The sequence below is a fragment of the Melopsittacus undulatus genome, chromosome Z (genome assembly GCF_012275295.1).
Source record: "Melopsittacus undulatus isolate bMelUnd1 chromosome Z, bMelUnd1.mat.Z, whole genome shotgun sequence".
Lineage (NCBI taxonomy): Eukaryota > Metazoa > Chordata > Aves > Psittaciformes > Psittaculidae > Melopsittacus > Melopsittacus undulatus.
Genome location: NC_047557.1, coordinates 57,073,726 through 57,217,904, shown reverse-complemented (window position 1 = coordinate 57,217,904; position 144,179 = coordinate 57,073,726). Strand labels below are relative to the sequence as shown.

The window sequence follows — 144,179 nt, the reverse complement described above, 5'->3', positions numbered from 1 at the left end:
GTACAATCAACACAGGTAAATACAGAGGGTATCTACACTGCTCTTTAACTCTCTCTGCTCTTAACCTCCTAGCCTTTGGTGAATTATGACCAAAGCCTTGCAGAAGAATTTACTAGGAATTGCTATCCTCAACCAAGTCAGCAAAAGCAGCAGCTGATTCATTCCTCACATTGTGTGCACCGCCTGCTCTGCAGCATTGAATGACATAAGATAAAGCAAACCACTGAGCTGTAATCACATCTCTGCACTGGCAGATTTTGCACAGCCACAGGGATAAAATTTAAATTTATGTTGGGTCCTTTATATAAGGCTGAGTTAAGCTTTGTTGCCCCAGGGAGATAAATATTGCTATAGAAATCAAAATGCAACAGTTGTCCACAATACACTTGCTCAAATCTGAAGAGGGAAAACATAATTTCTTAAAATGAGTAACAATATTTCATCTTCAGAATACATAACAGAATTAAATGGGATCAGTTCAGGGTTTTTTGTAATCCAACATTATTGAAAAGTAGATGGACTAGGACCATTGTACTACTTCAACCTCAATTCCATTGAAGGAGAAGGTACAAAAATCAACAGCTAAAGCTAAAGACACATGAGAAATAAATATTTACTGAAAGAATTCATGCTGTATAACAGGGAAAAAACAAACCCCCACACCTTTATTTTTTCTCTTGACCAGGATATTCTGACATAAATTATTTGATTACCATTTATAAAATGCCTGCAAAATAGATTTAAAAAAAAATTAAATAAGCAGGAATCTGTGTAGGACTAGGACGCAGGATGATAATTAAGTGCAATTATCAAGAACCTCTTCACAGTCATGAAAGAAAGATAAATCTTGAGCAGCCCACCAAAACCACCCTCTCAAACTGAACTCTGTTCTCTGCTGTATATTTCAAACATGTGCAAGAACTGGGGCTCTGCTGAGGAACAGATGAAAAAACTCTGAAAAAGTGGCCCATTACACACCTTGTCCTATGCCTGAGTATTCCACACTGAGCAGCAAAAGCGATTTTGTAATGTCCTACTTACTGATACAGAACTTATGCACTTGATCCTATTCTATTTAATTAGATTTCTTAACAGAGATGGAGAACTAGGAGGATTATGAGAACACAACAATTCTGAAATTCAGCCTGCAACCTTCCACTCTTTTGATGTTAAATTCTGAAATAATTTTCAATATTGCTAATTGCTGTTTATTTAAAACTTAAAAAAAAGGGATTTTATTTTTTTATTCTCTTCATTCCAAACATACAGTGAAAGAATACATCAAATACCATTTTGTCAGTGTGGCATTATATCATTACATACACAATCCTATGAACTGATATGGGAAAGCAGAGAATATGTTCAGATGAAGCAGAAGATCATGAAAACACTGACTGGTAGCACCCCTGACAGTTAATGTATGCTAAAGCCATTAAAATGTTCTACCACTGAGTGACAACATTTAGCATGCTTCCTTCTGAAACATTTTTGGATCTTTTTTATTTCCTGGTTTTGATTTTTCTTCTAGCTGAGACTGTATCTCTTTATACATTTTTTTTCTCAGTTAATTATATACACATATATATATATACTCAGCTTTCCTGCCAAAATGCACTTGTATTATCCTTTGTGTTCTAGCTTAAGAAACATTCAGATATTCAGGTTCTCAAGAACTGAACACCGTTTACACTGAGATTCTGCAGTGACAGATACAAACCAGGGAGAGTGTGACTAGCTAAACCCTAGCACGATCCTTTTACTTTCACCTTGACAAAATGGGGCAGAAAAAGAGATCTGGATTGCTCAGTAGAGATGGAAGCAACACTCCAGTACATACTTCCTGGTAAGTTGAAATGGCAATGATGTCTTTTGCCCAGGAGAATCAAGGTCAGTAGAGAATGCAATAATATTATTCCAGTATTATTTGCATATTATGTATATCAAAACCAAATTCTAATCTTAAATTTTGATTTCAGTAAACCTAATGGGCACTTTAAAATTATGTAAAAAGAAACAAAATTTAAAAAGGCGCAAAGAAATAACATTTTCTCAGTCCTGAAAAACTGTCCTTACTGCATTTTGAGTCCACTTTTTTAACAATTAATTTCCTGTCTAGACATTTGTAAACAGTCTCTGTTATATTATGTAGCTCTTGCAAAATACTTGCTTGGAGAATGTCTGTAAAAACCCAAAGTTCTCAGTTTCTGGTTTGCACACACATGTTTATATTCCTTAAACATGTGGAGGTGCACACATTCACTACTGAGATCTCAAAATTGCCAGCCACAGCTTAATTTGATTTTAATTGAAGTTAGAAAGTGGAACATCTTACATTTTCCTCAAATGGTCAGGAGTTGCAATGATAAATTATAAAATACCTGTATCAGGGAGAACAGATATTACCTAGTCAGGATTAAAGGGAGGGCAGGGACAGGGCACATTACAGTAGGGTTCTGCTACAGGCTTCCTGACCAGGAAGATCAAACTGATAAGACCCTCTATAGACAGATAGGAGCAGTCTCATGTTCACAAGTCCTGATCCTCATGGGCCTTCAATCTCCCTGCTAGCTGTTGGAAGGACGACACAGCAGGGCACAAGCAATATAGTTGGCTCCTGGAATGCATTGATAATAGCTTCTTTTTCCAAGCAATAGAGGAACAGCAAGAAAAGGGGCTATGCACTGGTGGGGAATGTGAAGCTGAAGGACAGCCTTGGCTTCAATGACCATGAAATGGTGGAATTTGGTTCCTTAGGGGAGCGAGGAGGGTGAACACCAAAATCACTACTCTGGACTTCAGGTTAGCAGACTTTTGACTCCTTCTTCACTGACCTTGGTGTCTGCAGGGCTGTTGTTCTCACAGATTCTCACTCCTCTCTGGTTCCAATTCCACAGAAGGTTTTTCCTCCTTTTTACCTCTGTTATCCTCAAGGCACTCCCACTGTCTCTGATGACCTAGTCTTTGGCCAGCAGCAGGTCTACCTTGGAGCAAGCTGGCATTGGCCCTATTTGACATGGGGTAAGCTTCTAGAAGCTTCACACAGAAGCTGACTCACTACTAAACCTTGGCAGCAAATATGCATATGACCTGCACCACTGAAATTAGCTATTATTTCACAGTTACTGCTTTTATCTCTTCTTTCCTCTCACTTCTCATTATTCCTGGAGCAATATTTAATACTAAAATCATGTTATAATGATCTATTGTTTACATTTCAACAGTAGTTCTGTTGTCACTGCCATGTTTGGTGGGATGTTTCAAGCAATCAGGATGTTTTTGACATCATCATGCATGTTCATAGAGGTGATAACTTTATTATGCAGGGCTACACTAGGGTGTACTAAATAAGCCCATAAACTGCTAAAGAAAGGTGGTTGTCTTTTGCTTTGTTTTAAGCTAAGTGATATGAAGGTTATCAGTTGATTTTTAGTTCAGAGAAATTTGGACGTGTTTTTGTTCTATAAATCTTAAATTAAATAAATTAAAAATAAAATCTTTCCCATCAGTACAGTTTTTGCATCTTTCTTTCATTTTGAAGATCTTTCATATATCTGAAGTGGGAGACATTTAGAACTAGCAGCAATTCAAACAGCTACCTCTGAGTAAACGCTGATTTCAGTCAGATACCTGTGGACCCTATAATGGCAGGAACAGCTTGGGGAATGTGATTATAAGGCACCAATATTAGCTGGTGTCGTGGTTTAAATCCAGTCAGCCACACAGTCTCTCTCTCTCACTCCCCCCTTCTTTCCCTCCCCTTACTCCCAGAGGGAAGAAGAGGAGAAGCAAAATGAATGCAACTCCCATGGGTTGAGATAAGAACAGTCCAGTAACTAAGGTATAACACATATCACTACTGCTACCATCAATAACAATAATTATAAGGGAAATAACAAGTGAAGAGAATACAACACCTCATCACCCACCAACTGATAACTCACCCCACCCCACCCGATCGAGCACCAACCAATACCTAGTCCAACTCCACAGTACCCAAGCCCTTCCGGATAACTCTCAGTTACATCCTGGGCATGATGAGCTGTGGTATGGAATACCTCTTTAGCTAGTTTAGGTCAGATGTCCTGTCTCTGCTTCTTCCCAGCTTCTCTCCTCCCTGGCAGAGCATGAGGCTCAGAAAGTCCTTGGTCAAACCAAACATTTGAGCAGTAACTAAAAACATCAGTGCTATCAGCACCATTCCCAGGCCAAAAGTCAAAACCACAGCACTGCACCAGCTACCAAAAAGGAATAAAAATGACTGCTACTACTGAACCCAGGACAGCTGGAAAAAAAATTCTAAATCCAAGCAGAACGCTAGTGAACAATCATTCACCAGATTACTCACAATACTGCGGCTTGGCTTTAAAGTCCTGCTACAGCCAGACTCATATAAAGCACAGCACTGTGTGCAGTATGCTGCGCTTCATGCACTCACAAGCCAAGTTTACTGTGGTCTAAAATGCAAAGTGAAATCTTGGCCTCATGACAGTCAGCCAGGATCTCACCAACAGATTGTGAGGCCACGGGTTCACTGAGCTCTTCCTGACATCAACCATCTTATATCAAGATAGAGGGAACCTAAAGCTGAAGGGATATTTAGACATATTTTCATGTGACATAAGACCACAAGTGTACTACAGGCATTCTTTTGACTGTCTGGATGCCTATTGTAACATGAAAACATCCTGCACAGCAAATTAACTATGTATGCCCTAAAATCTGTTTACATCCTTCTTAGTTACCCCCTTCTCAAACACCTGGTCAATCAGTGTAGACTATGTTCAAAAGCCTGACTTCAGCAAAGTTCTCACAGTCAGAACAAATCACCAAATTGAGTCAAATCACTAACAGATTATAGAAATCTGAAATACATGTAATTGAAAATCAATACTTTCTAAAGAATAGTAGGAACCCTTAATTCTAGTGGTAATCTTTCCTGATGCTGCATCAAAGACTTCTACACATAGTAATAAAACATGCATGAGATAGAAAGTTTTGTATACATGCACTTTTGTACATGTGGCCTGGTACTTACATTTGTCACACAGTTCACTGGCTAAATTAACAACTGTAGCAATACTGAGTTCTGCATATGTTTAGTTTCCTTCTTTTTCTTTATTTTCTGTGCATATTCCTGAAGCTTTTAAGTATGTCCAACATCTATTTGAATGAGTGATGGGATTTGTGCTTAAAATGAAGTACAGCTACAAAGACCTGTTGCATCATATTTTTCAAGCATATAAGTAAATCCCCTGAAAATATTTTTCAAATTTTCTGGTTTTTTTTTTCCAGAATTCTGGTGATGATGTAAATAGAATTTCTCAATGATTTTGACTTGGTTTACCCATTGACAAAATGGATAAACATACCTCACAAGACAAAGAAGATGCAGAATTAAATTATATATCAGATGTTTGAGTGAAGGGCACTTTGAAAGTAAAAAATAGTTTTATGTTAGAAACAAATCATTTTAACTGTGTTACCAAAACTAAACAAATATGTCAGTCTACTTACCTGTCTTTAGATCTCTCTTTGCCTAAAGGCAAGGACCTGTCTTCCAAAAATCCTTCTTTCATCAATGTTTCTATGTTTATATTGTAGAAAAAAAATATACAGGGGAAGCACACATTCCCCCTAAGATAACACATTAAGTTAATGTGAAAAACAGGGCAAATTTCCTCCAGCAAGCACACTCCTGGTGAGGATTGTACTTGCATTGATGCATATATTTAAACTGTAGTCCTCATGACAAGCTGCTTCCACTTCTGTTCAGAAGTGGAACCTCCAGAGTAGCTTAAGCAACTCCTGAAAGAGAGAAAAAAAAAACCCTCTTTGCCATGCAACTAGATAAAAAGGAATGAATCACATACAGATATTTCTCCTTAAGATGAGAAACATCCCCATAAGGTCTTTTATTTAACGGATGGGGAGTTGAAGTTGGGGAGAAATAAAGGCAAAGTTATTTTTCCTATGTGGTGGTATAATTCGCATGCTTCTTGTTAATTGTTACAATGGATAAATAATGCAACTCTTCAAATACAATTTGGATGTGCAGGCATTTTATCAGCCATTGGCTAAATGTTCTATCATTACAACTCTCAAGTCTGTCCATTCACTTTCTGAGTGGCAATTTCCTTTTGAGATTATATTCTGTTGATTTTTGAACTACGTTTTCATGTTGGTTCCCGTGTTTTTACATTTAGTGTGGTTCTTTTTATATTGTAACTGAAGGCAAAATCTGAAAGGATGACTGTAGAGGACTGAGACAGAAGCAGGTGAAAGGACAAATTGAAAGTTAACAGGTGCTCCCAAGTGAAAATAGGTACAACCTCTGTAAAGGAGTGGCTGGCATACTTTTTTTCTCTTACACTTTCTTGGATAACTAGCTTTGAAGGAGTGGAGATTCACAACAGTAGCAGTTGCAACGTCACAGAAGAGCATGGAATCAAATACCTTTGCTGGGAATGCTGAAAGGAAATACGGCTTCTCTCTAACCATCACGAGGCCATGAAGCAGGGTGAATCTCTGCCATTAGCAACTGGGCTTGGAGGAGAAAGAGTGGAAACTAAGTGGTATTGTATTTGTATCATTAAACTGATTAAGTATATCATGACAACAACTGATAATGCTTATGCACCATTAGCTATTGACACAAAGATACCACAATACAATGGTTTTGTGGCTTTCTGTAGTACTGTTTGATGGCATGATCTATCTCCTGTTGCTAAAGTTTTAATACTTCTCTGTTTTGAACAAGAAGACATCACTTTACTAATTGACAAACTTTGCATACTTTATCTAGACTCTGCTTTTTTTTTTTTGATGGTACCTAAATATGTCCAGGTTCAGGGCAGAAGAGAAATCTGAAACTGCTTATACATAACCCCAAAATGGAAGAAAGAATGAAACAAACCAAATCCCATCTTTCCAGTCAGGAGGCTTGCATTCTTATGTGACTATAACTTGAGGAGGCAGTTCAGCTACACTGAGGATGGCAGACTAAAGTCACCTCAGGTGTCAAGAGCTGTACAGAGCAGAAAGCTCAAGCCATCTCGACAGAAAGCCAAGGCTAAACATTCATAATTTATTAATATTCTCTTTCCAGAGTCCAGAATGAAGACATTTTCACCCAAATCCATACTAAACAATGAAGCTTATATTTTTGTTATAATACTATTAATAAAATAAAACACTTGACTGTTTATGGAACTAATAGATACTGAGCAAGTTAGAGCTAAAAATAAGTTCATGCACATGAACTGAAATGAAAAAAATTAGCCTAGAGGACATGTAGCAAATATACTATATTCTGATAATATTTGCATTGGCTGATTAAAATCTGAGGACATGACATTTGCCTAGCAGCTAATGAGAAACTAATTGTTCTTTGTTTGTCATATGTTACATAAATAATATCAACCTAAAAACACAGACTGTGAGAGCATAAAATATGCTGAAACAATGAAGACAGATATCTAAACAGGAGGTGCAGTTTTATTGGAAGAATTTAGCTTTGGAAAGTCAATCAAACATTGTAATGACTCAAGAGCTGAAAACTTATATCCACACTTCACTCAGGTTCAGCTACCTGCAAATTAGCATAAAACCCACCAGAAGAGCAGACATGTAAGAACAACATCCAGTAAGAAGAGCAAAAAACTCTCAGTCAGAAAGTTAAGTGATCCATGGTAATCAACATAGTGAGATGTTGTCTGATCAAGTTTTATTCTCAAATACGTTTCTCAATACATCTGTAGGCCAACCTAAGGCAAATCTTTACCAACTACTCCAATGTTCTGCATTAATAACTTCTTTTTTTTTTTTCCTCATTTGTTACAGTTTTGGAGAGGCACATATCTCAAAAGTGTGAAGACCTCCTTTTTTCAAAGATATGATCATCTTGATCTCCATGAATTCCAGACAGTATTGAGGAAATTAATGAATTTTCCAAATGTCTTCAGTACTTTATAACTGGGCAAACATAAAAGTGGGATAGAAATACATAGAAGAATTTAAGAACAGACTAAAGAAGTTATATTGAATTCTACACCCACTGCAGGGTTTAGTAATCTCTCCTTCAACTTCAATAGTTTAAGGATTAAAGACCTTATGAAATAGGCAAAGAAAGACACGGTCTCCAAAAATCAGTTGTCCTTGTAAATTCTACTGTACTCTTGCCTAGGTGGTCTATTAGAGCAAATATATCCAGCATATACTTTCTAAATAAGAAAAAGAAAAGATGCAAGTAGTGCTCAACTGAAACTAATTTTTTTCTTACTCTTACAATTTCTTCCATCATGAACTACTTTCTTCTTTCCCACATCCCTGTACAAACACTTTACACAACTTTGTAACTACCAAATGGCTTTGCTTCTCCTAATATTTAATGACAAGCTACAACACCTTGCCATTGTGCAATGGATCTCAAAATTAGCCTTGGTGCAGGAGCAGAGAGACATTTCTGTGTGGGCTATGGGCGGAATGAGCCTTTCTCCAGACTTCAATATTCACCTCTTTATTCCACAGATCCAGGTTCCTGTAAATGTCAACAAAATGACATACTGGAAAAACATCAAACTCAACTCTCATCTCCCAGTTTCTCTGGCAAAATTTGGGTCCAAAACCCAGGTTCTCAGACAAGGTTGTCGTACAGGCATATACAGTTGTATATATTTTTAATAATTAAAATAATGCTATTTTTTCATGTATTTATTCTGCATATATTGGTTTTGGAAACAAAATACTTGAGTTGTTTGTTGTTTTTATTTTGTTTTTTGTATTCTGCTCTCCAGCTCAGGCATAGTGAAATGCAGCTGATATACAGACTGTCCTTTAATACCCTTTGGTAGATACTATCATCTCAGCAATGTTAATATATTTGTGGTGCTTATCATAAATCAGAAAACAATAAAAGAGAATATGAGCTAGGGTAAATAAAGGACTTTCAAGAATTTCAGCTCCTTTTAATTTGATTCATACAAACCCAACAATGAAGCAAAGGAATGAAGAACATCCCTGCGCTGGGACAGGGACTGGCTATTTGAAAGTAGCTCAGGCCTTCAGTGGACAAGGCCAGGAGCATTAAGGGAAGTGGCTGAATGAAGGAGGAGGAGGCAGCGGCATGAGCTGCTGATGTGCAGGGCAGGCAGACAGGGTGGCAGACCAGTATTTTCCAGCCAAAGGTGCCTATGGATACGGATATGCATAGCACCATAGCATATGGGCTAACAAGCTGATTGTTAACAAAGTGGGATGACAATCTCTGGGAAGGAAAGAAGGCACAGTGTGGGGTGTCAGAGCAGGGTATTTTGCAAACATGACTGTTTATGTGTGGACGTGCATGTTGACCACAAATACGCCACATAGCATGGTGACAACACGACCCCCCTCCTCCACTACACGCACAAGCAGTATCTTCCAAGAGAAACATTTTGGACAGATACTCTGCTGGCATTGCGCCCCCCCACTTCCAGCTGCGGAGCCTCAGGCAGAGGAGCAGCTTTAGGCAAAGGCTAGGGCGCCAGAAGGGTGAGAGGCTGTATAGTACATATATACCGGCTGTATAGTCAAGGTGAAAAGGAGTGCTGCTGGTGGTAAAGTTGCACCAAGTCAATTGCATGGGGAAAAACGAGGACAAGGGGGGAATATCTCGAGAGGAGCCTTAAACTGCCGGCGATGCTCCGACACGAACAGTGAGCTCCGGATAGCCAGGGACAGGGGCTGGGGCTGCAGGGCAGGCTGACCCGCGGCGGCGGTGGCGATCGGCGGGGACGGGGCGCCGCGACAGCACCGAGGGCTCCGCCAGCAGCACCCCGGCTTTGGGGGAAGTGCGGGGCAGTCCGCACAGCGGCGGGGTTTTCCCTTCCTGGGTTTTTTAGTTCATAAGGCGGGCGTTCCCTGCAGTCGGACGGGAACGTGGATCCCTCCCCTCTATCCGCGTCTCCCCACGCCCTTTCCGTGCTTTCTCTGCAGAGTGGTCTGGAGTGGCTGGGACAGCGGGGTTTGGAGTTTGCGTTGGGGCTGCTTATCTTACCCTCCTTTTGTGCCGTGGTGTCTATGTGTATTTTACGGTGCCGGCAATTTTCCGGCCCGCCTCCCATCTACTCGTCTCTTTGACCCTAGCACAACTGTTCTGAAAAAGTATAAATACGTGTGGGTTGGGTTTTTTGGTTTTGGTTTGGGTTTGGTTTTTTTTTTTTTTTTCTCCTAAGCCTATGACAAAGCGCTATGAGGTCAGAATGGTAAGTGTATTTTTTTTTTTTAATTCCTGTAATTTCTGCAATCGGGGTAAAAGAAAAAAAAAATAAAAGGCAGTCAGCACTGTCGGTGGGGGCTGGCGGGAGGGTATCCTCGCACATAATGCAAACCTCCCGTCCACCCCAGGAACGAGCAGGGCAGCGCCTTGCGGCAGCCGAGGAACCGGGACGGGATGGGCAGCGGGGAGTGGAGGCGGCAGCGGGAGAGTTCCGCGAGTGCGGATGGCGGCTGGACAGTGCCGACCCTGAAGCAGCCCACTCTTCCGCGGGCACGTCGGGAATCCCTCCGGCCTCCCCCACCCGCGGCTCGACGGGGCGGGAGCCTCTGCAGGAGACCTTCGTTCACACCGTCCTGTGTGAACCGACCCGGCGCCGCGGGGGGGGGTGGGCTTGAAAAGCATCACCTTTGCAACCTGAAACCTTTGCTTTGTTGTAAAGCAAAGAACTCGTGCTCGCTCCTTAGGAGCACTAGTTCAGAAAGCCAGCTGGGCAGTGTGATCTCCTATTTTATTATTTTATTTATTTTATTTGTTTGATTTTTATATTGTATATTATTTTGTTTTTCTTTTTATTTTCTATTTTCAATTTTATTTATCATATCAGTTTAATTTTACTTACAAATACTTGTATCTGCTTGAGCCAGCTAAAGAAATAATAAGGAAGTTTCCTCACTTCATGATTACCTAATGTAACTTCTCCCATTGCAACACTTAGCAATACATTAGATTTTATGCCATATGGTAGACAGTAATAATTAACTTGACTTTTTGTGGGTTTTAGAATAATTTATTCAGAAAGTAGCTGTAAGTCAGTATTGTTTATCAATACAGCAATAACAGGTAATTGTTAGCACTGGTAAATTTAGTCATTGTTCTGCTAACACTTTTAAGCTATTGCCTGTTATTCAGACTCGAACTTACATGTATTCTAAAATGCATAAATAGGAGGAAAAATAAAAATCGAGGTCTGCAGTGGGTGAGGAGAAACTATTTATAATTCCAGCTGTAGGCACAGTTTCCTTGTTTTTTCCTGAGATAATTTCATCTTCAACAAACAAGTTACTGGGGGTTTTGTTTGTTTGGGGAAGGGGTTAATATTGTCTGTCCAAAGGCAGTAATGTTTAGGTTAATATTTCCCACAAATTCAGGTAGATGAACATGCAGGTATTATAGCACTAGCTTGTCTCAAGCTGTCTTCTTTTCAGAAATACTGTTCTCCCGCCAGTGAGGTCAGTAATGTGTGAAATATAACTACATGACTATATTCAGTTTAGTATTTGTTAGGACAGCAACTTCAACAATTTGACCTTATGCTGGCTGCAGTTAGCTGAACTATTCTAATAGACTGCAGGTAGTAAACTGTACACATATTTCTGTAGCTATTTTTTTTTTCATGTTAGCCTATTTCTCCAAGGAAACTGCATCTACCACATGTATTGATACTTTCTTTTCTTAGCAACCACGCAGAATATAAGTAGTAAAAGTATTTATAATTTTTAAGTCTTTTTCACTAATGGCTCACATTCATTTTTATTATATTTTAAGCACTGTGCAGGTGGAAAGTGGTGAGCATCGAGAGCAGAAGATGCTGAATTTGTCAGGAAACTCCCATAACTAGATGGGAAGTCACTTTTCTTGCAGATGTGCTACACAAATGCCTTAACATCATGGGCAGATAGATTTACCTGCACCCATTAGTCTGTTTCCTCATCACTTCTCAAACAGACAGCCTAAGCCTTTGTGGCGGCAACCACCCACCAGTTATGCACTCCTTTCATGATATCTTGTGCAGCACAGGATTACCTTTGCTTACCCTCACCTGCATCTGGTTGGGAGATATCCCAGGTTATGCATTACTGACACTGGACATAAAAAAAAAAAGGTAAAAAGCTAAGAATGCGGTAGATCAAATTTAGCCCAAACTGTTGATAAAAGGCTTAGACAACCAAAAAAAAAATAGAAAAGAAGAAGAAAAAGAAGATTTTGGGGTGCAGAAAAGCTTTCTGTTCCTCTATGATTAGAAATACCTAGGTAAACAAGCAGAATATACACAGAGACTTCTGTGTGAAACTACAAGGGACAGGATGGGAAACCCATGTAAACAGCTCACAGTAGAAGAGTAGGAAATGAGTTTAAATTCTTTATCCATGTGGACATCACACTTTCTTACTTCAAAGTTCAGCCTTCATGTGAAAAGTGAGAATTCAAATTGAAGGGCAACAGCAGAAGTACCAGAACTATATCAAATAGGAAAAATTTTCTTGAAAATATAAAGTAAAGGTGATTGTCTGGAGCCTTTAGGGCACCCTCTTCTGCTTCTTCATGAGTTTCTAAATGATGCTTTGAAATTATTTCCTTATAAAAACACCTAAAAGCTATGGAATTCCCTGTCAGTAGCTGGTATCAAGTGCCAAAAATGCACAGAAGGCATGGGGTATTCATTCTGTTAGAAGAAAAATACTTAATTACAGCAATAGTTTTGTACTTCAGACACAATTCCATCTTGATTTGTGATACCTTTCAGGTTTATGTTTTGCAGACTTGCATGTAATCAAAGCATGATTTCATATCAAACTGCTTACTGGTTCAACTACTAATGATTCTCATTTTCACAAAACAATTTGAAATTTTGGGAATCAAAGTTCTAAATGCCAGTTTTACACAACAGATTTGAAGTCATGGAAAACAAGATTGCAGTTGTTGCACAGTTTTCATTTTCAAACAATGCAGATATCTGTTAGTGTAAGAAACATGTAAGAATTCATCTTTGTTTAATTCAGAAAGTCACTGCAGCACCTTTCAAATTTTAAGCTTAGTTAATTTCATGCTTAACTCTTTCACCTTCTAAGATTTTAGATGCATAAAAATTAAAAAAAAATCACACTGGTTTGTTCAGAAGCTATCTGAGTCATTTTGGAGAAATACTATTAAAGCCAGTTAACTTCCCCAGCTTTAGTGTACGGTAATTCATGTAGGGAAAACTGTTGACCAAATCCTGCAAATAATTCTGCATGCCTGTAAAGTCAACAAAACTTTAGAAATGCTTTACAGAAATGCATATATTCTTGATAATCCCGACAACATTGCTAGGTGTCCTGAATCTGTTTCTATTCTGTATTTATAAAAGAGTATTGGCAGATATACTTGCATAGATACACAGGCCTCATACTCATTATAGAGAGCTAAACATTTGTAATTTTGCCTCGTCCCTGGAATTAAATTTCTTACAATCATCACAGAAGTGCAAAACACATTTAATTATATCCTTAAGGAACTATCCTTTAAGTTACTAAGTCTTTAAAAAACCTCAGTGCTTGAAATAAACTTTTGGGTTTTTATGTACTGATGGTATTAAGATCAGTGCTTCATATTTCAGTCATTCGCAGTTCTCTGGCACTAGAAAAAAATGTATGTAAGTTTATTTGAAGAAGAATCTGTGCTGAAAACAAACCATATGTGCAGCAGTGTCATTCATCAGAGTTGTGTTTTTCTTGGAAGTTGGCTTCACAAGTTGTGCTGCTTACCTTGGGTGGTGTTCAATGATGTGGTGACCAGAATGTCAGGCAAGTCTACCTTAGCAGAAATAGATCTGTATTTGTTAGAAATGACAGTTATAAAAATTAGAGTTAATATAACCAGAGCATTACTCTACTGAGAGAACAGTAAGTAGTTTTTATGATGAAATGGGTTGTTTCTGTGAAATGCACAAGATATTGTTCAGTCCTTTGGTAGTGCTGTGATGTTGGTCTCTATGCTTTTCTCAGGGTAATGAGGAGAAGACTCCACCTGTTTACCTGATGCTTTTGTTCAGTCTGAGAGTTAAGACTTGCTCCTCCTCCAGGAATGAAATCTACACAATCATCTATGGCCACAGACGTGCAAAACTGGCTTATTTCTGAGAATTCTTCTTAAGCATAAAGCCTAAAAATACTTAATGTCATTAACAACATCAGGAGGTGTGGGCACATACAGCCTTAGCATAGGGATGAACCTGCAGATAATCCAATTTCAAACATAATTTTCCCCCCAGTAGCACAATTTAATATGAATAAGGCTTCAATGATTATGTAAGTAACTAGTCAGTGACTACTCCAATTTCAAACATTATTTTTTTCCTAATAGCACAATTTAATGTGAATAAAGCTTCAGTGACTATTTTTAGGACATTGTGTCTTAGTTTCCAAGGTCAGTATGGTCTGGTTACTCCCACTAGGCATGATTTCACACTTCCTTGTTCCTGTAGCTGTACTGACCATTCAGACGAACTGCAAAACTGATGATTTATAAACAGAGTGACAGGAGTGGGCATTGAGGCTCAGGGAATGCCGGATACTTAATTTTAGCCAGTGTTTACCAGTCACTTGAATTTTCAATTCTTCTAAGATACATGAAGATCTTGATGCTTATTGATTTCATTTTGTCTGTCTACTTATGAAACGTTCATTAAAGCAGAATGAGATACTAACTCCTGATGCTGTAGAACTTGTATGTACTGAAATATAAAATGTAAATATATATAAATACATTAATAAATGTATTAAAATTTTAAGTAAAGAAACCATGGGGGAGAGGGAGAGGGGAGAAGGACACAAGAACAAAAGAAGTTCCCTGACTAGTATCCCACCCACCTTCAGTTCTTTAAAAATGAGTGGCCACTGGATTCCACATGAAACTGAATGTGATGTGATGGGTTTATACATCCCATGGTACACTGTGTTGTTCAAAGCATACAGAATATGAAACAGATGGCTTGGGAAGACTGTCAAAAAGACCTGCTGGGCCTTCTCTGGTATTACCTTTAGCAAGAGAGAGGATGAGTAAGCGTGGTGTAATTTTGGCCTTAACACAGCGTTCCGGATGTTCAGACTTCTGAAGGAATGCGTACTCAATTACAGTAGCACATATAAAACCAAGTATCTATTTGAGGATAATGAACAATGAAAATTATTTGAAATGGGTTTAATAATGGAAGGAAAAAAGCGGAAAATTGCAGTGGAGGAAGGGGGAAGGGCAGACAGTTGGAGATCCTCATCACAGGGCTGAGCAGTGAAAAAAAGTAAATTTGTTCAAGAACTTCACAGGCCATCTTTAAATATTTTTGTGTGCAATGAAGTAGAACCTAAATCCTGCAATCTTTAGTTTTGATCTTTTAAATTATTTCAGAGGTCTCCTTGTGAAAGTAACAGTTGTGCCTTCAAGATCTGCTTGGTTTTGGTATCAAAATCTTGAAGCATGTAGCATGTTCTAACAGTGTATTTTATACTAACGAATTTCAAGCATGAAAATCAGATCCTAAGATATAAACCTGAGTTTGTGAGACAGCATCTCCTTACGAGATATTTAATATACAGAGAATACATGCTTGAGCTTTTTTGATATTATAAATAGCAATCCAAAATCCTCATGTTCTTGTTCACAAAACATCTTCAGAGGTTGGTTTTGGGGTTTTGGTTTTTTTTTTTTTTGAATCTTATTCCTGCAGCTGCATACTGTCTTACTTAATGTTAACTGAGAAAAAGTGGACCTAGTATTTGAAGTCAAAGGTATTAAAAGTGCTACATGTTTAGTAGCATTTAGAAGAAAGAAATTCCATCTCTGAGTTCACAGTTTATTGAAATTAAGATTTATTTTCAGAACTCATATTCTTAGGTAACAGTTCAAAATGTGGACATTGTGGTGTAAGAAAAACAATTTTCTATACTCACTTCTGAATTTCTGTTAACTAGTAAAATAACCATCTAGAATGGTCACTGAAAGCTTCAATTCTTTTATGCTACACAGATTGTGGGTTTGTTTGCAACTTATTTTATTGTCTTTTATTAGTTTCTATTTAGTATTATCATTGCTTAGTTGTCTGATAAAGCCAAAACTCAAAACTGTCTGTCTCTGCAACATATTAATTTTTCAGCACATAGCTTTGCAATACAGCTATATCAGGGCTTTGGGAGATTAATACCTGTTAAAGATGGTGTTACAGTGCCTAGGTTTACCTGTTATTTTGTAAATACGCCTTTAGCCTATTTTTACTTAGTCTCTTTCTTGATATTGGGTTTTCATTTCCATGTTTTAGGAAAATCCTATAAATGTTTTTATGTTATTACTTTGAAAAGGAAAAGAAAGGAAGAAACATGTAAAATACTCTTGAACACATTTTGCTTGTGATTTTGAATAGCTTTCAAATTAGAATGATTTTCCCAGATTTTTATAGGCTTGCCCAATCCAGCTGTATATTTTATATGCTAATCTAAGTTCTATTTTTGTTCCCCTTGGGATTTTAAGTGATTATAATTGTTGCTCTTCAAAAGCCAAACAGATGATGATTGCTGCTTCAGGAATATACCAAAAGAAACTGGCTTTCATTAAACCTGTTCATCCACTTCATAATTATCTCCATTTTATCTCACTAAGAAGCAGGAAAATGGCAACTACAGTTCATTGAAGCTAGTTCAGTTATTTAAACATCACTTTACTGAGATAACAGGAGGTGTTAAAGCGGGGACGCTTTTTCCTTTCAAACACTAAAATGTAGCCATATAGCAGGCCTGCCAACTGGAAGACCAAACCCTTCATATCAGTTTGAAATACAATGCTAGAGGCAAGAGACTGTAGAAGATACTGTGGTTTCTGCTGTTGTTGGGGCCACTTACGGAGGACAAAATGTAAAGTAGATTGACAGCTCTGTTGCAAGGCATCTGCTGGTTTGACCTCTCTGCAAGAAACGAGAAATCAGAGTAAGCAGAAATATGGGAGAGAAGGAAAGGAGATTAGAGCAGGCACAAGTTTAGATATTAAAGAAGATAAAAAATAGGCAAATGATACAAGCTTTGACCATATATTCACTCTTTGTCTGACCTAGTGATGATTGGAATGAGCTGGGCTAGCCAGACTGGAAGGTGTCTTTGGAATTTTTTTGAGTAATAAATTTAAGCTTAATTCCATTTTAAGAATATTAATGAGGATTTTTGCAGTGAAGATCAATGTTGGAGAGTAACAGGTCCCTGTGAATTGCACCAAGATGCTGCAATATCTGGCAGTCCATGACCACTAACATGAACAGCAGTAAAAAGGCACAGAGGTTTCTCAAGACCTAGAAATACATAACCAGTTCTTTAGTTCACAACATTGGTTAAAAAACTCACACATTCAAATTTCTGCACGTATCTTCTGATGTTTTTCTTACCTTACAAATATAAGTAGGGTTTTTTTTTTTACCTGTTCTCTGAAGTGAGGTTCCTGCAATTTACCAGAAGAAGGCTGACCATATGTGTTGCCATTTGTCCTCCACTACTTCCTTTATGCTGGCAATCAGTGCAGCATTTTTGTATAAATCACAGCTTACCACTCAAGGGGACCTGTAAAAAAGCAATACCATAAACAGTTTCTTCTTCAAAGGCAGACTGAAGCAGCTGTCTGAAAGCCTGTTTTTTTCATCAAAGAAAGCAAGAATCTTTCACAGCTTTAGTTTCCCACATGACACATTTATGCCGAGGAGATGACCGGGGAAAGAGTAGAAGTTCACAAAGGGATTAATTTGGATTTTTATTTCTTAAATTTAAATACCTATATGAGAGCAGAGGTTAAACTTGGCCAACCATCAGAAACTCCTTTCCGTCAGTTATAGAAGTGAAACTTCTGTCAATTTGTGACTTTCTAGCTTGTATAGTATGTAACTGAGTTTTGACTATAGCAGTGTAAGCTGAGAGAAACATTGTAGGGCCTACAGACTGATGGGGGGAAAATAAAGAGTGTTTTAAATAGAACAGTGCTGAACCACCCACTGATTGCAATTTTGTTGGTACAGCACTGGGAGTCAGGCACTCATTCTTGTAAATTAATGAGGCCTTGTAAGCAACAGGAGTATGCTTGACACCTCCTTGAGGCCAAAAGGCAGGCAGTGCAAATCTCATAGCACAGGTAGCAAGCTGCAAGAAACACTGCTTGCTCAATTACCAAGCAGCTGTATTCAATCAGTCCTACCAATAGTTTTGAGTCAGTTTCACTTCCAGGTAGTGCCCTATAGGACAAAGTTGAGTGTCCCATCTTAATGCAGGAGCCACAGCAAGGAAGATCTACCAGTGGAAGGAAATATTATTGTGCCCCTGTTACACACAGACCTTGGTAAGGTTTTACAGTAGAATTATGACTGAGCAATAGCAGAGGTGCTACTTTTCATTTTAGAATCATAAAATCATAGAATGATTAGGGTTGGAAAGGACCATAAAGTTCTTCTAGTTCCAACACTATGCCATGGCAGGGATACCTTTCACTATACCACGCTGCTCAAAACCCCAGTGAACCTGTTCCTGGACACTGCCAGGGACAGGGCAGCCACAACTTCTCTTGGCAAACTGTGCCAGTCTCTCACCACCCTCATAGTGACAAATTTCTTCCTTATGACTAAATGTAACCTTTGGCAGCTTAAAGCCTCTCCAGCATTCTTGTAGACCCCTTTTAGGTCCTAGATGGCTGCTAGCACATCTCCCCAGAGCCGCCTCTTCCCCAGGCTGAACAAGCCCAGCTCTCTCAGCCTGTCTCCAGAGGAGAGGTGCTTCAGCCCTCTCATCATCTTTGTTGACTCTTCTGGACTCACTCAAGCAGCTCCACATCCCTCTTGTGTTGGAGGCCCCAGAGCTGAACACAGTACTGCAGGTGGGGTCTCAAAAGAGCAGAGTAGAGGGGGAGAATCACCTCCTTCAACATGCTGCTCATGCTCCTTTTGATGCAGCCCAGGGCACGGTTGGCTTTTTGGGCTGCGAGCGCACACTGAAGCCAGCTCATGTTCAGCTTCTCATCAATCAGCACCCACAAGCCCTTCTCCTCAGGGCCAGTCTCTCCCCAGCCAGTATTTGTGCTGGGGATTGCCCCAGCCCTTGCATTCAGATGAAAATATTATTGACAAAGGTTGGGGATGTTCAGCCTGGAGAAGAGAAGGCTGCATGAAGACCTCATAGCAGCCTTCCAGTATCTGAGGAGGGCCTGTAAGGATGTTGGGGATGGACTCTTCATTAGGGACTGTAGTGATAGGACAAAGGGTAATGGGTTCAAACTTAAACAGGGGAAGTTAAGGTTAGATATAAGGAAGAAGTTACTGGGAGGGTAACTACTGGGAAGGTGGTGAGGCACTGGAACAGGTTGCCCAAGTAAATGGTAAATGCTCTGTCCCTGGCAGTGTTCAAGGTCAGCTTGGACGAAGTTTTGGGTGACATGGTTAGTGTGTGGTGTCCCTGCCCATGGCAGGGGGGTGGAACTAGATGATCTTAAGGTCCTTTCCAACCCAAACCATGCTATGTTTCCTCCAAGGACCTGATACTGCACCTCCAGTATTATTCAGTTGCTCTCATTTCAGCAAAGTTCCTTATTTTTGTCTGAACCAAGCTGCATTCCAAAGGCTGTAGCAGCACCCTTCCTTGTGCAGCTATTCAGGAAAATGAAATCAGTTGCTGAAAGTAGAATGGAGACACAGAGATCAGTTCTACCTCTAAGGCAAGCAAAGAATAGGCGTCTGATGATAAAAGCAGCTAATGTAAGAGTTTATCAGAGCTATTGCCTACTTCTTGTTATCAAGAAGCCATTGATCGTGTAACTGCTGCCTAAAAATGAGAGCTCAACCCAGAGCAACAGGGGTTAGGAAATCCTGAGCAGTGAATCCTGTCTCAAAGTTTTACTTCGCTTTGCTTTCCACCCTCTCTCATCTAGTATGAATTTATATTAACCTGTATTTAGGACTCAGTTTTTCCATTGCTAGAAATGCAAATTTGTACTTGCAAAATGTCATGCACTTTAAAAGGAAGGGAGCAAGAAGTGGAATTAGGAAGCAGACCATAAAGAATTTTGTATTAATTCTTTCTATAAATGTTCTGATAAAGAAACTGTTATAGCTAGATTTATTGTTATAGCTAAATTTATTACCTTTTCCAAGGTAACTTAATTGCATATAAGCAGGTAACTACTCAAAATGTGTTCCTGTGCTAGTAAGAGTTTACAGCATAGCTGTACATTCTGCCCTCTCGGACCAAAGTCGTTGTAGACAATGTGTTCTCACAGTGCCGAATTGTACTCCCTATTCCTAATTTTAAACTAACCACATTACATACTTGTAGCACAAAGTGTTCTTAGATTCTACAGCTGGAGAAGTATTTATGTAGCTTCTGTAATTACTTGCTTACATTTACTTGTTGTTACATTATCATTCAAAGTAAGTATCTTAAGCCAAATTAACATGGAAGGTATTGCAAACACATGCAAAATAAGCATTGAAAGAAAACTGTGCAAAATTAGAATATTTCATGAATTGCAAAATATAATTCAGAGTACCTCATTTAAATGGAAAACAACTTCAGTTAGTATTTGGTTTTTATTAGTTTTCAGATTTTGTTTTATTCATGGAAGATACCTGATCTTAACCCTACATTGTCTTCCTCTGGTGTGATTGACTTATTTATTTTAGAACTGAAATTTGCAGAATTAGAAAATATTCTTACAGGACCAGTAAACACTAATAAATCAGCTGTGATGCTGTAAAGAAATCAGTGAAGACAGTGCCTCAGTACTTACAGCTATTAATTTAAATTCACTAGATATGTTGAAAAGGAGTGTTTATTTTAAAACCATTGTATCTTTATTCTCAGTTCTTTCTTGCAGAGTTCTATGAATTGTAAGGAAAAAAAAACAACAAAACACATAAAGTTAAAATCTAATATAGATAATGGTAACAAAACCAAGGCAAGAAAAAAGAAAAGGCTTAACTGAAAATTGCAGCATAATAAGAGTTAAACCATATAAGACCATAAAGTATTCTTCTGTCCTCTGAAACCTAAGGGAAGCATGGTAAGAATAAAAAGAGATGTTTCACATAACATAATGTTAGAATAATTTGTGAAAATGCAGCTACTCGATTAAAAGAAATATTTATGAGAATTTACATTAAGTCATTTGACCTATGATTACTTAAGTGCTTCCTAAAGCAACAGTAATATTTTTATTTCTCATATGAAACTGCAATGTGAAGGAGGTGGTGCTTTTGGTGTACATTGCTATTCCAATTGAGAACAGCTCTGACATACAGTACAAAAATTATCTCATGCAAAATGATATAGTATTAAGTAATATAAGTTCTTGGCAGTGTTCTGCACATTTGACTTCACGCACTCTAAAAATTTCCATTTATCTCAGTAAGATTACCATAACAAGGACAGCAAAGTATGTATTGGATTTTCCTCAGTGTTATGGCTCTACAGCACTATTCCAAAGCCTTACTCAAACAGAAGTGACAAAAGTAATTTTCCACAACATGAGCAAAATTTATAAGCAAGGGAGAAAACATTCTGTCCACTCACTGGGTCTATGCAAACATTTTCTGGGTTTGTACCTTTGTTTTTAGGGAAAAATGATTTCTTCTTTCTCTCCAAAGCATTTTGACTACTCAAGATAATACTTGGATACAGCTGAATTAGCACTTCACAGTGCAGAGTTGGGGAAGGGAAGAGATGGGAGGAATTGCCAGAGAAGCAGCAGTTATATATGAAGACTAACCCCAGCTTGTTACTTCAAATAACCTCGTTCCTCCTTGTCTCAATATTATCAAGAACCAGGAAAACCATAGCCCTGTGTGCTGATGGGAAATGTTAGAAGATGTCTCTAAACAGCCAAACTTGATCAATTATTCTCATGTGCTCTTCTATTAGCTTGAGGATGAAGTTCCAGGGGAAAAATTTGGATCTGAGGAATAAAACAGACCTATGCTCAATTCAGTCTGCATTTCTCTCTCTCCCTGGTGTAAATCTCTCCTGCCTCAAGCTTAACCAGGGTAACAGCTTTTTTTTTCTTCTTTCTAATTTGTTATGTGGTTCCTTATACACCTGGAGTCTCTTGTTTCTTGCTGATTTCTCTCTGGTGTGTAAACAAGGCAGTCTCTCCCAACTCAAATGCCTACAGCCTAAAATACTTTCTTCACTCTTGAATAGCTCAATTTTATCTTCTTAGAGAAGACACTGCATGACCTCACACTCACAGCCTATGCAATCAGTGCAGCTGCTTGTTTTCTACCCACACCTTCCAGACACTGGGTGATGCAGCACTGCCACATGTTAACACCAAGTCATCGCAAACTAGGTGGTGATACAGGCTGTAACGAGAAACTCCTTTGCTTGTGACTTTATAGCCTTTTTATTCCATGTTGTGGAAGGCAGCAGCATGTTAGTAGACTATGGAGATTGAAGTATGCATTTAAATATTGATTCTCATTAAGATGTATGCTATATTGAAACTATGGTGACTCTATAAAGGTACAAGCTATAAATAGTTCATCCCCTGTCTTAATCTTCCATGAAAATGTAGTTGTTGCAAACAGAAAATGCCACAGAATAAGCAAATGCCTGAACATCAAGTAATACAATGTATCTGCATGACACAAAATGCTTGTTTGCATAGTTATTGCATAGTAAATAGGCTCTTCAGACCTGAACCACCCAGCCAAAATAGGAAAATACCAGAAAGTACTGGTATGTTTGAATATGCTAAAGAAACAGGGAGTTCTGAACATAAAAAAAGCTGAGTAGACCCCATTTGCAGGCAAACAGACAACACACATCTCAGTAGTATACAGTGAGAAGATGAATGTAACTTTCACAGTTCAATTATTTTACTCCTGTTCTGAATGCTCAGTGACAGTTATAGGGATGTTTTACAAGGAGTAAGAGGGAACTGTAGCTAACAAGTGTTAAATAATTATTAGCAGAGTAACCTGAAATTCACTTTTTTTTTTTCATTGTAGCAGCTAGGAGCAGTGATTAAGTGCTAGCTAGAATAAATACATCTAGTATAAATCTTATCAATTTCAAGAACTGCCATGTGGGGAAAAAGGGGTAAATGACTGTGGATGGAAAGATCATGTAAGCCTTTTTACATTTTTTTTTTAATAATTGTGGCTTAATTGCTTTTGTTGCTTTCATCTTCTTTCATGTACATTGGAAATGTGGATCTCACATCGGGAAGGAGCAATATGTTTTCATAATCTAAAAGGCAATATCCACTCATGCTAATACTCTCTCTTTTTTCCATATGAACACATTTAAAAAAAAAAAAAGAAACCAAACAACAAACCTTGAGTTCTATGTAGTTAAAGGTGACTTGAGGGAGGAAGGTCTCAAGTTCGGAAGTAAATTTGAGTAGCAAGACAGATATTCAAGTAACAAGACAGCTTCTCAACACATGACAGGACTTCTTGCCATGTCTTCATAACAAGTGATAAGAAACGAAGCAACGACCTAATGTCCTCAAGCCATGCCAGGGGAGGTTTATACTAGATATTAGGAAAAGATTCTTCACTGAAGAGGTGATCAGGTATTGGAACAGGAAAGTGGTGGAAACATCCCCAGAAGTGTTCAAGACCCATGTAGATGAGTGATACCCTCAGTGATATGGTTTAGTGGTGGCCTTGGCAGTCCTGGGGTAATGGTTGGACTTGATAATCTTAAATGTCTTTTCCAACCTAGTTGATTCTAGGATTCATTTTCTGTTTGTGTTAGATATCACATGATCTAAATAAGCTTTAGATCTCCTAGTATATCTTCTATTTTGTATAAAGGATTATCTTTCCTAAGCATGATTGTGGAAACATATGTGAGGAAAACCTGGTAGAGTTTTACACTATCAAGAAAGTACTGTGAACAAACAGTTCCCATCATTAGGACCTGTTTTATAAACAATGAAAATTGAATCCTGGGCCTTAATCACATATATTTGGAGATTTTGTTATTTGAAGATAAAAAGCGTATCTCTCACTGTAGTTTCACTTCTAGAGATTACAGATGAATCCCTAACATTGTTGATCATGTCTGATAGTGATGTGTAAAAGGTAGAATTTTTTCCTTCTCATAGAGATGGAATTTTGTATATATGTGCACTTACGCTATTAGACACTGATACAGTGGTCTTTTAGCCCAAAGTTTTCATTAGTAAGTTACTACATCCCTGGCAGTGTTCAAGACCAGGCTGGATGAAGCCTTGGGTGATATGGTTTAGTGTGAGGTGTCCCTGCCCATGGCAGGGAGGTTGGAACTAGATGATCTTGAGGTCCTTTCCAATCCTAACTATTCTATGATTCTATGATTATGAAAAACAAAAAGGGAAAAGCACTATTTAGATCTCTAGCTATTTTGGAGATGGAGAATTCTATCAGTGAGAAGTGTAAATCCCTTGGGAGTCTTAAGAAATCGAATAATATGTCCTAATTTTCTGAGAAAAAATAAAATATATATCTAACTTTGAACCTCAGCAATTGCTTAAGTAATGTAGTCCAGTACTTAAATACTCTTACAAAATATTTTCCAGTTGTTAATCTAGATTTATGTGTTGTGGATTAAGCAATTTTAACTTATAATGGACATGAAGACTATTTGATTGTGATGTGCCAGTAATGATTACACCTAAAAGCAATTCCATACATCCTTTATCACTGTTCCTGTTTCTGTACAATTTCTCTCTTAAAATATATTCATAGGCTATGTTTCCTATAAACTTTAAATCTTTTAAAAACCCTTTTATGGGTTCTCTCCAGTTTTCTTAAAACATGGAAAGACTGGATACAGCATTCTGTTTTCAGCTCAGAAACGTTAACTAAGAAAGGTATTAATGCATGTATTTTCAAATCATGCTCTTGTATACATCTCAATGTAAAATCTTGTGCAACATCATATTCCCATGACTCTTTAGTATGATGAAGTACTATCTCACAACCTGTAAGTACTGCTATTATTCTCTATAATATATATCTCTGCTATGTAATATATAATAACATATAATATCTCTGCTTTATTTTTATTTGCATGTTTGAGCTTACTTTCCTAAAAATCTCAATCACTTGCTACTTACCCATATGGAGCTTTAAATTGCTGGTAGGTCTGTCTCTCTGCTCTGAAAAGATAATTTTGTATTCAGCATTTAACCACCAAATGTTTATAACCATTCTGCTTGCTGCAGTCCACAGTTTTCATAACCATTCACTGTGTTCCATATTCAAAAACATGGATGTAAATACTGTCTTGACCTAAAAAGACAAATAAGGTCCTTATTTGATACAGCCATTCATCTGGCAATGAACTATCACTAAATATTCTCTAGATACATTTCTGTATACACTTTTTACAGTAATTTAATTAACACTATGATTCCTTCTTATCCCATGACAATGCAACACAGGTTGGCACCAAACTTTTAAAAATCAAGTTGCACTACTTCTCTGTCCCATGGACTGTGATTGTAAAAGAAAACAGTATTTGCTCCACACTTTAGTCTTGGCAGATATATGTTTCTTAGTGCTGTAATTTATGAGCCTTCTTTTGAATTGAGAAGCAGAAATAAGACTGAGTAGTCTTCCTTTTCCAGAATATCTTTTTAAGAAAAGGAAATTATACGGAATCCTCCCTCAAGTCACCTTTAAACTCATTCTTCTGTATGTAAATATATTACCTAATGATCAGATACACAGGAGGACTTTCAGCAATGAGTAAATGTTCATGACATCATCAGACCCGTCTGCTGTGATTTTATCACATATTTTATTCTACTCAACCATATTACAGTGCAGTATTCTACTATTAGTTTGAGTAACCTTTTAGACATTTGCAGTGACATGATCACTTATGATGTGGATTTTGCTGATGACTCATCTCCAGCAGAATCAAAGGAGTACAGAGCTATGCATAATACTTCTGATTCGAAAAACTGAATTGTATTAGCAGAAGAAACAAATCCTCCAGCATTTAAAGAGAAGCAAACAAGGCCAGTGAAAGACCATTAGGTCACCTACAAGTGAACAATTTTGACAATAAAAAGAAGAAAAAGTAGTTATTTAGATAATTTTTAGCCTGATCCTTCAAAGTAAAATCTTGATCAGTATAAGTAAGATAAGGGAAGTGCTTTTTGGAAGTGACATTTGATCTTCATTTGATCTTGCTAGTAATTGCAAGGATTAATCAGCAAAGTCTAGTTCTGCTGCTTTCAAATATTAAGCACACTTATAAATTAATTTTAACACATATAACATATAAAAGTGTGAAAAACTGCGTGAAGTTGAAGGGGGCACACATGAAAAAGAATGTAACTGTCTTTGCTGGCATGCTAAGAAAAATGCATTTTTAATATCCTTCTCCAGTACATATAGGTGTCTACACCCCACCACAGAGCAATTATAGGAGGTGCATGTTAAAAAAAGGTTAACTTTATTTGGAAGAGAAAGAAAATACACTACTTTCATATACCTTCTAAACTCTGACCCTTACTTGTTAGAGAAAAATGCTGTGTGTACCTCTATTGAATCATAATTGCCAGCTGGATTCATATTATCTTAATTGAATAAAGAGAAGATGCAAGTTGATACTTAAAATTATGTGGAATGTATTTAAAGAATTTCTTTACAAGGTCAAAAAAAAAGTCTATTTACTACACATGTGATTTGATTATCTGAAAATGATCTAATTACATATTATACAAACACTGGAATTTATGAGGACTTTTTCAATAAAATAATAGTAGCAACAGCCACTATTTTATTCCAGTATGCTGTCAGCAGAAAATATTCTGGCATACTAAAAAAGCTATCTTTGTATAATGTGTGCTTTTCCTTCAACAAATGAAAACAAATACAAGCTTTTGAAAACATAAAATCCATCTTTTAAGTCAATATTTCTGTAGCTTTAATACCATGAGAGGATATACTAATTACAGTAAGGTTATAACCATACATCTCTTTCCTGGAAAAAGATACAGTTATGGTAGAAGCCTAATCTAACTGAGTTGACAGAATTTGGGTGATTCACTGAATAACTTACAAGGACTTGTTATTTTGGATAACAAACAACATTAAAAATGTTGATTATATTTTTGCTTTTGATTGTCTCTTTTACACAAGATTATTTCTCCTCATATCTAACATAGTGCTTCACTGGCAAGGGTATCAGTCACTTCAAGCTCTGGTTACATATTCTTCACAGATTAGAGAGGGCAAGGGCAAATTGGTATAGTTGAGTTCTCTTGATCTGAGACCTTCATTAAGCTACCTACCTACTTGTGAACTACTAGAAATGCATCTTAAAAACCAAGTGCTTTTCTGCTTTTGTAATAGCCCGTGGCACTAATTTGCATGTGTTAAAACCATACAGTTCACTTAAGACTCTGAACAAGTTTGATCTTACGCACACCTGCCTTCTGCTCTCTCCCAGTCACCCTGTGGTCTTACTCTATGCCACACACATCTGTTCAGGTTTCACATTCCTCTTGACATAAGCACCTAGCAACTTGTCTTTTAGTAAGAAATGAAGTTAACTTTGTCTTAAATTATTATCCAAATAAGATGCAAAGTTAGCTTTAATGGCCCAAATTAGATAACATAATGGCTTGCAAGCCCATGCAGTTACTCCGACTCTTCAGGAATAAATCACAGAGTTTAGTGAGTGTGACCAGCCCTGCTTTACAAAGTAATGCTCTGTGACCTAAGATTATATGCTCCATCTACATTCTTTTTAATTGAATTTTCCACAAAGCTTTCTTGAAAAAAAAAACACAGATCAAAGGTAATTTCAACTACGTCTAAACTAAGCATTTCTGCTGGAAAATGGTGGAGTTACAATATTCTGACCTGATGCCATAAGTCAATCAAAAAACACAGTTTAAAACAGGATTTTCTGCTCTTGTAAAGTGTCTTGGCATGTACTCTGGTTTATGTTTTGTCAAGTGAATAATTTCAAAGGTTGTTATAGATCCTTTTCACACCAGTGATTAATTTTTATTAAGCTGTGCTCACGAACACATGCTTCTGTTGTCTGTTACAGAATTGAGCTTTTGTGACTTAACGTGAGCTTGACTGTTCGTTAAAAATCACAGTGCCGTTCCTTCTCCTGCAGATGAAATAGGGAATTGCATATAAGCTACTGCAGTTTTAAAGTGAAAGTGTTTTGCCGTTTGTAAAGAACTCAACAGCCAAATTGACAGTTTGTTCTGGGACTCAAAGACATGTCACAGCAGTGAAACAGACAATGAACTCCCACCCAATTCAGGTACTGCTAGGAGAACTATTTAGTATAGGGATGTTAAGGTGTTTTTGTTAAAATAGCATCAAGTAAGAGAAACCTATTTCTCTGCTGAACACATCCTAATGACAGTTTTACTTCACTGGATTATCAGCAACATGCTGGCATTGCCACCTGAATTTCAATTTCTTAATTTACAGCACAGATAGAGCTGGATCTCTGCTGCTCTCTACACTGGGCTGGTCTTATCAAGTGTGAAGTTTGGCATACTGCAAACCTATTCAAGTCATTATCTGTTGAGGACCTCTTGAGCCATCTCTATCTCTGCAATGTGCTGATAAGACAGCTGTTTCTGTAGCTGCAGTGTCTCTCTGGGACTTGGTCTCCTTTCAGTGCAAACTACAGCTTTGTCATTGTGCCCTGATGCTGTCACATCCTCTGTTGTGCAACCGTTTGATCCATGCACAATAGAGGTTGATGGCAGCGATTGACTGGCAGGTGAAACAGTCTTAGTATTTTACAATTAAAAGTGAATTACACACCACTGGATGCAAATCCTCAATAAAAGAAGCTGCCTAAGGTGTGGTGCAGCAGAAATCTGCCTTTGCCTGGTCACAGTAGGAAACAAGCAAAGATACGATAATATGAATAAATAGACAGCTTCCTTCAGGTGTTATATTCATCTGGATTAAGGTTCCACAGTTGTCTGTAGAAAATTTTAGCAGTTCCCAGTGTGGAACAGAGTTTTAAGATGTCTTTTTAGATTCAATTGAAAAAAAATGAAACACTCCCCTTTTCATTCTTCATCCAAATGCTAGCCTCTTTTTAAAAAACAGTTTTTATTAATATTCAGACATTGCTGCATAATAGAATAGAGAAGAATGCAGCAAGCCTCAGTTGCAATGCTCGTACTACTGTAGTTTTATACAATATCTATCTTACGACTGCAGAGAGGCTTGGAGAAGGAGGTAAAACAACCACACTCAGATAGTGAAATACAGAGTCCATGCAAGCATGTTATGTACCAAGAAGTGTCTGTCTTTATATGACTTGATATGAAGCCTTCATGCCTGTTACTGTTTTTATTTATTGAAGTAAGGGGAACGAGCATAAGCTTGCACTGTAAAGATAGCCCATGGAGTCCCTCGGAGGACAGTAACACAGACACACACACACACACACACACTTGCACACACACATACCTGTGTGAAAACAGTATCCCATATGAGCACCACTAGGCAGGAGCTATTTGCTTGAAGTGCCTTCGAGAGAGCCAAGCCCACCGCGACATCACATTCCTTACCGGCTTTTTTTCCCCGGGAGGAAGGAGGGAGAGAATTGCTATTTCTCGAGATGCTCTCGTTCTCCGCAGTGCCCGCAGCCAGCTAGCCAGGGGCCATTACCGGCTCTGAGCCCCGGCCCCGCCGCTGGGACTAGCCGCTGGCAGCCACAGGAGGGGCCGCGCCGGGCCGGAGTGGGACCGGCTGGACCACCCCGTCGGGGCAGGCGCGTCGCTGTCCATGGTGCTGAGGCAGGTTAGCTACTGGCCCACGTCTCCGGCGGAACGGTGCTTTGCTTGTTTCTACTTCTGCTTTCTTCATATTTTTCATTTTCACACACACCACCTCCCCCCATCCACCCCACTTGTTAAACGTCTTTTTGGCAGCATGTTGCAATCTTTCGCTGTCGTTCCCTGACCTCCAGGTCCTGGTCAGAAAGTTCAGAAAGACTACAGTTCTCTCCTCTGATAGCTTTCCCATGTCCAACCACTATTTAATAAGCCATACACGTTTTAGCTTAAGGCGATGTCCAAACAGCCAGCTATCGCTAATCATACAGACTTTGTTCCAGACATATGACCTAAGGAAAGGGGAACTTCACAGAAAGACTGTGCTTTTCTTGGTAGAGGGAAGAAGTGAGCTTTCAATTTCCCTTACCAGCATCAAGGGCCTTTGAAAACACACCAGGGATGAGAAGGGCTGATGACAATTTACTTAAACAGCTATTTTCTGCCTAATTTTACTTTAGCACCATGTATTGACAAACGTGACAGCTGTGAGGGCATTACTGGTAGAGATAATAAGCCTCAAAAGAAAATGCATGAAGTTTGGCTTTGTTGCTAAGACCTGGCCACTAATTACAGCTAGAAAATTGTTTCTTTTGGGGGGGAACAGATGAAATTGGAATCCTGATCTGACAGGGAAGCTGCTGAGAATCAGAGTCCTTTAATTTCCTGAATGTTCAGACAGACACACTTCTGGTTTATAACAGCATACATTTTGGCTTTCTTTAAGCCAAGTTTCTTTAGGTCTAAAAGCAGCTGTGTAGTCATATGATTTTAAGGTTTTGGGTTGGTTTTGTTTGTTTTTTGGTTGTTTTTTTTTGGGGGGGGGGAACACAAGGGTGTCAATGCACGGAACTGCTTACAGATTTCAGTGAGCATTTCATTTTTCTCATTTTTTTTCTTTTTTTTTCTTCTCATACATAGCTGATTTCTGCTAAGGAACACTGTTGTTTGCTTGAACACATTCAGCAGACTGGACAAGACAAGAAAGTAATCAGCAATTAAATCTATGAATTCCAAAGATGGTGACATGGTACGAAGATTTTACAGATGTTTTATACTTCTTCTCTGCCCTAACCCACAACAAATAAAACAAACAATTGCTCTTTTGTTTTGTCTTGTTTTGTTTTTTTTTTTTTTAAGGTGTATAAAAATCTTGTTGACATACTGACTCACAGCATGAAGAATGCAAGTCCATTGCTAATTGTGGTATCATTACGAAATTTTCTAAAGCTGTTTTGCTGTATCAAAGGGTAAAAGTTGCCATAACTAAAAAACCGTGAGGATCAGACATAAGCTGAACAACAGTGTAAACTCAGAGAACCTTCTTGAATAGCAGCAGACAGTGCTGAAAGCACAATTTGCACATGCAGTTCCACAGACAGTGTGTGCATAGACAGCTCTTCATTTAGTACTTGTGTATAAGCAGCTCTGAGGGTGTAGCCACTCACCCTGTTCTTTATTCAGTTCCTAGAGCCGATAGTTTGGCACCTGCTCCACCACGGAGTTACTCCCTTTTTTGGAGTGCTACTGATTGAAAACTTTGTGATAGATTGTAAACAATCAGCTAAAGACTATGTGTTCTAGAAAAACATCAGACACGTTCAGCATATAACTAATTAGATTATAATAAAAATGTAATAAAAAATATGAAATCAGGCCCAGTATAGCACTCAGTTATTGTCACAGTGATACGATGGGGAAATTGTACAAAAAAAGACAATACATAAACAAGCATGTTTTCTCTTTCATGGTATTAATAGTTAATGGTATAAAAACGCAAAGACACTCTCAAGAAACACCACTTTATGTCTCTATCTCATGCCTCTATTTTTGCACCTTGTTACATGCAAATGCCAGAATTGCCTCAATAAACTCCCTTTCTGCAGGGTGTAAGCACTTTCCTCTTGGAAACCCGTATTACACGCTTGTGTGCTCCGTGTTAGAAAAGACACAAGAGAAAAGCTATGTCTAGAAAGCACTTTGGATTCTGGAGAGAAATAATGATCAAGCAGAGTGAAGGTCAAGCAGTATAAGGAATTAAAGGCTTGTCTCTAAGTACCATGCAGAATTCTTTTCTCCGATGCAACACAACTTTTCCGCGAACTTCTCTGAGCAAGCCATAGGAAGTGATCGCGTAACGAGTAACAGTTCTTCTCCTTTCTTCTTTAATCTCTCCTTTTCCTTCTCCTTTCTTCTTTAATCTCTCCTTCCCTTCTTTTCCTCCTTTCCACCCAGAATGTGTCCCAAGAAACTCCACTCATTAACCCGCCCACTCTCACAAGGGCGAATATCAGGACCCGTCGCCGGGCAGCCATGTGAACTTCGCGCGCGCCCCGCCGGCACGCCGAACCGGGGCGGCACGGGGATCAGAACGCAGACGAAAGGCAGCAGCGGAGCGGGACGCGCTCCCCGCGCGGAGCCATGAACACCCGGCCCGCAACGCACCGCCCCGCTCCCACGTGGCCGCCCGGGACGACACGCGCCACCGCTCCGCGCAGCTGCCAGCGCCGCCGGAGCAGCGTCCTGCGGGTAGCAAGCAGATACGGCCGCGCCGCCGCGCCATGCCGTTCCCTGCAGACAAGCGCCGCGGCGGCCAAGAGCCGGCTGCCGGACAACCCCCCCCGCACCGTGACATGCAGGGGCCCACCCGTGAAGGCGGCCCGGCGCGCCGCAACGCATCGTGAAGCGCGGCGCCATGGGGCCTTGCCAGAGTGGCGGCTCGTCCGGCCAATGAACGACCGCTGTCTCGCCATGGGTGGGGCGGGCGGGCGGCAGCTGGGCCAATGGGGGCGCTCGGCGCCGCCAGCAGCTTGCGTTGCGCCGGGGTGCGGAGCCGCTGCCGCCCGTGTCGCCGGGGTAGGCGCGGGGAGGACGGCCGGCGGGCGGGGGAGTTTTTTGGGGGGGGTGCGTAGCCACCCGCGGACACACCCCTTCCCGCTCAGCCCGGGGCCGCGGTCGCGTGCTGTACGCAGACGCGCGCACCCCGGCGCGGTGCGGCGGCAGACAGGCAGCCGGGCGGCGGGGCTGCTATAAATCTGCGGGGCGGTCCGCCTCCCGGCACGGCGCGGCACCGCTCCTCCACATCGCGTCCTCCCCCCCCCCGCGGCCCTCGCGTGCTCCCCGCCATGCAGCAGCTGACTCCAGCGGCGAGCCGCTAGGAAGGGATCGGCAAGCAGGGAGCGAGCGAGCGAGAGAGAGGGAGAGAGAGACGGTCTTTAAAATCGCCTTCATCTCTCTTCTCTTTGTTCCAGGCTTTCTCCCTCCCTCCTCTCTTTTTGTTCGGCTGGGTTGCGAGAGCAGGGCAGTCCTGTCACCCCCCCCCCCCCCCCCCCCCCCCCCCTGGGTCCTCCCGCGTTTTTTTTTTTTTAATTTTAAATACATTTTTTTCTTTTTTCTTTATTTTTTTTCCCTGCATTGGACTGTTGGGGGAGGGGGGAAAGAGGATTTTTTTTTGTTGTTGTCCTTTTTTTTTATTCTTCCTTTTAGAGCTGTCCCCAATTTAGCTCTCGCGCGTTGCCTTGAGAGAGCTGTCCACCCGCCTCTTAGCCCTGTTTATAGGGAAAACTGCACCGTTACTTTTTTTTTATTTAAGCCGAGGAGAGGAAGGTAAGTTGTGACTCGGTGCTTCCCGTGCTTGTGGGTGTGCGGCAGGGTCCGCGAGAAAGCCCGAGGTGCATGCCGAGTAGATGGCCGGGGTTCGCTCCTCATTAGCACCCTTCGTGCCGACGCGCTGAGTGAGGACCTGGTATCCGCCGCACCGCGGGCTGAACGCCTGGCAGCTTTTGCGACGTGGGGACAGGGACCCCACACACAAAGGTGCGCTTCCCCTTTTCCCTTACCTAACCCCAGACCTGCCCCCCCCCCGCGGAGCTCCGGGGCCGCCGCGCCCGTCCTGGTGCGGGAGCACCCCGAGGGGTGGGGCGGGCGAAAGGCGGTGTATCGCCTTGAGGAGATCAGTCGGCGTTTGCGGATCAGCCGGGATAAGCCCCCCCCCCGCGCCTAATTGCATTATCCGAGCGGCACTCCGTGCTTCTTCCGGGGCGGTGGCGCGTGCTGTCACCGGGTGCGGAGAGGAAGGAGCTCGTCCTAAAGCAAGTTATTACCGCCCGGGGGGACCTGTCTTGTAGTGCCTTTGATTAACCCGCTGTGGGGGGTTGGGGAGCGTGTGCCTTTGTTCGGGGTGCTGCGCGGTGCAGCGCGGCGGGGCACGGCCGGGGTTTGTGCGGCAGTGGCACCAATCTCTGTCCGTGGTCCTACCGGGGCGGCGGGGGACGGTCCCTAGTGTGCGCGGGAAAGTTTGCATCCGAGAGCGGCTGCGGGCATCCGAGCAGGACTCCGGGCGAAGGCACGGACAGGGCGTCCCGTCCTCGGTCGCGTCTCCGTTCTCTCGCCCTCTATCCCTGCGGCGGTGGTAAAGGCCGGCGCTGCAAGTGTGTGCTCTCGGCAGGGACCGGCCCCGAGCACTGCCATTGTTGTTTAATTTATGCCCAGCACGTTGCCCCGTAGCCACCTATTTCACGCATGAAAATAATTAAAGTGAGAGCTGTACACGGGGCAGACTGGCAGTCGGAAGTGTTCCGTCAACTCGTTTCCAAGGACCGGTGCTGATGCCGGTGCTGAGACGTTTAATTTTAACTACTCCCAGCGCGTTACAGCGGCAGAAGGGTGAAGGGCACCATACACCGAGCGGTGCGCTCTCCTAGTGACATCCCTCGGGCACTTGCTGGGGACGAGCAGTGGCGCGCTCGAAAGAGCGGAGCCTCGGGGGTTTGCCGCGGCGCTCGCAGCCTTGCTTTGCCGAGGTGGAGGGTGTCCCCACGCTGGCAGACGCCGGCGAGACAAGGGACAGTGCTGTCGCAGCAGCTGGTGCTGCTCTCGGCCACCAAGGCTGCCCGCAAGGGGGTGCGGAGCGCTCTCTGCCTCTGCGACCCATCGGACGGGCTGCTCGGGGGTGCGTCTGGACCTTTAGAAAAGGAGGCAGCGCAGTACCTTCGGGGAGAGGCGAGCAACCGTGGGGACCCTACTTGTCACCCCGCCGGGGACCCGGCGCCTGAACAGGGGCGGGAACGGGAGGGCGGTTCCCGCCAGTCGTGCTGAGCGCAACCCGCGGCTACTCTCGCCCCGCGCCTGCCGTTCGCAGGTGCCCGGCAGCGGGGCGGGGCGAGGCCCGTCCGGCCGTTCCACCGCGGCAGGAGTGGGGCCCGCTGGGCCCGGGGGGGAGGGGGGGCGGGCGGGCGCGGGGCTTATTGAGTGGCCGCCGGCGGCGTCACTCAGGAGCTGGGCGCGGGGGCGGGCTGTGGGGCCCTTTATAGCCCGCCGCCGCCCCACGCCCGCTGCTTGCGGTAGGGCAGCCACGGCGTGGTGGATCCCTGGCGCCAGTATCACCGGAGCCAGCGGTGAAGCGGCCTGCGGGCACTGCACAGCCACCTTCGGGGCAGCACGAGCCCTTCCTTTTTCAACCCCCGGCTCCGTCGGAAGGAAGCCTCGGTCCGTGGGACTTTCTGCAGGAGCAGTCCTCAGCGGTAGTAGTCTTAGGCAGCTACGATCCCGGGTCTGGGAGGGCGAAGGGCTTGGGAGGGCGCGGGCGTTCGTGGAGAGTTGTCGGTGCGGTGCCGGCAAAAGGGCGGAGGTCCATCAAGTGGGCTTCCAGTTCCAACTGTTTAAGGTTTGGATTTTTGGTAGGTTGGTAAATGTTTAATTTTCGCGAACGACTCTTCCCTCTTTCTCCTGCTGAAGAGGCTTCATCCCTTTTTTGTTTCGCCCTCTCCAGATTTTCTGAACGCTTTCCCCCCGTTTTTCTTATAGGGATAATTGCATCTCTTCTCCCGACATTTATAAACGCTTTGTTTTGTCTACAACCTTCCTCTGAAGGAATTTCTTCCCCACCTATTTCTCCAGCGTGGCTCTGTCACTTGAGCTCAGCTGCCGTTCTCCGCGCACGCCGCACCTCTCCCGCCTTGTTCAGATCTGACCTTGCGCTTACTGGGCTGTCCGTGTACACTGTGGTGCATTTACTGCCGTCTGCCTGCGCCGTCCTGTCTCGTGGGGCTAGGGGCAGCGGCAGCGGCTTGGAGCGGGCGGAGGCTGCTGCTTACTGCAATTGGGCTGCGAGGGGTGCTGCAGCCGCAGGTCCGGCGCACCTGTGCGGCGGCAGGAGGTGGGGAGAGTGCAGAGCCGCCCGGCGGCGTATGGCCGGGGCTCCGGGGAGTGCGGCCGGGGCAACCCTTCTCCGGGTGGAGCGAGTCCGGGTCCGGTCCAGCCGCGGGGGCTGGGGGAAGATGCGGAGATGCAGGGGCTCAGCGGCGTGCATGGCTCGTTCGTCGTGTATTTAGTTCCGTTTGGAGGGGGTTGCTTCTTGGTTAAGAGGCAGGACTTCGCGGTCGGCCTGGGTCAGACTGAGTCATCACCCTTTCACCTCTGTCTGCTCTTTGCAGAGGGCTTTCTCTTGGTTATGTATATTGGCCGCCTTTTCAATTTAACCTGCCCCGGGAAAAATAAAGTCTCGTTCCTGCTTTGCTAGCGCGGGGAGTGTGGTGGCTTTGTTTCATCTTCATAGCGCTGATCGTAAGATAGCTAGCCGGAGCAGTGAGATTGCTCAGTATCCCTATCACAGCCCTAATCCCCCGTGCTCAGCCAATTAAATACAGGTGTGACTTGTTAAAACATTAAAACTGATTTTTATGGGGGGAAAAGCCAAGCCTACAACAACAACAACAAAAAAACCCCACAAAACAATGCCAAACAAATAAGGTCGTCTTACTGTAGTTGCTTTAATTGAAGTTTGTAAGACCAAATTGTGTTGCTACATTTATACAGTTCTAAAGACAACTTTTGTAATTTGGTTTAGTATCTACTTAGGACTTCAGTGTCTATTTTTCTTACAATTGATATTTGATAAAGTATCAATGCCTAACTTGAGAATTCCATAACTTGCATTTTCATGAACGGTAGAGGGTTCCCAGTTATGTGCTTAAAAAAAAAAACCTCACAAAAAAGCCCAAAACGAAAACATGCCATTTGACTTTATTTATCTCTGCCTTGGAGGCCAGTTTTAAATTAAATTGAGAGAGTCCAGAAAATATTAAGTGGGAACCTGTTCCGTTTAGAAAATGAGCACTGATTTTACATTTTTCCTGTTAATCTTGAGTTTATATTCAGTACCTCCTTCTTTTCCTTGGCTCTTCTGGAACCTATTGGGAGTGATAGCTTTGCGAGGACTCAATCTGCTTGTTGTGGTTTTACTCCAGCCAGTAACCAGTGCCATGCAGCCGTTTGCTTAGCACGCTTCCCCCCCCCCCCAGGTAGGATGGGGAGGAGAATCGAAGAAATGTGAATCACATGGGCTGAGATAATAAAGTTCAGTAATTAAAATATAACATAAAAATACTACTAATAACAGTAACAAGGGAAATAAGGGGAGAGAATATAAAACTGAAGAGCTTTTAAACACCAGTGGTGCACAATATGACTGCTCACCACCTGCTGACTGATACCTAGCCACACCAGAGCAGTGATGTACCCTTCCAGTTAACTCCCCCCCAGTTTATGTAGTGGGCATGATGTGCTGTGGTATGGAATACCTCTTTGGCTAGTTTGAGTCAGATGTCCTGTCTGCTTCCTCCTGGCTTCCCATGCTCCTCCTCACTGTCAGAGCATGAGACTGAAAAGTCCTTGATCAGGGTAAATGTTACTGAGCAACAACTAAACCATCTTTGTGTTATCAGCATTGTTCTTGGACTAAAGGCAAAACACAGCACTGCACCAGCTACTGGGAAGGAGGAAAAAAAAACCTTACAGCTGAACACAGGGCACTGTTTTATAGCTATTATGCATTAATCGATTTGTTTGCAGCTACAGAATTGTAATTCTGTATACTGTTTAAATTGGGATATTACTTTATCAGAGGGAAATGAAGATATTTGAAATTTCTGCTGTGATCTACTGAGAGCATTGCAACTACAGATACATACAAGTGACCTTGAAACAGCTAAGGATTTTTATCACGTGTAAGAAATCTGACAAAGCACATCTTCAGTGCTTCTGAGTGTCTTAGGGGTGTACTTAAACTCATTTCTGTTCAGCAATAGCTGTCTTAATTTTCTATGTTTTTAATCTGGTGGATTGGTTGATCTTCTCTATAGAGATTTTAACTGCCTTAGGCTTTGAAATGGATACCTCTTCAATATGTTCATGTTCACATAAATACTTTCCTGTTATTTGCTTAAATCATACTAGTGCAGTATTTTGCATGTAAATTTATTGTGGCTTTCCCATACTAATGTAAACATCAATTTTGATTCTTCTCTCTGGATTTGCTTTAAATGCTGTTTTTCAGTGAGGGGGAGGATCCTTTTATGAGGGTGGATTTTGTTGTCATTGGTTGATTTATTGTCTCTTCAAAAATGTGAACCTACCACACTTCAGATTGGGTTGGGTAATCCATGCGCAGGGATTTGAAATGGTTTTAAACAGCTGCTAGATCTGCAGTATCTGCTTAAAAAAAAAGGCAGAAAAGCTTTCAGATTATTTACCAGGTTTGTGGATGGCAATATTCATACTATAGTAGTAGCTCAGGCTGAAGTCTACTAAAGTTGCAGTAATGTTAAGCTAGAATTCTGGGGGGACGAAGCTAAGCTTGCTTTATTTGGGGACTGAGTAAAAAAAATAGATGACACGTGATATAGTCTTCCAAAACCCCCAGGAATACTTTAGCTTTCCTGTGCTTCTTAAAATAAGTCAGTGCCATTGCAGAGGTGGACTTTGCAGGTAAAAATAGTACAAGGATGCACGCACAAACTTTTTCTGAATAAAAGTGATGTTAAAGTTCTGCTTTTATAGGTAAAACTTTGTTTTACTATGTAGTGGCTTTTGATTGTATTTATTGCCACTGATGTTCATATGATAAAACTGGTTGTTAGCTAATGGATAAACTCAGTTTGTGATGAATACATGTTCCAGTCTTGCTTTAAAGCTATCTTTGCTTTTGCTGTAAAGCTTTCCTAATAAATGGTAGTATCTAAATAGGGCAGTGCATATTACCTGCTATGGCTAAGACTAAAAGTAAGAGAATGTTGCCTTTGTGCAGAGAGCTTTCTTTTCCTGGCTGACATCCCCCAAATCAATTGAAAAATTGCAATACTATCCAGCAGGATTATCTGGTAAATGTTTTGTGTTGTTATCTGTAGTTCCAATTCTGAAGGAAGCCACTACATGTTTTGATCTGTTGCCTGTGTAAATCTACCTAATTTGACTTGCTCAGAAGGATTAGTTCTAGAGAAGCTGGTATAACAGAATCTGTAGCTTTTAGCTGCTACAACCACTGGGCCAGATCAAATGCTTTGTTGCCTAATCCTTATTGTTGAATTAATAAGTTGTCATGAATTTCTGGTGGCAAAGCAACATGGAGAGAGGCTCTGTGACTGATTCCCACTGATGCTCGAGGAAGCTGCCAATAACAGGCAAGCTGCTTTTGCCCAGTAGGCATTGCTGTTGATTTGTAGGGACTTGAAGCATCTAGTATGTTGATGCTGAGCAACTAAATATCATACTGAATTTGTTAGCAGCTGTGGTTAGATCAGCTAATTGTTCGTCTTCCTTGTGTTTGGAAGTGCTTGCTCTTTCATACAGAGTTTTTGGCATACAGCTCTGCAGAAAGCATACGTTGGAAAGATGACCTCAGTGAAACACTCAGCTTTAGTAGTCAGTGTTTTTGTAGGGAGTGAAGTTTTTCAGTTTTAAACCTAAATGAAATAGTTACAAACAACTTAAGCATGCTTTCTTAGAAACTTGCTTAAAAATACTAAACCCGCATCAAGTTTTTGAAACAGCTCACAGTCGAAATCTGACTTCACTGGCAAAATATTTGGAGTTTTAGGAGTAGTAATTATATAATGACAGAAATTGCAATGGGAAGGCATTACATGCATACAATTGAAATATGCAAATTGGGTGCAAGCTGAAGCTTTCCAGATGGAGCTTAAATTAGTGTCACACAGTTTTCTGTTCCGTTTGAGCCATTGTTCCTGGTGGTACTCCAATACTTGTGCAACAGGGATTTTTGTTTTTTTGATAGTCATAATAAGACTGGACATAATGCAAGTTTTGAAAAAGCTACAGTTTCACAATAGAAAGTCAGGATGAGTGTTAGGTGTTTAAATGTCTTAGCAATGCTTAACTCTTGTGAGTGTACCAGCCTAGGATCAAAATGAGAATCATTATAGGTGGTTGAGGCTTCACTTCATAAAACATTTGTGATACTGATTCTTCATTCCTTCATGTTGTCCTGTAGTTGCTGGTGACTAAATGGTGCTGCTTCTGATCAGAAACTGTACAGAGAGATGCTTAGACTAGATGAGGCTGTAAGATGTTCGAAGAATGAGTCTTTTGGTTTGCTATGTTTAGCAAAAAAACCCAGGTATATCCCAGTACACCTGCAATGGTTGACCCCTTGAAAGCTTGAAAATACTGAAGTGCTCAGGACATTGTAGGATGGTCTTAAGGACTCCAGAGACATTCTAGTCTTCAGCTGTGTGTGGGGTTGATTTAGGAAATGTGGCATGCTGGCCAGTTACTGATTTGCTAGAATGTACAGTGTATGTAGTTTCTTGAATGCTTCATACCTGAATGCTTTGTAAAACAGTCTACACAGAGTTGGGAAGAGCTGTTCAAGGTGTCCTGGAATAATCACTGTGATGTACTGATGCTTTTCTGTAGGTCTGTGCTAGCTGCATTTCTTTTAGACTCCTCAGGGCAAGTGTGTTTAGCCAAGTACTGAGATTTAACTGATTAACCTTTGTGGTTTTGTGGAATGGAACTGCAATTGCATGGTTGCTGGAATACTGATGTTCTTCTGTGCTTTAAATCTTAACGATAGAAATTAAATTAATAGAATTTGCTTTGCAGAATAGATTAACAGAGTTAATTTTTTTGAAATTAAAATAGTTGTAGACAATTGGCCTAGTCCCTTCATAAAGGTTGGGAGGAGGAGAACCAGCTATGGAAAAGTAAAAGTAATGTAAATCCAGCTTCTCTACGAGTAGCATCCCCCTTGTTCTGTTGATAATATTTTTCAGTACTGTTCTTATTCCCACCCCCTTCCTCACTCCCCTGAAAGTAGAACCATTGTCAGAAGGTGTACTTGGGAGTCAGCTTCTCTGTGGCTTTTCTTTAGTTGCCTGTTGTTTCTTACACTGATTCACTGAAGGTTTCTAGTGTATTACCTGGTGTGAAATAGGGAAAGAGGCGGGACAGAAGACAGGAGTATACTCTGTTGTTTCTACCTGGCTGAATTGATAAGGCAGTGGTTCCAGGGGGTTTTGCAGATATTCAGACTCTACGTACATGACATGGAGCTTGATCATTTGAAAGGAGTCCCTTTATGCTGGCCTAGACTTTAATTATGAGTGGAATAGTGGGTATGTTCCAAGCATTAGTGGTATTCAAATTGAGTTTTATAGGAGAAAAATGTGTGGTTTAAGAGTCTTGAATCTAAAGATGTGTTTCTCTATATACTGAGATCTGAACAGTCAATCTTTGCATGCAGGGTCCTGCAGGGTTTTGTTTCTATGTAATGACATGGGTTGGTTACTGTTAATGCCCCTTAATGCAGATAAAATTAGTTAAGGATGACAAGAACACTGCTGGTGTACATATCTTCACTGTGTTCCCATTCTAATTTTTTAATGGAGCCCTTGTGTTGCTGCCTCCATTTTGTTTATCCTCCTAAAATGTCAGAAAACTAATGCTGTAATCTCTTGTTTTTATTAAACCTTTAACATTAAATTTCATATGCATCAACACAGTTTAAATGCAGTGCAAGATCTTTGGATTTATTTACTTTTTTGTATCTAATGTTCATCTCCAGTCTTGAACCAGCAAATGTAGAGGAGAATATTATTGCTTGCATATCTCAGTTGATTTAAGATACGCTTTTAAATATTTTAAATTTAAATCTTAATATCCCATCTGATTATAATTGTAATTAAGGATATTATTTTTATCTCTAGTAACATGCTTAGAAATCTCATCAGACTTCCTGTTGTGGTTCTTTTCTACCCAAATATGTATTAGAAGCTGCTTTCTGTTTCCAAAAGAGGGACAACTGAAGTTGTAACTAAAACACCATATGCTTCTTGTAGCAAACTATTCATGTACTGCATGCATGCAGGAGGGAAGAAGTAAGTTTATTAATGGGTTTAACTTTTTTCTTTTTGATGTGTTTACACCTTGAACTATAACCCAAAACTGAGTTCCTGACCTAAACCTGTTATTGCTAATCTGGCCAGAGCACCTATTCTTAAGACGTCTAGAAAACTGCTGACAAAGTGAGCTGCATAAAGTGAGGGAGACTTCAGAAGCTGCTTTTGCATTCAGATAGCTAAACTGTGAAACTTGGCATAGCAGTAGCACTTGCCTTGGACTGCATCCATGGTTAAGATGTTGGTAGGCAAAATGAGAATTACAGCCTCATTAACCAGCTGAGTAGCTGATTTATTTTTTTTCTGTTACAGTTGAGCAAACTGAAAGAAAATTAGATGGAGTCATGCTTGTCTTTTGATAAGGGCTATTTTTATGAGAGTGGTTCTCTCAGTGAAATCTCTTGGAATGAGTGCAGCTGAAGGATATAAAGCTAGGCATCCTGATGGAGACTAAGGCACTTTCTGGATATAGCTTTGATCAAGGATCTCTCCTCTGCTGAAATTGTAACTGGGCTATAGGGTTACTTTTATGTGTTGAAATTTTCGTGTACAGCTCAACATAGTAAGATGGTGACTGGTTCTACATTTAGCGGTATAACACAGATGACACACTAATCTGGTGGAAGTTGTCCCTGCTGATGGCAGAGGTGTTGAAGTAGATGATATTTAAAGGTCACTTCCAACCCAAATGATTCTGTGAATCTGTGATGAAGTGTCTGAGGGGGAGCTGTGTGTCCAAGTTGGGTAACATTAGGAGAAACATAGATTTCATTATTAATTCTTGAGTTAGATAATCTAGTCTTCCAGAAGTAGCTGCTACAAAAGAACTAAATAGTAGCTGTGGCAAAAGTACAAGCTGCTTTTCTTCTGTAGATACCTTTTTTGATCTTTACAAATACCACATGTGTAACCAGGGAGAGTAAGGATTACTTGTTTTGAAGGATATTTGGGTGTCTTGAAACAAAGATTGTAAATATTCCCAGTGAGATGCTAAGTCAAATTGTGTGGGTTTTTTGTGTGAATTGCATAGAATGATCAAATGTGCCAGATTTTCTGTTTGAAGTAATGCATGAATGAGTTGATAATATCTGTAGGAACAGTTTTTGTTTATGTATTTTGGGTTTTTTGTATGTGTTTTTTTTTGGGGGGGGTGTTTTTTTTTTTTTTTAACTTAAATCTAGTACTGCATGGTTAGCTTCTGCATACCAATCTCCTGTAATGTTGGTATGTCCAAGATCAGGGACCTAATTTTAGTGGCTGTTGTTAGTATGTGCTCAAATATTCTAGGACTGAAAATTAATGATCATCTAATTGTAATTGTTCTGCTGTTTGTTAAATGGGGTTGACTTGCCTGTTTAAATGCTGATTTATATGTCTTTGCATGATTAGTGTGACCTAAGAAGCCTGTGCTACTTCTATCTGAAAAATCTGGCTGTTAGGCTATTGGGAAGAGCTGTAGTAGGCATATGATTTTAATCATATTTAGTTCAAATTAAGGTAATTGAGTAAATTCCTGTCAAATGCAATCCACATATACAGGATGCACACTGACCCACATAAATGGGTATATAATGGTGCACTCAAGTATGGCATGATGTAGACAACATGCAATACTATCTGGCCAGCTTTGAACACTTGAATGCAGATAATAGGTGTTTGTTATGTGTAGTGTACAGACCGAAGGGTTATTTAATCCTCAGGGGAAAAATACAGAAATTGTATAACAGGATTAAATGGAAATAGAAGCATAAATTTCTTGAAGCACAAGTATTTGAAGTACTGTGGATGTAGCAAAGAGGTGAAGATGCCTTTCATATTTGAGTGCAAGATGAATAGTTCGAGCAGTGTCTGTGACCCAAATCTGAGAATTTATAAAGCTGATCAGGCTCCTGGGACATCTGTTAAGGTATACCTTGTAATTCTGTTTGAAAACTCAGTAGACAGCGGGGTATAGCTCATGAATCGTTAGTTTCCAGATGTGCTTACACTTCTGGCATCAGTTCAGTGTTTTGCTTTCCTAACCTGAGGAAGATTAACTTAACTTGCATACTTACAACACTGCAATCTTAAGTCACTGGCAATACTCAAATTTAGGTGGCATCATCATGCTCTCACATTAAATATTTAAAAAGGTTTGTTTGAAGGCTTAATGCTACTTAACAGTCTCATTACGGAGGTTCTGCCCTGCTTTGACTTGCAGATGCGTGGGCAGTTGTTGAAGGTTTTTTATTTAATCCTATTTTTTTGTAGCTCTGAAGTTTGAAGAGGGAGGTTGCGTGTATACCATCTAATTCAGAAAGCTGTTTTCCACACCTTCTTGAACAAAAAAAAAAGTCAGACTAGGTTTTTGGTGATGGGGTCAAGAAATGTGTTCTGTGGGCAGTAGTTTTCCATGGGTAGCTGCTCTGTACCAGGTACCCTTAGTTGAGAGCCTAAGCTTTTCTGTTGCTAGCTGTTCAAAAAAATGTTTTGGGTTAAACACAAAACTAGATGAGAGATACTACTCCCGTGGCAGAAAGATGTCTATGTCCAGGTCCCTGCCTAGATAGTTTGTGAAGGGGGCTGTTTCTTGGCATATTGCTCTGTGGAGTTTTTTAAAAGTAGTTTACCTCTTTCCCCTAACTCTTCCCCCACTCCAGTAAAACAAGTCCCTCATCTGAAGCTTGAGGGTTGAGTTTGGCTCAGATGAGCTTGGACATGTGTTGCTTTTAAGAAGCTGGTGTTGATTTCCACAGAGATTGTTTGGTGAAACCAGTGTCTGGCAAGGAGCAGAAACAGATGCAGGGACCCCAGGCACCTGCCATGGTGGTTTTGGAAAGAGACTGAAGGAGCAGTAATAAGGCCGTGGGAGGATGCTTGCTGGGCTTGTCTTGGCTTGAAGAGACAAGGAGGAGAAAATTCTGTATCTGGGTGATGGATCTCACTTTCTGAAGGGGAGGAGGGCAAAATAACCTGTTTCAGTATGAGGAGTTTGAAGTTTGGAACTGAAGCAGAATGGGGAAAATGAGCTTTGCCCAGCAGTTTCTCCTGCAGCATGTTAATGGAGGACTTCACATGGTGGTAGGCATCCAGATGAGGTGCTTCACCCTAGGAAAATAAATCTGCTACTACTTGTATAGGTCTGTGCTGGCTGAGAAATAGGAGCTTTCTCTGCAGTCTTAACACTTCTCATAAATTGCTGTGGTTCTCCTGAACTCCCTGGATTTTGCCAGGGAAGCAGCAACCAAGGGAACATGAAAAGGATATGGAACTGTTGGAACAAGTCCAGAGGAGAGACACGAGGATGAGGGAACTGGAGCACTTCCCATATGAAGACAGACTGATAAAGTTGGGGCTGTTCAGCCTGGAGAAGAGAAGGCTGCGTGGAGACCTCATAGCAGCCTTCCAGTGTCTGAAGGGGGCCTACAGGGATGCTGGGGAGGGACTATTCATTAGGGACTGTAGTGATAGGACAAGGGGTAATGGGTTGAAACTTAAACAGCAGAGGTTTAGATTGGATGTAAGGAAGAAATTCTTTACTGTGAGTGTGGTGAGGTACTGGAATGGGTTGCCCAGGGAGGTAGTGAATGCTCCATCCCTGGCAGTGTTCAAGACCAGGTTGGATGAAGCCTTGGGTGACATGTTTTAGTGTGAGGTGTCCCTGCCCATGGCAGGGGGCTGGAACTAGATGATCTTAAAGTCCTTTCCAACCCTCACTGTTTTATGGTTCTAAGTAAGACTTGGAGCAGGCTCCCTCTTCTTTCTCCACATAGGAACTTCCTACTTGGGTAGTGGGCTGATCAGTGTCTGGACTTGGGCAAGAGCTAGCTGCCTAGCTTTACCTCAGCAGGGCAGTAGCTTGATGCACGGCTCTGTGGGATGTGAGCTCTCTGGAAGTAGGCCCGTACCAGTCACTGCTGGTGCCAGCCGGAGCTGGAGCAGTGTCACTGCTGCAGGGCCTAGCTTATTCTGTCAGTGGTGTCTTTGGTGTCTCCATGAAAACCAGCTTAAGAAAAGATGAAATGATACACAGGTGGAGAAGAATGTGGGGAAAAAGAAGTGATGAAACAGTCTTGCAAGCACTGAGGCCGGAGAAGAGGACAAGGCGGCAGCGTTGGCCTGGGGCAAACATGGCCCAGCAGCCTGGGGAGGTGACTACAGTAGAGGAGGACTTCCCCTGCTGCCCATGGAGAGGACAGTGCTGGAGAAGATACATGCATGGGAGTCAGAGGATGACCCTGTGCCATAGCAGGTGGATGTTACTGAAGGGGGTGCTGGCTTTGGGGTGCCCTTTGTGGAGCAGGGGGAAAAGCATGTCTGTAGACTTCCATCCTCCTTGCTCCACTGGGGTGTGGTGGTGCGGAGGCAGAGTTGTTGGGAGTGAAGTATTAGGATAGAAGTTGAGCCAGGGAACATGGGGTTATAGGTGAGGGGAAGGTATTCTAACTTTTTTGTTTCCCACTAGCTAAACCCATTGTCATTAGCATTGATTTAAATCAGTTTTACTCAAGTCGGGTGTATTTTGCTCTTGCCGCTCACTGGGAAGTGATTTCCTTGTCTTCACCCATGAGCTTTCTCATACTGTTTTCTCCCTGTATCCTGTTGGGGGCTGGGGGAGTTTTCTGGTAAGCCCACTCACCAGTCAGTGGCTTAGCCTGTGTCAGAGGGTAGGGAATCTCTGAAAAACAGTGTACTGGTTTCTGGACTTAACTTGGCTAAGCAGAACAACATGCAGTGCTGAAGATGGATGTGCTAGGTGTTAAAAGGTGTCTTGAATTAAGGTATGTCTGCTCTAATGCTTGTGTGCCTGCGAGATGTGGCTTCTCCAAACTCATCACCTAATTGACAGGAAATAACCTGGCTTTAAAGTGGCCCAGAAATACGCATCCAAGGTGTTACTAGTGAAAGGCTTTGTGTTTTTTTGTGTACTCTAAGTTATGCTTGCAGGAAGAGATGGTTGCTTTGTATATTTTAGAACCCCAGTCAGGATAGCTGCTGGATGCATTTCTCTATGAGTACCTGACCTGATGACAGGTCATACTGTTGTGATGAAGCCACTGTCTAATTTTTGACAGATCATGAAGTTTCCTGATGACTGTACAAAAGCCTGTTTTGCTGCTACTGGAAGTGAGTGCAGTAAGGAGCCTCACAGTAGTCTCTCAGTAAACCATTATGCGAGTCATCTTTGAAGTAATTTCTGTGCCAGTAAAAACAAAAGGTGATAAACTGTAGCGGAAGAGTATCTTTGAAATTAGTAGATCTGTGAATCAGATGATTGATAAGTGTCATTCATATTGAATTGGGTGTAACTCATTAGGTGTTAGGCTTGCCACAGAATCTTTGTAACAACTTTGGGATGTGAAGATTTAGGATGGTGTGCAACTAGATAGGTGGAAAACGGGTAGGATTTTGGAGCTTGAAATAAGGTGGTTAAAACTTTTTGATCTTCTTGGAGGCTTATTACAGGTGGAGGTCTACATGCCATCTGTTTTGGTCACTACTCTAAGGAACTGGGAAAAGGGAGAAAGTTGACCCTCATCAAGCTTGTAGACAAGGGAATGTAGCTGATGCTCTCAAGAGCAGAACTGTTGTCTAGAGGGACCAGGAGCAGTGGCACAAAGGGGCTGTCAGGTGCCCTGTGCAATTCAGGCAGGAGCAGTGTGCAGCCCTAGGATGGGCAGAGACCTGACAGCAGTGCCAGCAGGACTAGGGTAGAAGGCCCTGGGCCCTTGCAGGCAGCAAGCTGGGCAGGATCAGAGAGGCTGGAGATAAGAGAAAGCTTTCCCCTGCCCCCAAAACAGCTGGGCAGAGGGCCTGAGGTACAAGGGAGATGTTGCTGTCTCTGTACTTGGAGGATTTCTGGCCCACAGAGTAAAGCCCTAAGGAACATGATCTGACAACCTGCTCTGGGCAGTCAGACTGGAGACCTCCTGAGGTGCCTGTTGGCCTTAATTACTCTGAGCAATCTACCTCTTTTACCTATGAAATGCATTTATTGGTCCAAGAGTTGAGACATGGTTCCATAGTTCAAATCTTACAAAGAAACAAACTCAACTCTGGTAAAGAAAGATCTTGTTTTCATAGCATGGTTGAAAGATTATTTTTTTATTATTATTATTTATGTTTTGTTGTGGGGGTAGCTTTGACTTGCTGTATCTAACCTGAAAAGCTAGAATTGTATCAGAAGGACAGGGTAGGGTAGGTGGAAAATGTCAGGATCAGATTCTGCTTTGTCATCTGCTCTCTCTTCAGAGATCACCGCTTTGGAGTATGCGCTATTTCATGTGACTTAAGTTTTATGTAGAAAAGAAGCTGATAAAAACAAGCTGGAGTATCTTAACCATACTTCCATAATTTCACTGCTCTTGTGAGTGTGAATTCAAGGTGAATTTTCAGTCTTTTGCACTGTTTCACAGTTGTAATGCTGCTTTGGCAGTATTTCCATGTCCTCCCCTTTGTGCTGTAGGTATTTGGGATAGCAGCAAGATGCCTGACATTGTTACCTACTGCATGGGAAGATTTTTCCTTGAGTAGTAGTAGAGGCACATATTTACTTATTCTAAAGGACTGTCTGTATGGTACCAATTCTGAGAGGAAAGAATTTTCTCTTCATCTATGTAAATTGACATATTCAGAGAATGAGTAGTGATCTGTCTGAGCTTGTTTTCCTGGTGGGGATCAATCTAGAGGCAAACAGGCTCCATATTTAGATTTGGAGTAGTCTTCAGATCCCTCTTGGAGCTAAAAGAATGCATCTCTGCATGAGCCACTCTCTTGAGAGCAGTGGTAGTCAGAAGGCTTTTCTGGAAATTCCTAGGAGCAGCTCTGGGCCAAATAAGAATCTTTCGACAGCTGGAATGTTCAGTGCAGAGATGTTAGTGATGCTCTCTCTGGCTAAGAGGTGAGCTATGAGAGTGCTGTTGGCCAACACCGCGCTGAACTTTCTGTGCCGAGTAGAAGCTATTCAAAATTGTTGCTTGCATATCAGTTTAAGTGTGGGGTTTGGCTTTTTTGAGAATACTGGTTCACATGGCAAAGGATTTGTGCACACTTCTATGAGAACATGTTTGAGCTTTGGCCAGGTTTAGGCTTTTTCAGAGGCAGATCATCCAGTGTTGTATGGATCAGGGTAGCTTGGTGTGAGCAATATCCGTCTTTGTTGAAAGAGCCTTTCGTGCAGCAAGAGGGGAAATTTGGCTTGATAGGAAATGAAAAATCGAAAGGTGTGGCTAATGAGTCAGAAAACTGAAGATGGCTGCAGTAATCAGAGTGAACCTGTTCACACAGCAGTAAGCCTGGCTTTTTTTATGGTGCATTGGACTTGGATGTCCCTGTTCTGCAGGTAACTTGCTGCTTTCCTAGCTTCCTGATTTGTGGAAGTGGCTGTGGCATTGTATAGCTAAATGATAACTTTAATAGGGGAGGAGAAGGACTAGGTTCCTTTTATGCAATAGAGCGACTTCTGTATAGCAAATAAAAAATGTAAAAACTTTGTAACCACTAACTTTTGAAATAATGCTTCTGGCACATCTTTCTGCTTCTGTTTATGAGATGGTAATGTGTAAAAGGTATGCTTCTTTTGTTGTTAACAGTATGTGGCCAAGTAGTCACAACTTGTTTGTATCGGCAGTACTGTACTTATTTTTCTGTGTCAATTGCTAGTAGGTTGTTTTAGGAGGATTCCGAGGCAGAGGTAGTGAAAAGCTTGAAATGCAGTGATAGCAGAGGTGTGAGGTAAGCATTGTGAGCAGTTGAGGTCTGGCTCAGATGTTTTAACAGTAGCTAGCTGTCCTTGTTCTGCATTTGCTTTGCTACAGAAAAAAATATTTAATGTGCCATATGGTATGGACAATTTTCTTAGGACTTGGAATTAGAAAAGAGCTTGATACTTGCAGCCTTTCCCAGTATCTCCTGTGTGGCAAACAGTAGTGGTCATGAAAACCAGGTAAATACTTGGAGGACTATGGAGAATTGGAAAACATGATTATTTAAGTGAATGGTGTTAGTGGCTATGGTTCAGCTTCTTTGCCTTGATACTGATGTATTCTTTACTTCCTGCAGTCCTTCAGGTGTAATGCATACTTTGAGTGGCCTCTGAAAAGATACATAAAAATAAGGATCCGAAACTGCACTTCTAGTGCATTCCATCTCATAGCTATTCATTCCAAGTAGCAGTTGGCATTGCCTGTGCAGATTGGAACGAAAATGTCTGTCTCCTGCATTTGTATCTTCAAACCTAGAAGATCACTCTTAAGATAAGCAAGAAATTATTCCCCTTAAGTGCAGGAGATAAGTGGATCTAAAACTGCTCAGATGGGACTGCTAGTAACTAGCCATTGTGTTGTGGAAATATTGCGCTCTCTGTCTGGGGCTTTATAGAACTAGAACGTTAACTGAAGTTAATGTTTCAGTGTAAAAATAGAATTGGTGATAACATCTTGTTCTCTGCCTTCCTGATTCCCACTTTTCTCAGGAGAAGCCTGTTACTCAAGATTTAATTCTGAGAATAGTTTTGATGCATTGGAATTCACTGGGTGGGCAGGATATATTGTGGTGGGGCTAGCAAAGGACCAGCCATGCAACCAAATTGTGGGAATAATTATGTGGGGAAATTTATTCTATCCAAGATGCTGAATCCAGTCGTGGGAGCAGGTACAAAGGAAACTTGGGGAGCCTGGAAATAGGCTAATACTGTAGGTAGGGAGGAAACCTCCACAGCTGTAGTAGTCAGATGCAGCTACTGGATGTCTTTATGTATGTGTATTCTCTGACTAGATGTTCATAGGTTGTTCTGCCACAAAAGGTGCTCTCTAAAATCTAGGTGAGGCCTTGAAATTTATCCTTTCCAAGTGATGTCAAGAAGGAATCATAAAAGGAATGCTTGAACACCCTCTTCTGAAGTAACCTGACTGAATTCTTAAGCATCTTTTCAGTCCAGTCAGTTGTAACAACCTTAAAAATAAGAACCCTTGTCTCTAAATTCGATTGTCATCGATTTGATAGGTGGACCACTCGGTGAATAAAGAACTGGCTGGATGGTTGCAGTCAAAGAGTTGTGGTCAACGGTTCAACGTCCGGCTGGAGATCAGTAATGAGTGGTGTCCCTCAGGGATCAGTGTTGGGACCGGTCTTGTTTAATATCTTTGTCGCTGACATGGACAATGGAATTGAGTGTGCCCTCAGCAAGTTTGCCGATGACACCAAGCTGTGTGGTTCAGTTGATATGCTAGAGGGAAGGAATGCCATTCAGAGGGACCTTGACACACTTGTGAGTTGGGCTGATGCCAACCTCATGAAGTTTAACCATGCCAAGTGCAATGTCCTACACCTGGGTTGGAGCAATCCCAGGCAGAGCTACAGGTTGGGCAAAAAGGAGATTCATGGTAGTCCTGCGGAGAAGGACTTGGGGGTGTTGGTCAATGAGGAAATGAACATGAGCCAGCAGTGTGCGCTCACAGCCCAGAAAGCCAACTGTATCCTGGGCTGCATCAAGAGGAGCGTGACCAGTAGGTCGAAGGAAGTGATCCTGCCCCTCTACTCTGCTCTCGTGAGACCTCACTTGGAGTATTGTGGTCAGTTCTGGTGTCCTCAACATAAAAAGGACATGGAACTGTTGGAACAAGTCCAGAGGAGGGCCACAAGGATGATCAGGGGACTGGAGCACCTCCCATATGAAGACAGGCTAAGAAAGTTGGGTCTGTTCAGCCTGGAGAAGAGAAGGCTGTGTGGAGACCTCATAGCAGCCTTCCAGTGTCTGAAGGGGGCCTACAGGGATGCTGGGGAGGGACTGTTCATTAGGGACTGTAGTGATAGGACAAGGGTAATGGGTTGAAACTTAAACAGCAGAGGTTTAGATTGGATCTAAGGAAAAAATTCTTTACTGTGAGGGTGGTGAGGTACTGGAATGGGTTGCCCAGGGAGGTAGTGAATGCTCCATCCCTGGCAGTGTTCAAGACCAGGTTGGATGAAGCCTTGGGTGATATAGTTTAGTGTGAGGTGTCCCTGGCCATGGCAGGGGGGTTGGAACTAGATGATCTTGAGGTCCTTTCCAATCGTAACTATTCTATGATTCTAAATAGCCTTTCCTCAAGGTCAGGTGCTGCACTGAACCAAGGTGATGTTGCCAGTTTATTGATGAAAGGCATTTGGAATTCTCTTAACAGTGAGCATCTGGCAATCTCTGGCTCTTCCTTTAGAAGCATACTTCACACATTATTTGCAGTGTATTTTCCTTGAACTGATTTGCTGTTCCTTGATTAGGAAGTGTTTATGACTTAGTGTGCAGTGTGGGTGTAGCCAGAGCACAGCTTCTTACTGTTTAATCAAGCTTTTTTCCTGCCCTTTTCATTAAGAAACTAATATTGTTCAAGCTAAATGTAGCTACCCATAAAACCTGTAATATTAATGCTGTGTATCACTAAAAACATCCTTTGAAATGGTAGAAGAATGGTAGGCCTGTACTTGTTTTCTTCTACTGCATAAATATTTTAATAGAGAAAAGATTATATTAACATGGATTGTAAGTGACCTGGTATCTACATATTTTCCTCTTTTGTAAGAAGCAGGGTGTAATATTCTGTGATGCTGTCTACCTTACATGTGTTCAGATAGCAGTATTCATTATGGGGCTTCCAGCCGGTTGATACTGCAGTTGTGTAGTTTTCAGTCCAGCAGCAATAATGGGCTATTAATATGTTCATTTTAAGGTATCACTTGTACTCTCATGTCATGAAAATTTTGCACTGGCTTTATGTAAGATGAGTGAAGAAGTGAAGTAGACAGCTCTGCTGGAGTTCTCACCTGTCTGTTGTTCTGTAGAGTTCCTGGAAGCAGAAGTGGTCACTTGTGAATAACTGGTAAATGGCTGGTTCTGGTACATGATATTTTCTGGTGACAGTCTCACCAGTGTCTTGGCTCATGCTGAGGGAAAAAACTAAGAAAGCCAGGACCACCAGTTATGCAGCTCCAGGGTTGTTAAGCAGTTCAGCTTCTACTGTTCTTAATGCCTCCTTGCGAGTAAGGTGTATGGCATTTCAAAACCCTGTTCTGTGTGGAAAAGTGTAGTGAATGACCAGCAAAGTTAAGAATGGTTTTTTGTTCAATTTACTTAATTGTTTCTAGTTGTGGTTCTGCTAAATAGGCAGGCTGTTGCGTTTCAGGGTAGGTATTTAGTGAAAGGTTGGCTGTAGATGTAAAGCTGGAATTAATAAGGTGGTTAACCTGTGTAGTAGTATTGAACTGTTGTCAGATCATTTTTTCCTTCAACATTTTGAAACAATGTCTTGGAATTTCTCCTTGTGGTATCCATCAGGATGGAGGGTGATGGGTGGGAAGCCAAGCTGCCATTAACAGTTAAAATTGAAGGTGCTTTGTAGCCACAGCACTGCAGAGGCTGCTGTAACAGAAAAATACAGGTGTACTAAAATCTAAATGTGGTCCAGGCAAGAAGAGATTGAATAGGTGGGGGGGTGGAGTTATCTCAGTATAATACAGCTGAAAAACCTTGGTGATTTCAGGAGGTGTCTGTAGAGACTCATGAAGAATCCTACAGGCAAAATTTGGTATGTGGAGGGGGAGAAAAATTCCAGAAAGCCAGAATAGTTGATGATGAACTTGCACAGTGGGTCAAGTGACAGATGCTGTTCAAGGCAATTTCCTTCTGCTTCAATTCATTACTAAGTGTGTTTTTCCTTTTTATAGCTTGCATACAACTGTTCCTTAACATTGAACAATTTGGTTCTAAAGCCTCTGTAAAGGCGTGACATATCTAGTCTGTCTGCCTTTGATAAGGAAGCTGTTGCAAAGTACCTTGAGGAGGTAGGCTCTTCAGGAGAAATATATTGTGGGTTGTATCTCCTCAGTTCTGTTCTGACATCAAATTAGTGTATATTTATTAAAAAATTTGAGAAATGTAAAGCTTTATTTCTCAAACTAACTTGTTTAGTCTGAAATCATTAAGCTCATTGACTTCCTTAAAAGGTAAGGGTTGTGTTACTGTTTTGACACCAGTCTTGTTTTTACTTACCTGTTTATGCTGGTAACAGTGGCAGGGTTTGTAAGCTTAGAGGGAAAATGGTGCCTGTTATCCAAAATGGTGGAATACATTAATGTGCTCTTGAAGAACACTGTTCTGGGCCACGTATTTGATCTGATAAACTAAATCTGGAATTGCATGATAAGTAAAGGACTGTGAAGAGTTGTAATCTAGTAAGTACATAAGCAGTATTGAACTAATAATTTAAAACTTTAATGCTGCTTTGCTAAATAATTTTTCTGGAGTCTTGTGTGCATGGGTTCTTTAATTTGTACTGGTAAATTACATAACATAAGTAAAGCAAAGGATACTCTTTTTGTAAGAGACACCTTAAAGGACATATCCACAGGACATAGGGGTGAGAGGCCATCTTATTTTTCCCAGCATTCATGTACATAGTAACACATTACTAGTTTGAAAATTAATAGCATGTCCTTGGGCTTGGAATTCAGGTCTTGGATACTTAGTCTCTCTTCCCCTCTTTCTCTTGTGTGTTTAGTGTTGTTGCTGTTGATACAACTGTGGAAGATAAGTTGATGTGTAGATTTACCATAATATATTCCTGTACCTGCAAATACGCTTGCGTGTTAGTGAAATATAGTATAAATCAACTTTATTTGCCATTGCAGATAGAATAATAGGATGACTACATGATGAATCTGTGAGTTTCCACAACTTATGGATAGTGGAAACTTCTCAGTAACTTTTTTCAGTTGTGGTAAAATGGAAGGAATCTAATCTGCTTGTGTTCAGTGCTGTTTTAATCCCCAGAGCTGGTGCTAGTGTCTCAGAGCCCTCTACTTCATTCTTTTAGCTCTTCTAGTGCATTAAAAACTATCAGAGGTATTTCAGTTATATTAATTGTTGAAACTGATTTAGAATTGCAGATGTTGCTATGCATCTGGAAACATTTTTCTGGTTCAACTTTCAGTTTAAAGGAGGGTCAACCTAGAGCAGGCTGCCTGTAACAATGCCCAGTTCAATTTTGGTTGTCTTCTACGCCCAGAAAGAGTGTGCATCTTCTGGGTGAGCTGTCTAGTGCTTGTCCATGTTCATGGTGGAAATAAGTTTTGCATGTTTAAACACAATATGTTGTCTTGATGCTGGATGCCTCAAAGAGTCTTGGGCTCAATCTGATTTACTTTCCTTCATCTGTATTTGTAATGGTTTTACCAGTAAAAATCAAGGTAAGGAAGACATTGACTTGTCTCAGCCTCTTCCTTGTCCATTTTTACCAGGTTCCCTGCCCCAGGCAGCAGCAAGCCCATGTTTTCTGTAGTCTTCCTTCTGATTTTTGTTTTCCATATGTCTGTCTTGAATTCACTTAAGACTATAGTAATGCTGGTAAGTTGAATTAACTTCACAGTTTTAAATGCACATTGTGTACTCAACTTGTTAGCACTTAAAAAAAATTGCTCAGAATGCTTTTTCCTCTCTATATTAAGATACAAGTGCTTGATTTTTAAGAGCTTGTTTTCACTGGCTAATTTTAGTTCTTTTTACAGACTTCATACCATCATCAGTGAAAAGAACTATGAAGATCTACAGACTAAATATTTCTGACCTACTGAAAAGCTGTTATGCTTTCCATCTTACCTAAAAGCAGTTAATATCCTTGCATTTAAATATGCAACTTGGGTAGTGGTTCAGCATCCTGTGTTAGTTACCCCATGGATATTTACTCTTCTTACCTAAGCAGGAAGAAAGGTAGGCTGTAGGTGAAGACTTGCTTATGGTGTAGAGTGTATGACTGAGTCTTCTTTTTGACATTGCTAGTCATATTTGTAATCTACTTTCCATATTGTGAATTGATGAGGACACAATGGTTACTAGAGATCCAGTTTTGTGGTTGAGCAGTACCAGCTAGGTTCTTGTTTTGAGGATTTCCTGAAAGAATATATGGTAGGATGTCTAGATGTAGGTCTCTGACCTTGTCAGAGTGCATATGACAATCAGGTATGTCTAGAGTTAACTTCTCACCTCTAACCTTCAGGGGAGGAACCTTGCACTATCTAAACAATAGTTCACATTGATGTTATGTGCAGGAAGACTCTGCAAAAGAGGAGTAAGGTGCATTGTTTTATCATCTGTAGCAGTACCTAATAAACTGGTGAAGTCTGAAGAAAATTGATGTCTGAATAAATGTGAACTCATCTTTGAGTGTGTAGAAGCTACTGTAAAATCTCAAGATAGACCTTTGACAGCTGTCTGCATATCATTTCTTTAACCCTTGACTGAAAGTAGTTTTGGGGGTAGGAGGTCATTCATCTGCATGATATTTTAAAGGTTCATTAGAGGAAGTCTTGTTTTCTCTGTTAAATTGTTTTCTCCGTTTCTCTGCTAACAAGTAATCTCAAAGTTCTAATCTTCATGCAAGATCTCTTGGATTCTAGTGGAATCAGAGATTAAAGCAGGTGCTTCTTCCTTACGCAGATGGCTTTTATTTTGGAAAGCTTGTTTTAGCTGGGAGCAAACAGAAGAAATCCTCACTTCTGATATTCCTAGAAAGTTTCATTTCTGTGCTGGTCTTTACCTTTTCAGTTTGTGGTGTTTGCTGCTTTTTTTCTTGTGGGTGGGTTTTGTTTTTTCTTTTGGTGGTTTGTTGCTTTTTTTTTGTTCATTTTGTTTTGGTTTGTTTTTTTTTTTCATCAAGAGTGGTACATGACAGCTTTGAACTAACATATCAACAGAATAGTAGATAATGTTAAAGGTAAAAATCACTGTATTGTTACAAAAGTAGCTAAATACCTTACTCTTCTGAGCTGGTGCTCTGGTATCACTTTCATATTTTTGACAAAATCAAACATTTCCTCATCTTGAGTGATTTCTAAATAAATGATAAAAATACTAGTGATAGAACTGGAAATAAACTGTCATAAGTCTTTGAACTCAGCAGGAAGGTTTTGTAGTACTTCTCAATGTCAGTTCTGTAAAAGGCTTCTATTTTGATAAGTTTAGCCATTGACAGGATGTTACAGCATGCTGAAGGCATGATGGTTAGAAGTATCTCTGGGAAGACTGGGCTATTTTTGTGTAAGAGAGTGAAATCCCAAGAGTTAAAAACCCCTTCAGTTACCTGTTTCCTTAGTGGACTGAAGCTTGAACTGGAGCTATTGTTTGTGTGGTTTGAGCAGGACTGAAGTCCTTTGAATAGAAGCTCTTGTGTTGGCTGACTCAGTGGATGTTGGCTGGCTTAGCTTTTTGTGGCACAAATAGGAACTTCTGTGCTTTTAACAGGTTTTGATTCAAAACATGTCTTTGAGTAGAAGAAACAGCATATGTCTGGCATCTATTTATGTACTAGAAGATGAAGAGGTAGAAGACAGGCTGAACCTGTGTAGGGTAGTCTTCGAATAAGTCAATGAGACCTGGTGTCAGAGCAGTAACTACAGTTGGCAGGTTCATTTAGTTCCCTGGCTTATCAGAAGAACAGATGCAATGAGCACATTCAGGTTTGCATGGCTTTTGTTTAAGCCTTAAACTCATAGGGGAACTGGCAATCTGTTGTAGGTTATGTGTAACTGTCAGTGTTTAAATAACTTAATTCTGTGCCAAAACTGTGTCCTGTGTACCAGTTGAGCTAAGCTGGTGCAAAGAACAGAAAATAGAATTAAAAGCATTTTGGCACTCTACAAAAATGAAGTGTGTTACGAGCGAAGGAAAAGTTACTATTTTGTGCATCATGCCCATTAACACATTAGATAAGCTTGAATCATTCATTATGTGAGATTTTCTGATCATGAGACAGTGTTACCCCTGCATGACAGATTGCACTGAGGAGGAAGGTAAAGGTTTAACTCGGTTAATGGATTGAAAGAAATTTAGTATAAACAAATTTGAATGGCAGTGGAACACTTGATGCATAAAAACTACTGTAAAAACTAATTTAATAAAAGGATTGGCTAGGGTGGTAATTTGGGAAAAATTAAGTTTTTGTAGCACGTTGACATCGCATGGTTTCTCTTCAGACATCATGTGGTGCACAGTGTGGTTGGTAAGTATCTGGTGTGACAAAACTTTATGTTGAAAGTGTGCAATTCCTGAAAAGAAGCAAGTAGTCCTAAACCAGTATCCAGTATTTTTTAAAGCTGGAATAAAGATGGGGCTGGAGTTGCTTACATTGGAACTCCAGTGGTCCTTCATGAAGGAAACTGTTGTTAAAGTGAGACCTATTTCACAGAGCATATAAAAGAAATCTTTTAGAAGTCTCTTACCTAGAATTGGGTGAGATTGTTGGTACTGGTGTATGAAAGATTAAAAGAAACCTGCTTGGAGAAATAGCTTATGTCTTTCAGCACTACTTGTGCAGCAGGTTTATTGGAATAGTGCCAGGAAGCAAATGGTTTTCTTTAGACTTAGAATCATAGAATCTTAGAATAGCTAGGGTTGGAAAGGACCTTAAGATCATGGGCATGGGCATGGGCAGGGACACCTCACCCTAAACCATGTTACCCAAGGCTCTGTCCAACCTGGCCTTGAAAACCACCAGGGATAGAGCATACACAGCTTCCCTGGGCAACCCATTCCAATGCCTCACCACCTTTACAGTAAAGAACTTCCTCCTTATATCCAATCTAAACCTCTGCTGTTTAAGTTTGAACCCGTTACCCCTTGTCCTATCACTGCAGTCCCTAATGAAGCATCCATCCCCAGCATCCTTATAGGTCCCCTTCAGATAACTGGAAGGCTGCTATGAGGTCTCCATGTAGCCTTCTCCAGGCTTAACAGCCCCAACTTTCTCAGCCTGTCTTCATATGGGAGGTGCTCCAGTCCCTTGGTCACCCTTGTGGCCCTCCTCTGGACTTGTTCCAACAGTTCCATGTCCTTTTTATGTTAACACCAGAACTGTACACAGTACTCCAGGTGAGGTCTCATGAGAGCAGAGTAGAGGGACATAAACTGATGACAGTGGTAGCGATCTGTAACTTTTATTGTGTCTATGTGGCTACTGCTTATCACCATCAAACTTGGGATTTCCCTTTCTTGTGCAAAAACTAGTTTGGACTTCTGAAACTTAAGGTGTAAAGAAAGTGGTCTTTTGACCATGTTCAGAGTTGCAGGTGAAACTTCAGGGATCATTGGTATGAAAAAGCAGAAGAGAACTGCAAGGTTGTTGTGTTTCACCTGATAGTGCCCTGGGTAATTAACCTGAGGTTTTGTGGGTTTGGTTTTTAATGTTTGTGATTTGTATCTTTCTGTGTATGTGTACTGGTTGTAAAGATACAAGGGGTCATTACCAAGCTCTGAGACTTAACACAGTCCCCTAGGTACAGATGGAACTCCTGTGTGGCATCAGTGAGTAAGTGCTTTCAAAGCATTCCAGGAGTGGGATAAACAAGATTTTGGATGAATCTCTTAACAAATTCAAATATAACCTCTTAGTAATTGTATGTAGTGTTTGCCTTATTAACGACTGAAGTTGGGCATCTCTATTCTGCCCTTTACAAGTATATCATGGGGAACACTGTTCTCTTTGATCAGGTCTTCTGGATTTTTGGTTCCTTGTCAAACCACTGAAATGGGAAATGCGGTATCTGTCATGATGGGAAAGTTTCAAATTACTTTTGCTCTGAGTGAGAAGTTAGAAAATCACTTGTCACTCAAAATCAGAGCAGTCTTCTTAAGATAATAGCCCTTCAAAACTTGACCAAAAAGCTCTAATAGTGCAATTGTTATGAAGTGGTAGTAAGTTGTCTGTTGCATCGCATTCTTACAGTGGTGTAAAACTTATTAAAGTAAGCAGCCAGTGGTATCTCACATGGATAGGGTTTCACATCCATTGATACACTTCCAGCTATTGTTGCTATTGCTCAAATTCTTGAGTTAGGTTTCTGTGTTTCATTACTAGACATTAAATAAATCTAACTTTCTACTTAATGAATTCTGTGCCTAGCTATGCCTAGAGGTGAATGCTCTTCTGCTCTCCCAAGTTCGGGGGAGAGGGATGTACTGGAGAGAGACCAGTGAAGGGTGATGAAGACAGTGAAGGGACTGGAGCATTTCTCTGATGAGGAAATATTGTGAGAGCTGGAACTGTTTAGCCTGGAGGAGGCTCAAGAAGATCTCATCAATGTATGTAAGTACCTGCAGGGAGGGTGTGTAGAGGGTGGAGCCCAGCTCTTTCCAGTGGTGCCCAGTGACAAGACCAGAGGCAGTGGGTACAAACTGAAACACATCCATCACACGGATAAAGCCTTCACACACAGGAGGCTCCATCTGAGCACCAGGAAAAAGTCTTTACTGTGAAGATTACTTGAGCATTGATGCAGGTTGCCCAGAGAAGTGGTGGAGCATCCCCCTGTGGAGATGCTCAAAAGCCGTATGGACATGGTCCTAGGTAACTGGCTCTAGGTAGCCTTGTTCAAGCATAGGACTTGGACCAGCTGATTTCCAGAATTCAATTCAGAATTGAAATGTCACACTCTGATTCTGTGATGTAGTTGGTCAGTTACTCTAAAGAATAGTGTATATGGTGCTTTATTGAGCTGAATTTTAACTTTGGAAAACCTTTGGAAAGTAGAAGTTGCTGCTGGAGCAGCTGTGACAGTTGAAAATTGATGGGTCTGCAAAAGCAACCTTGCAGGTGAAAGGTCTCTTGTCCTGTCTGTAGATTCTGAAATCTCTAACAATTAATTAACAAGCTTGTATTTGTTTTTTTATGGTTGAATTCTGCTTTCTGCAAGTGACTCTGCATTTGGTAGGCACTTTCTAGGAAATCAGTCTTTTTTTTCTACTTAGTAACAAGACAAAGTTTATGTGCAGAAAGCTCCTAAAGCCCTCTAACTAGAGAGAAAGTGTGTTGTGGGCAGACCAGGTTTCCAGGCAGGATGGGAATTACTTCTCTTTGTAGGAGCAATGATTTGAATGACTACTTGTCACTGAGATGAGTTTGGAAGGGCTAGTGTATGTCTAAAATCCATTTCTGAGAAGCTGTTGAGACACATCCAGATATAGCAGGCTGTAAAGGTCAGTAACTGATAACTTTCTCAAAGTGTAAATGAAATATTCAGATATGCAAGGGTTAGTAGTAAAGACTGTGTAATGAAGGGCTCCCAGTATCCTAGAGCTCACCTGGTGAAGATTTTATTCATTTCTCACTGTCATTACTTGTACTGATGCAGTTTCACATTTTGTCAGTTTTGACTTGGGATATTCTCTTCTTGAAGCTCCTTCTTGTAAATATTAAAGTGCTAAGGTGTTCTGTCTTCAGTTCTTGTTCTGGGGGTATTTTTACAGCTTTCCTGAGCACCTTTTTTTTTTTTTTTTTAGCTAGAAAACCTAATACTTTGTTTTGAAGTCTTGTGCAGCACAGCACCAATGTTGGGGAACACAGGTTTGTGGGTTGAAGTTTTCATGGAGGTGGTTGTAAGAGCATTTCCCTCTGTAATGGGATCTCAAGATCCCATGGTTGTGTGCTATTGAATCACTGAACCACAAGGACTTTGCTGAAAACCAGAAGGAACAAGCAGTCGGAGGAGCAGATTGTTCCCTGAGGTAAACAAAATCTGCTAGGTCAGTTTACACTGATGCAGTTTATTCTGGGTCAGGTAACCCAACTGTGATAGGTTTGCAAAACAATTGATGCCATGTCTCTCCACTTGCTTGTCAAGTGGGCTCTCTCAGCCAGCTTAATCACTTCTACCACTTACTCCTTTCTGAGGTCTGTTGAAAGATTTCTGCTGCTTCTTTTCTGCCACCTGTCTCAGTAAATACAAAAATCCACCCCCAGTGTCATACTTCTTAGTGCTTCAGAGAAGAGTCTTGCTAATAATGTTAGTTTATGTAGATAATCCACTTACTATACTGGATTCTGTAGAGAAATACAACAGTCTGTACTTGCATAAGCAAATTGGGGTGTAACAAACTGGTGTGACAGTTGAGAGACTGCACTGCGTACTGCTTTTCAAAGTACTGGAACTAAGGATGGGTTTTGTGGGATTTTTGTTACAGTTTTTTTTTTCTCTACCATTTTATGTTGGTTCGATTTACCTTTACCGTTCAAAGGCTGTTTCCCATCCAGCGCTTCCTCTGCTGGTTTTGGGAGCCTGTAGAGGGTGATAGGCTAGGTATGGGGAAGTACTTAATTGAACAGACAGTGTTAAGGATTATTTTTTTTTAATTATGGATAAATAGAATGTAAAATAATTCTGGTGCTATATAAAAAATCAAGAGGAAAGGAACATAAGAGCAGTTCTGGGGGAAACAATCCTTTTAATTTTAGGCTGAGCTGCTTGAGCATACTAACCTGCTTCTGAAATACCTGTTAGTCTCTTCAGCTGGAAGACTGTTCAAAGGTTGTGCTGCTGCTGTGTTACAGCTTGATGTGTGGTTGCTCTATCTACCTATCTTCTGTGACATTTATCTTGACTTCCTTCTGAAGGGTTTATTTAAGGATGCTGAATTAATTGTGCATTTTCTTTTACTAATCAAGTAGAAAGCTCAAAGCTCATGGTAGTACTAACAAAATAGATCATCATTAAATTTCCTGTAACAAAATTATTTTTGTTGGACTTTGGTTCTCTTTCTCCACAGTGAATTTGTGACACTTTCTATGTGTTAAATGCTGCTGTGAAGTAAGGAGTGCAGCTGTTGAGTAAATTGGTGAAGTTTCTTGTATTGAGCATACATGTCACTTTCCTGTTACAAGAGACGGGAGATTTTTAATCCCATGGTGCACATAAAAATATGCTGTGGAAAACAGTCTGTATTATTCCTGCCTCAGGAAAAGGCAAACCGATCTGTGAGCTTGTTTTTGGACCTGGGTGCACTTGGTGGGTAATACGGGAAGATGATGAAGTCCAATGTATATGTTACGGGGATTAGATTTGTGCGAGTATAGCTAATTAATTTTACTATGTTAATTACTATATAACACTGTATATTATCACTTCTGTAGTGCCTCTATGTCCATTACTGCACTTTGTGGTGTAGTGTATCAAAGGCCAGCTGGATGACTCCCAGCTGTTACCAGTAGACTACGCAAGCTCATGTTTGAGAAATTCCTGGTGGAGAGACCTGTCAATATTCTGATATTTTTAAGTTTACCAATCTGTCACTGAGACTGTGTGCACCATATGCTTCTCTTAATTGTAGATAACACTTGTACATATTTCAGTGTGGGAATCACTCAGTTACGATTTTTGTGTAAACTAATACAGGGATCTGTTCTTAAACCAATATTTAACCAACAATTTTAACATTTAACTTAACCAAGTGCAAGGACCTGCACTTTGGTTGGGGCAGTCCCAAGCACAAATACAGGCTGGGTGATTTGTGGATCACCAGCAGCCCTGAGAGAAGGACTTGGGGGTGTTTACTGATCAACAAGAAACTCAGCATGACCTGTCAGTGTGTGCTCACCCTGGGGAAAGCCAACCATATGCTGGAGTGCATCAGCAGAAATGTGACCAGCAGGTTCAAGGCCAGGTTGGATGGGGCTTTGAGCAGCCTGGTCTAGTAGGTATCCTGCCTGTGGCAGGGGGTTTGGAACTAGGTCATCTTCAAGTTCCCTTCCAACACAAACCATTTAGTGATTCTAGGATTTTGTACAGCTTGCATCAAGATCTGGTATTTTTAGATCACCTATAGTGATCACCTGTTGGAAAGATGAGCTTGTGTTGTGGTTTAAGCCCAGCTGCCAAGCAGCACTTCTCCCCAGTTTGGGTAAGATGAGGGGAATAACTGGAAGAAACCCCACAGATTGAAATAACAGTTTAATAATTGAAGTAAAATAATAATAGATATTGTAGCAATAACAAATATTGATGATGATAATTGGGAGCAACAAAGAAAAGCAAAACAAGACCTCAGAAAATACAAATGACACACAAGGGCTCACCAACTGCTGACTTATGGCCACCTTGTCCCTAAGCACCAGATGGTGTCTCTCTGCCAGCTCCCCCAAATTTATACACTGAGCATGATGTGCTATGGTATGGAATACCCCTTTGGCTAGTTTGGGTCAGGTGTCCTGCCTCTGCTTCCTCCCAGCTTCTTGTACCCTCCCTCACTGGCAGAGCATGAGACTGATAAGGCCTTGATTAGGGTGCTACTGAGCAGCAACTAAAACATCTGTGTTATCAGCATTATTCTCAGACTGAAGCTGAAGCACAGCACAGCACCAGTTACTGTGAAGAAAATAAACCCTGTTCCAGATGAAACAAGGACAGCTTGAAAAGCTGGCAGGCAGCTTGGGTTGTTCACCTCTTCAGTGTGGCTGACCCCAAGCTCCTGTCAAAATCTGAGCTGTCTTTACAAGGACTTCCGTTCTTCAGTGTTTAAGGCAAGTGTGTACTTCAGGGATTGAGGAAAGCAGACATTCTCTGCGAGCAACCATTTGAACATTATCAAGTAACATACTGTGTCTGATATCCCCTTGGTAATGTATCCAAGAGATTACAAATGGCAGGGTGTGGTATTGCCTGTGTTGGTTTTACTTGCTTAGCTACAGTATAGAGATCTTTCAGTAGCTGATGCTGAGTACAGCTAACTGCAGGATGCTGGAAATTTGGAGAGTGTTCAGGCATTGAGCTCTGAGCTGTGTTGCTGCTGGTGCAGTAATAATCTTTTCTTTGTGGTTCATAGATGCAGGTGCAGTGAATTAGAACCAGCTGAAATATAAGCCAGCTGATCTGTTCCAAAGTGGTAGGTATTTTTGTTGGAAGTTATAGGCTTGCTTTCCTTTCAGGTCTTTACTAGAAAGAATGTCTAGTTATGAAAGCTAAATGCTCTTTGAAGGGAACAGTTCCTGAGTTTGAGCTATGTTCTAAAAATTATCCCAACTTACTGTTTCTTTATGCAAAGGATGAAAATCAGCTGAGGAGCTGGTAGTTTGGAAACACCCATGTGATTTTTCTAACCTCTGATACTTAACAGCCCTAAAATAGTTACTATATGGGATGTCTTTATTGTGAGGACAGCCTCTGCTACTTGAAAACCTTTCTGTGTTTAAGCACTTTCTGTGCCTAAACATTTTTAGCTCTTTCTTCAACTAGATGAAGTCGTCATATGGCTTTGAATGAAAGCTGCTGTTACTGTCCACAGATCTAGAAGGAAAGGTAGTTATTTTCTCTGAATTTAGTAAGGATGGATATAGCAGCATTTGGTGATAGATTTTCTTTTTTTTTTTTTACTCTGTTTTAGATCTGAGTTAACAAAATGTAAAAACCTGATCTTACACCAGTGCATAATACAACAAATTTTAACCTTAACAGCTGTCTGTTTCAAGCCTGTTTGATGAAGTTGTTTAACCTTCTAGCAACCTACTGAGAATTTATAGGTTCAGTGACTTTTCAGAGATGTGCCTGCTAGACCCTGCTTCAGTAGCAGTTCACAAACTGCTGAGAGGTGCAAGAGAAATGTTTGAATTGTGCCTATGCTAAGTCTGTTGTCTAGTAAGCTGTTGTATGACAACAGTCTTCACAGAGCAGTTGCATCTCCTTTTAAAGATGCACAGTAAAAGCCAAAACTAAACTTCTAACCTGTGCCCATAACTGTGTGCAACTGACAAATGTAATCTTTCTGGTGTTTTTCTGCTGGCAGTTAGATACATTTGGGAGATGAGTTACCAATAGTCAACCTTTTGCAAACTGGAAATAATTCACTACAGGCTGGTTTTGTCATCAGGCAAATGATGCTTGATGGCAGCTCTTCAGTGTCAGTATGCTGCTCTTCATGTTTTATTTGTACAGTGTCCCAATTTTGCCCTCTTTTGGGTAAAATGGCATCCGTGGAAGTTCAACTCTGACACAGAAAAATAAACTACTTCAGTAGTCTATATTCAGTGGGAATGTGTGATCATATAAGGACAATGAGAACCCATATCTGATACCAGCAAGGTGTTTAATACAATAACAGTTTGTTCAAACTTATCAGAGCATTGGTGGCTTTTGACCTGTTGACAATGTGTCTCCAGTGGTTACTTTTTTCTTTCCAGTTGTAGTAAAATATATTCTTAACTTGGTGCAGGTAAAGTCTGTGTTTAAGAACCCCATAGTTTAGGAGATTTGAGTATAAACTGCTGTCACAGTTTTTTTTTGTTGTTTTTTTTTTTCCAAGATGAAAGTGCTGGAAGGGAAGATACACACTGTTTCTGAAAAATCTTTATTTACTGATTCTGTTTTTCAAGACATACCATTTTCTCCCCAAGCATAATATTCACCCCATGAAAGTGGACTTGTTGGCTCTTTTGGAATTAGTTCATTACAAAACAAAGATGAATTTCCAAAATCAAATTCCTCTATTCATGTCAGAGGGATGTGACAGCATAAGATAAACCATCTGGTTTATTTCAACATATTTTTGTCAGCACTTCAGAGCTCAGCCTTTGGGTGCCATGGCAAATAATGCGATTTGACAGGTCTGCTATAAGGGGTGCTAGAGATAAGCAAGGTCTTAACTTCCTGATCTCAAATTTTTGTCCTGATAGAAAGTGTCTGCCCTTCTCCATGCCTCAGAGTTGGTGCATTGTTGTGGCAAAATGGTAATAGAAGTATGCAGGTTAGCCTATTATAGGAACCAAGGGCAGGAAGTTTGGTAGCATCAGTGTAATTTTTTACAATTTACCGTTGATTTTATCGAAGTTAATTTTTGGTTGCTGCTGTGTATCTGACTCCTCTGTCCAGGCTCTTATTTTGTCCTGTGGTATGTGTTACAGGGAGGTTTTGGGAGTGCAGGGGGCTTTCTAGAGCTTGATGTGCATTGATACAGGGCAGAAAGGTGTTAAGTTTATTAAGAGCTGTTTGCCATTAGGTTTTCTTTCTGCTAATGTGCTGTCTTGAGACTTCTTACCAACTTTCTTGGTAAACAATTCTCTTGATTTTTTTCGTTTTTGATATTGAAGCTTGAAGATGTGCACAAGAGAATAAAATACTTGCAATCATATCTTTTCCAATTTATTTGGGAGCTCTGTTGCAGTGGTGTACTTCTGTGGCTACTTTTTCTCCTGGTATTGAATTAGGCATATAATTAGTTTTTTCTGTGAAGTGGGGTATTATTTCAGTGTTTGGATGCAATGGCAAATCTCCTAAAAACCTCTTAAAGACAGTGAAGTCAGCTTTTCAAAACTAATTTCATAGAGTATTACCTAATCTAGAATTTGCTGTTACAAGGTCCAGATTTCAGTAATATGCATATACAATGTTTAGTGGTTTAGACAAAGCTAATAGGAATGCTGACTGCATAAATATCGAGTTGAAGTTTTAATAGGTTTGGGTATAATGCCTGGAATAGGATGATACATAGAATAATATAGCATAGGAATAAAATAAAAACATGTAGGTTAGCCTGTGTAAGGAACAAGAGTTTCTGAAGTCAATATACTGATGTATAGTTTAATGGAAGTTGTAGTACTGGAAAATATTAAGAGGTGGAAGACAAACTAGCTATGTCCTTCTGTGATCAAAAGGTTAGGAGAAAGGGCAAGAATGTATGGAAGCCAGATGGGTCCAGAAACATATTTTTCTGGACAGAATGATGGGAAAATATGATGAAGAGTATTAATTGTAATGTATATAATTCTTAGTGGTTTAACAAAGGGGTCTGGTGTTATGGCTGCTATGTTTCTCTGTGCTTGAATTTGAATGTGTTGGGATTCACATTCACAAAGATAAGAAACCTTAAGACTTGGCTATAAGATTTCTGTGCTGACTGAAATCCAAATCAAAATTAGTTTAAAATCATAAAATTTAAGTATCTATCTCTGCATTTTCAGCTGAATTACAGGTTTCTGCACATAAGTCAACTGAGTATAGCATATGGATCTGTCGTGTTATATCAGTGTTGCATTATTCATTACTCATGGAATAGCAGGATTAAGAAAGGAAGTTTTCTTCATCTGGTACTGGAAGCTTTTGTGCTGCATTTATGGAACCATAGCAACTTCCTTCTGGAGTCATAGCTGCCCTTAAGCTTGTTTTTCTAAAAGATGTGGTTATTAAATTCATACTATAAAGAATACTACTTGAGATTGAATAATCGGCCTTTATCTGTAATAGGTGTTCAGACTAAACAGGCTTTGGCTGTATTTTTTAAAATTGGTTCATTATGAATGGTTACACAAGAATGGCTTGTTAACTTCACTCTTTCCAGATGATCTTAAATGTTGAAGTGAAGAAGTAATGTAACTTACATAAGTAACTCATACCTGTAAGTGACCTCTGAGCTGCTTTTGACTGAAGAGGATAGGAAGTGCTGGCTGGAAATGTGTTTGAAGAGTTCCTTTTGTGCTCCCAACCAGTCTCATGTCTGGCTCTGTGTCATGGTTTAGGCCCAGCCTGTAACTGAGAACCATGCAGCCGCTCAGTCACTACCCACACTTCTCCCTCCCCCTGCTCCCAGAAGGAGGTGAGGAGAATTGAAAGAATGTAACTCCCATGGGCTGAGATAAGAACAGTCCAGTAACTAAGGTGCAACACAAGCCACTACTGCTACCACCAATAATAATAACAAGGGAAATAACAAGGGAAGAGGATACAGTAGCTCAGCACCTGCTGACCAGTACCCAGCCCAATCTGAGCAGCGATCTAGCCCTTCTGGGTAACGCCTCCCAGTTTATATACTGGGCATGATGTGCTGTGGTATGGAATACCCCCTTGGTTAGTTTGGGTCAGGTATCCTGTCTGTGCTTCCTCCTGCCTTCCCCTCCTCCCTGATAGAGCATGAGTCTCAAAGTCCTTGGTCAGAGTAAACATTACTTAACAACAACTAAAAGCATCAGTGTTGTCAGCACTGTTCCCAGGCTGCAAGTCAAAAACTTAACACTGCACCAGCACTGAAGGAGAAAAATGACTGCTACTGCTGAACCCAGGACACTCTGTTAAAAAAAAAAAAAAAAAGCAACAACAAAAAAATAAAACTAACTCTGCAGCTCAAGTCATTGGTGCCACCAAATCCCTACTTTTTTTCCTTCCGTGGTAATTGAAGCATTTCAGCAATGAGGAAAGGGAGGTATTTAGTGTTTGAGTAGTGTTTAAGATCTGTAATGTGAATCTAGGTCATTAAAGCGGTTCTGGAGAATGTCATGTGCTGGACTGTTCTGGTGGTTTGCTTGCCTGTCATACCTGCTGTAATGCTGAGTTCATGGTGCCTCTTCCTCTGTCTTGCTAGTTGAGCTATCTTAGTGAAGATCTTTTTCTTCCCAGAAGACTTAATGGAAGAATTAATTTTCCTATGCAAAAATTACTTAGTTGCATCTGTACGTAATGGTGCATGCTTCAGTTTTGTTTGAATGCTTTGTATTGCACATAAGCTTTGGTTGTAAGAAAGGATTCAGTGCCACAGCTGGCTGTCAGCCCATGGTGATCTGGGCTGATGGAGGCATATCAGTACATAGGCTTTGTCTTTTGACATCAGTGTCATGGCCTGACACCACTTCAAAGAGATGTGTAAAGAAAAGGGTATGGAGGAAGGGGGAGGTATGGAGGCTGCTGATTTTTGACTTTCAGCTACCTGGGCTTTCTGCCTCTATGGGATTATGGGTGTCAGTTGCTTAGCCAAGTAGCTGTGTGCGTGAGGGTTTAAAAGATAGAGATATTCAGTTGTGCAACTTCCTTGCCTACTCAACACTTGTGATAAGTTACTGTTGGAGAACAAAAACTTCCATGAAGGGAGGACATCGAGGGAATTTGTCCTGCAGTTTCAAGGGTAGGGCTATGGTGGAGATACCAGGTTCTCAAAATCTGGCCACAGAATGTCTGCAATACTACTGGGTTTTGGGCCCAACCATCTCTTCAGTTTACCAGGGAGCTGTGAGCAAGAGGAGTGCTGGTATGAAAAAGCAGCAGAGCAAAAGTGTTCCTCGTCCATTCTTTGCACTGACGAAAGCTACGTGCATGAGGGACAAAACTTTTCAGCTGTGTTCTTTAAGGAGAGGAATGGGAGAGTAAATGTAGTGGGAGGTCTTGAGGCTGACACCTGCTTTCTTAAGAAGAAGCTGTCTTTCTAACTTTAGGCATCTCTTCAGAGTCAGGCTAACCTGGTTTGCTTCCTTTTCCTGGTTATTGGTTAAACTTTAGCTTTTGAATTTTCCAGTGGGGCAGAAGGATGTTACTGCAGTGTGAAAGGGGAAAAAAAATTTACACAGTCCTACTGGAGTAGTGAGGTAAATACTGAAAAATTGAAGTATGCATCCTAGCCAGTTCAAGTGGAGCAGGTGCTGTATGTCTGAAAGTGGATGTTGACTTTAAAACCTTTAAGCTATTAAGATGCTGAATTTGAACAGTCCTCAAGTTGTCTTCTTTCACCCCATTGAATCTGTTTTCTGTAAGCTCAAGAGGACTGCAATGTATAAGGCTGAAGGGAAATATCTGCAGTAAGATACTGTTATTTTTTTTCAGGATACATATGCATTTTGACAGAATTGTATTGGCTTGGAGAGAGAACACTTTGCTAGCAGGCTGAGAGCTCACACCTGAGACTGGGGCAGCATGCACAAGTGTTTAAATGAGTAAAAGGAAAAGTTGTAGTTGGCAAGGTTTTGTGAATTGTATGGTACAGATGAAAAGCCTAAGTATATCCTTTCTGTTACAGTTCAGTTGAAGTATTGATCAAGTCTGGAATTGTTTGCATCTCGTTTGAGGCTTGCTATTTGGGGTCTGATCACACCAGTGCATATTTCTGATCATTGACAGCTTTGGTGGAACTGTATTGTGAAATGGTGAACATTTGCCATTTGTTTAGACAGGCCAACTTGACATTTAGCTATGATTTTAAAATATAACAAAATTGTTTCCTCTTTTTAAAATTAAAATAGGATATTGGAAAGGAAGAATACAATTTTGTGCTAAGTTCTTTCATTCTGAGCATAATCTAATTAATGTTGCATTTTTATTATCCCTTGTTCTGGGAGTAAGTTGTTACATTGGTAGAAGTGGTTATGTGTCCTGAGTAATTAGGAACTTAAAAAATGGATTTACTGTTTTAGAGTCTCACTTGAACTCATTATCTAAAAGAATGTAGATGTTTTTCTTTAGATGACTACTGGAGTAAATATTTGTTTTTTCTAAAATAAGTTAGATTAGCCTGTGTATTTCCTCCCTTTCATCCCTGCTGGTAAGATAGGGATTGCAATCAGACAATAAAGCTCCTACATGGTCTCTAGATTACTCTCATTGTCAAATAATGTCCTCACCTTCTTGTACATAACATTATTTTTTTCAGAATTACTTGCAAGTCATAATGTTGGCTCCTTTCCTAATACACTGGTAGTGGTAGTGTAATTGTTTTTTTAGAGCATCCCATGGTTCTTAAGTTTTTTTTTGTCAGAAATGCTGAGTTTCCAAAAGTATTGCATGCTGTGTGGAGATATTTTTCATCTGCGTATATATTTTAGCCTTCCCTATACATTTTTATATCCAGTATGTAAGTTGCACTTTCTTCCTTGTGTTTTTCAGTGCAGTCACCAGCACTGTCAAGCTTTTCTGCTCATAACAGACTTTGTGCTTTGTGGCCAACTGGAAAAACAATACCTTAATAATTTCTACAGTACTGATGGCTGTTTCTTGTGCAGCTGTGTGCAGTTGTCCACTGTCTTCTCACTGCCTGTCTGGAATGGGGAAGTCTGTCCTGCATCCTCCATCCTTTCTGAAAGCTTTTATGTATTAACTTTTGTGGCACTGATAACATGCTTGAATTAAAATCTTACATCCCATATGACTTTCCATACCCATCTTCCATCTCCACTCACTTTCTCATGATGCCTTTGTGTGTTAGAAGTGCGAAATGGTATTAGTTAAGTGATTCACAGGAGAGCCAGTATGGAAAGATTTTTTCCTTCCAACCTGCCACCTTAAAAGAGATTATGTAGTTGGGTTTATTGTTTCGTAGGACTTCTGCGTTCTGGTCTTAGAGTTGCCTGTGTTTATATTAGTAGCTTTGAAAATTTTGAGACCATCTTATCACAAGCTAATTTGAAGTTTCCTGTGACTGTTTTCTCCTTTGAGGTCTATTGTATAACAGGTTTTCCTCATAACTTTGCATTATTCAAGAGATACTTTACTGGCTGGTCTCCTGGTCTGAGTTATCTCCTGGAGCAGTACCCTAATTTAGTTTGTGCTACACATGACTAACTTTTTTTTCCCCAGTAGAGTAACGGAGGAAATAACACGAATGAACATGCAGCTGGGGAGGGCTCTAATGGAGAAATGCTGGTTTATACTGTTTTAAAATAACTGAAAACACAGGCTAAGGAGTTAGCACTATTTGTGCAGGCTCACCAGGCACAATATGTGCTGTTAACTTGTGGTCATAAGGGTAGCCATCCAGCTCTCTCTTGGCAGCTGTCCTTCCTAAGGGGAAACGGAACATGAGTACTGTTTCATTCTGAAAAGCAAGGTGAATGACTGAAGAGATGTCCTCTGGCCTGTAGGTGCCTTTACCCATGAAGAAGTTCAGGATGTTCTAGTAGCCTGTGTAGCAGTTTTTGCATATGCTGGGTGCAACAGCCTGCACTGTCTTTTATTGTACAGAGCTCTTTCAAGTATGCATGAAATAAGGCTGTGCATTCATGCAGGCCCAACTTACTTGACTCTTTGAAGAAAGAGCTCTTCAGATTAACAGGCTAGTGAAGATAATGCTTTTTCTTTACTGATTTTTAAGAATTGAGGTTCAAAGTAAAATAACTGTGCACTTGAATATTTTTTAAGATTTTTTTTTTATTGACTGAGTTCTGGTTTTTAAAGCAGTTCAGTATCTAGGTTATGTCAGGGCAACTGCCTTTCACTGAGCCCTCAAAAAATGGTGAGTTTTGTTTTTTTTTTTCTTCTATTTAAGATGTTCAGCAGTACTATGAGTCAAAGTAGGTAGCATAAATCCTCTAAAAAAACACTAGGTATCTAAATAAAAACCCCAATACCTCCCCCCCCCCCCCCAAAAAAAAAAAAGAAAACCAAAAACCACCAAACAAAACAACACAAATCCAAAACAACACAACACCCCCCAGCTGTATTACGAACTGAGATTAAAGTTCTAGGTTAGACTTTTCATATCTGGAAGATGTGATGGTCATTGTACATGGCCATGGGGAACAAAACATGTAACATCTGTTTATCTAAATAGCAATGTGTGATAATTGCTCTGTGCTTCCATTGCGCTGTCTCTAAGTAATAGGCAAGATGGCAAATGCTGGGTTCTAAAGCATGTTCTGAAGGTCTCCTATGATAACACTTCTTCAGGAGCATCTGTGAGGAGCATGTGTAGCATCTCAGGATTTTATCAAGAGCATTCTATCAGCTGTGACCCTTGCAACTAGAGGCATTTCATGGTGCAGCTTCAGTTGCCTCTGAACAGTGGTAGCCTGTTGGAGGAGGCACATGTGTTTAATATTTGGGGTCTGGCTGCTTTAACTCAGGGTGCTGAATTTTTTTTTTCTGTAATCACCTTCATGTAGTAAATACATATAATGATCAGGGTAGGCATGTCTGCAGTGATATTTTTTGTGAGGTCTTTATACATAGGATTAAATTCTGTATATAAAACTGATGTGAAATATTTTCTTTCCCTCTGTGATGGGAATGCACAGGTACGAATCAAAAGAGGTGGTAGGCTTTGGCCAGAAGTGTCATGAACTAACAGTTTCTTTAGCATGTGTATCTGAGATGGTAGGTGGCTGAAGGCTTTTCTGTGTTCACCTCACCTTGGTTGTGCCCCAGTTCAGCCTCAGCTTCCATTTTCAGCTGAGGATCACCAGTTGAGTATATGACATAGCGAAATACATGTTTTGCAGGGAAAATTAATAGAAGTACTGATTGTTTTGTTGGTCTCTAGCTTACTAGTGCTGCTTTATTTTCTAAAGCTCTCATAAATGAACTGTTAATATAATTGGAATTGTGTTCTATGGCAACCAGAGCTGATTGCATAAACCATATGGCTTTTTAACTCTTGATGACTTTGGCCTTTAAAAAAAAAAAGGCCTACTTGCTTCTCTGCTAGGTGGACCTTACTCTTATGACTTATGTAAACTGCAGCTGGGAATCCCAGAAACTGGGATTCAGTGAAGGCCACTAGCAGGGTTTAAGTGTTTGAATTCAAAGGAAGTTATTGACAGGGAGATGGATCCCATGTGCTGTGTTTTAATAAAGGGCAACACTCAGTTTGCTGACCTGATTAATTTTAGTTCTGGCTTCTTTCAGGACTTTAAAGAAAAAGCAGTTTCTTTTCCCAACTTCACTTAATTGTTCTCCTCTTAATCTGAATGTATTTTAAGACAAACACAAATTTCTTGAACAGGTATAGAGCCCTGTTTCCTGAATTTACTGATTTAGGTTTTTGAATGTGGTAACTGCTGAGCTACTTTGATAATCCAAAGTGTAATACTGTCTCTGAAGCTAATAGTCAAAACTGTATTAGCTTTTTTTTCATAGTAGTAGTTGACTCTTCAGTACTTCGGCATTTTACAACTTTTTTGGAAACTATTCACAGCTCAAATTCTGTGTTAATCTGCCATTTTAATGAAAGTGTTCAGACTGAAAACATTTTTAAATTACATTTGTTTTTCTTTGGTGTAGCTAGCTATCCTCTTTTGTTGGGTCAGGTAGAAGTGTAAATAAAAGGGTAAGAACTCTAGTTTTCCAAATAAGATGTAAAAGACCACTCTGTACAGCCTTGAAAGTAATAAAAATGGTTGAAGGATTGGTAGAGCAAAATCTGCTCTTGAGACATAATGTAGTAGCTGGAGGTCTAGTGTAAGTACCTTGTGGAACACTTCAGCGAAGATGTTATGCGAGCTGGAGGTACTTCTTGGGAGGTGCTTTTTGCTTTTTTGAGATGTGCTGTGATGCCTGTGCACAGGGAAGTCTATGTAGCAAGTACTCTCAAGTCCTGTGCACACATGTGAACTGTCCTAGAGTTTTCAGTCTGCAGCCAGTGGCTCACAAGAAGCAAATTATCTATTAAGTCATGCTGCTATGCTGAGAGCCATAGTGATCCAACTACATCATTTTACACAGCTAACTACTGTAGGGCAGAGAATTTTGTAAATGGCTACTTTAATGCAGTCTCATTAAAGCTTGACTGGACTTGAAAGTAGTCACTTGAGGCTTTCAGTTTTTCTTCATATAGTAAACAGTTCATCACACATACTTGCCTGTATACAATGGAGAGTGTATACTTCAGAAGTGAAAATGTTACTATTGTTTTTGGGTTGATACTAGAGAGAAAGGCTTTCAAGTTAGGAGCTGATACAAAAGTTTCAGTATTTTTCATAATGAAATTGTTAAGGGCCTTTATCAATCTAAGTTAGAAATAAAGACCAGACATGAAGTCAGCCAGCTGTATTTACTTTGGCAGCAAACTGAAATGAAGACTATTTTGCACTAGTTTAAAACAGGCAAAGTTGTTTTGAAGCATGTGTTTATAAATACTGGATGCAGTAGCCTTCTAAAATCCGAGTGCTTGTAATTTTTATAACGTTTAGACTTGCCAAATCTGCTAACCAGAGGCGAGAAGTATCTTGTATTTACAGGGGTCTGAAGCTCTGGCAGCAGTCCGGAGTCTCCCTATTTATGCCATTGTGCTTATATTTAACATCTGGAATGCTTGTAATTGTCTGTAATTGGCCCATTAGCTTTTGTAGTATCCTCCTAGCGCTATTCAGTTCAAATCCAAGTGGGTTTGCAATGATGTTTTATTTAAAAGCAGTGTGCTTGGGGACAAAAATACCCTTATGATGAAGAGCTATTTCTTGCATATTTTGCTTCAGTTACTCCATTGTTGAGAAATCAGCTACTGCCACTTGCATGTCCAGTGGTACTCTTAAAAAGTTATTGCAAGGAAATTGTGGAATACTGTCTGTGCAAGAATTTAATTTTTTTAAAACCTAGAATTTTAAGAACAGACTGGATTCTTCAGTGAAGTAGTTCACTGTATATATATTTTTCTTGTGGGCTGGGAAAGGCATGTAAGGGGAGTTGTTTTTCAATGCTGCATGGTCATTCTCTGTGCTAATGGACTCATTGTGTGTGTGTGTGTGGGGGGGTGGTTTTTTTTTTGGGGGGGGGGGGGTTTCATCCCCCTCAGTCTTAAAGATTTTAAAAAATTTTGTGGTGTAGTTCCTTTTAGGCATGGTGTGGTTCCAGGGTAGATGCACGGGTAACTAGACTGCAGTATCTTTTTCATCTTCTTAAAAATAAGCTTCTTATGTAAGAAAAATTACTTTAGAACTTAATTTGGAAAGATTAGATTGGAATTGCCTCAAATCCAATTAAGCCACACTGCATGGACGTGCTGGGAATATAAATGCAATTACTGTAAATTTGTACAAACTGATTTGTTGCATTATCTTGCTAATCTAACATATGGTACTTTTTGTGTCCATATTGCAGACGGCAACTCCAAACTAACATGGCAGTCAGACTGTGTGATGTGGCTTCTCTGCTTAGAAGTGGTTCGTGGGCAGCAGAGCCTTGGACTGGGGTCTGTGGGTCTTTTCTTAAATTCTGCAGGATACTTTTTAACATGTTAATAGTGCTGAGGCCATACCAAACTCCTAATCTTCCATTTGGAATGTTAACTCTTGTGTTAACTCTTGTTTGATACTTCATTATAGGCTGTAGGTTGTGTCCCCAATCTGTGAGACTCTGGAGCACACTGGTGTATCATGACAGCTTTTTATATAATATGGTGATCTCCTGTAGAACTTAAACTGCAGTGACTGGCCTTTTTTCTAATGTCAATTAGATTGCAGTATGAACTCAAATCACTCGGTCGATGATTAAGAGTAGTATTATACTAAAATGGTTTTGGTATGGTCTGAATACTAAATAGCAATAATGTAAAAAAACAAACCTGTATACTGTTATTTGTGATTACTATTTTAAAAGTATATTTACAAATCTTGCTCTTAAGAAATTGTATGAAAACTGTAAATATATCTCAAACTATTTTTCTGTGTGGAAAATATTTAGTAACTGCTGATGTGCTTTGTGTTTTATGAACAGTTGTATTCAACTTATCAATAGAATATGAATTATGTGTAAAACATATTAGTGTCAGTTTTTTCAGAGCAGATGGTTCTATAGCTGAGAAATGCTGTAATTTCAGCATACACAGGCTACTGCACCTGTTCACTTGAATATTGGCATAGGATCTCATTCTTGCCACCTGAACACAAAACCAAATGTGCAGTTAAGTGAGGATTGTTTGTTGTCCTTGCTAAATCCTGCTAATTTTGATCAATGAACACTTCAAATTTGAAAAAAAGGAGAGGGTGTGAAAAGCAATTCTAGAGAGAGCCTCAGTCAGAACACAGCATTTGTGACTACTAGCTCTGCCACATATACTAGTGTTTTGAAAAGTAATTTCATCTTAATTAGGATTATCTACTTTCTCATCTTCTCAGCAGACTTGTTTTATCAATGCCAGAAGCAGGTTACTGCTTGGAGTTTGTCACTAAGGAACTGTTGTTCCAGTTCCTAGCTCCTCAGAAAAACTAGATCAGATTTTTATATTAAATGTTCTTAATAGATGCATCTTCCCTTTCTTGTGTTGTGCTGAAGTAACATCTTGGAAAATAATTCTGTATGCAAAGCATAAAAGTGTGTTCCCAGGGATGTCTGAATTTATTTTAAAGACAGTCAATTTAGCTTCTCGTATATTTTTAGGAAACTTAAATTTATGTTCCTTCAGTACAGTTGACCTAAGCAGGGTATGCTGCTTTGAACAGGACATTTGGATAATCTCCAGAGGTCCTTGACATTACACTGTGATATTACAGTAGGCTTTGTGCGAGAAGTCCTCCTAAAAATTTCAGTATGAGGTTTAATTTCAGTGACTGTTGGATGTTTTTAGTGAAGATCTTGCTGAGTCTTGCTTTTGTGTTGAAATATTTATTACTAGAAAATTAATTTATAGAATTTCCTCTTGGATGTTGTCTTGCGTGGTTGGTTCAGACAGGGTGGGTAGGCTGACCAAGGCCTGGGTATTAGTCTGCAGTTAAAAATCCATGTAATTATCAACTGTTACCATTCAGTGACTGAAATGGCAGTGGTAGATTGTGGGCAAATCCTAACAGTTCTCCAAGTGATTGCTGCTGTATCTACCAATCATACAGTCAATTACTTTGGGATGAAATATGGTAGTTCCTGGAGTTGTTATCACTCTGATTTTGATGTATAAAAGTAGATCAAGTTAAATACCAAATTTTTAACTTCTGTTATTGTGCAGGGGGAGGGAAGAAGTGAGAACCAGGGATTGTCAGTTTAACTAAAAGCGCTTAGAAACCTAATTACAGCCGTTGGTGACAGAAGGTTGACCTAGAGGTTATCAAGGACAATTTTTTCTGTCCCAGCACATGCATATATCTCTAAGTCTTTCAATTGCTAATCTTTCTGCTTTTGTGTTCTGCTATTGCTTATGAGAAATAGGCTCAGGATGCAGTTAACACCCACCTCTTCTTGAAAATAACCAGATACTATAACTTTAAAAGCTATATTTCATATCATTTCAATTATTAGTTGTAAGTTAATAGAACTCTTTACTCTTGCAGCAGACCAGTTTGCTTGGTAACTAGAAAGGCTGTGATGCCACTAAATGTAGGGAATGTGGGTCGATGGAAACTAAGCTTTGACTGCTGACTTCATTAAGAAGGATCCAAAAAGTTTTGTGGCAACTTTATTTGCCTGTAAGCTTTTTGAAGTATTACTTTGCCTTACAGTTAAAAATCCTTCTGTATTAGTAGAGCCTTTTGCATTATAGAGGTAGAATATGGCCTTGCCTAGTGACAGGTACTGCAGATTCTTGTCTGAACTTTCCTAATAGATGGTGAAATATGAATTTTGATGGTTCTTGTTTTCTGTTTTTCAGCAGGTAATTGCTGCCATGGAAACACAACTGTCTAATGGACCAACTTGCAATAACACAACCCATGGTTCAACCACCATAAACAACTGCTCATCACCAGTTGATTCTGGGAATGCAGAAGACAGCAAGACCAATTTAATAGTCAACTACCTTCCTCAAAACATGACACAAGAGGAACTGAAGAGTCTCTTTGGCAGCATTGGTGAGATAGAATCCTGCAAGCTTGTCAGGGACAAAATAACAGGTATGTTCATTTGGGAATTTTCTGTACCTTTATTTTCTAAAGTGTGAGCTGTTAAATGATGTTTTCCACTTACATCATGGAATAAAGGCAGAAGAAAGTAATGCTGGTGTTGCTAGTCAGAAGGAGCTTAGGTTCATAATCTAGATTCTGCACCCGAAAATTAAGTGTGTTTGCAGTTAATCAGGTTGGTTTGAGTACTGTAAATGGTAACAGGGTATTTAAATCTTATGAGCTTTAGAGTCTTTGAAAAAAAGATTTGGAGTAATTTTTTCCTTAGTCCTAGTTGATGCAAAACTTCCTTTTGCATGGATGTAGGTAATTAAACTTGTACCTTGTGAAGAGGGCAGACTACCTTACTTCATAGGTGAAGCTGCTTTTCTAATGCAGCACTTCAGCCACTTTCTTGATGATGCATACTTGAATCAATATAGTGTAAGTGTGAACTGCATTATGATGTGTTAGTACTTTATTTTAGCAATAGCTGATGTGTACAGGTTGACTGTATTAGACCAGTTTTTTACCTTTGGAAGAACTACCAGACGAATGCCAGCACTTTAAAACAAGACTAAAAGGATGATTGGCAAATTTCAGTTTCTCATCTCTATTTTTCAACTCCAAGCCTTCTCAAGAAAACATTGATGTACCAGTTGTTTCAACATTTTATTGGGTTTTTTATTGGGTTTGTTCAGAAATGTTGACTGAAGTGAACAAAATACTTTATTTCCTGGCTTCTCTGCCCCAAGTATTCAAATATCCTGCTTTCAAGAACACAGTTTTAGCTTAAGTTCTTGATTGCAACACCTGAATATGCTGGTTAGCTTCTTTGTGTTCAGACTACACCTCTTTGAGGCTGCATGTTCTTCTACCCTTTGGTTTAGCGTTTAGGGGTCAGTATTCCCTATTACCAAAAGGTAATATCAGAACATGGGCATTTTGCTCACACTAAATAAACTTTGTGACTCAGTGTTCCCCAAGCAGCAGCAGTGGGAAGTGGACACAGGTTGTTGCTTTAGCACCTACTGCACTTGATGTGTTTATGTTGACGGCATGAAATATGCTAGAGACATGTGTTTTCCCAGCTACATACATTAATAATGAAGGACAAGGCCTAAAATTTTTCAGGCAGCTCTGGTACCTACCCTACAACCTGTCTTTGGCATGCAGCACATGCTTTCTTCTTTAGTCCTGATGATTTATTTATCTGCTCCTCTAGCATGGCAGGAAACTTACAACACCTTTTCCTACATTTGTTTAAATGCTGTGTCATCAGTACAAGGATGATGAGTAAGAAGAATCTGGCAGCAAAAAGATACCAAGCAGTACCTGCTGAGAATGAGCAGGGGGACATAAATTAGGGATCTCATCTCCTAAGTTTGACCATGTAGTTTGCTGCACAGTGAGACTGACTTTAGCCAGAGCCTGTACCTTTATGAATAATAAAAAACTCCTTTAATTACCAGCATTCAAACCTGTTAAAGAAAATACTGATAGGACACTTGGTAATTGACATCTGTCATTCTCTGCATGATGGAGGCAGCGTTTGAGATCACATCTAAGTTTTTTACTTGTGCATGGTGTGAGAATAACCTCTTAACATATAAAGGGATGTTTTTGTCATTGGTCACTCCTGATGATAGGTCTTAGCTACTGTCCTCTAAAACAGTTTTGTTGTCAGACTGCCCTTGTGTTTTCTGAGTCACAAGGTGGATTCTCATACCCTATTTCTTCCTGCAGTTCAGCCCTATACAGTGTCAGTTAATTATGCTTGACTTCAGATGCCTTACAAAGTAGAAATTGATAAGAAAGGTAGATGCCCATACTGGGGCCTAGAAGGGTGATGCTGTACTACTTCTGAGACTGCAAGAATGGGATTTTTTTTTTTTTTTTTAAGTCTTGATCTTTTCTACTGACGATTGTACTCACAGTTTGTTAATTTGAAAGTGAATTCCCCCAAAACAGGGGCATTCTGCTTGAAGAGTAAGACTTACCAAAGATGGTGGCCAAAATGTATGCCTTTGTTTTAATGAATTCACTAGGCCATGGTTCATGGCAGTTCCTCATTTCAGTTAGTGATTGTGACAACTTATTCTCCCAGAGGTAGAGACCATTTAGGGGGACAAAATGAGCCTAGCTAAGAGGCTGCTTAAAGCCCAGCGCTGTTCCTTTGGCCTCCTTATTGAATAGTCTCTGGCTGACTCCCATACTTACAAAGGAAGGCTGCTTTGCCTCCCCTTTCAATTCGAATGACCAGCACTTTTTCCTATAGCAGGTGGCTTGCTTTTAAGCTGTTAGGTACTGGAATGGTTAAATCTGTGAAGTACTGTGCTTCAGCATGGTATCCTTGCCCGCTGAAAGCATTGATTTTGCTCCTTTGGGCTCTACGAAACTTACTGTCTCAGTAATCTCTGCTCTTTCACTGAATGTGAACAGTACTGAGTGTGTTTTGGGGCACCAGGGAAACTAGACTCTGCTGATGACACATCTTGCTGTCTTCAGCTGAAGGCTGGTTGATGCAGAAAAAAAGTCTGGCTGTTCCTTAGGTAATGACCTCTGTGCTTTGAAACAAAAGGTCTTTTACTTTGCAGTCAGGGAACAAAAGGTCAGGAAACAGTTAAGAGATAACTTGTGCTTTGTCAGTTAGTGGGATGGCTATTCAAAACGTTTATCTGTCTTGCAGATCTGAGTTAATATGTTTAGCATTCCTCATATAGAAGATTGCTTGCTTCTTCCAGTTAAAGGGCTGCTGCAGATACACAGAAGTGAGCCTCAAGTTCTTAATAATGGATGTGCAAATTGTCTGCATCTCTACATGATAGTTTTGATGTTTTACATGCTAGAAGCTCACATTGCTCCTGCTTAGTGTCTAAAGACCTCTTGCCTGGGAATAAATGGAAGAACTCTTGTTTGAAGTGATATCTTCTGTATAGCATAAAGTGGTGTCTAAGAAGAATCCTGGCTTTTAACTGTGCTCTTGGTGGAAGAGGACAGCCAGTGTTAGAGGGGAGAGAAAGTAGAAACACCAATTCTATCAGAGAGCAGCTCCTCAGCTTTGAGGCATACATTCAGCTGCCAGCAAAAACACTGCCTCAGCCTTGTTCCTAAAGGTTTTAGTATAAATGAGAAATGTAGCGTCTGACCTTATCACTACATTGTTACTTCTGATTTAAGTAGTTTGGAGCAAGATTACCTAGTGTTTTGTGGATGCTGGAGATAGAAAGCTCTAGTTCCAGTCTTGTTCTTACTCATTTTCAGGTTTTCTACAGGGAGTTCTTGAAAAGGAAATTTTTCCTTTTATTTCTGCAAATCAGAACAGGAATTGTTACTAAGTTTCTGTGAAGTAAGATTTAACATGAATTACATAATTATATTGGTTTAATTCCTGTAATTGCCAGTAATTATTGGTTAAGTGAAATCTCATGAGTATTAGGTACCTGGTAATACCTCTACACTCCCCTGAACTTGTCAGTGAAAGCTGAAATGCACTTTCATAAAGGCTAAACTGCAAATGAAAATTAGTAAGGGGGAAAGCATAGGTCTGCCTTTGACTTCATTTGTGACATGCTGGAACTGAGAGCTGTTTGCCAGGCAGGTAAGATGAATCCAGTGTAGGAACACTAAGAAATCTGGTAGTATCTTCACTGGTAAGCGAAATAAAACACATAGATGAACCATTTCTCATCAGTGAAGTATGTTTTAATGTATCATAGAATGCCTTGGGCTAGAAGGTACCTTTAAAGATCATCTGCCATGGGCAGGAACAACTTTCACTAGACGAGATTGCTCAAAGCCCCATCCAACCTGGCCTTGAAAAAGAAATTCTAACCTATCTGTCAATATTAGCAGGCAGTATCAAGAGTTACAGACCTTACCCTACTGATGTGATCAACTAGGAAATTTTAAGACTTAAGGAAGCCTGCTGTATACTGGGTCACCAATGCCATTTGTTGGAACTCAAAGGGATCAAGGATGGCTACTGCCATCTTGACCCAAATACTTGTCAGAGCATCCTGTGGATTTTGACCAAAATTACCTTCCACCCTATCTATTTAATATTCAGTTTCCAGTCACATCTGCAACACTAGAGTACATTGAAGACTTTGTTATAGGAGTTCTGCAGCTTCTTGAAGCTGTCTGCATACTTTAGGGTTGAGATGAGTTGAATTTGAGGGCCTCCCTGCCTGTGGAAAATGTATTGGAGGGAAGGGAGGCACCCTGGAGTTTACTTACTGATTTTATGGGTGGAGTCTGAAGCCCTGTTTTTAAAAGGCTGTTCTAGTAGTTTCAGTAATGCTTTTTTGCATGGTGTGGAATTTGTTAAAACAAAGTAATTCCTTACACTGTACTGTCAACAAAGTTTGTGCTCCCTACTGATTTTTACTTAAGTTTACTTAAGTTTAATTGTGAAGTAGTTAGGGTAGAGAGCTGAACTGCAGAAGGTGCCTTCTGCTGGCCATATGCAAGTATGCAGTTCATGGGCCCATCCTGCTGTTAAGGTAACATTAGTAAATGAAGTTTACTTGCTCAGCTAATGGGAAAACACTGAAAGTTTTTTCAGCAAGACTTAAAATAGCTGATTACTGTTCCGCTCTTCTACTGATGGTAGAGAAATTAAACCTTGATACTAATGAAGATTTTAAAGGGTGCTGAGCAAGAGTCTCTTTATGTGAGAATCCTGTTAAAGAGAGCAGCATCTGAGATGCAGGGGCATGAATGTCACTTACCTTTGCTTCCTAACCAGAGAATCTGTCTGGAATGAGTCGCTGTGCTCAGATATCCTGGAGTCTGTTAAGTCTTACATGCTTTTGACTAATGGAGGTATATGTAAACACAAGGTACAAAGCTACCACATGAACTAATTATATTCATACAGTAGGTGGGAGATCCTGTTCTCAGTGCATCATAACTGAATTGTTATTAGCTGCTCTAGATAATTGTTTAGTTTAAGGGCTTTTGCATATTCAAAAGCAGCAGATAACATTTTACTGTTAATACCAAGCACATGTCATTATGAAATATTTTTTAGCTTAATTTTTAAATGTAAGGGAAGGTAAAATGGTATGAAGTCTAACTATCAAGCTGCCCCCCTGTTCAGGCACTTAAAAAGCACAGCCTTTCTTCTAATGCAAGGCAGATGGATTTAGCGACTGTTGACAGGCTACTTAAAAAAAGAAGATGTACCTTAGTAAGACTGTGCATTTTCTAGACCTAATTTCCTGAAATGGAGGCAAAAATGGCATATAGGTAAATGACAGTTATAGGTACAAGTAAAAATAGCAATGAATGTGGTATCCTTACAGAAAGACGTGAGTTCTTAATGCCCACTGTCTTAAGTGTAAATTCAGTTGTACATGTGGGAGAGAAATGCTTGATTTTTCTGGTTGTTTTTTTTTTTCTTTTTCCACTGTGGAATAATCTTCCATTATTTCAGGTCTTTGCTTCTGTCATTTACCCAGGAGTATTTGCAGAGTTTTAGCTAAACGAACTGTGGAATTCAGTCTCACAATTTCAGAACGTTTCTGAGTTTTCTTGGCTTCAGAGCTCCTGTACTTTTCTCTGATTAGGGTAATCATACACTTGTAAAATCCTCCAGTTTTCTTTAAAAGAGAACCTGTTAACACCTGTAATGGTTCTAGTAACACTGGTCATAATTCAATGTGTGCAATGTATATGCATAGGCAGTGCAATGCTAGGAGAGACTCTCTGATGTCAGTTCCTTAGTTATTGAGTACTCTGCTCTAGTGTAGAGTCTGAGCAAACACCTGGTTACAATGCTGTACTGTAATCTGCCCAAACAACTGAGGCTGTGGGATCGTAAAATCACAGAAAGGGTTGGGTTGGAAAGGACCTTAAGGTCATCCAGTTCCAACCTCCTGCCGTGGGCAGGTATGCTTCACACTAGACCACATTGCTCAAAGCCTCCTTCACCCAGCCTCGAACCCTCTCAGGGATGAGGCAGCCACAACTTCTCTGGACTACCTGTTCCAGTGCCTCACCACTCTCACAGTAAAAAACTTCTTCCTTATATCTAACCTGAACTTCCACTGTTTAAGTTTGAACCTGTTACCTGTTGTCTTATTGATGCAGTCCCTGATGAAGAGTCCCTCTCAAGCATCCTTGTAAGCCCCTTTCACATACTGGAAGGTTGCTGTGAGGTCTTCACACAGCCTTCTCTTCTGAAAAGCCCAACTTTCTTAGCCTGTCTTTGTATGGGAGTTGCTCTGGCTCTTTTTACTTTCTGTGCAGCAGGTCTTCTCTCAGCAAAGTATGGGTGAAACACTGATGTTTTACTGACACCTCATATTCTGTGATATGCTTGCTGTTTTATAGCAGTCTTATGGTAATCAAGGGAAAAAGATACTGTGTGTCTGAAGCAGCAGAAGTGTGTTGTCTGACTGACTTCTTGCATCTAGAACATGTGGAATTTATTAACCTTTGTTGTTTTCTGTACTTCTGTTGTACAACTACACAGACTCCTAGCTCATGTTAGTGTCTGTCAAGAGCAGAGCTGATGGAAAACTCATGCCTTTTTTTATTCTCAGTCCTTAATCCCAGTGTGCTTAAAGTTTGCAGTCCTATTTATTAAGTTTCCATTCTTATCCTTAGAGTGCTCTCTGTGTGAGAGATTAGAGTAGTTTGACAGCTAAAGGAGGAGCTGGCTGATGTCTTATGTGGTGTGCTTGAGTCTCTGAGAGGCAGGGGCTCTTGCTAGCTGTTGCTTAGTGGTGCACCGAGGTAGGGTATGAGTTCTGGCAACCTAACAGTTTATGATCTGGGCAGGGATGTGGACAAAAGGTGTCTAAACTGTATTTTGCCAGTAGGATGCCTTGTGCAGAACTTGATTAAAACGTGAAATCAAGAATAAAAACTGAATGGGATTAGAGGTAAATTTATATTTTATTACATGATCACTGTTTGATTTCTTCTCTGGAACACCTTGCTTAAGACTTTTAAGCATAGATTTTTCTGGGGGTGGGTGTGAGGGGGAGGGTTGTTCTTAACATCAGCTTTTTAATGTTCAAGGTAGTCCATGTTTGGTACTCTACAGCTGTTATAGTGCAGTCTCTGATGTGGCCTAAGGACTCAGTGTGGTGTAGCACAAAGTTAATAAAAGTAATTTTGAACTTCATGTGCTTGTTGGAAAAAATACAACAGCAGAGTACTGGATTATTTAGCTGGTGGTTGGAGTACTGACCTGTTGTCTGGACTGCAGTAAAAATGGAGTTACATTTTCAAACAAGCCTTGTGTGGCTCCAGAGCATTATTAATACAGACTTGTCTTAAGTCTGTTATTGTTGTATTTTGTAGTTACTATTCTTTGGTTCTACATGTTGCTGTTTAATGTTACTGAGAAGGACTTAGCAGCATTTACTATACTTTTTCATAGTACATGGCATAATTTATTGCACTTTGCATGTCGGGTCATGAGTCATGCAGATAGGTGAAGATGAAAGAGCTCTCTCATCTTACGTTACTCAATACAGCATTTGATTGTCTTTGCACTTCCATTTCACTCTCTTGCAGGCACAACACTGCTTTGACCTTGCAGAAGTTCATAGGCTTTGTTTTCAGAAATATGATAGAAAAAAGTGTGCTTGGCTAAATCTGCAGTCTGTTCCAGTGATTCAGTTAAGTTGCTTAGTTTTTACTACTGACATTGTAAAAATAAGCTATTTTTAAAATGGTTAAACAGTTAATTTATCCATATATTAACCTGAATTAATGATCTGATTTCAATATACAGCATAAGTGAGGATTTGATGTTTTAAAACTGTAACTCTTCATAAAGCTAAGCATAAGGGACCTCTCAGTGTAGTGAATCAGAACATCATCATTGAATCGCTCTGCTTTTCAGCAGACTGTGCTTTTTGATGGGTATTAATGCAGTAGACATTTTCTTGCACTTCTCTGCAGATAAATCAAAACTCACTCTTTGTCAGTCATTGCAGTAACTTATAAGAAGCCTGCAAAAAGCGTTGGATCTTATAAATTGGCAGTGGTTCTCTAGTGATGAAGAATATCTTGTGTACTTTTAGCAGAGATAGTACTCTTACAGAAGACAGTGCTTCCACCTTGAGTCCCGATGTTGCCTGTCTGGCTTGTCTTATCACTGCTTATTCTTTCATATGTTTTTGTAGGTACATATTTCTGTTATGTCCTAGTGATTCTAGGCCAGCTGTTTGAATAAATGTTACTTCTAGTGGAAACCAATGCATGCTAGGAGATGTTTGACTAAGACAGAAGGAGACTTGTGATCTGTGTTCCTTCCTGTCTTCTGAATTTTTGGATCTATTGAAGATAAAATTTGCTTTTCTTATCCTGGTTACTCTGGTACCTACTGTTTTATATGGTTTAAGCCCCAGCTTTCAGCCCTTCTTGAAATTCATTTGAAGCCTAATGTTGCTGCACAATGATTACGAAGTTTTACATCTATAGCAAGATGCATTGATTATTCCCACACACACCTTTTTATAGAATTTTGCTGTATTCCTGCAGGAATTAGTTTGTGGGGACAGATTTCAGTTTCAAGTAATGAGAATGACAGCTTTTCTCAGTGTATCCTTTTCTGTGTATTTACCAAGTAAAGTGAGAAATAGCTTGCTTTCTACTACTCAGTATTGCAGATTAGTAGCTGTTGTTGTTTTCTAAATGCTGGAGTTGGTTAAAACTTGAAAGAACAGTATTACTCTTTGACATACTAGCAAGGATGAATTTTTTCAGCTGACAGTGAGCACTTATGCTAGGGAAAGGATTTATCTTCTAACAACAATTTATCATTTTGTTACTGTTTTTCAGTCATTAGTAAAGACCGAGCTGGGGTTAGGGAAAGGGAGAAACCCCTGTAATGGACTGCAACTTAACTTTTGCAAAATGTGCCTGAGGGGCATGTTCAAATTTCTGATTGTCACATTTCAGGATGTCTTTCAAAACTTTGAGATATGAAGTAGCAGGTAAGGTCTGAAAGAAAAACAAAGCAAAACACCAGTAATAATAGTATGTCTTAATGTGGAGTTTGGGAAAAGCATTTTTGTTCAAGTGTTGTGCTAGTTTTTTACTTGAATGCTCAAATTACTGCAGGCTTCAAAATGCTCCAGCAGTAGAACAACATCTGTTATCTATCATTTATTTAAGGTGACTAGGTGGTACAGTAGGGAAGATCATTTAACACTGCTGGCTGTATTCTTGACAATGGCAAAAGACTAAGCTTCTAAGCTGCATGGAACATGTTACTACTAAAAGTGTTAAAAAACTGAAGGGTAAAAAGGTAGCTGTTGTGGTTTAACCCCAGCTGGTAACTTGGCACCATGTAGCTGTTCACTCCTCCTTTTCCTCCTCCTTTCCCTCCTCCTTCCCTGCTCTGGGCAGGATGGGAAGGAGAATTGGAAGAATGTAAACTCCATGGGTTGAGATAAGAGCAGTACAATAACTAAAGCATTATACAAACCCACTACTATTACCACTGCTGATAATAATGATAAAGGAAATAACAAGGGGAGAGAATATAAAACTAAAAAGTAACTATAAACTAAGGAACTATATAAACCAGGACTCCCCCTGGTTTATATACTGGGCATGATGTGCTGTGGTATAAAATACTCCTTTGGCTAGTGTGGGTATGGTGTCCTCTCTCTTCATCCTTGCAGCTTCTTTTGCCTCTCCTCACTAGCATGGCATGAGAGACTAAAAAGTCCTTGATTCAGGGTAAGCACTACTGAACAAAAACTAAAAAAAAAAAAAAAAAAAAAAATCTGTGTGTTACCAGCATTGTTCTCAGACTAAAGCTGAGGACTGCACCAGTTACTGGGAAGGAGAAAAATAACTGTTACAGCTGAACCCAGGACAGTAGCTTTCAGAAAAAGTAACTGATTTAGCAAATTTATGGTATCCTTTCACCTTAGCATAGTAAGTAGCTTTTAGCTGTAATACAAAAAGCTAATCTATAAGAAGGTATGCTCTCTAGGTCTGTCATTATTTCAAGCAGCTCATGGTTGTCACTAGTTATATTTGAACGTAAGAGGCTGTAACAGGCAAAACTGTGTTCAGCTTCCTGTCTTGTCCATAAATAAATGGCCTTTTACTTTTGCTTTTGCAAATGTATGTAGCTTCCAGTGCAGTCCCTGCTTCTACCTATGTTTTGGGGGGAGAGGGAGGTGAGATTTCATATTTAACCATGCCAAGTGCAGGGTCCTACACCTGGTTTGGAGCAATCCCAGGCACAGCTACAGGTTGGGCAGAGAAGAGATTCAGAGCAGCCCCGCAGAGAAGGACTTGAGGGTGTTGGTTGATGAGAAAATGAACATGAGCTGGCTTCAGAGTGTGCTCGCAGCCCAGAAAGCCAACTGTATCCTGGGCCGCACCAAAAGGAGAGTGACCAGCAGGTTGAAGGAAGTGATCCTGCCCCTCTACTCTGCTTTCATGCTACCTCACTTGGAGTATTGTGTGCAGTTCTGGTGTCCTCAACATAAAAAGGACATGGAACTGTTGGAACAAGTCCAGAGGAGGGCCACAAGGATGATCAGGTGCTGGAGCACCTTCTGTATGAAGACAGACAAAAGTTGGAGCTGTTCAGCCTGGAGAAGAGAAGGCTGCATGGAGACCTCATAGCAGCCTTCCAGTATCTGAAAGGGACCTGTAACAATGCTGGTGAGAGACTCTTCATTAGGGACTGTAGTGATAGGACAAGGGGTAATGGGTTAAAACTTAACAGGGCAAGTTTAGATTGGATATAAGGAAGAAGTTCTTTACTGTGAGGGTGGTAAGGCACTGGAATGGGTTGTGCAGGGAAGTTGTGAGTGCTCCATCCCTGGCAGTGTTCAAGGCCAGGTTGGACAGAGCCTTGGGTGACATGGTTTAGTGTGAGGTGTCCCTGCCCACGGCAGGGGGGTTAGAATTAGATGATCTTAAGGTCCTTTCCAACCCTAACTATTCTGTGATTCTATGGTGTATCTGTTAAGTCATCCTCAGTTTCATGTCTGTTCTAGCCTACTGAACATCCTTGATCAGGTTCGTGTAGATCTTGGCATCCACAATATCCTCTACCCTTGACTTTCTTTGCCTGCTGTGGGAAAGAACCAGAGCTCCACCCCCATTTTTGTATCTGACATCATCAAGCTTTGTCTTGATGAAGCAGCAGATGACTGTTCCTCACATGTGAAAACCATGTGAGATGTAAGCAAGAGAGTGGGACTGATTTTGTAAGAGGGTAGAGTTGAACCTGGCTGAAATAAAGTGTCATTTTCTCTTCCTGAAAAAGTCAGATTTTTAGAATAGCTTATAGCTCTATGGCTGCTTAGTTATAGGTATATTCCTGTGACTATATGGCAAGATAAACTGTCAAGCACTTTGAACAGTGTTTGATCCTTTTCATTCAGTCCTGAACTTTCTGAGCAGTAGCTCCAGAACTGAGTGTGGGAGAAAGAATCATCAAAGTATCAAATAGATCTAGTAGTGATCACAGCTTTACTAGATTGCTGCACTGAGTTTGCTGCCTCAATGGTTTATGAGTTATGATTGTTCAGTAAATAGAGACCACCTACTGGAACTATAAGCAAACTGCAGTTGGCAGTTGCTCTGTGGCTCATGGCTCATTTTGATGAAGCTGCTTTTAAACTGCAGGTCAGGCTTTAACTAAAATGTTAAAGAACTGTAACTTGAACAGTGATTTTATGTTGAAAGAAAATGGGAAGAAAGCAACACTGGTATTCTGTGCTTATTCTTTCAGCCTTTCTTGTTAGACAATTAAATTATTACAGTTAAATTATTTGCATTACAGGATGTGTGTTTCTAGCCTTATTCAGTACCAAAATAATATTGTGGTAATCATGGTGGCTTAAATAAAGCACAGTTGACAATGGTGATTTAATGAAGATGCAGTAACTTTGAAAACAGAACTGCTACCAGCTCCATGGGCTTGTTTCTCAGGAGGGTCTCCCTAGCATATTGCACAGAATTCCTATGCCTAGATCCAGACAGTCAAAAGGATTGTTTTACTTTGATAGCTGAAACTGTATCAAACTCTTCATGCTCCTGAAGCTGTCAGATGTGCTGTTGATCTTCCCCATGGCCACACTGGCTTGCGTTCAGGACTCTAGGCTGTGACTGACTGGTGTTTAGGCTGATCTTACATAACACTGTCTTTTACATGATGCCACTTCCTGCTTTTGTGTGCTGATTAGGGAATGCATCTCCACTCTTGAAATTGTAGGAGACTGTGTGAAATTACATGGGTCCCTGAGATAATTCAAATAAAAGCCTTTGTATATAGACTTGTAATATTGTCATGTATGTTTATTTTAACTGCATTTTTCCACCAGTGTGCAACTTAAGGATAATGAAAGTCAGAATAAAGCCTAACCTCAGCTTGCTGTGAAGTTGGTTTGATCCTGTTCACAAAGATGGGAAGCTGACTTGTTCTTACCGTACTTTAGTAGATCTTTAACAATTAAACTTAAGCATACAGCTTTAAATAAAGTCACCCTTAAAGTCACCCTTAAAGTCACCCTTAAAGTCACCCTTAAAGTCACCCTTAAAGTCACCCTTAAAGTCACCCTTAAAGTCACCCTTAAAGTCACCCTTGAAGTCACCCTTAAAGTCACCCTTAAAGTCACCCTTAAAGTCACCCTTAAAGTCACCCTTAAAGTCACCCTTAAAGTCACCCTTAAAGTCACCCTTAAAGTCACCCTTAAAGTCACCCTTAAAGTCACCCTTTAGATCAGGAACTGGCTGACAGATATTCAAGGAGCAAAGCACTGAAGACAACTTATGTAGCTGAAATTAAACTCCTCAGTCTGCTAGATTTCATACTTTTTTTTTCCCTGCAGACTACAGACATTAAATTTCAGCTCCTAGACTTTATTACTTAACCTGAGAAGTATGTTCTTCACTGTCATATATTGATGCAAATGGTGTAACTTTTTTGGAAGATAAGCATTTTTAAAACTTGTGTAATACTGTAGGTCTTGGTAGCTATATTCCTTTATTATTTTGCAGTAAAATCTCTTTGCAGAAGTTGAAATAGCCTGAAATGTCACTATATGGGAATGTCACTATAGTATTATCAATGGCTGTATTGTAGAAAATACTGCCTTTTTTTTTTTCCTAATGCCTCCTTATCTTCAGTTTTTTGTTGCCCTCTGGAATGTGTGAATGTTATTTGCTATTGAGACTTTTAATTTTCCAATGAATGTTTAGTGTGTGCTTGTGGTAAATTTTTGTACTAGACCATGAAACTAGTTTTATAGCTTAGTGATACAAATTAGTTTTCAGATGTGTTATTAACCAAGTGCAAGTATTCTTCTGGCATGTTTTGCTTTTTATTTAACCTGCCTATCAGGATGATAATTTGAAATTGAATGATAGGTTTGGGTTCTTTTTCTCCTAAGAACTAGCACTGATAGCACTTGGTGGGGCTACTTCTCTTATTACTTCTATCTTTTAAGGAGGTAAGTGGAGAAAGGTGGAACTTACAAACCTAGCCTTACTTGCTCCTTAATGAGCTAGTTCCATAGAAGTGATTCAGTCTTACCTCATAAGAAGCTGAATACATATTGAAAAGATTGAGACCTCAGCTGCCTGTAGTATTTGTTTGGCTCTATTATTTTTATTTATTTTTTTTCCCCAAGAAAAAAGTGAATGAAATTGCCGACCACATGGAAAGGAATAAGGCCTTACAAGAATGTTTACGAATTCCAGACAAGATGCAGGATTAGCTGGGTACTCTTGTAGTTTAATCAAGAATCGCTTCCAAGAAGCAGCTTGCTCAGCCCTTGTATTGGGTATTCCATGGCTTTGAGGAAAACGGCAGCCAAGGACTCCCTCGTGTGGTGGGTGTGCCAAGCTTTCGCAGGCATTTTGCCGCATTGTTTGAGGCTAGTGTTGTGATTCACGGCAGTAAGGAGAACGTGTGGAAAGAATGCAAGGAGTTATCCCCAGGAAGAAACGCAGCAAGTAGAACCTCTTCTGAAATTGCTGCTCTTCAGCACGTCTTGGTTATTCAGCGGTAATATTGTATACTCGTGGAGTAGTGCTGAAAAAACACTAGCTGTGTGCTCAGTCAAAAATAGTTATACAGTTACTGGCTCTGGATTTTGGGAAGATGGGCATTTCACAATCATGTATGTAGGAAAATTTCCTTAAGCTGTAGCAATTTAGAGAGGAGAATCATGAGGGTACAGGTTCACAAGACAACTGACTTCAAAACTTCAGAAGACTTAAAGAGCACAAGATAAGTAGACTTGATATTGGCCAGAAATTTCTGGGGTTAGGCTTAGTCTACCCAAAAAACATGTAGAAAAGCCCTAACAAATTACCAAGATGCTTTAATCAGTCATGAAATATAACTAATGTCAGATGCTTTCTAAACATGATGTTACACAGAAAACCATATATGTTCTTTCAGGAGTGGTGAAATGCAACACTTGAGGTCATTGTGCATTTGTAACCTCACAGGGACTTTTCCTGTGTGATACATTTCTCACAGTATTTCAGAAGTGTCTTTTTAGAGGGCTTGCTTAACATGTGTTAAGTTACAGTTTCTACTGATCTACCTTTCAAGCCTTTCTTTTAAGGCATAACGTTGTAAATGACATTTGAACAGTTTTGGGTGAGCTCCTGTTAACAGGATTGCATGGTTCAGGTGACTGGACTTTGTTATAAAACAGTTTAGGTTGGAAGGGACCTTAAAAGATCATCTGGTTCCAACCCCTCTGGCCTGGTTCAGCTGTTTACATAACTTCTGTGTATTGCAGAACCTCAGTGCAGGTCTGCTGGAAAGAAGAAAACAGCCTTGGTGGGGGTAAATGATGTAGTTTGTAATGTCTCAGTTTTTCTTACATTCCGGTGTAGCTTAATTTGCAAATAATTTATGGGTTTCCTAGAGAAACAGGAAGCATAGACATGGTAAAAATTATTCGTGAAGAACAAGCTAGTAAGAGATGGTAATTATCTAGGGAGTGTTAAAGCCTGTGTTACATTATTTTGCACTTGTCTTTAACAGGTGCTGCTCTCAGTCCAGTTGAGGCATGGATCGATGCCATGGACACGTAATTGCCACTAGCAATCCATCCCTAAAAATTGTCAGCCAGTAGACAGACAATAGCAAGTAGACCCCACCAGGTTTCCAAAGCAAATGCTGTATTTGAATCACGTTACAATCAGGATATATGATCTCTGAATTGCTCACAAAGGGAAAGGTGTGTGTGCAGCTGAGAATGCCAGCAGAGACTGCAAGAAGCGAGTGATGTCAAGTGTCCCATTCAAATAGGGGAGATGAGGTCCACTTTGACACTAAATACAGCTGAAGTGAAACCCTTAGACTACAGCATCCAGTAGGAAGACAAGTGACATGTTGCTCTACACTCTGACTTGATAAGGTCTTAATTTTCTTTCTGGAGCAATCTGTAGTTGTACGTGACAAGTCTCACTAGCTAATCTCCCATCACTGAACTGGGGGATGCCTCAGGACACCTAGTTAAGTTTCTTGATTTTTTTTTTATTTTTTTTCTATGATTTCTTCACTTGTGACACATCTCCTGTAGTGCAACCTAAGTCTTCATCATGATTTTCACTTCTAAAACCCAATTCTTGCAACAGGAGTGCTATAATCTGTCTGCTTCGACATGTTGAAACAATTGCTGGAAATAGTCAAGTAGCCCTTTTGCTTAAGTAGAGTTCTAGAGTCTGATTATTCCTATTCAAAAAGTTGAGTGTTCTTGTTGCCAGAAGGATAATGTTGTTGTTTTGCGAATTCTATTAAAGGGCTTTTTTTCTGTCTTAGGGCATGTTGCTGCTACTTTAAAACATTAAGAATGTCATTAACAAACTTTGCTCCTAACCATAGCTACTTTGTATGACCACTTCCTAAGGATAGCATCCATTTGGGACTTTGTATGAATATTATATAGCAGTGGATTTTCTTAATGTTTTACAGCTGTGCACAGTATTTTAAATAGGCTTTGTTTATAGTAGACTTGTGAAACAGCAGTGTAGAACTGGTTTGTTATTCTTGTTCTGGTAACTGTTGTTAGAGCCTGTGCATTGCAATTAAATTGTTTGAAATTACTGTTTGCCAATCTTCTTAATAGTCCATTCTATACATTAACTGAAATTCTGAAAAGTAAATTGGCATTATGTGATAAATTAATGTGTTATCGTATATGGTGGTCAAGTGATATTTATGAAGCTCATAAAATTGAAACATAAATGTAAATTTCACCTATTAAAGTGGGCAGCATAGTGCTTTTCAGTTTTTCTCATAGCACATTTGGTAGTGACCCACCTGATAGATAAAGCATGCCTAGATTCAGAGATGCCTGACAAAGGGTTTTCTGACACACTTGAATTTGACTTTGCTGCAATGTCAGTTATGTAAAATACAAGCTGCAGTTTATGAACTTTCAAATCCTTTCAGAAACTTTGCTTTAAGTCCTTTGCTGTCTTACCAGGCTTGTGAGATACAATTCTGTGTGTCTGGGGTTTTGCTTGTTTTTTGCTTGTTTGTTTTTTGTTTTGTCGTTTTAGTTTTGTTGGTTGTTTTTTTTTTTTCTTGGCAGTTTTGTTGAAGCAGAATGGATGTCACACTGTTTTTCCTCATTCATCCAGATCATTTTGTCTGTTTGGCTTGTCTATTTCAGATTTCTTTTTACCCATAATTTAGTTAGTTGTTTTATTCTACACCACATTGTCTAATACTCCAACCATAAAATCTGGTAGAAAGTGTACAGAAACGGCCATAAACAGTGTTGTGACATAGCCACAAGAACTATTGAAGAGAAGCTGCAAAACTGATTGAGCATGTAACTTTAGAAGTATTGCTCACTTCTGTAAATAAGCAAAGTATTCCCCTTGAAGGTGGCAAGTGTTTATTGGTGTAATGACTTGCAAAAAAAAAAAAAAGAATTTGCAGTCACTCCTTTCTTTAGGATAAGCTAAACTTAATACTGTTTATAGGTCTGAATAACGGAATAAATAGCTGATGTGCACAGTCTCTTGTTTGTGTTGAGATTGAGTAGGCCATAATTTTGAAGATCTAGCAAAGCCTAAACTGAGTATTCGTAATACCAAAACATGCAATATTTGAGCACCAGGACAGCTAACCTGGAGAGCTGTCAGAGGTTTTTCAGACTGTAGTGTCATTAAGCACAAATTGGAAAAACGGAGATGAGCCAATAACTGTATGGAGCCATAAATAATATGCATTTAAATGTGAAGTTTAACTTGCAGACAGCTACAGGTTTATCTTCTTTCTTCCATCACCCCATCAAGGACTCAGATATGATCTACTTTGTTACTAGACTTGTAAAAAAGTGTGTGTTCTGCGTGAGATTACTGTCTCGACAAATGGAGTTCTCTGTAGAAGAGGCAGAGATACTGAAGTCCAGAGCTGTTTCTTGTTAGTTTTCAATTTAAACCTTGGCTTCAGGCACTACAAATTAGCCATTACAGTTGCTAAATTAAGTTCCTCCTTTTTAGGTACTATAAATGCTGGCTGAATTGGTTTAAGTGCATCTAACTTCTACTTTGTCTTGAAAGCAGAATGTTTGGACATTGAGGAAGGGGGGGGAAAGCTGCACAGAACGAGAACTTACACTGGGCAGGTGTTTGTACTTGAGTAAAATTTGTGTGCTGTTGCTGTTCTGCTCTTTTTCCATCTGAAATCCACAATCAGGTGGGACTTCTCTGGTTTCTACAGCTACAGTGGTACTAGCATAAGTTTTGACTGAAGTCCTGTACATCAGGAAAACACTTTGGAAAAACTGAGCTTCCAAGTTTTTGTAACCCAGTTGGCATTTCCCCACCAGTTGAGAAATACCACCAGCTGTCAGACATACTTTGCAATAACTGGAGTTTCTGATGGGTTGTTAGAAATAGCTGCTTCTAACTCATTTTGTGAAATGCTTGTCTGGGTTTTCTAAAACTCAGCCATCTGCATATGAGCTGGCAAACTTCTTAAACAAGAATCTTCCCTTAACACAAGCTGGAATACTGAAGAGCAGCCCCTTGCGCATCTGTTTCCAGAAATCAGGTTCAACTTCCAATTATTTGTATTTCTTACTGTGAGCCAAAATTCATCTTTCTTAGGAGCTTCTGTGAAGAAAGTGATTTTTATTTTCAACTCAGAGTTTTTGATAATGTGTTACTGAACCACTAATCTTTAGGCGGAATGTCAGTCTCTGAAAAATTCTGCCATAACCATTGCAAATATAAGGCCTTTGGAATGTCAGATCTGAGCATCTTTGAACTTTGGATGGTAGTCCAAATGAAACAAAACGTATCATTCACAAAACACTGAGAGCAGAAGAGACTTACAGAGATGATCTAGTCATATCCTCTTTCTCAAGCAGGTTTTCCCTGAGCAGGTTGCCCATGACCACATCCAGTCAGAATCCAGGAGTAGAGACTTCACAAACTCCATGGGTGGCCTGCCTTAGTGTTCCACCAGCCTTACAGTAAAAGCTTTTTTTTTTTTTTTTAGTTGCAAAATTGCAGAATAAACCTGTAGAAACCAGTTCAAGCTTGTCCTGAACAAATTACTGGATTTTGTGCAACTTCATAGCCTAGGCTGCTAATATTCATCAGGTTTAAGAACTAGCATGTCTCATGAAGAACCTGTCATGAATGGTGTCCTTAGTAATAGCTGGTATGTTTTTTGCTTCTAGTGGTCCGACTGTTTTCAATGTGCAAAACAGACTGTGTTAACAGAGAGGTAGTAGAAACAATTTCTGCACATCTTTTTCTGTTCACTCTGGAATTTGTGGGTAATCTATTTGAAACATCTTACATGAATTGGTTTTCTTTTTGAGATCTTGATATCTTTTAAGGTTGTGGTTTAGATAGAATCATTCCTAGGAGATTACTGATGCCAAAGGTCAGAATTTCTGTGTTTGGAGACAAGACTTAAAGCCATGCACAAAAAAGACACTCATTTATCTTGCTCCTTGTTGAGACACTGGTGAGAAAAGTTTCTGTGGACAGTGAGAGTGATGGAGATAACAGGTACAGAAATTACTGTACTATTATCAAACTAATAAAGGAAAGGCTCTTGTAAAATAAGGAACTTTAGCTTATATCTAGCTAGAGCTGTAAACGAATACAGAAATGCTTTTGCGTATTTCCATCTTGTTTGTTATAGAAACACAAAATTGCTGAGGTTGGAGGCACTTCTGAGATTGTGTAGACCAAATCTGCTCAGAGTAGGGTGGTCTAGAGCATGTTGCTCAGCACTTCCTCCATTTGGGTTTGGGTGGATGGTTTTATTAATAGCTTGCAAATATTGACATGTTTGTTACTTCATCTAGCCAGTTAATTTGTGTTCATCTGTGCTGTTTTGAGGAAGAGGTTGGGATGAATGGGGATAGCTCTGGAGGCTGTGGTGGTGGTGTCCTCTTGTGGTAGTACAAAGTTATGTCAGTAGTGGTGGGCTTTTTACTAAACAATTAAGAATGTTTTGTTCATCTATCATCTGAATTACCAATACTAAAAGAACCTGAAAATATTTCATCTTTGGATGATATTTTGCTCATGACCAGTTACTTGTACCAGTTGTTTTGAATATAGGAACACAATGAGCAACTTCTTGTTGCTTAGAGGGTCTGTTTAGTTTGTGAATAACATCTGCAGCAATTCAGCTTCAAATTTTGCTGAAATTAGGTTACTATGGTGTATTTGAAGTGCACTTGGTTTTAAGCACTGGTCCAGAATTTTGCCGTTTACACTATGTTCAGTTAAAGTTCCAAATTAAGTAGTGGATTTTTGACACTGTCTTACCCTTGAAACTCCTGAACTGCCTCTAGTCTCTTAACAGATCACAACAAACTCATGATCCTGCTTTGCATAGCGATTTTTAAGCCTTTCATTAAACTGCCTTAGCCATTTCTGTGTTGAACGTAGGGTGGCCCATGGTAACAAAGGAAGCTAGTTAAAAAATCAGTAACCTTGCTGGAAAAATTCAGTGTGGTGAGCCTTTGACATTCTCTGTGGGGCAGATGCTGTCTTTAATACAAGCAGTATATGGTGGATGTGTCTGTATGTGTGTTAAGCACTGTTACTTATTTCATAGCACTTGTAATATTAATGATCATTTTTCTTCTCTTTAATCAGGGCAGAGCTTGGGTTATGGCTTTGTGAACTATGTGGAACCGAAGGATGCTGAAAAAGCTATCAGTACTCTGAATGGATTGAGACTTCAAACTAAAACCATAAAAGTATGTAGTGGTAATTATGATTTAAAGAAACTGAAATGCTTTGGCTTATTGTTGATCAGATACATGATTTGTTTTCCCTTTCCAAGTGTAACTTAATCATTCTGCTAATGTCAGTGAAATAGACTGAGATGTTATGTAGCAGATGGTTAGTCCTTTGTAGTCTTTTTAGGTTTAGTTAGATTATGATTTGTAGAAAATTTCTTTCTTTTTTTTTAATGCACTTAAAATTTTAGGTGTGAGCTTGGAATTGTTTTAACTGAGGAATTTTCTTGTATGCCTCAGTTACAGAAATGTGATGTTGTATATAGTCTTAACAGTGTACTATGTGCTTTTGCTTTAATAACTGTATAACTTACTAATAATCCGTTTTCTAGGTTGCTAGTGTCTTGTTTCTCTTACAAATCCTTAAAATTAAATGCTGAAACAAGTCCTTTGGTAATATAAATTATTGGACTTCTAAGGCTCTACAGCTCATGCTTGGGACCCCTGTTTGTTTTTTTGTTTGCTTGTTTGTAGCTGCTGCACCTCTTGTTTACTGAATTCAGTTTCTAGAATTTCTAAAAGCAGAAAACTTGGGTTATTTGTTCTCATCTACTGTCCTGATCCATTATCAAAAGAGTGAGGATACTCACTTGAGCAATTGTTTGAGCTCCAAAAGCTTGAGAAAGAGGAGATGAAATAAAAATAAATCAGGCAATGCAGAGTTTTGAATGTGTTTATGTGCCTGAAGGCCATCAATATTCAACCAGGCTATCTTTTGTTATTAACTATCAGGGTTTGCTAGCTGATTGCTCAGATTGTGGCCTCTCTCCAACTAGGATCATGTTTGAGCCATAAGATAAAGCTCACCTCTAAAATGATTTAAACTTAAAAAGCAGTGTAGAGCCACTTAAAAATGACAGACAAAAATAAGATAGCAGTAATTATGGTAGAGTATGGTATGGTACCAGTTCTGGATTCACAAGTTTTAATAAAGTGGATTACACTATTTGAAACTTAAATACTGCTGTTTAGCAAATGATGAGTCATGACTCAGAGTAACAATGAATGAAATACATGGATAAATGCCTCACTGCAGAAAGCTCCCTATGTGCTTCTGGCAGACATCTTGCTTCACCACCACCCCCCTTCCCTGGCAGTCTCTCCCATTTTCTGCTCTGGGGGAAAATTGAGGAAAATCATTTCATGTTCCAAGTTCTTTGAAGTTGTCTTTTGGGTGGTGATGAGAAAGGGAATTGGTTTGTGTTGCAATAGTATTGCAGGTACATGGTATCTTTGCATTTAGTGTCTTGATTTGAACAAATGAAAAAATATCTGTCCAGAGCAGAAATTTGGAAGTTCTGGTAACTATATATAGCCAGGTAAAAAAGTATGTTATAGAGAATCACAGTCAAGCCAGGTCTCTGAAACCAAAATGATCCTCTAAGCAAGTTTCCAGTGACTGACTTCGTTGCTGGTATGTGAGTTCTTAATCTTTGTTCACCTTGCTAAGTAATTAATACAGTGACTGCATTTCTGCAACTAAAAATCACTTGTTAAAAAAAAAAGTTGGGGGTGGGAAAGAAGTGAAAATAGAGTATACAGATGTGGGTGGTAATAATGATGCTCTTCCTTTCCTGCCTTCGCAGGACGTGAAAATAGAATTGTAGGTTGTGAACAACACCAAAGGCCTTTGTAGTGAGATTAAAGTTTATATGTAATTTTTCAGGGATTTGTGCCTGAAATGTCCTTAGCTAAAGAAAACCTGGAACATTTCAGTTGTCACAAGCTAAAATGAGGACCTCTTCAACAAAAAAAGACTACTTGTTTAGTTAGAAAATATGTCTGTAAGTATTGCTTGTTCATGTTACAGGTAAATCTTGGTGTCTAGTTACCTATGTTCAGCCCAGTTAACTCGAGCAGAAGCCTTCAGTGTTAGTTAGTGTATGTGATTTGAGGGGCAGAGCTGCTTTAGTCCCCTCTCTTTTACTCTTCCTTTTTGGGCATAAGTGGGGTTTCAGGTCGAGTTTTCATGACTGCTTAAAGAGGCTGCTTTTACTTCCTCACTTCAGAAGGGGCAGAGGCTAGGTGGATTCGTAATAAGTTTTAAGACTGAGGCATTTGTACATTGTACAGTTGCTTCTACTGTTAAAAGGAGGAGGATGTCTGTATGGCAGTGACTTGAAAGGCAACTAGCGAAGAGTGTGTCTGCCTTTACCTGAATCAACAGAAATCCTGAGCCTACTGTGAAGCGCTTCATAATTTGCATATTTCTCGGGTGAGCTGAGAGTAATACTGAGCAGAATTAAAGTTGATGTCTGAGGCCTTCACTGCCTCTTGGGAGCAATATCTGGGTGGAAGAAGTCACCAGATCTTAATACCAGGACCTTTGCAGAAACTGCTTACTGTTTATACACCACAGTGTTCCTTTTTCTTTGGAGATGATACTTCAATTAAAGTTTGATAAACTCTGAATCTAATCCCTAGGTCTACTTCTAACTTCAAAAAATGGATGTCAGTGAGATTTTTATATATCCCTTCATATAAAAAGTGGTGGAATATTCGCAATGCTAGTGGGTATTTTGATTTCAAAAGATGTTTGTTAGCACTGTACATTTTGGAGACTTCTGTAGAAATGCTTGTTTCCCATTAGTGTATAACACTGGAAGGAACTTTGTTGGTTAGGTGGTGGACCCTTATATTGTGGGTGACTTGAGAACATTCCCACATGGAGGGAGTTGTCCTCATCTTGATGTGTGTGACTGTCTATACTGGGGTCATGCCATACCTCTGATCTCTTGTTTCTGTACTAGCTTGTTAGTCACTGAATATATATTTTTTCTGTGCAAAGCAGTATACCTACATATACAATAAGGTGCTCTCTGTGGCATAATTTATGGGGTTTTTGCAATGTAAACGGCTGTATTCATGTTGCAAGCAGCCTGTTAAGTTTGGGCTTAATTTAATTATCAATCTTAATATGAAAATAAGTTGTATCTTAGAAAAGGTAAATGTTTTTTGTCTTCTCTTTTGGAAGAAGCTGTTGCTGGGAAGTAATTTGGTGCTCATGTATTTAAAAGCCAGTGAAAATTTGTCTAGAGTGATTAGTCTGCTTACCCACTTGCTTGCCCATGACTTTTTATCATTTAAGTTGTCCTTGAAAGATCAATTCTTACCAAATAGAGAAACGTGATAAGAGCAAACTGCATGTAAGAGCCACTTACTTGCACACAGTGACAAGAAAATTCAGTGCATTCTTTTTGTTGGCCTGGCTTCTGCCTGGGAGAGCAGAAATCTTGAGTGGCTCCCCTACACTTGCTCTAGGGAAAACTTAAGAAGATACAGATGAACTTACTATGAGATCATCTGTAGGAGCATTTTCACTGTGACTACTACAGTCATGGAGCACTTTGCTGCAAAAAAATGTCACTTGAAAGTGAAAGAGTGGTTTTGGATTACCTTCAGAATCCGGGACTGAGAAATACATGAACCATATGCAACTCATTCACCAATTTTTCTTCTTGGCAAAGTAAGAACTAAGGCTAAGATAACTTCTTACTATAGTTTTCACTATTGCTTTTTAAGTATCAGTTTGATTTGTCTAAGTAGAGCAACAGATTCCACAGACTTTTAGTCTACAGATCATCTTCTGTGCAACTACTTAAAGAACATATTCCAGTAGTTAGCTGAATAATGACTATATTCCAGAGAGTGTAAGAGGAAAAAAAAACCCTTCACTTAACTCTGGTGAGCAGAATGATAGTACAAAATGGAGAAAAAAACACAATAATACTGTCAAACAGGTATTTTATGACTATGAATTGACATCTTTTGCATTCTGAACTTACAATCTCTGCCAAATATTTCAAATTGCCATAGGGGCAAAATATTCATAGTCCCTTAGTCAGTTTTGAAAATGTGTCTCAAAATCATTGGTTAATTGGAAAATTGTATTCTGTTTTATATAATTAAGGCAGATCATGTTAGTGTTTGTATTACAACTGATAACGAAAGTAAAACTGCTTTGGGTAATTAGACAAATTCCCTCATATTCTGCAGTGTCCAGAAGACATCTCAAACCTTTGATTTAATGTGCTTCAGAAAATGTGGGTGAATGCAAGAAAGGTCACTCAGAAGTACAACCAGCAACACACAGATTCCACAAAATTCAGAAACAAGATATAGTGGGTACCCCCAGATTCTGTTTTCATACTAACCCCTACTTAGTGGCTATATTTAAACTTCACAGATAAGTTTTGAATTCTGTACATGAGGTAACTTCCAGGAACTCACCTACAAAGCTCTCATATTGGCTTCACTTGAAACTCATTGCTCAGAATGAGTAAAGCAAATATGTGCACAAACTATGTAATTTGCTGATTGCTCTTCCCATTTCCGTTTTCCCCTCCTTTTAGCTAACTCTGACCCAGCCTGTTTGTCCTCCCTTTTGTCTTTTCAGAATTGTACTCACAAGCCACACTAAAAATCAACAATACCATCGCCATCTTCTTCCTTGTGTCATTTTAATTTCAGTTCTTAAGTAGAAGTCCCTTTTCTAAAATCCATGCTTTACTTAAGATGTAATTAGAAGCTTGAGGCAGCTTTCCCCACTTAATTCTGAAACATCTGTTGTTGGCCACTACTAGGCTGCTGTATGTCAGTGTTTACAAACTTAAAACCAGACTAAGGTAAGCCATCACCAAGCAAAATGCCAAAAACGAATTCCAGAATCCATGACAGATTTGTGTCCACTTAGCAGAGGCATCCTCATCTCCTTATGAACCCTTGCCTCTATTACAATAAGAAATTAAATCAAACGCAACAAGTAATAATAATAGTGCATAGATGCCAGAGCAGCCTGCTACTGGAAGCATTTCTTCGCCTCCTTTTTGTTCTGTCATGTTAATTTGTGCAAACAGTAACAGGAAGTAGGAGAAAAAATGTAAAATCAGTGTCCACAACGTCTTATGCAAATGTTTCTGGTTATACTAGGCATAAAAAGAGGGAATTTACAAAATTGGAGTATAGTTTGGAATTGCATCTGTTTTACTGTGAAGTATATTCCAAAGAAAATAGTTTATCCCACCAGATTAGGGTATCGTGCAGATCTGAGGTCAATTCATACCATTGTATTTTCACCATTAGTTAATGAGTTCTACCTAAGAAATCCTCAAAGACAGAAAAAGGCAGGTGATGACTCTAGTCCAGGATGCAGAGCCCAGGCTGAGCTGAAGACAGCTATGGCTGCCCACTGCTGTTTACCTCACACCTGCCAAAGCTGTGAAAAGCTGGCACAGTTGCTCTCACTGTCCCAGATGTGTTGAGGAGGATTACTCTTTCCCAGGTCCACCGCTGCGTGTCTCAACTGCCAGCAGCATGCCATCTCCTCTCCCCATCCTCCCCAGCAGCTTTGCCTAGTCTGCTAAGACAACTTGAGGTAGGTCTCCAGTTTTCTTAAAAGGAACTGAATCATAAATGTGTAAAAGGACAGAAGGAATTTTATAAGTTGCTAGGTTTTGGTTTACATTTGGTTGTAGGGTGAGCCTTGCTAAAAGTTACACACAGATGTTATTTGCCAAACTTGGTTCTATTCATCCTAATCATACAGGAAAAAGAAACCCAACTCTGGAAGTGCTCAAAGCCAGGCTGGACGAGGCTTTGAGCAGCCTGATCTACTGAAAGGTGCCCCTGCCTATGGCAGGGAATTGGAACGAGATGATCTTTAAAGTCCCTTCCAGCTCAAGCCATTCAGTGTGGTGTAAGAGACTTCTATATTAAGAAGAAGGTGCAATAAGATTCTTTGTCTTAAGTGGACAGACAAATGGCCTGTCCTTGAACTGGCATAGAGCTGTTTAAGAGCTATATGTGTATATATATGTAAATATGTGTTAGTGGAAAAAAAGTATTTTATGCAGGCTAGATGCCTTGGAGTTATCATTTTTTTTAAAGAGGCATTGCTTATCTAGCTGTGCATTACCTAGCCTAGTCATTCTTAAAAATCAGTTAGTAAGGTTTCCTTCTAAGTTTGGTGGACTGTTAGGGTGTTTACATGGTCAATTAGCACCTGCCAGGGGACTAGAGATTTAAGAAATATTTTATCTGAAGTATTGAATCTGTAGGTTTTCTTCCCACTCCTTTACAGCTCTGCATATATTTTAAAAAAAAAGTAAAAAGTAACATTTTGCCAGCTTCCTATTGGAATGACGTTTGACAAGATCCTTGGCTTATAAGCAGATGTCCTACTTTGCCATCATCACTTAGTTAAAAAGGTCCTGCTGTAGAAAGCTGTATACTGAGAAGAGCTAGTTATCGCTTCTGCATAGAACAGTGAATACTGAACTCTCAGCTTTATATATACTGAAGTTTTGCAGTACAGCAAGATAAGACTTGGAAGTGAGGAATGTGCCACAACTTTATTAGTGTCCTCTGAGTGAAAGTGTCCTTAAAACTGGGCATTATGCAATGCAGCTTCACTTGCTGCCTTGAACTGTTGCTTAGATTTAAAGTAAGATTAATTTTAAAGGACTTAACCTCTAACTTGGCTGTTAAAGATCTCCACCTCTATGAAGCTGGGATAGTACTCTTGAAAATGTTGTGTACACTCAGTAGGAAACAACAAAATGCAGATAAAATGAACACACTAGTTTTGATTCCGGAGTTGGTGCAGCAGATAATAGAATCATAGAATAGTTAGGGCTGGAAAGGACCTCAAGATCATCTAGTTCCAATCCCCCTGCCATGGGTAGGGACATAATAGATAATAGATTGAGATTGTTCCTGTCTTCACTGCTGATACTTGTAGAGGAAAATTTAGGTAGTGTCACTTCTTTTACTAATTTTTTCCTTGACTAATGTCCATGGGGAGCAATCGAATATTTGAGTTGTGTAAAAGTCTGTTGAAATCCCAAAAGCAAGTGAGCTGTGAAGGTGAGAGAAACCCTCCTTACATTCTCAATTTTTTTTTCTTTTTTCTTCAGCACTAAAGAACATTGATCTAGTGAGTAGCAAAAGGGGTCCCATGTGGAGGTTTAATTAAATATAGTGAGGTTTACTGATGCTATCAGTCAGCAAAGATTGAGAAAGGAGGGCATGGTGCCAGACCATTAGTGGTCTTGACAGGGTAATTAAATACCTCAGGACTGTATTCTTAAGATAAAATTGAAGTGCTATAGCAGATCTGAAGCAGAGGAACAATTTGTCTTGGAACAAAAGTAAAGGTGCTTGGTGTTTTGATTTTTTGTTGTTGTTGTTGTTGTGGCTGTTGTTTCCCCCACCCCTGCCGCAGACTTCTCAGGAGTTACATAAATGATAATTATACACTCTTATAGCTATGTTACAGGTAAAGCTTTGACAGCATTTCCATTATAAACCACCTCCTCACCCTGCACATGACTCTTCACTCGCAAGTAAAATTTGTTCTTCACTGTAATCCATATCCCCTAATACTTTGAATGTTACTTCCAGCTTAAGCTAGCTGCTTGTTTTTCATGTTGCTGAATAATATTGAGAGAAGGATTAACTTCTGAATTTATATTGCTGTCACTTCCTGTAAACCATATTATGGTCATATGGTTGTTCATCAGTGCTGAACTACTCTGAGGAAAATAATTGTGTGTCAGGCTGAACTACAAAATGTGCTCATCATGCCTCCAGCAACTACTACTTCATCAGCTTTGGTAGTGGCTGCCCCATCTCTGACAGTGTTCAAGGCCAGGTTGGATGGGCTTTGAGCAACCTGGTCTAGTGGAAGATGTCGCTGCCTTTGGTAAGGGGGGTTGGAACTGGATGATCTTCAAGGTTCCTTCCAAGCCAAACCATTCCATGATTCTGTAACTACACAGCTTGTTTTCTGTTTGGACCCCAAGTGCTGTGTTGTAGCTAATTAGAGTTTCTTACAGAAGTCTGTCCCTGAGTTCCCTGGGGCAGAGGATTTATAGACCGATGGAGCACACCCTAAGACTGCCAAGCAGGTTTGCAGCCAAAAACCACTGGTGCTTACGTTAGAGGAGTTCTGACACAGAAATTGAGGTAATAGAAGTGTCCAACAGCACTGAATGGAGCTGAAAGATGACTGCAAGTGTTGCTTAAAAGCCAAGCCCTATGCAAGTGGTAAAAGCCAACAAAGGCAACAAAAAGCTGCTTGTTCCTACTGAAATCATTTATGCATCTTTTGGTCCTCTGAGCTTCCCATGCTATTTAAATAGGATGTTGCTTCCACATGTCCGGAAGCCTTCAAATGCCAGGCATGGAAAATACGTCTGGGTTTGTTTTTTTTGTTGGTGGTGGTTTTTTGTTGTTGTTTTTTTTTTAATACAAATACTTGTTTTGTGCAAATAATGCTTTTTGTTTTATTTTAATTGTAAAACATGGCTGCATTTGTTTTTGAAATTATGCAAGTCTTTTGGACAAATTGACCTCTATTAAGCTAGTGGCTTACAATTTCTTTTAACATCTTAAATATTGACTCTAGATGTCTTTTATGCAGTAATAGTTTTTCCTGAAAGGTTTTAAGGTATTCCAGTGAAGTGATAACTGTAAGTGGCAATGAATGTTTTGTGCATTTCTGTAAGGTGTATCTGTGGAATGAATAATGCAAGAGAGACAGAAGGGATGTGTTTGCCACTGTCTGTCAGCAGCAGCAGCTCCCTAGACACACTGTACGAAAGTTGAAGCCTACTTGTTTCCTTCAGAATAGGGGAAAACTTGTGAACAGATTCACATCAACCCCCAAAGCAGGAGTATTGGGGTCTGTTGTTCTGAGATTTTGTTCATGTTCTTATTATTCCTGAGCTGGGTATTCTTCTGTTTACTCTTGACTTCTGAAATATGAAATTATATGTGTTTTTTATTGTAAGTGTCTGAAACTTGTGATGCTCTTGTTCACTGGTTGGACATGAGTGGGGACAGAGTGTTCATCAGAATCAGGAATGGACAGACGAAGGACTTCAAGACTATCTGAAAGTGAAAAGTAGGAAACTAAAAATGACTTCTGAATGATCTCTTGTTTCTGATCTTTTAATGTACTTTAATTCTTATTTTTAAAAAGACAGTTATAACTGTAGATTTTATTCTTCTTTCAAAGGCAAAACACACACAAAAAAAACAAGCAAAACACAGAAAAGGAGCACAGTCAACAGCTAGGAACTGAAGTTGCTAACTGAGGTGAAGTGCAGTTACCATTGGAGAAGAGATTACCAACAGATCTGGTGAATTCTGTATTTCAGTTACTCTCCTCATCCACTCTGTCTTTCCAGTAGAGTACCTGTGTTCAGAATTACCTAAAGATTACAGAATTAATTTGGATTCTAACACAGTTTAGGGCCCATTCTACTGGAAACAATGCAGCTTAAAGCCAATCCATCCTACTCATCATACCTGTCCTTTCTGATCTTGACCTCTGCAGCAGAATGCCCTTTTGTCTTCATCAATGATTATATCAGGAACATAGAAGGAAAGCCAGTTCACACTTCGCAAGGTCAGTCTCTGTGGACACTTTCCTGTTATAGGTTTCAAAAGCTGTGAGACTGCATCTGCAAGACTTCACTTCAGTGGAAGTTAACTGCAGAGAGGTCATTATGTAATTTTGAGAAACACATCCTTTCTTTCCCCCATCTCAGATGCCATACTGAGTTTGTATTTGTGAGTCTTGGGTGTGGTGTGGTATATTCATTTAGCTTACAGCTCTTCAGCAAAGTCATTACCTAGATAAAATTATGCTAGTTCAAAGGAAAAGCTTTATAAAATAAAGGTACTCCTGTGTTAGCTAGTCATGCTAATGTGAACTACTATGCCCATCACTAATAACTAAGCATTATAGAATTACAGAATCATAGAATGGTTTGGGTTGGAAGGGACCTTAAAAATCCTGTCCCCTTGCTGTGACAAGGGTCACTTTCCACTACACCAGATTTTAGACCTGCTTTTACAAAAAGCTCATAAAGAAACTGGAGCTTCAACACTGTTCTAGTTGGGCAGTTGATTTTGACGTGGAAATGGCTGCCCTGGTCAGTATAGCAATCCTTGTGTGACAGGGTTGTAGAGGATTCATTTTCAAGAGTACAAGTAGCAACTGATACTATTCTGTGCTGCAGTATCTTGAGACAGTTACTGACTTTGCAATTCCGTTATAAATACATCCTGTTTGTGTAGTTTTTGCAGAGAAAGCTCTGATACCAGGGCAGTGTATTGGTGAGCCATTTGTCCTTGGAAATGTAGTTCATCATGATCCCCCATCAGTTACTACTTCATGGCCAGATCTGGTTGTCACTTCATCTGTTCTGTGGAGGAGCAAACTGTCAGGTGATTTCATTCATGCCCTCAGCTGCCTGGGCACAGAACAGATGTGGATCCCATGGCTGACCTCTCAGGACTGCTACTCTGGCACTGTCAGACCTTCCACCCTTCATGAGACATGGACTAAAATAGCAGAACCTTTTCTGGTGGTAGTGCTGAAAAGCTGTTACTTTTTATGTCCATTTTTTTAATGTGTTGCCTATTGCAGGGCAGGCTGGAAAAGTAAAGCATTTGTGGGATATGGTTATATTTATTTAATCTACACACACAAGTGACACTGTAAGTAGTATATTCTTACAGTTTTGCAGAATTGAGTCTAAATTACCTTTGCAGAGAGAAGTCTGCTGTGATTCAAATTTGCTCTGCCCACAGAAATAATCACAGCTGAAAACTTGCACTGAGAACTTAAATTTGAGACAGCATGTACATGTTTAACAAGGCAGTCTTGTGTATACTAAGAAAAGTGCCCCTCAAGCTTTATTTGGAATGCAACTATCTTTCATTTAAGGGGGAGGAAAAGTAAACTTGGTGAAGGTACAGCAGCATACTCTCCTGTTAGAGACAGCCTGTCACTGGTTAGTGACAGCTGAGACCTGATCTATGCGATGTGCCTTCCCAATATAAATCTGCTTGGTTTGCAGGAAGTTTTAATGCATTTTCATTTGTACAGGCTGGGTGATAATTTATTTGGACTTCTTATTGGGTTTTTTTTATGTTGTGGGGTTTTTTGTATTTTCCCACACTGGCACAGTCTTAGAACTGGTTACTATCTACAAGGCAAACAGTGTTCTAAGCTGAAAGTTTATAGTGGAAGTTATTGAATGTAAACATTTATTGAATGCAGACATATATTGAAATACTCATTTTTACACTGAAAAAAATCAGATTTAAAGGCTTACTTCTAAGAGTATCTCAAGTAAAGATGTTTAGAATTTAATATCACTTATTCCTGCAATTCTTGCAGGTAGTACAAACACTGTTTGCTTTCTATACTACCAATAGTGTAGGAGATCTTTTTTATGGAAATATGGTGCTAATGTGCCTATAGATAGTAGCATACCGTAAGAAACTGAAACATTCAGTTGCAGGAACTGGGTCTCTAAATTCTTTTTAGAAAATCCTTTAACCTGCTAGTTTTCACAGTTTTGACTTGAAAATTGTAAATCTAATTATCTTGATGCTAGAGAAATTAAATATTAAAGCAGTTGAAATACATGGATTTAGTGGGTAATGTTTTCATTTCTAGAAACAAGTGATTTTTCCTACTAACTGCAGTACAAAGCTACAGTGAAACTGTTTTTAAATTGGTGTCTCCAGGGTAACTGTGTTCAATGTTGTACAGTGTATGTGATCATTAACTATTTAAAACTGTAGGCTTGTGGCTACTTCTTGATTTGTGCTGTATTCAGTGATTTTGACACTGCATAACAGTAACACTTATTCAGTATTCACCTGTTGAAGTACCTGTGGAAGTAATATTTTAGCACAGCTAATAATTCAGTGCATATGTATAGTGTTTGAAGAAACTGAATCTAGAACTGTGGCCAGGTAATTACTGAATTAGTCAACTGAGAGGATACAGGTAAGGAGATGAATCTGGCGAATCTTTAAATCTGTATCACAAGTGAAATAACTGGACTTCAAGATCAATAATGTGTAGAAATGGTATATCCGATACTTCTGGCAAGCTTCTTTTGCATGGGAATTAATTCCCTTATACAAGTAGCAATTTGTAGAGCATATTTTTTTTCTAGTTGTGCTTACTTGGAATAATCACAGATAACTAGTAATGTTCTGCCCAAGTAAATCAAGCTTCAGTCACACTAAGTTTCTGAAGTTCTGTGTTTCCTCCGGATTTCTTCCCTGGCCGAAACTTCTGGTCCTTAGCAAGATAGATAGAGATAGCGTTTGGATATTGGTAATGAAGTACTGATTTCACTTTGTATGTTATACCTGTGACTAATGTGCCTACATTCTGGTATGCAACCACTAGAATACAGCAGTCATCACTGTTACACTTTCCACATAAGGTAATCTGTGATTGGTATATGTTACTAGATGTGAAAAATACCTTGTACATTTAAAAAATTCAATGGCAGTGACACCAAAACTGAACTGGTAATGGGAATATTTACTGGCTAGAATTTACTGCTTTAACGTACTTGCTTTCTTTAAATTGCATTCAGTATAGGCCTTAACTGCTACGTCCAACTCTGTTCCAAATGACATTTACCAGCTATGGCATGGGCAATAGATATCAGTGGATTAGCTGTCATGTGAAAAAAGTCATATATTTGTCAGAGGAAAATTGAAAGGAGTTTTGCAGATACTGCTTTATATCTTGACATATTCCAGTTTTGTAGTGTAAGGTAAACTTGCAGGAAGTTAAGAAACACTTCTTGTGGATTTTGCCCCTTCTGAATGGCCCAGAGTGAGTTTATATCCTTGATATGTAACAGCATGTGTCCAGCAGTGTTAATTCCCCTTTGGAACACATTATTTATCTTTAACTCCTTTTGAAAGGAATAGGGGGAAAATTACTTTATCCATGGTTTTATACAAAGACCTTTATCTCTTGGTGTTGTTACCTTCACTTGATTGAAGTTACTTCCAGACTCTGGGTAGAAGTCTGTTTCAAAGAATTTCTTCAAGATGTGTTGTTGCAGTATCACAGAATGGCTGAGGTTGCAGGCACGTCTGGGTCCAGCTGGATTTTAAACATCTCCAGGCTTAGCTACAGAATCTGAGTAACTTCTAATGCTTGACCACCATTTACCATGAAAAGGTGTTTTCTTCTGAATGAAATCTGTACAGAATTCCAAATGAACTTTCCACTGCTCCAGTTTGTGCACTTTGCCTATTCCTGTTACTTTATACTACTGAGAAGAGTCTAGCTCTGTCTGTCTTGCTGTGTTTGTCAGATTTTTCTGGCTAAGATCCTGTTGAGCTGCCTTTTCTCCAGACTGGCAGTGCCTGATCTGTCTGCCTTTCCTTGCAAGAGATGCTTCAGTCCCTTAATCATTTCTGTTGCCCTTTAGTGGACTCTATCTGGCTGTAGATATCCATGTTATACTGGGAGATCATAGAGCTGGAGACAGCCTCCCAGAAGTGTCTGACCAGTGCTGAGTTAAAGGTGAAGGATAACTATCCTTGACTTGCTAGTAATGCCTCCACTAATGCAGCTCAGGTGGCTGGTGGCTGTTGGCTGTCTTTGTTGCAAGGGTGCATTCTTTTGGCTTATCATCAGTTGGGTGTCTACCAGCACTCAAGGTTGTCTGCCAAGCTGCATTTCAGCTAGGCAGCTCCCAGAATGTACTGGTACGTGGGATTATTTCCCCCCTCAGAAAGAACTGCTTTTCCTGATGTTGAATTTTTTTGAGGTTCCTGTTTGCCCATATTTCCAGTCTGTTGAGGTTTCTCTTGATGGTAGTACAACCTTCTGGCCTATTGTCTTCTCCAAGTTGTATCATCTGTGAAGTTTCTGAGGGTATACTGTGCCCCATCATGCAGGTGATGTTTAACAATATTGGATCCAGTATTAAAGAGGCCAGTATCTGGCCTCCAACTGCACTTCATTCCTCTCATCACAACCCATTGAACCTGGTAGTTCAGTTTACGTCACTGTCCCACTTAAATACTATGTGCTTTATACTTGTTTAGTGTGTACTTAAGTACATGTAGGTGTACTTAATGTGTGTTTTGTGGGGAATATTATTGTAGAGATTGTCGAGTCTTACTGAAGTTGAGATGAACAACATCATGATTATTCACTTGTCTACCAAGGCAGTCATGTCATTATAGAAGATCATTGAATTGGACAGACATGACTTCACCTTTATAAATCTGTGCTGACTACTTCACCTTTTTGTCACTTATGTGAGTGGAGATTTTCATGATCAGTTTCTCAATCACCTTTTCTCAGATGGAGGTGAGATTGAGTGGCTTGTAGCTGCCCAGAGAACAGGAGAATTTCTTGCCAGTCCTGAGGATGGGAGATACTTGCTTTATCCTACTCCTCAGAAACCTCCCCAGTTCCTCATGATCTTCCAAAGACAACCGGGAGTTGCCTTGCCTTGCAGTGACATTCATCAGCTCCATCAGTACTTGTGGATGCAAAATTTCAGGCCACATGGACCTCGTGCAGTTTGACTATTCCTCAGTGTGATCCTGCTCTACTGAGAGTTAAGTATTCCTTGTTCGAGAATTTCTGTTGTCTCATGGGCCTGGGATTCCTGAAGGTCACTTATGCTGGTAAAGACTGAGACAAGGAAACAGTATACTGAGTATTCTGTGTTCTTCTGGTGTTCCCTTGGTCACCAGTGGGTTCATGTTTTCCCCAGTTTTCCTTTTGCTGCCAATACATTTGTATAGATCTTGGTTTTGCTGCCCTTCAGATCTCTCCCTAAATTCAAATCCAGGTGAGCTTTAGCTTGCATAACCTCATCCATGCATGATTTGGCATCATTTATGTATTGCTTTCATACAGAGTACAAACTTTTATGTTACAGTTTAATCCCTTGTTCACCCAAGCAGCTCCCCACCAATACCTTTGCTTGATTTCCTGCCTCCTAGGGTGATCTTTGGCTTGGAGGTGATCTTTCAGTCACTGGATATGATGAGCAGGGGTATCAACATGATTTTCAGACCTACAAATCTGCTCTGGCAGATTGCTTTTTTAAGAACTATGGTATCCACATCTGTGCTACTGGGCTGTCATAATCACCAGGGAGGTCCATCAGTGTGATACACGGATAAGAAAATTTTAGTTTCATTCTCAGCACTACTGGACATGAACTGCAGATCAGGCAGATCTTTTGAATTTATCATTTGCTTCTACCCTACCTTAGCATCACTGTCCAGGAGGGAAGGAAGTTTTAGGTATTCAGCAGTGACCTCACAGGTCACTTTTTTGACTTAAGGTTTTTTCTTTGCTTCTTACATGTACGTCTTTCTTGAATTGTAAAAAACACAACTCTCATTTCTACTTACATTGTACTTTCTCAGTTTTATTCTGTCTAATACATCAAATCAGAATGACTTTGACAGTAGTAGGAGGCTGGATGGAAAGTCCAGTTACTGCATTAGGTTGCTTAGAAAGTGGAGTCATTTTAATCTCTCAACATCTGTAGAACTACTTCTAGAGTAAAGTCTAGGTAGTTCAGAGACTGGGGAAACAGTAGTGCCATAAACTATAGCTTAAGGGCTTTGGCAGACCTTTGATGTTCTCTATTCACACAGACTTTTACCCTATTTGAAAGGAATTTGTGAGGCTTATGTTCAGCAACCTTTATTCTAAGTGCTTGCAAGCATGCATGCTTAGAAAACAGCTTAGTAACAGGTATTTGAGTTCAAAGCTAATATAAAATCCACAGTACCTCCTTAATCAAACCATGGGGTTTTTGAGTTTCTTAGTAGTGAAATGTTATTTGACTGTCAGTAAGTAGCTTTCTTGTATAAATAAAAATATAAGTTACTGGTTTTATTCCTTCCTTAGTTGGTGGTCACTCACAGAAATTGTCTCCTCTCCAGAGGACCTGGCCAAATGCAAAGAAAAACTTGTGTTTGACAGCTTAAATAGGACTAGACGGAACAGTTTTCAGTGAATCTCCAGAGAGAATTAAAATCTGACAGATAAAACTGGGATGTGCCAGTTGTTGTGTGCAGCTATACAGCTTTCTTCCTCTGGTTTATCTATAAGTAGTGTCTGTCCTCACCTCCTTCCCTTAATGTCCAACTTTAATAACCAAACACAATAAACTGTTACAAAATGGACTTTGTTGCTGTGCCCTCCTACATTGGGCTGAATTTGGGGGCCTGAAAGGGTTTATTTTGAAAATTTAACTTAGCTGTTCATAACTGCTTGGATTTTGGTAATTGAGGATTTTATTGTTTCTGGTCCTGACTCTTAGGCAGTCTGTCTCCATTTTCTGGCCCTTGGTCTCCTTAAGGTCATCCTGCCAAATGGCATATGGAGCTTTTATTTATTAACGGTGATCATAAACCAGGTGGGCAAGTTGCTTAAGGTGTTTTATTCCTTAGCTGTTGTATTTGTTTACCTCTTGGGTAGACATCACTGTCCTTGCTTCTTGGCAAGCTGTCCACTGTTTTCCTGTCTCTGGTGCAGGTTACCTGTTATTCCCTGGTGCACAGAGAGTTTATTGTAGATACGTAATTTTAGCTGTAAAAGAGTAGGAAACTGACTCAAGATACAGAAACTGTTCTTCTAAACATGCACGTATGTAATGTAAGGGTTGAGCATACAAAACTTGAAAAAACATATATATCTTACAAGTATAGGGCTCTGGCTGCACAGCCATACACTGGAAGCAAATTTACCACTTTTTAAGGAAAACAAAACAAAAACCAAAACCTCGTTTTTACGAAAGTTTGGTGTTAAACCCTTAAGCACAGAACTTGTAAAATCAACCACTTGACCCCCACCTGCATCAATCTGCTGTACAGCTGGTAGCTGAAACTTAATTCCTCTTCTCTTCCTGACTTGCAAAACTGCTTGCCCCTGAGCTTTATTTCTGTAGTTCTTCTACTGCTGCTTATTGTCCTTGACTTTGCAAAAAATCGTATAAGAAAATAGAATGGTTAAACAAAATGGCAAAATAAAATAACAGTAGGGTCTCTCGTGTTTTCATCTGAAAGAGCTAATGTTGCTGATGAGATACAGATTTGAGTATTGAATCTACTCTAGCAAGTTCTGAGAAATCTTAAGAAGCCTTTCCTGGAGGATCTGCTAAATTTCTCATCTACCTTGTGAAAGGCTCTTAGGAATCAAGTATTCTGTTGTGCATGAACGTGACTGCTGTTCTTATAACATGTATTATCTGGTCTCTCATTTCCATCAATTTACAAGATTCCATCGTTGCTGCAATTAAAAGTTGTGCTGCAAAGTATATGGACAGATTACTTCCAGTGTTGCAAAATTGTCATAATAACTTTTTGCTACTGCAGTTCAGATAGTTAAAGAGGCTTCTTGTGGCAGGTTACAAGCACATAAGTCCTGAACACTCTTGCTGTGGGAATCTGACTGTAGTAGTTGATACTGTCTTCTAGGAATAATCTTACGTAGACTTTCTTAAATGGCAAGAATCAAGGCAAAATGGAATGTCATTGTTATATCTGTGACTAGATTTATAGAAGAGGTCCCTGTGACATATGAAGCTGAGGTAGGATTTACACATAGCAGATTCCTGGTGGAGTGTTTTGGTTGGTTCATTTTTTACGCTTTGATCATACACACTGGATCAGTTCTTGCTAAAGGGTCTGTGGTTTTCTACATGGCACTGTCATTGTGGTAGTTTTCATGAGTAATTCTGTAGACAGTTCCCTAGTGCACATTTCTAATAATACAAAAAAGTGAGGAGGCATGTAGAAAAGGGCTAAGGAGTCTTCTGTTCAGTGGGCTCAACGCCAGTGGAAAATAGTTCTTCAGTGTGGCTTTAACGCAGTTGAGACAAACTGAATGGAAACTGGGAAATTCTGTTATTCCTGTTGTAAGGCTGGACACTGGCAGCTTTTCTATTGCTATTAAATTGGCACATCTCCAAAAACAGTTAATTAGGAGAAAAGGCTGAGGTTATCTCCAGCTGCCTCTGTGGGGGATCAGTAGGCAAACACTTTGTACACAAGTTTTTAGCTCTTGTGAGGCTCTTGCATTAGAAGAGCATGGTGCTGTGACTTGCAGAGATCTGTGTTGTATAGTGCATTATCTTGGACAGATACAAATTTTGTAGGTCAGGCCTGTTCAGCCAGCTTTGGAAGATCCCTTGCACAAAGCTTACTGGTAAAAGTTTGAACAATCACAGCAGTGTTCAGGGTACTGCTTGTTTAGTCCTCCAGGGTGCTCTGTCTCAATTGCCTCTTACTGTAGTTCCTTAGGAGTCTAAGAGTTTGCTGATGTGCATGGAAATGATATAGACAGAGGATTTGAAAATAAATGTCAAAGTATTAGGTGAAAGATACGTTTACGGAGCTAAGTTCAGCTTCCCAGAGCTGGCTGACCCTGCATTGCAGGGAGGGAAGGAAAGGAGAAAAATCTGACTGCTTTCTGAGGCTCCTTTTTATCCTAATATTTTCTACAGTGAAATCCCCAATAAAGTGTTTTGTCCTGTTCCACATGCATGGATACTGTCGTCTAGTCTTCCCTGTAATAAGGATAAAACACTTATATAGACTCTGTGGGAGACAGTAAAATCTTCAAGATACTGTTTTTGTAGCATGTGTCTAAGGGTTGAAGAATATGATTGATAATCTTAAAATATTCCTGACTGGCTCTTTGAGGCAGCAAGTAGAAACATCTGTCCAGAACGACTTGAGAAGCTCACTGTCACTTGGCACTTAGTTGTAAGAAGTGTTGTTTCTGGTGCAGAAATTGATAACCTGCTGCTGAGATGAAATGCAAGTTGCATTCCCACTTTTGCCATTCATTTTTAGGCTTATAAAAGTAATGTAGCAGAGTGTCTGGACTTAGTGAATGATAGCATATCATTTGATAGCAAGCTCAACACATGTACAGAGGGCACATTGCACTTGAAAAACACTTGCAAACCTTTAAGAGCTTTGGGCTCCTTGTGGTTTTGACATAGAATCTGAAATCTTTATTCCATGCATTTTTTTTAAACTTAATAATAATTAAAAGGAAAACAGTCTTAGATCTTCCTAAACTTGTCTTTGTAATTTCACAGTAAGCTAACCGAGAACATTTTTCCCCATCAAAGCTTGTGTGTGTACCTAGTTTTCCCCTTTATTTGAAAGTACTCCTTAAATTACATATGGGTTTGTGTAGTCAGCTGCTTCTGCACAGCCTGTGTTGCATTCTTTTGATTTTTTTCACAGAAGCCAGCCCCAAAAAGACCCTACTTAGCTGGCTTTGCAAGCTAACTTTTCTGGCTGCCCTAAAAAACGTTCCAAACTCTAAGAACAATTTACACAGTTCTATTTCGATTGTTTAAAAAGTGTTTGATGTCTAGTTTTTTTACTGTTTTTCCTAAGGTTTCCTATGCACGACCAAGCTCAGCTTCTATCAGAGATGCAAATTTGTACGTTAGTGGACTTCCAAAAACCATGACCCAGAAGGAACTGGAACAGCTCTTTTCCCATTATGGACGCATTATTACTTCTCGTATTCTGGTTGATCAAGTCTCAGGTAGGTAGGCAGTTTTGCACTTCCTCTCATTTTTGGACTGGAAGTTTAGAAAATATTTCACCTTTCAGTGCAACCATATTGTCTTGTATGAAAGGTGTATGCAAGCCAGAAAATGCAATTTTCTGATGGAGTTGTTTGTAAATATGCATGCACAAAAATAGATTGTGGATTGTACTGGACCATCTTGAGTCATTTCCACCCCGAAGGTATGCGTTTGAAGCTTGTTTCATGGCTTGTAACAAATTTACAGCTGCTATAATCTTCCTTTCCAAGCTGCTGTGTGAAAATAGTCCATATGCACCTTATGAAATGCTTTTAAACACATTTTTATAAAAACCAAATTTCATGCACAAATGCAAAGCTAGTTCTCTGAGGCTAGGATACAAAGACTGGACTAGTAGTTGCTGTTTTCAGGGTAGCCTCATTAACTTCAGGCACACTGAAGAGCATGAACTTCGAGTTCCTCAGGAACAGTTAATTCTGTCTTTGAGGAGCTAAGCTGTAGCACATCAGTTGCATTGTTACAGGATGTGTCTTGACCAATGATTGGGTGTCAGTGACACTGGTTACTTTTCAGACTTGGAAAGTAGTGCATGTAATTTTGCTGGATTAAGTGGCAGATGTTGAGGAGCTTTATCATTTGCTGCCTCACCTGCTTCCAGCAGGCCTGTTCCAAAAATAAGCCATCAAATGAAATGCCAAGTTCACGACGGATGTACTGAATGTGCAAAGCGCAAAGTACAGAGGACCTGGGCTCTTGAAATTCTTACCTACAAAAAAAACCACAGCCAAACTCTCCAAAAAACAAACCAAAACCAAACCAGGGCCGTTGGACAGAAGAATTAATGTACTTGCATAATAATAAACTAGCTTGAACTTTTTTTAATAGCTGTACCTATTCAAAGTTGCATGTATCATAGAATAGTTAGGGTTGGAAAGGACCTTAAGATCATCTAGTTCCAACCCCCCTGCCATGGGCAGGGACACCTCACACTAAACCATATCACCCAAGGCTTCATCCAACCTGGTCTTGAACACTGCCAGGGATGGAGCATTCACTACCTCCCTGGGCAACCCATTCCAGTACCTCACCACCCTAACAGTAAAGAATTTCTTCCTTACATCCAATCTAAACTTCCCCCGTTTAAGTTTCAACTTGTTACCCCTTGTCCTATCACTACAGTCCCTAATGAATAGTCCCTCTCCAGCATCCCTGTAGGCCCCCTTCAGATACTGGAAGGCTGCTAGGAGGTCTCCACGCAGCCTTCTCTTCTCCAGGCTGAACAGCCCCAACTTTCTCAACCTGTCTTCATATGGGAGGTGCTCCAGTCCCCTGATCATCCTCGTGGCCCTCCTCTGGACATGTTCCAACAGTTCCATGTCCTTTTTATGTTGAGGACACCAGAACTGCACACAAAACTCCAAGTGAGGTCTCACAAGAGCAGAGTAGAGGGATGGGATCACCTCCTTCGACCTGCTGGTCACGCTCCTCTTGATGCAGCCCAGAATACAGTTGGCTTTCTGGGCTGTAAGCACACACTGCTGGCTCATGTTCATTTCCTCATTGACTAACACCCCCAAGCCCTTCTCCACAGGGCTGCACTGAATTTCCTTTTTGCCCAGCCTGTAGCTGTGCCTGGGATTGCTCTGACCCCAGTGTAGTACCTTGCAATTGTCATGGTTAAACTTCATGAGGCTGGCATCAGCCCACCTCACAAGTGTGTCAAGGTCCCTCTGAATGGCATTCCTTCCCTCTAGCGTATCAACTGAACCACACAGCTTGGTGTCATCGGCAAACTTGCTGAGGGTGCACTCAATTCCATTGTCCATGTCAGCAACAAAGATGTTAAACAAGACCGGTCCCAACACTGATCCCTGAGGGACACCACTCATTACTGATTTCCAGCCGCACGTTGAACCGTTGACCACAACTCTTTGAGTGCGACCATCCAGCCAGTTCTTTATCCACCGAGTGGTCCACCTATCAAGTTGATGACACTCCAATTTAGAGACAAGGATGTCATGTGGGACAGTGTCGAACGCTTTGCACAAGTCCAGGTAGATGACGTCAGCTGCTCCACCCCTGTCCATCACTTTTGTAGCCCCGTCATAGAAGGCCACCAAATTGGTCAGGCAGGACTTTCCCCTAGTAAAGCCATGCTGGCTGTCACCAAGCACCTTGTTGTTTTTCATGTGCCCTAGCATGCCTTCCAAGAGAATCTGCTCCCAGATTTTGCCAGGCACATAAGTGAGACTGACTGGTCTGTAATTCCCCGGGTCATCCATTTTCCCTTTCTTGAAAATGGGGGTTATATTTCCCTTTTTCCAGTCATCAGGAACTTCACCTGACTGCCATGATTTTTCAAATATGATGGCCAGTGGCTTTGCAACTTCATTTGCCAGCTCCTTCAGGACCTGCAGATGGATTTCATCAGGTCCCATGGACTTGTGTACATTCAGGTTCTTAAGATGGTCTCGAACCAGATCCTCATGTACAGTGGGCCCAAGTTCTAGGTTTTCACAGTCCCTGCATCCGCCTTCGAAGGCGTGGGTGGTGTGGTCAGAGCCTTTGCCAGTGAAGACCGAGGCAAAGAAGCCATCCAGAACCTCAGCCTTCTCCAAGTCCTGTGTAGCCAGTTCTCCTGAAAGTTTCTGGAGGGGGCCTACATTGTCCTTAGTCTGTTTTTTAGCCGCTACATACCTATAAAATCCCTTCCTATTATCTTTAACATCCCTTGCCAAGTTTAGCTCCAATTGGGCCTTAGCTTTCCTAACTTGGTCCCTAACTACCCGGACAACATCCCTGTATTCATCCCAGGCCACCTGTCCTTGCTTCCACCTTTTATAAGCCTCTTTTTTTTCTTGTGAATTTTTCTCAGCAGCTCCTTATCCATCCAAGGAGGTCTCCTGGCCCTCCTGCTGCACTTCCTTCTGGTCAGGATGCAACACTCCTGAGCTTGTAGCAGGTGATCCTTGAATGTTAACCAACAGTCTTGGGCCCCTTTGCCCTCTAGGGCTATATCCCATGGAACCTTGCTAAGCAGGTTCCTGAAGAGCCCAAAGTCTGCTCTCTTGAAGTCCAGGGCGGTGAGCTTACTGCACACTCTTCTCACTGTCTTGAGGACCTCAAATTTGACCATCTCGTGATCACTGCATCCAAGACTTCCCTGGAGAGTCACATTTCCAAGGAGCCCTTCCCTGTTGGTGAGCACGAGGTCAAGCAGGGCACCTCTCCTCGTTGGCTCCTTTATTGCTTGCAGAAGGAAGTTGTCTTCCACACAATTGAGAAACCTCCTGGATTGCTTGTGCCAGGCCGTACCATCGCCCCAACAGATGTCAGGGTGGTTGGAGTCCCCCATGAGAACAAGGGCCTACGAGTGTGAGGCTTTTCCTGTTTGTCTGTAGAGTTCTTCACCCACAGGTTCCTCTTGATCAGGCGGTCTGTAACATATCCCCACAATAATGTGTCCCATCACCGATTTCCCCTTAACCCTGACCCACAAACTTTCTGTTAACTGATCACCTGTCCCCAGACAGAGTTCCATACTCTCCAGCCTATCCCTAACATAAAGGACAACTCCCCCTCCCCTCCTACTGGGCCTGTCTTTTCTAAAAAGCCTGTAACCTTCCATTCCAACACTTCAGTCAAAGGAGCCATCCCACCACGTTTCTGTGATGCCTGTTATGTCATAGCCCTGTAGATGTGCCCACATCTCTAATTCCTCTTGTTTATTCCCCATGCTACGGGCATTTGTATAGAGGCATCTGATCCGAGCTCCAAATGAAGCCAGCTCAGTGCCTGGAGTGGCTAGGATATCACTACATTGCTCAGAGTATTTATTATAGGTGCTGGCAACTGACTGGGTGTGTTGGGATGGAATGATCCCCCCTCCCCCAACACAACTAGTTTAAAGCATCCTTGACAAGTGTGGCAAGCCTCCCAGCAAAGCCTCTCTTCCCTTTCTTTATCAGAGCAGCTCCACCAGCCGCCAGTAGGCCTGGCCTACAAATGTGGGCCCCATGTTCAAGACACCCAAACCCTTGACTATGGCACCACCCTTTTAACCATTTATTAACCTGTCCAATCCTCCTTGCCTTTGGAAGGTCCTCCCCTGTGTCTTGGAGACTTGTTGAAAAGACTGTCTGAGCTCCAGAACCCCTGACCACCTCTCCCAGAGCTCTGTAGTCCTTCTTTATATCGTATTGTATCGTATTGTATCGTGGGTGACAAAGGTTTCAGCTGTAGGAGGTCATAAGGTTTTCAAATGGTCTTACTTTCAAAGGGTTGCATATGCCATTGTTTGACATTTGGCTGATCTGTAGAGGATCTCATATGTAGTCCTTTGCAATTCCATTACGTTAACAGAAATCTCAATAGTGTGAGTTGGTAAAAGTGTAGAGTCCGGAAAGGGAAAGCTAATAGCCAGATAGTAACTTCTAGATGCAGTAGATTTGCGGGTCAGATTTCCAGTCCTCGTGCAATAAGAAACTTTTTTGGAGTATGTTGCTATATATTCATGGATAGAAATAGGTGGAACTTTACAAGGGGGTGAGCTAAGTAAATATAATTGAACTTTTAAATATGTAATATAATTCTTAAGTACTTGTAAATCCAGGTATGTGCACAGTAGTTCTCTGGCATACAATGTTACTCAGGTTGAATCTTTCTTTCCTCCTCCTTAGTAATTTGGAAAAGCTAGGCTCAAAATGGTATGAATAATAAGCTTGTGATACCAACTGCCATGAGAAATGCAAAATTGAAGCTGTGACATTTGCCTCTAAAGTTTTCTTATGCCTGCTTATTGTCATTTTGCTGGTTTAAATTTTCATTATTTATGAGCAGAATACATTTATTGTCATTAATGTCTTTCTCAAGTGAGGACAAGTGTCTAACTTGTCTGTTAATTCATAAACCAAAAGAAGAGACTTCTAAATGGACTTAAGAATATTACAAAACAACATGCAACTAACTACTGTTGGCTGTAGTAGCTTTAATGTTAATTGCTTTAAGTATTAAAACTTCAGTGTGTTCATGTATTTAAGCCACAGTGTAAATTTTTGAGTTGTGATGTTCTAAGACCTTCCATGAACACTTGCTGATCCTCTTGTATGTCATCCTTGACTTTTTCTCTATACCAAGGAAAAATACATGGCCCAGTGAAAGTTTCCTTTAAAAATAACACCTGCAAAAGTATGGTGGTGGGCTGAAATTGAATCTTTTACTTAGAAGTAACCACAGGCTGTTAAACAAGAGCCACAATAACAGTATTCCTGCAATTTACAACCTGCACTCTGTCTTCATCCTCACTGCATATTTGCTCCAAAAGGAATTTCAAGGAGTGCTGCAGGAGAGCATAAATCATTTCTTGCTGCTATGGAGCAGATGACTAAGCTATTTACAGAATTTCTGTGGATTTAGATATTAGAGAGTAGTATGAACTGAACAGAGATTACAGTGCAGCTGGTTCTACATTCATCTCCATCCCTCTTCCAATTGCTTTGCTTCAGAATTACCCTTTGGCTCACTGTGTTTGAGTTGTCCGCACTGTAATTTTCTTCAACTTTCCAAAATCATATGTTAGTTAAATTTAAACAAAACCAAAAACCAGTGGAAAAGTCTTACTTTGAGCAAAACCTCAGGTCTGGTAAGCTCAGAATTATTATGTATTCACAGAAATAGGCCATTAGCCTAGCAATTGGTTATAAGTGTTAGTTTCTAATTCCAGAGTCTCTGAATTAATTACTACATGCTTCCTTCCCCCTATGCAGGAGCATCAAGGGGTGTAGGGTTTATTCGGTTTGACAAGCGAATTGAAGCAGAAGAAGCTATCAAGGGCTTGAATGGCCAGAAACCTCCAGGTGCCACAGAGCCCATCACTGTAAAGTTTGCGAACAATCCAAGCCAAAAAAACAATCAGGCCATCCTTTCCCAGCTGTACCATTCTCCAAACAGAAGGTATCCAGCACCTCTGGCTCAGCAGGCTCAACGTTTTAGGTGAGTCAAAAGCATACTTGTGTGCAGCTGTGCTGGAAGCAAGTGTTTTCCACCTTCCTCACCTTCTGCACTTGTCTGATTTCTATGTGTGTGAAGTAGACACTTGAAAATGTTGAACTTCAGCTGTGCTTCCTACAGCTAAAAGCACAAATTTCATTGTATTGATAGCATTTCAATATCTAATGAAACTACTTAAACGGATTATGTCTTCTTTTATACAGTCACTAAATAAAGACCCTTTTGAAGGTTATTTTTAATTTCTTAGCTTATAATGGATTAATGTGCAGATTGATTCAGTTAACATTGACCTACGCAATTCAGCTTCCTTCTTGGCCATATGGCATGCCCCAGCCAGCCTCTTCTTCTCCACTTGCTGTGTTTCCTCCCTCTTCTGGCTTTCAGGTTTTTTCTGTAGTTGTCCAAATCCTGCATGCCACACTGTCTTCTTTTATTACAGACTTTTGTAATGAAGATTATGCAAATATTTTCTGCATGTCTCTCTTTGCAAATATATGTTCCCATCACACTGAAGCTATAACCATACAGTTCCCTGTGATACTTAATGAATTGAAAAGGACAGATGGTGAGAACAAAGTGAAACAAGTACTGTATTATCTACATTCATGAGTACCTCAGATTTTTCTCAGTTATTTTGATCATTTCTTCCCACCTTCTGCCCCTGGGCTATGTGACTGGATTGTATTAAACAGTAGTACACTCAAGCATTTTCTGTTTTATTTTTCAAGAGATAAAGCCTCTTGACTTTAAAATAGTGTGCTTCAAAGAGAATATACCAAACTTGAAAAGCTCTTCATTGGCTGCCCTCACTTTTAGACATAGCATTAAGAGTTTATTGATTGCACTTCTGGCAAGACTTATGAATTTTAGTTTTCTTCAGCTTTTCAGCCTTATGTGCTGTATCTCACAGATGTGAAAGTCAGCACTAGAGTAGCCTTTCTGCCTTAAAGGAAAGAAGAACCAATTTCATTATTGATAGGTTGAGATAAGAACAGTTTAACTAAAGTACAACATATTATTACTACTAATAATAAGGGAAATAGTAAGGGGAGGGAATATAAAACTAAAAAGGAAAAGGAAAAAAAACCCACCAGTAACTACAGGTGATGCACAACACAATTGCTCATCACCTGCTGACCAATACCCAACCCAAGCTCCCCCCAGTTTCTGTACTGAGCATTAAGTGCTGTAGTATTGAATACCCCTTTAGCTAGTTTGGGTCAGGTGTCCTGCCTCTGCTTCCTCCTGGCTTCTGGTGCTGCTCCTCACTGGCAGAGCAAAAGACTGAAAAGTCTTTGATCAGGGTAAGCATTACTGAGCAACAACTAAAACAGCCATAGTTTATCAGCATTATTCTCAGACTAAAGCCAAAACACAGCACTGCATTAGCTACTACAAAGGAAAATAACTCTATCCCAGCTAAACCAGGACCATTTAAATTTCATGGGAAAATTGGGGGGTTTTTTGGGTGTTGGTTTTTGGGCATGATTTTTTTTTGTTGGTTTTGTTGTTGCTTTGTTGTTTTTTTTTCTTGAGAAATTAAGTGTGAAGTGATGCCAAAACAACCATAATAGACACTGTGATTTGCTCCACTTAAAAGTATAATGGTTCAAAAAGCACTGAGTAGGTACCAGTTCTGTAGTGAGCGAGATTAAAATCTTTCTCACTTTATAGATTTCAAGGAAGAGTAAGGTTGAAGTATGACTGGTCAAAAGGTAAGTTGGGGTTGCAGAAAAATTAGATATTTTTCTTCATATAATTTTCTGGGGAGGGTCTTCAGGTGTCTGTTCCACTCTAAAATTAGAGACAGCTTGACAAATTTCAAGTTTTTATTGCTATAAAGGCAAATTGTCTCTTGTTTATTTAGTTGTTTGCTTTACTGGTTTTGCAGCATTCCAGTTCTGTTTCTGACTGTGTAGATCAGATTGCACTGATACTTCAGATCCTTCATGTCTTTCACTTGCAGGAGATCTTAGCTTTTGACTTTTCAGACATGATTGCTTGATGTACTTGCCCTGTCTCTGTAATGGTTGACAGAGACCTGAAAACAGCATAAGCTTTAGTAATAAAAAACAATAGGGTCACTCGAGTGCTGCTTTTTTTCTTACTAAGAAAAATCTTGAGCCGGACTTCTAAAAGTAGCTATATATAACTGTTCCTCAGTTTCTATAGGATGCGTCTAAAAATCTTTAGTGTCTTTAAAAAATGTCCAGTGGATGCCCCTGATAATTTTCCAGAATATTTTTAAGTTGTTCAGGTAACTGATGGAAACTGTTACACTTTGATACTGTTACTGTATTAAGTCCTCAGCCCAGTGCTCTACAGCAAGGACCTGTAAAAAAGATGGTGTTTCTGGAACTCTTTGCCCTCCTTTCCACCTCCAAATATTAATAACATTAGATTCCTGTCATCCACACTAACTCTACTGATAATAGTTGGGCATTTTTTAAATTTCCATTTTAGGTTTTCAATGTCTTGTTTTCTTGTCAGCAATTTCCACAAACCCTCCTTACTGCAGAATCATAATGCTCTGTAGTTTGAGACTTTTCCATGTTTGCATATAAGACCAGGTTTTTTTTTCTTCAAGCTTTTTGTGTACAAGTTTAGTTACACTGCTGCAGCACTTCAGTTTGGATTCTGTGTACCAGTAATGGTTATTAAATCCTATTGCTCATTACTGGAGAGAAATCACAGTAAGGTACAGATCTGTAAGGTAACTATAAGCTACAAATCAAATTAGGTATACTGTTTCTTACTGAAACTTATGTTTTGTGGAGCCCTGAAGAGAACCTTTAATAAGACTTTCTTTTCACGTGTCTGGGCTTTGCCAGGAAGAAACCAGAGCTTCTTTAGGGTAAAAATTTTCTTTAAAGTACTTCAAGAGACTTCAGGAATAACATTAAGAGGATTGGTAGGCATGTTCTGGGTGTTAGCTAGGTAACTACAAAGGATTTAGAGTTGTGGTGGCGCACTGTAGTTCAGGAGTTCAGGGAAAGAAACACATGGAGGAAGCTTAAGGGCTAATAGATGTGTGTGTGCGTATATATTCTAAAAACACTCTATTCTGGAAAAGAGTATAAACAAATTTTTGTTTACAGTTCATAGTCTAACATTTGTTACTCATCTAAAACCCTGCATCTCTCTGAGTATTCTTGTCAGCAGCCTGTCAGAAGCCTCAGTAAAGTCTTCATCCACAACAAATTAGTAATCTGGAAAGTTTCACCAAGGTGATCACTGTCGAATGTTATGCTAGAGTATGTGGCTTACACTTAAGTAGTAGTATTTAATAGTGGCACTTTGAGTTGAACTATTTGTAATCGTGAATGCTCCACAAGAACATCTGTTTTGTGTTTGATAACTGTATCAGGTGTAGTAAGGTACCACAGCTCTTTCAGTGGTATTACTTCCACATAGCATGAAGTTCTGTGCTGTGCAAGGAACTTGGCAATAACATACCAAGTTTCTTTAAGACTAAAAGGTGGAAAAGTCTGAAGATTGAACGCATGCTAAATGTTTTGCAGGTTGGACAATCTGCTCAATATGGCTTATGGAGTAAAGAGGTAATAAAGGACTGCTGGGTTCATAATAACCAAATTATTATTTGGTGTACTTTCACTTTTTCAGTAAGGTTTTTGTTGGATTTTTGCATGTTGGGACTTCATATGGTTCATTTTGGTGCATTTTGCATGGAAAAGAGAAACCATTTGTAGCAGATCCCTGGAATTCCTGTTTCAGATGACTTACAAATCCTCAGTGGTTTTATAGCATGCTTTTCTTTTGATTTTTCTGTGTTGTTTTATTTCAGACAGACCTAGTGCGGTTCTCCTACTTGTGTATAGTACTGTACATTGTATTTGGGGTGCAGGAGAATAAATATTATAATGTTACTTTATTAGTCTGGACAGTATGTTCATGCTGAGAAAGGCCCTGTATCATCATGTTTTTTTGTTTTGAAATATCTTTGGTGGAATTTTCTGTGAACTTCATGATTCTGTTTTGTTTTCCTCCATTCTTCAGTAGGTTTCCTCCAATGACCATTGATGGAATGACCAGCTTGGCTGGAATTAATATCCCTGGACATGCAGGAACTGGATGGTGCATTTTTGTATACAACTTGGCCCCTGATGCTGATGAGAGTATCCTCTGGCAAATGTTTGGACCCTTTGGAGCAGTAACCAATGTGAAAGTCATCCGTGACTTTAACACCAACAAGTGCAAAGGTTTTGGATTTGTGACTATGACAAACTATGATGAGGCAGCTATGGCAATAGCTAGCCTGAATGGATATCGCCTTGGGGACAGAGTATTGCAGGTCTCCTTCAAAACAAACAAAACACACAAAGCCTAACAAGTTATTCTCAGTGCATTAATACATGAAAAACTATACAACAAAGGCAATTTACAAGATGCTTTATGAATTTGTAAATGCTTTTGTTGTATGTCAGTGTGGAAATGGGGATAAAAAGACTACTTAGCATCCTAAGAGTATGTGAGATTTTTTTATTGCTAATATTTGAATTGAAACTTCTTAAATATCTTTTGTGTTCGAATATTGACAAGAGACACAGGGTTTTTACCTGTCACAATGCATATTCTATTACCTTCTTTGAAGAAGGTGGACCTAATGAAATGTTTCAGTTAAAGAAAAGTTGTTTTTTGTTTTTGTTTTTATACATGACTGCCTTCAACCTATGAGCAAATAGTGAGGCTGTGTGATTTATTTCGTTACTTTTTATTTGCCTTCTGTTTAATTTACGGTTTAATGCATTACTGTTATATTGTTTAGTAAAAGTATTTGAAGTTTACTGTTTATTTATAAAGTTGTAAGCAGTATTTATTTTCTAAGTATCATTTGGGTTGGGGAATGGGAACACATTATAAAAAGCTTATTGTAAGAATACTGGAGAACTTTTCGTAAAGCAGTACCTTGCCAAAGAGATAAGAGCCTCTTTGATGTGGGTTTAAAAAAGCATCTATTTTTATAAAAAAAAATAAAAATAAAAATTTGGAGAAACTTTTTACTGGTCCTGGAACAAATATTTTGACTTGAATACTTTGAGAAATCTCTTCATATGACACCTAATGAGCTTTCAAAACTTACCAGGAAATTTGCAGTTGCTGGGGAGAATTTAGAAAGATTTATGATGTAGAGATACTTTCGACACCTTTGTGTTAAGATGTAGAGTCAATGGGTTGCACTGTTGGTTTCATTTTTGTAATCATCAGTGGAGTCTTTGATCATCCTGGTTGTTAAGTGATAGGTGGCTCACATTAATTTGTGATTTTAAAACAAAATTTAAATAATATAAGAGCAAGCAGGAAACTTAAAATACTGAGAAATGGGGAAAAAAAATCTGTTCTTCCTAAAGAATTCCCTTCAGATGGAGCTCATGGTGTTTAGTGATGTACTTGCTATTGTTTGAAGAATTGTTTTGTCTTAAGAGAATTGAGCATGGTTTACGCAGTAGCAAATCAGCAGAAGTGGCCTAATTGGGTATGTTTGGAGGTATTTTGAAAGTTATGTTCAAGGCCTAGCACCTGAGCTTTGTGTAATGTAAATAAGACCTTGAGTTATGAACCTTTCAGCTAATTTTGATTTTAGTTTATTTTTCAGGTTACATGCCAAGTGGTGTTCAATTCTGAATGTTTTTGTATTGGGTTTTTTCTTTGTAAATGGCATTAACATTGTTACTTGAGGTCTGCTTATTCATTTTTGTTGTCCTGAGGACTTGAATTTACAGCGCATCAGATCTGTTGCTATTTTTGTCTGTAGATAGTCTAGCTTCAGCTGTTTATGGTGATGCTTCATTTTTGTTTATAAATATGTTTGTGGTAAAAAATGAGTATAATCATAGGTTTTGAGATTTCCTTACATTTTTCATACAAAACCCATAAACACCTGTATGCTATTGAAATTTAACTTTGTATGATGCTTAAATCACTATTTGGGGAAATATAAAAAATCTTTACCATGTATTGAAGAAATTTAAGGAAATACAGAATATTTTCTAATTAGCATCTAGCTTATAATTGATTTTTTAAAAAAGCTGAGGGTTTGATGCCTTCACCAGGATGGCACTGACAATTCCATAGTTACGTCCTGCTTTTTGTATAAACTGAGATGCTCATATGCTTCCCCTTAGAAAAAGCAATGTTCTATGCATAACATAGTTGTACACTATCTTTGCAGTTGCTTTTGGTTCTTATTCTTTTAAACTATAGTTATAAATTTTTCAGTATAGTACAGTGCATATACTGTGAAGTGTGTGCTAAAGTGAATAAGCGAGTTTTCATGCTGACCCACTCAATGCTATTCAAAACTCAATTGGCTTCCTGAGCACTTCCTCATTCTTAGGTGCATTTAGATTGTTAAAGCTAATCCTGTGCATTAAAAATTGTATATACTGTAGAAATCACAAACTTTCTAATGTGAGGAAAACAGTAGCTACATGCTTCTTTCCTATACTACTGTAGCAACTAACAGCATTGATGAGAAGGCGTGTAAATTGGGCTTCACTTTACAGTGTTTATCAGAGCACTTAGTAAAATATAAGGCTGGTATTTATTTGAAGTTGTATAGTATGACTTAATTCACATCTGTTGGAATAGAAGATATATTCTGTTGAGTATTTAAGAGGTTGTACATGGTTTTTTTTGTGTTTGGATTCTTTGTACTTTTTCATGTTCAGTACATCAATAAACAAAGTTGAAGGGAACACAGTGTGTCATGAGCAAGTCTTTTACCATATTGTCCTCTGTGTTAATGGTAAGTGATCTGAGTGAAAGGTTTCTGCAAAGCTCTTGAGCTCCTCTTTAACTTAGCTCAAGAGCCTTGTTACCAATGAGATGGTGAAACAGTGGAGCAGCATACCAGTTGTTAGAATTTGTGTTGATTTTTTTCACTTTGGTTTTATGTGAGCCACTCAGTATTAGACTGATAAATGAGGATCATTAAACACATTCACTAAAAATTATTTTGCTGTCTAGTAGACTGCCATTTAGTGTAGCTAAGTCAATGCCCTTCTGTGTTAGGACAGAGAGGAGGGGGAAGGATTTACTCTTTATTGCAATGTCCACTTGCTGTTTAATTACTGCATTCATTTCTGGGCTCCATTAATGGAGTTAACCTTCGTTTACTGTTATTTTCACTTCCCAGTTTTTGAAGAAATTCTTTAAAAATTAGCTAACTCTTGCCCTTTTAAAGCACATATATTCATAAATTAATTTGCTTTTATCAATTGAAAGAGTGAATTTCCACCAGTGAGAATACGGTTCCAAAAAGTGGCCTATGCAGTGTAGCTTTTATTTTTAACTGCTTTCTTTCATCTTCCTTTTTGTATCTTTACCAAGATTTTTTTAATGCAAAACCGTATAATATGTTGTGGCATGAAGCATCTCTCATCACTACAATGTGATGGAATTGAGTTTACTTGGATCATGGGGTTGTAAGTCTGTGAACAACACAAAAACCTGAAGATGCTGGGTCACAGCCAGTGTTAGCAAACTGCCTGTATTTACTTAGAGAAACGGTGTGTACTGATGACTATACATGTATGTTCTTTGGCTGGAGTACTGAAAGGATGCAGAAGACGGTGCTTGGCAGCAAGTAAGGAGCTATATTTGGAGTTCAGTATTCCAGCAGGGGCATCTGTGTTCGGCTTGCATGCTTTCATGGAAGGATAGTTTTTAGTTCTCAAACCAGTTTAGGTACAGCGTAACTAGCAACAGTTGAATTATTTTGTTATATGGAAATGAGGACAAAAATGTGGTACATAATTCCTTTCAGATAAAAATCAATACTGCTTATATTTTGAGTTAGCTGCAGATAAGCAGGCAGTCCAGGAGCAGCACTGAAGTTGTTGGTTCTAAGTGCAGTTGCCCAGAGGAAAGGTCAGTGCTGAAGAATACAGATTTGATTATATGTAGCTGAGCACTTCTGAGTAATTGGAGCTTATGAGTAGGGAAATTAATGCAAATTTATACAGAAGTAGTACTTTTCTTGCTATATTAACGTTTTATGGTAAAGCTAAGGGAGAACATGTGAAAACTGCTTCACAGAATGTGGTAGAGGAAGACTGGTTCCTTTGGTACCTGAATAATGAGTTCAGGAATATATGTAAACATCTGTGAGGGACTAACAGTAGTATATAAGACAAACTGGAAGCATATGACCCTGGCAGAGGGTGAACTGTAACTGGGGGACATGAGTGTTGTCTGGGACACTTGTGGAAGGGCTTCATTACTGCACAGACATGCTTGAGGCTTCTTCTGCAGAAGATGTATTCATTGAAAGTAACTGTCTCTGGTGAATTTCCCGCCTGTGTCTAGAAAAGCCTTTAAGACAACATTTTTCTGGTGAATGAAAAAAGTGCATTTCTTTAAAGCGTGTGGCTGGCTGTTAGGGTTGTGCACCCAGGGCTCATCAAGACAAGGGGCAAGTACCCTTACCTGTACTGCTGAGCAGACCTGACTGATGTTTAAAATCTGTTCCTTTTTATTGTCACTTCAAACACACTGCATGAGGGTGCCTAAAACCATGGGAATGGTGACTTCAGTTTAATCTTTAGAAGCAGCAACTAGTTAGGACTTACTATCAAAAATATATATCTTTATTTTATGACTAGCAAAGAGTACCATGGGTTTTCTTATTATAGGAGTTTGAGAATTTAACCCATTTTGAGGTGCTCCACCATGGGTAAAATAATAGCCTGGGATTGTGCCATTCAAGCCCTGTCAACACTGTTGATCGAGCTGTGCTTACACCTTCTTTAACACTGCTTTTCCCATCCAGCTGTGGCATTTGGACTTCAGCATTTCACTGTTGTGCCCTTGTGAAAACCCAAGAACAATGCACTCATTTTTAACTTTGATTTTCCTAATTAAACTTTTCTGTAATGCCTCTGTAGGGGCACTTGTCTACAGAGCTACTGCTGTGATGACTAATGCTTTGGGCCAGCAGATGTGCTGGCACATCAGAGGTCATCTGTGCTCAGCAGCTTGTAAGAACCTGAGCCATTCGGACTTTTGGTGAAGCAGGGATACTGAGGTAATGTGGGAAGTCTGATGTTGAGGTGAAAAGCAATTTTGAACTGAAAAGCTTGACTTGCTGACCACACTTTTAGTGACTATCACAAAAATTGAGGAAGCAATGTAAACTTTCAAGTACCTTGAAAGCAACATAAGTGACTTCAGTGGGTTAAGAGGTTGCCTAATAATGCTGTCAAGTCTGATGTCTCATCTTGTAACTTATCTCCTATTTTCTTTTTTTGAACAACATTCTCCTCTGAGACATAAATGGTAACAAGGAAAGCATTTCATATATATATATATATATATATATATACATACCCACACTTCTAAGGCCACTCTAAATACCAATTATTATTGCAGGAAGTTAAAACATTTAATTTCTTATATATCACGTGGCTCATAAGTGAGTTTAACTAATAGAATTATCGAATGGTTTGGTTTGGAAGGGACCTGAAAGCTCACCCAGTTCCAACCCTCTGCCATAGGCTGGGATACCTTCCACTAGACCAGGTTGCTCAAAGCCCTATCCAGCCTGGCCTTTAACACTTGACAGGGATGGGGCAGCCACAGCTTCTCTGGGCAACCTGTGCCCTTGTCTTTTCACCCTCACAGTAAAGAACTTCCTAATACTTAATATCTAAATATCTTTTAGTTTAAAGCACCTTGTCCTGTTCCTCCATGCTCTTAGCTTTTATGTAGGCCTTCTTTAGGTACCAGAAGGAAACATGACATTTTTAGTGATCCTGCAACTGTGTAAGGAAAGCTGCTATAAGTGTTAGCAGAGTGTTTATTATAAACACTGCATACTTAACAAAAACATAAGAAGAGCTGAATTTTAATTTGAAACATTTCCTCTCATTTATGCAGTAGGATCCTTGCTTAGTACAGCAAGTGTATTTCTGTTGCTTTCACTGCAAAGATGTTCTTAATTTCAAGTTCTGCTGATAAAACCCTCTGCAGGTCACCTAGCTGCTGATAACAACAGGGCTATTTGCCAACATTTATCAAAGGTAATATTCTCTAATAAAAAATTAAATAGCAGTGATAGTTAGTCCACCCCTTCTTAATGTCTACTGTCTGTCTCAACAGTTTGGTGCTGCCTTTTAGAAATAAAAGGTATTCTGCAGCAGCCTGTTCTGTAAGAAGGAAGTTGATTAGAGTGAAGCACTTGTTTCCTACTACTGTTATCTTTGTGTATAAAATACCAGAAGCAGAAATGTGGTGACAGACTTCCATCTTTTTTTCAGTCCTTCATTCAGATTGGCACTATTCTGATGAACCCAAAACAGTTCAGTTGCACCCTTTACTTCAAGCTGCCTGTATCCCCAGCAGTTCATACTTTCTGAGAAGTTATGACTCTAGGGACTTTCTGGTTGAATTAGTTTTTCTGGAAGTGGTCTGTTGGGTATTCATTGCAAATGGCTGCAGTATTCATTTTTATTGCTTCGAACTCAGATAAGTTATAACTGAATTTTGAAAGCAGCTCTAGTACTTGCTGTCATTATGCTCATTGATGATGGGCTTTTTCTGTATAGGCAGAAGTATTCAGTGAAGTGAGTTGAGGCTTCCTCAGATCCCTGTTTATTGTGCTAACACCTGACAGCCGCGCATGATGTGTTGTGCCCCATTCCACCTCTGATCTATTACTGACCATTCATCTTGCATCCAAGCCACACAAATAGATTTGTACAGCAGATGAAAACCTGAAGAGTGAGACAGCTCTGTGTTTTACAGACTTCAAGGAATACTCAAAAGGGCAAAATTAATCTTCAAATTATTTCCGTTAGATTGCACAGCCAGGACTTACAGAAAGTCATCCACAGGTGATTAACAACTTCCTAGTGAGAACACATTCCTGAATGCTACTGGTTATTTTCCAGATTTAATATACATTTTAGTAGCAGTGGCTTTACCATAACTGTGAAGCTGATGCCTTAGGAATTTATATGGCCATGCCTCAGAGCTACCAGGGGGAGAGAGGAGGGAACCCCAAAAAGGTGAAGCCTGAACCAAAAAAGAAAGTTCAAGATGTTGAAAATTCAAGTTATGCCTGAAGCTCATCAAGACTTCTCTTGTTTCAAAGATTACCCTGTTCAGTCCTTTGTTTTGTTGTTTTCTCTGGAATAATGGTTGTTGTATTTCCTACTACAAATACAGCTTCTTTTAAAAAAAGGTAGAAGCAAAGCAAAAAAGGAGGGGAAAAAAAATAAAAGCAAAGGCAGCAGAAGACTGAAAAGGAGCTTTCAAATTGTGGTACCAAATTTCTGCAGGTCTGGCAGTTGATAGTGGACTTATTTGAAATATACACAAAGCACAGAGAGAAAAAATGAAAGCAAACTGAAACCCTAGAATTGCAGTAATAAAATTCTAATAAATTATAAGTAAACTTCCTCTGTGATTGACTGAATTGCCACCTGTTAAATGTGTACTTCTTGAGGACATCACCTCATAATGACTTTGAGAGCCCCTGCTTAAGCATCTTTTCTTAACAAAACTCTGTAACTATTACCTAGGAAAGGAAATGAGTTGCAAGAAAGTGAGGACCCAATTTCCTTCCTCATGATGGAGTTTGAAGTAAACATTAGGTTATATCCAAATAACTTACTTTGATCTTCATTCCATACAGACATCTTTCCTTAGGAGCAGCTCTAGATGAGGGTTTCTGTAGGAGAATGAAGGAATTGGTCAACACCAAGTGCTAAAAGGCAAACTGTTTTCTTGGAAAAAGTCAATATTTCTCCAACTATGTGAAGTTCTTGAAGATGTTTTGCTCCTGCAAAACCTTTATTTGCCTCTTTGCTCTGAAAACTAGCAGGTATATTCTTCCATCGATGAAGATCAATTTTGTAAAATATTCCAGGTAGGAATGTTTTTGTTTTACTTCAGGATGCTAAGGCTGAGATCATCTTACAGCATTGTCTAGCTCTTAATATTTTACTTCTGTAAACTTTGAACCGTAAACAAGCTTGTTAGAATCTAATCCAGGGAATATATGGTATATGATTTCACAGTCTCATCAAAGCATTACCTGACCATGTTTGCTGCTATTTGGTGGTGTTTTCTCCTTAGATGGTTCCTAAATATGAATGGCCCTTCAGTAGTGTGGCAGTACTGTGACAAATGTCACAAAATATTCCTCCTCAAATTGTGATCATTAGCTTTTCTAAATACCCTGTTGAGAAAATAACCCTGTAATCAGGTGAGTGTAAAATCAGGTGAGTGTACCCTATGTCAATGTATCCTTTCAGCAGATGGGGCTTTGAAGAGCTGGGTAAACTTGCAAATCCAAAGCCATTTGGCAGAACCCAGCAGTGGTCATTTAAACAGGTACCAACAGGTTTTTGGACTGGAAGCTCATTTGGATTTTGTGTGGTTTTGTGCAAATCTCTGGAAGAGATCCCATTCCTATCATAATCTGGTTTCACTTAGTCACTAAGATAGAAAAATCAAGGGTTGAGATTTTGGGTTCAGAAAGTTGAACTTAAGCATCACAGTGGAAGACATTAAAGTGACAGTAACAAATAGGATGTAGTAAGCAGCTCAGTGCTTGGATATAGGAGCCTATTTAGCCAGAAGAGACACTTCAGCTTCTTAAACAGCTCAGCCTGGCAGTAGAGAAGAGGAGATACAGAGTGTGTTTAAGGTATCCAGTCTTCCATCAGACTTGCTGACATGCTGTCCTAAATGAACTCACTTGTACACAAAACCTGGGGAAGATAGCTACATTTTTCTACATTTTTCTTCATGCATCTCTTCACTCTGAGTAACTCCAGGCCGCTGTAGAAATACTACCTGGGATCTACCAGTTTAATTCTTGCTGTCTGTTCAGGCTCCTTTGCCTATAGACAAGCAGCTGTGTCATGTTCACAGTAAATGGCTCTTCACCTTGAATGCCATAGTTGTTTCTCATTAGGTCCTCTTAAATGTCTTTGGAAATTAGCAGACCTTACAGTTTCTGAATTGTTCTTGCTAAATTCAGACAACTGCTCACCAGCTGAGCTCCATCAACCCTCTTAAGATTCTGGTTTTCTTAGTAAGTGAAGGAAAGCTGATTTACAGGAAGGGGTGTTTGTTTGGTTTGTTTGTTTTTTTTTTATCTCTTAGCTTTAACTGCCCATGTATCTACAATTCCAGCTTTGGACTGCTATTTTGTACATAATGTTTTATGGAAGAAGTGTTGTTTCACATTCACATATATTAATGTATCAGTATTGCCAGTATGATGTTTTCAGACTGAAGAAGGGTGCAGAAGGATAGACTGGCATTTTGCTTTGGACACAGGTATGTTTTTCTGTCCTCTTGGCTACTAACATGAGCTCACGAGCTAAGCATTTTTCACTGAAGCTGTGCTCTTTCCTACTGTGTGGACTGAAATGGAGCATTCAGCTCAAGCAAGTCTATATTCTTAATTTCTTCCTGTCCTGAAATTACAGTAACACCATACTGCATATACTACTGATGCAAACAGAAAATTAAGAATTCCCACTACTACAAATTAAGTTATGAAAGAAATTGGGTGCTCTGGAACTCCTGTGGCTTCAGTAGATTGGCAAAATAAAAATAGTAAGTCTCTCCAAACATGCAGGAGCAGTTCACGGAGGGAAGGTTTAGGAGGGAATGAGAGATACCTTGATCTGTAAATATTAACTTTTTTACTTTAGGTTGCAAGTGCTTTTTTTATTGCTGTAAGATGTATGGATGCAGTTGACAAGATGCAGCTGTTCAAGGTTCAGGTAGGGGGAATACTCAAGGAATGAAGATCCAATTACTTCATTGACTGGGGAGGGTGGAAAGACACCTTCATAAGACATTGGAAGCTCATGGGGATTCCACTGCCAGCAGGTTAAGAAGAGATTGCATTGTTCATGACTTCCATATAATCTTCCTTTTTGTGCATTTAAGCACAATCTTTTCACTATTCCAGAGTTGAAAGATCTGTGAGGAGTGTAGGACCAACAGGTTAAATGGTTTCAAATATCAACCATAGCACGGGTGCTGTTGCATGTTTAGCTTATAGGGGCAGAGGTCCCTCATTGGGTAGGCAAATCCACCATGCACTTCTGTGTGTCTGAACAACACTTTCATTCCATGTAAGCATGGCATTTTCCATGCCACTCTTCCCTGACAATGTATTTGTCATGTGTTCTCTTGTAAGTAACAGTGATTTTTTGACAGGAGTAGGTTCCAAACATTCTAAATGTTCACAGCTATTACAGCTCCCTGAAAGCACACTTCAGGAAATCATAAACTGTTATACAGTGCTAAAGATATGCAAGAATATCTACAAGGGAAGAGTGAAACAGGACTTCTTGTGTGTGAGAGCTGGGAATCTCCGTGCCAGGTCTGGCAGGCTTGTTTAAGGAGCCTGTTACCCCTTGACCCTGTCTTTCCTCAGGACTGAAGTGGGGACAAGACTAAACCCAACTTCAGATGAAGCATGGGTGTATGGGCACCTCTGGGTGATGGTTCGGAGTTTACTTGATCTCTTCAGCACAAGGACTTCATATGCAAGTCAGGCTGGTGTTGCAGAACATGGTGTGTCCTTGTACAGCTTATCTCTGGCCACAGGGCTGTTGCACTTGTTGTAGTTCACTATACAATGTATACCTTGGCAATAAGGCAGGCTCACCCTTAAATGTCTATGGACAGGTACTCCCTCAGAAATCTGTTAGAGGTTTTTTCGGAAACTGAGATTTAAATAGATGATAAATGTTAATACAACTCACTAGGATAATCTGTTATGCTATTGTTGCTTTTTAGGAGCCTCTTAATTTTTGGTTTTTATGAGCCTTTGTCCTAGGAAATTTCAGAAAGTCTCTGTAAAAAGTAGAAAAGTATGCAATACTGATGAATTCAAAAGAGAAAAATGGCACTGAGGTAGAATTGCTTTGTTTCCTCTACAGCAGAAATAATTCTCATAGTGGTAATTTTTCACTGTGATCTTGTTAACTCTTTTTTCTGTAGCTATTCATATTCCTCTTAATATTTTAATAGAAATTGTAAATATGTTGAAATTTTTGGAAGTTGCAAGGTGATTATTTTTCCTAAAATTAGGGCATTTACGGTGTTCCAGTGAACAGGTTAGAAATCGTATCTGAAGGGTTAAGGTCAAATCTGATTAGTGAAGCTACTAGCCTGTGTGCTGGTTTGTTCTCTTGGCGTTCAGGATTTTTCTAAGAGGTCAATGAAGCACTGAGCCTGTTGTGAAATCACGAAACTGATTTTCATGAAAAAAACTATAGAAATATTCTTAAGGTTAAACTAGTCTTTAAAGGCTTGTACTTATGAAAATGCTTTCTCTTTCCCCAAGATGCTCTGTTAAGTGGAGCTGCATTTGTTTAATATTTAGTATCTGGGATATTCATTGCCCTTCAGGAAGAATGGTTATCATTTGTTCTATTCAGTAAAGGTAAGAGGATTCCCTTTTTATGAGCACAGTCTAGTGAAAAAATATTCTGACCCTGTCTACTGCAGGAAAATAAACTGCAAAAACAAAACACCATTTAGCTTGAGTTTTGTTGTGAAAATTACACTGCTAATGATTTTTTTACTGCACATTGTCACTGTGGAGGAGAAAACCAGAGTTCTTGCTGATTTCCGCTGTATCACTGTCAGGTACAGAACCTATATACAGTTTTGTTGGAATGGCAAGATCAAAAGCAAAATGGGCCTTCCAATTCTGTACTGCCAAAACAGTAGTTTCATACATAGCAAAGAGATGCTATATGGTTTTAACATGTTATATGAAGCTGAACATGAGCTGGCAGTGTGTGCTCACAGCCCAGAAAGCCAACTGTATCCTGGGCTGCATCAAAAGGAGCGTGACCAGCAGGTCGAAGGAGGTGATCCTGCCCCTCTACTCTGCTCTCGTGAGACCTCACTTGGAGTACTGTGTGCAGTTCTGGTGTCCTCAACATAAAAAGGGCATGGAACTGTTGGAACAAGTCCAGAGGAGGGCCACGAGGATGATCAGGGGACTAGAGCACCTCCCAAATGAAGACAGGCTGATAAAGTTGGGGCTTGTCGTGCTTTAAACCAAATCTGCACAGTTTGCTCACTCACTCCCCTCCTTGCTCCCCCCACTCCCGGAGAGTTAGGAAGAAGAATCCAAAGTATGTAGCCCCCACAGGTTGAGATAAGCACGTTTAATAGCTAAGGCACAACACAAATCACTACTTCCATTACTACTACAAATAATAATGATAAAGCCTGTAAAGATAAACAAGTGAAGAGAATACAGCACTGCCGCGGCCAGGTGGAGGGGAGAAAACACCGATACGATGTAGGTTCACAAAAGCTCCGTTTATTGATTACAAGGCTGCTCTTAATATACTGTTTTAAGCTTCCTTACACGGGATCACGCATTACTTGATTGGCTGCCTCGCTTTGTCCACGAGGCATACACGCTCCCCTTTACCTTTCCTGATTGGTTTCAAACATTCGTGTCAGCTTAGCATTACATCATGCTTTTGCAATTACTGGCATCCTGTTATTGTGTTCCTGTTTTGCTGATCCTGACACTTCTTCTTCTTTTAACCTGGGGTCATAAGTTCACTTTCTCACAGATTGCTGTAGGCCTGTTAAAGCGCCCATGCTCGACCCCCAACATCTCCCCCTCTTTTTTCAAATAAAGCGTTAGTCATCTGCTGCATGCCTTGCATAATACATTGTAACAAACAAGGTCCAAAAAACAAAATTAACAACATAATCGTTATTGGTCCGCTAAACATCATGATTAAACTCCTTAACCAACTACTTATCCTAACGATTTTAACCAAGAGTCTATAGGATTTGTTTCTACAGTACGTTTTTTCATATTTTCTTTAAGTTCAAACAACTTCTTGTGAATAGATTCAGAATGATCAGAAAGATTCATACAACACATGCCCAGAAGCATTCTAATGCAAAGGGGATGTGAAGCAGCTGCAGAAGTAAACTGTACAGTGTTAACAGTCAAGGAGTTACACTCTCCCTTTTTTTTTTTTTTTTTTGATCAGACAAAAAGCCATTTATTGCAAAGCATTAACTCCTTATATACTATTGCTTACACACACCTACAGCAATTTGGCATATCATGATTGGATACTTGTCTTGAAGACCCTTAGTGACTAACATAGAATTGGTTAAGCACAGGTGTGAGAACTTGACCTCGAACGCTTGCCAACAGTCCACAGTTCTCATAACTCAGTGAATTACAGCTTCTTCTTATCTTGCTTGCTTAGGCTTCCTCGGGCCTCCCATAGCCTTGCTGTATCCCTCGGAGTTATTCAGACCTCATGTACCAAATATCCATTTTCCTGTGAGAACACTGTCTCCACATCTCCCCCTTTTTAGTTTTACTAAAAGTTTTTTACAATTTCGTATGTCTGCTCTATCACTGCTGGACTTGTGTAACATAACAACCCACTACTCTAGGCAGCATTATTTCAATAAGATTGGCCTGATTTGAAGTCACTTGAAGTCACCTTTATAACATGTGGCATACCAGTGAACCCTACACACCATATAACAGGTTGGAATAGTTGGGATTACAAAGATTTTACATAGATTTCTATCATTGCTCTTTCTTTATGTTGTTCTGCGGCTTTATACTTTTCGCTGGCAGTCAGTATGGTCCTGTTGATGGCTGTACACAGCTGGGCCTACCCTTTTTCTCCTGTATGGCTCTCTGATAACAACGGAGGCCATCCCTCACATCAAGGTCTGGCATGACATGTGTCTCCACCGCTCTACACCTGCTGGGTTGCAGCCAGCAGCGGAGCTAAAGGTTCTTCTTGGTGGCAGACACAGAGGCCAACTCAGTCTTGCCCTTGACTGTGGTAGCAGGCATATGGTCAATCTCAGTCCTTGCACCTTGTTGTCAATGCAGAGTTTCACCTGCTTCACCCAGTAACAAGTCACTACTATAGCAAAGCACACAGATTTACATTAGCAGAGTAACTATTACAGAGTGCATCAGCATGTTGAAGATGCTGATGACAGCGAGTGACTAACCAAAGAAACTTCTTACCAGTGGAGTTCTCCCACCCTCTTAATTTGTTCCTGCTTTGTAACAGTACCATCATATTAGAATCTTTCTAGCTTTTGCCTTAGCATTTTCTAGCAGCTGCTGCAAATTTGCATTCTTTAACATCTCTTTTACAAGTGACAAATTCATACAATACAAGGTGTAGTTTCTTATTAGCAACTGGCTAGTAAATACAGGTGGTTTTATACACAAAATCACAACCTCTAATAATAGCTACTTTACAAGCACACATATTCAAGGTGTTACTTTTCAGTTGCCCCCAAGCGATGTTTTACAATCATTTGTTTCTCTCTATCTCATTCTGCTTGGGGTTTTCACAGTCAGCTCCTGTAGCTGATGCATCAAGTTCTTCCACTCATCTGTCCAGCTCATGGCAAGGCTTGACAAACTTTGCAGGCAGCTGCCATGGACCCATAGGTAGGAGGACACAAATATACCCCTTCCTCCGGGTTATCAGTTCTTGAGAAATAGACACGTTAAAGTGATTCCTTAAAGCAGAAACATTCTGATGCAAACAGAATGTGAACCAGCTGCAGAAACAGACTGCACATTTTTAACAGTCAAAGGGGTTTGCTGTAGCATTACCCTCTTTGTGTTTTTTTTTTTTTTGATCATACATGCAGAATCAAAAGCAATACTATCTAACCCCTATGGCTCAGACCATATTGTCTGGAAAACAAGCTTGAAGCAATATACATCAAAACTATAGTCATTAATAACAGCTAGAATGAGTTACTTATTTAGCATGCATAAAGTTCTTACCCAATAGGTGTCCCTAAGGGGAGAAGGCAGGTTCAACCCGTTAGCTGATCCCAGAAGTTCCAATGAACTTCTCCCTTCTTTCTCTTTTTTTTTTTTTTTTCTTCTCAGAGTCGCTCACCCTGCTTTGCACAGCTACAAACACCGGGCCTGCTTGGGGGCAGCAACAAATACCTGCCAGCAACTGCGCTTTTGCATTAACCCTTTCTTGCCCAAAATGTTAAACTTCTACCCATTAAAAACTTTTACATGAACCTGACAACAAAAAAATATACAGAACACTGTCTGCCCTCATCACACACACACATGCATGGGATCCCACAAGCACACTCCAAACAACTACAGTATTTGAAACACAAAATCCAGACAATCATTGCTCCCACTGCACAGTCCCACATACAGGACGTGGCACAAGGACCCTGTGAAAACTACCAGGAAACCAGCTCCGAGAAGCATCATCGCAGTGTGAGGTGGCAGGCTCAACTTTAGCGAGCGTCCCCGCAGAGGCTCTGCCTCCCTCACATCGCATGAGGCTTGGGCTTTTATACTGACCAAAATGCACACTCATTCCGACACAGGTGGCCAGCCTATGTTGGAAGAAGTTGCCAGCAATACCTCTAAAGTTTTC

General features: G+C 40.0%; 1 protein-coding gene across 3 annotated transcripts; it reads left to right on the top strand.

The window, feature by feature from the left end:
- Positions 1–33,618: 33,618 nt before the first annotated feature.
- ELAVL2 (ELAV like RNA binding protein 2) lies at positions 33,619–129,448 on the top strand. Of its 3 annotated transcripts, none has more exons than XM_034072836.1 (6): positions 33,619–33,664; positions 78,854–79,094; positions 99,189–99,292; positions 118,568–118,721; positions 124,491–124,716; positions 128,752–129,448. In XM_034072836.1, the coding sequence occupies exons 2-6, from the start codon at positions 78,869–78,871 to the stop codon at positions 129,080–129,082; spliced, it is 1,041 nt and encodes a 346-aa protein (XP_033928727.1). In that variant the 5' UTR covers positions 33,619–33,664; positions 78,854–78,868; the 3' UTR covers positions 129,083–129,448. The 3 variants fall into 3 exon arrangements, with proteins under 3 accessions (XP_033928727.1, XP_030910095.1, XP_030910094.1); XM_031054235.1 differs by lacking the exon at positions 33,619–33,664 and adding an exon at positions 76,382–76,465; XM_031054234.1 differs by lacking the exon at positions 33,619–33,664 and adding an exon at positions 76,394–76,465 and having other exon boundaries at positions 78,857–79,094.
- Positions 129,449–144,179: the final 14,731 nt, after the last annotated feature.

Excerpts from the sequence above, each read along its gene's own strand:
- ELAVL2 (XM_031054235.1), top strand. The coding sequence starts at position 76,394 with ATGGCAGTCAGACTGTGTGATGTGGCTTCTCTGCTTAGAAGTGGTTCG. Across the intron at positions 79,095-99,188 it reads TGTCAGGGACAAAATAACAG|GGCAGAGCTTGGGTTATGGC; the intron begins GTATGTTCATTT and ends CTCTTTAATCAG. Across the intron at positions 118,722-124,490 it reads TCTGGTTGATCAAGTCTCAG|GAGCATCAAGGGGTGTAGGG; the intron begins GTAGGTAGGCAG and ends CCCCCTATGCAG.